The 121,896-nt window shown below is 36.4% G+C and overlaps 10 protein-coding genes and 3 pseudogenes across 17 annotated transcripts; 3 read left to right on the forward strand and 10 right to left on the reverse strand.

Moving 5' to 3' along the window:
* Positions 1–2,043: 2,043 nt before the first annotated feature.
* Positions 2,044–6,080, reverse strand: LOC110751885 (Adenine nucleotide alpha hydrolases-like superfamily protein). The gene is made up of 5 exons (XM_088253460.1): positions 5,619–6,080; positions 5,388–5,491; positions 5,144–5,262; positions 4,359–4,452; positions 2,044–2,432 (listed from the first exon to the last, which is right to left on the reverse strand). The coding sequence occupies exons 1-4, from the start codon at positions 5,827–5,829 to the stop codon at positions 4,368–4,370; spliced, it is 519 nt and encodes a 172-aa protein (XP_088109586.1). The 5' UTR covers positions 5,830–6,080; the 3' UTR covers positions 2,044–2,432; positions 4,359–4,367.
* Positions 6,081–6,732: 652 nt separating this feature from the next.
* LOC110764231 (eukaryotic translation initiation factor 3 subunit C) lies at positions 6,733–11,862 on the reverse strand. Its single transcript, XM_088253457.1, has 4 exons — positions 11,702–11,862; positions 11,204–11,274; positions 9,309–11,096; positions 6,733–7,952 (listed from the first exon to the last, which is right to left on the reverse strand). The coding sequence occupies exons 2-4, from the start codon at positions 11,225–11,227 to the stop codon at positions 6,957–6,959; spliced, it is 2,808 nt and encodes a 935-aa protein (XP_088109583.1). The 5' UTR covers positions 11,228–11,274; positions 11,702–11,862; the 3' UTR covers positions 6,733–6,956.
* Positions 11,863–17,706: 5,844 nt separating this feature from the next.
* UBP16 (ubiquitin-specific protease 16) lies at positions 17,707–25,964 on the forward strand. Its single transcript, XM_021952491.2, has 11 exons — positions 17,707–18,402; positions 19,957–21,400; positions 21,492–21,580; positions 22,040–22,125; positions 22,237–22,399; positions 22,490–22,610; positions 22,777–22,934; positions 23,536–23,620; positions 23,707–23,919; positions 24,683–24,744; positions 24,845–25,964. The coding sequence occupies exons 1-11, from the start codon at positions 18,113–18,115 to the stop codon at positions 25,464–25,466; spliced, it is 3,333 nt and encodes a 1,110-aa protein (XP_021808183.2). The 5' UTR covers positions 17,707–18,112; the 3' UTR covers positions 25,467–25,964.
* Positions 25,965–34,388: 8,424 nt separating this feature from the next.
* On the reverse strand, positions 34,389–36,095 carry LOC110752020 (Putative AT-hook DNA-binding family protein). Its single transcript, XM_021952597.2, has one exon. It carries the CDS (start codon positions 35,628–35,630, stop codon positions 34,656–34,658), a length of 975 nt encoding a protein of 324 aa, XP_021808289.1. The 5' UTR covers positions 35,631–36,095; the 3' UTR covers positions 34,389–34,655.
* A 6,789-nt stretch (positions 36,096–42,884) lies between these two features.
* LOC110751961 (Clathrin adaptor complexes medium subunit family protein) lies at positions 42,885–50,279 on the reverse strand. The gene is made up of 13 exons (XM_021952533.2): positions 50,118–50,279; positions 49,563–49,657; positions 49,092–49,295; positions 46,988–47,104; positions 46,740–46,868; positions 45,803–45,929; positions 45,306–45,409; positions 45,096–45,200; positions 44,762–44,856; positions 44,479–44,566; positions 44,292–44,352; positions 44,113–44,186; positions 42,885–43,265 (listed from the first exon to the last, which is right to left on the reverse strand). The coding sequence occupies exons 1-13, from the start codon at positions 50,173–50,175 to the stop codon at positions 43,167–43,169; spliced, it is 1,356 nt and encodes a 451-aa protein (XP_021808225.1). The 5' UTR covers positions 50,176–50,279; the 3' UTR covers positions 42,885–43,166.
* A 9,234-nt stretch (positions 50,280–59,513) lies between these two features.
* LOC110752003 (S-adenosyl-L-methionine-dependent methyltransferases superfamily protein) lies at positions 59,514–67,572 on the forward strand. 3 transcript variants are annotated; one of them, XM_021952577.2, is made up of 11 exons: positions 59,514–59,737; positions 59,964–60,044; positions 61,174–61,252; positions 61,691–61,832; positions 61,928–61,997; positions 62,902–62,966; positions 63,066–63,144; positions 64,427–64,514; positions 66,044–66,108; positions 66,224–66,313; positions 67,208–67,572. In XM_021952577.2, the coding sequence occupies exons 1-11, from the start codon at positions 59,576–59,578 to the stop codon at positions 67,334–67,336; spliced, it is 1,050 nt and encodes a 349-aa protein (XP_021808269.2). In that variant the 5' UTR covers positions 59,514–59,575; the 3' UTR covers positions 67,337–67,572. The 3 variants fall into 3 exon arrangements, with proteins under 3 accessions (XP_021808269.2, XP_021808270.2, XP_021808271.2); XM_021952578.2 differs by having other exon boundaries at positions 59,517–59,737; positions 67,223–67,572; XM_021952579.2 differs by having other exon boundaries at positions 59,655–59,796.
* A 309-nt stretch (positions 67,573–67,881) lies between these two features.
* On the forward strand, positions 67,882–69,030 carry LOC110751908 (cytochrome b561 and DOMON domain-containing protein At5g47530 pseudogene; annotated as a pseudogene).
* Positions 68,819–73,191, reverse strand: LOC110751983 (protein ANTAGONIST OF LIKE HETEROCHROMATIN PROTEIN 1 pseudogene; annotated as a pseudogene). Its single transcript, XR_015834130.1, has 6 exons — positions 73,007–73,191; positions 72,798–72,808; positions 70,761–72,289; positions 70,472–70,624; positions 70,254–70,382; positions 68,819–68,992 (listed from the first exon to the last, which is right to left on the reverse strand). The product of XR_015834130.1 is annotated as a protein ANTAGONIST OF LIKE HETEROCHROMATIN PROTEIN 1 pseudogene (transcript).
* Positions 73,192–82,146: 8,955 nt separating this feature from the next.
* On the reverse strand, positions 82,147–83,360 carry LOC110751985 (small heat shock protein, chloroplastic-like; annotated as a pseudogene). The gene is made up of 2 exons (XR_015833056.1): positions 82,845–83,360; positions 82,147–82,677 (listed from the first exon to the last, which is right to left on the reverse strand). The product of XR_015833056.1 is annotated as a small heat shock protein, chloroplastic-like (transcript).
* A 9,301-nt stretch (positions 83,361–92,661) lies between these two features.
* LOC110751882 (beta carbonic anhydrase 5, chloroplastic-like) lies at positions 92,662–95,246 on the reverse strand. 2 transcript variants are annotated; one of them, XM_021952409.2, is made up of 10 exons: positions 95,088–95,246; positions 94,911–95,005; positions 94,756–94,811; positions 94,286–94,447; positions 94,165–94,213; positions 93,926–94,039; positions 93,776–93,829; positions 93,527–93,609; positions 93,318–93,420; positions 92,662–93,002 (listed from the first exon to the last, which is right to left on the reverse strand). In XM_021952409.2, the coding sequence occupies exons 1-10, from the start codon at positions 95,101–95,103 to the stop codon at positions 92,802–92,804; spliced, it is 933 nt and encodes a 310-aa protein (XP_021808101.2). In that variant the 5' UTR covers positions 95,104–95,246; the 3' UTR covers positions 92,662–92,801. The 2 variants fall into 2 exon arrangements, with proteins under 2 accessions (XP_021808101.2, XP_021808100.2); XM_021952408.2 differs by having other exon boundaries at positions 93,318–93,423.
* Positions 95,247–96,128: 882 nt separating this feature from the next.
* On the reverse strand, positions 96,129–97,255 carry LOC110751883 (transcription factor bHLH30-like). The gene is made up of 2 exons (XM_021952410.2): positions 96,820–97,255; positions 96,129–96,719 (listed from the first exon to the last, which is right to left on the reverse strand). The coding sequence occupies exons 1-2, from the start codon at positions 97,045–97,047 to the stop codon at positions 96,231–96,233; spliced, it is 717 nt and encodes a 238-aa protein (XP_021808102.1). The 5' UTR covers positions 97,048–97,255; the 3' UTR covers positions 96,129–96,230.
* Positions 97,256–103,788: 6,533 nt separating this feature from the next.
* On the reverse strand, positions 103,789–109,503 carry LOC110751898 (uncharacterized). Of its 3 annotated transcripts, XM_021952438.2 has the most exons (17): positions 109,344–109,503; positions 107,728–107,877; positions 107,493–107,584; positions 107,367–107,409; positions 107,201–107,257; positions 107,050–107,104; positions 106,439–106,521; positions 106,333–106,362; positions 105,927–106,076; positions 105,689–105,780; positions 105,565–105,607; positions 105,399–105,455; positions 105,248–105,302; positions 104,641–104,723; positions 104,535–104,564; positions 104,189–104,446; positions 103,789–104,111 (listed from the first exon to the last, which is right to left on the reverse strand). In XM_021952438.2, the coding sequence occupies exons 2-16, from the start codon at positions 107,872–107,874 to the stop codon at positions 104,195–104,197; spliced, it is 1,269 nt and encodes a 422-aa protein (XP_021808130.2). In that variant the 5' UTR covers positions 107,875–107,877; positions 109,344–109,503; the 3' UTR covers positions 103,789–104,111; positions 104,189–104,194. The 3 variants fall into 3 exon arrangements, with proteins under 3 accessions (XP_021808130.2, XP_088107223.1, XP_088107225.1); XM_088251097.1 differs by lacking the exon at positions 106,333–106,362; XM_088251099.1 differs by lacking the exon at positions 104,535–104,564.
* Positions 109,504–118,520: 9,017 nt separating this feature from the next.
* LOC110752017 (Chaperone DnaJ-domain superfamily protein) lies at positions 118,521–120,042 on the reverse strand. Its single transcript, XM_021952593.2, has one exon. The coding sequence runs from the start codon at positions 119,745–119,747 to the stop codon at positions 118,794–118,796; it is 954 nt and encodes a 317-aa protein (XP_021808285.2). The 5' UTR covers positions 119,748–120,042; the 3' UTR covers positions 118,521–118,793.
* Positions 120,043–121,896: the final 1,854 nt, after the last annotated feature.

A 121,896-nucleotide genomic window follows, 5' to 3' on the forward strand; every position in this document is an offset into this window, starting at 1 on the left:
TCAAGATATCTTTTGTTTCTTGTCCGTTCATGGGCCGATCCAGGGATCCGGTCGGTCACGGGGCTAAAGAAGACTTTCTTTCTCCTCATGGACCGGGTCCACACTCTCAAGTTCTTCTCTGTAAGCAGAGAATCAAACCAAAAACAGATAGGACGGGGCAAACAGACACGTGACCCAACCCAAGTACAGATAGGACATGGGGAAACAGGCACGTGATACCCAACCCAAGTACAGTGAGAGCTTCAATTTGTTTAAAACTACTTAAACAAATTGCCAAATCAACTATGCTAAATAAGCAAGTTGCAGACAATAAACAATAGACAACAGGAATTTGTCCTTACCAATGCTCTCTCACACTTACCCAAATATAAAAAATTTAAAATAAAATAAAACAAAAGGCTCCTTTATATAAATAGTTAGACACGCACGAGAACAACTGTCAGCCGTTGTATAAGTAATCACGTAGATTACTGACACAAACATAAGTCCTTCTTTGAAAAATTTCACAACAGTTCGTAAATGAAAATAGGAGCTTCTAAGTTTTTTTTATTTTTATTTTTTCACTTTCAATTTCCAATTTTGCACCTTATGGTTTAGCCTTGCGCAGTATTCTATATGCCCAAACTAGCTCAATATCCTGCATCGGTTGTAAGAAGATTGGTGTATGATTTTTTTATATATTTAAAACAAGTGATATTGAGATAGAGGAAATCATTGTTCTTAATTGCTTGAATTAAGAGCCCATTGAAGATTGGCGTATGATCTTCGCATAAAGCTATACAAATCCGAAAATAAAATAGAAAAAGAAAGTAAAAAACTGCTGATAAATGAAGCTGACTAAAATGACTCAGTGAGAGAGCCCACCATACTCACGAGATTTCACTGTTCAATTGATTGCCATCATAAAGGAGAGAACACAAGACAAGATTGCTTTACAGGCCAAACCAAAAAATAAAAGCGTGAAATTGCCAAGAGGCTAGACCACTATCATTACACTTATTTAGGGCATTGGTGGACCACAACCTCCAAGATGTTACAATAATTTCCAACTAAATGCATAGTGATTTGGATGTCCTTTGAAAATACCGGAAAGAGAGTAGGGCATCTTGAGTTTACAGGTGCTCTCGTGACCCTTGTCAATAATTTAATCTACAAAGAGCCACGCTAGTTGCGGCGCAAAGATGCAAAGGGTACATTCATACGGCATGGGCAAGGTTGGTTGAGAGTTTTCTTGCACGTCACCGGCTGTATACAACCACGTGTTTTCTTTGTCATTACTTAACTTAGCACGTGATGAAAGAGATAAACATATAATGTATATAAAGAAAAGAATTACTTGATTTTAGGATCCGACCATACTAATCTTAAAAAGAGCCAGAATCTTGTAAGCGTACATCAGTTCGTAATTACAAGTCTCTCCTATTTTGCAATTTCTGATTCATTCGAAAAAAATCTCTCCTGTTCCGTTTCGCAATTTCCCAACACTAATAAGTCTGACTTAGAGCATCTCCAAGGGAGATGTCAAATACCAAACATCAAATTTAAATTTGATGGCTGATGTGGCAATTTGACATCTTACACAGCTTTACACTCCACCCGATATGTCAAATTAAATCATTATTTTATTACATTTTAGTGTTGATTTATTTTTAATTAAAAAGAATAGAAAAGAAAAAATAATAAAATATTCATTTGACATCTTGCTTTTGGGATGTCAAAAATAACATCTCAATCTGCAGCCTTCATTCCACATCAGGTTTGACACATCGGTTGGAGTGTGTGAGATGTTATTTCTAGCTGTTAAATGCCTATGTGGTACTTTTGACATATCGGTTGGAGATGCTCATTTTCCTTTTATTTTTTTTTCCCTTACATCAAACTCCAATGTATTGTTCCTTACATCAAACTCCAATGTATTGTTACTACACAGATTCTTGACGAGCTTGCAACACTTCAAAGAAATCGTATTCTAGTATTGCCAACATCAATACTCAATGCAGAGATCTTAAGGAAAGCACAAAACTGGAGAGGGTAGATAACATCTCAAGGAAAGCAACTCCATAGCATATCTTAAAACATCAGTTCTGTTACTTTAACCTTTTTTTTTTTTGGTCGGAAAAAGAAGGGATGCAACACGAGGACTTCCCCAAACCCTCTGTTACTTCGACTTTATTGCTACTCTATACAATATTGAATATTCACAGTTTTTTTTTTCCTTTCAACGAAACAAAAAAAAACTATCTTGCTGTAATTTCCTCCAAATATTAACACGGCGTGAAAAGAAAATAAAAGACAGTTGGTCGAGAAATGACCTTAGATTGCAACAGCACACTCAACATAAGAACAGTACTGGTCTCGCCTCCCGAAAACACTCCATACTAACAGCTGATCTTGATCAGCAGTCGCACAACAGGATAACAGATGAACTGAAGCTGAAGCACAGATAAAAAAAATAGATGAGTTCCACCGAAACAAAACTAGCCATATATAATTTCACAAATAAGGATGTCAAGTAACAAGTGAGGTATGGCATAAAAACAGCACAACTATGGTTCATAATGAATGAAAAATCTGTATATCAGGTAAGTAACCTCTGGCGGGAAACGTGTTCTAAGAGCGGGATAGGAACTTCTAAGAGTGAAATACAACCTATATGCATCGATTTCTGCCTATGAAAAGCATACAACATTACTGCATTAGTCCTTTGTAGTTCCACAACGAGCGCAAAACGACATATAACTTTGGTACTACTACAATGTAACAGTACAAAAAAAATATTGGTAAGTATTTAAACAAATTTGATGAAGGAAACTTCATCAATTTAAACAAATTGCACTACATCCTGATTCTACAATTTAATAATTATCACTCTGCAATAGGTTCTTAGCAGCTGGTATGAAGTATTCAATGCCTGAACATCCCTATAAATGGAAAACCCGAGTCTTGAATAGGTCATGAATTTATGAATACAGAAGAAAAAAGATGAGAAAGGAAGAAACCAAATTCAAATTTGGTTCAATGCAGCCACAAATCAAGTAACCCAACCTCACATCGAATTTATTTAATTCTTTATTATCAAAACTTGTTATGACCAATAAAAATCAGAGGTTTATTTTAGCTTTCTTCTTAATACCTCAGGTAACAAACAGTAGTTAAGAACCAATAACTGACCCATAATGCACACAAGCGTCATCTCATTTAAGCAAATAAGCATCTAAATATATTTGGATTGCAATCATGACTTTCAAATAAAACATAGCTTAAACCATCCAACCTATATTTAACCTTGTTGAACGCTGAATATAACCATACACCAGCAGGGAAACCTAAGCAAGAAACAGCCATAGCAGATTCCACACAATTCACTTTCCTCATTCATCATCCATACATAACTTACTCTAAGATGTATCACGAATCCCTGAATTCTACAGGTTTAGCATGCCCAATGCCACAAATAAGGCACCATGAGAGTGCCATTTATCCTCTAATTACTACGGTGTCAATCTCCCATCTTGATGCAAGGGTGATCATCTTGAAGTAAATCAGCTAGGTTGATAATCGTTGCAACTTGCATGTACTTTTAAATTACAGGAAACAGTCCATTCCATGATAGACTAATAGCCTAAGAGAGCATAGGTTCTAACAAAACTCTCAGAAACCAATTGGCAAATGAGATATGAGTCATCTATGATATTTCAGTTTCCAGCTTCCCAACTAGATAAGTCTGTCAACCTTTTCAAAACTATCCATCTCTTCATGGATATGCTTCTTCATGGGATCTTCCAATTAGAATACTGATGACAAACCTAGGGTCGGTAACTCACCATGTGCTTAAGTCAAAATGTAGGAATAATTCATTTTAAATCTGATACTGTGTCCTACCAGAGTATAATTCATTTTAAATCTGATAGCATGTACTACTACCAGAGTGTAAATGTTGTGACTCTCCATTAAATAAAATAGTCGAAGCAATAGTCTGAATCAAAGTCATTTGATTTGAAGGAAAGAAAAGATAGACCTTGTTCTTAAACCTGATCAGATGGTACATACACATCTTGGGAACTTAAGACTAACCAGATTCCAGAGAAAATTGAGACTCAAAAGAGCTCAAGAGCACAACCACATGCCCTCACGCACAGTGCATGGATAATGAATAAAGGTCAAGATTATATTGCAATGATAAAACATTCTGTGCAAGCATCTTGCCACAGCATGGACAGCTTTGAAGAGTTTATAAGTAATGGAACATTAAAAAATAGTATTTTATTTAAAAAGAGAAGAAGAAAGAAATGCTAAAGGAAAACAAATGAGGATGAAAATGCTGCTAGAGATTGGTCATAGAATACTGAGATGCATACCTTTTCTTATCAGGAAGCCACCTTTCCCTTGACGATGATGACTGGACATTGCACATGGTTAGCGCAATAATTGCTTACACTTCCCAAAAACATCCTGTGTGCACAGTACAAAAGGTGAATGCTGCCATGTTTTAGCAAACCAAAGGAGTAGAATTGACGTGAATCATACTTTTATCTCACTAACTGAAGTTACGGTCTACGCAGATGTAGTGGGTCTAGTGACTCTATCTGTTTAGTATCTTCTCCTGGGCTATAAATCTCTAAATAGTTTACATGACCCATATTGAAAACAGAAGAAACCAAAGACTCTAATAGTAAACGAGTAATCGTCTTAAGTTCAAGCCTACAATCACCATGTCATACTCCTCCCATCTGACACAGTCAGAGGGATGGAGCATGTGCATCCAAGGTAGCAACTCTAGAAGGAAAACATGTTGCCGACAGGACTCTAAACACTATAAAGATGGTCCATTACACAGAAACATGAAAGCACAAGCTTGCTGAAATAGTTTCCATAGCATATACACCTCGTAGAAGTGTTTAAGCTCATCAACTTCTTTCAAGATAGAACTCAGACATTTATTCTATGATCCTTTGATAACCCAGCTGGAACCCTACAGCCTATGGTTCTCAAAGACCTCAAGGTCCCTCCTTCAGCAGTACTCTTGGCTCCACCATGTTCAAGTAGTAGCTCTAGACTAGTTATATGGCTCCTATGTAACATTATGGTGCCAATGTGTAGTTTCAGTCGTTTCATTAAATTTGAAAAGAAACAAAATACTTACCTTTTTAGAGGACCAAAAGCTCTGGACCCCATGACGAGCAAATCAGCGTGCAAATTCTCAGCAGCTTCACCAATTTTCTCCTTCGGATCCCCAACAACCACTTGGGTTTTCACATTCACCTACGCCCCAAGGGCCAAGATAATATTTTTCAAAACAAAAATTGAAAAATTGAACCCTCCAATTAAATCAGGTCTTATGTCTTATCAGTAAAGCAACAGGCTTTAAACCCTGAATAAACCCTAACCTTCTTCTCGGAACAAATCCTCAAAGCGTATTCCATTATGGCCTCCGTGATTCGCCTCTGGTGCGCCTCGATCGCAGCGTTGAACGCAGGCACCTCCAAATCGCCTAAACCAATTTTATCGAGAGTTAATTCATCAATTTCAGGCCACCAAAAAAAGTCTATGAATTCATTGAGTCAAAGCGAACGGTGGATTGTGGTGGTGATTGTGGGGGGAAAGGGATGGAACTTAACTGGGCCCACCGAAGGGGATGGCAGGGGGGCTGAGGCCGGCGGCGATGGACGGCGGAGATTGGACGTGGAGGACGACGAAGTGGCCTGCGGAGGTGGTAGAGTCGGGGGCAGGGGATCGGAGCTTGAGGTTGTCGAGGGCCCAGCTCAAGGCGTTCATGCTCTCCTCGCTGCCATCAACGGCCACGATCACGCATCCGAGGTTCCCAGCCATGAATGGTTTTTCAACTCAAATTTGACCTGCGATGGCTCTAAAAGGAGATGTCCACCTTCTACTAACTCTGATACGACTTCGAGTCCCACCAAAATTTTCAGTTAACAGAAAAATTTTCATTACCATTTTTTAATTATCAATATTTATATAATAAATTAGTAATAAAATATCAATATATTGATGAGAGTATTGAATTCAAACTTGATGCACAACACAACAGGCTTTTATTTATTAGAAGTTCCTTGGAGAAGATGGTAAGTATTTTTGTATATGATGAATACATTTCTGTCAACCACAGTATGATATGTGCACATAAAGTTTTCTTTTTGTCTCCTTCCAGAAAAAGAGACCAGTATAAAAGCACTTTTTAAAATGGATGATATCAATTTCAGTGGTTTGCTTTTAGTCAGGCAAGAAAATTCTCAGGCTTTATGAAATGTGGAGAATAGGCGGTTGAACAAAAACAAAGAGAACCCTAAAGGCATCATCATCCGTCCGGCCATGATCCGACATGGCAGAAGCTCGACATGCGAGATCAATGACACCATTGCAGTCAAGCATAAGGGGCATTAGAAGTGAACATCACAGGTCCCGGGAAAAATAATTTCATCTTCTTCCTTTCAGGCTCCATATGTTGCCACCGATCAATGGCCGTATACAAAAGCTATTTGATAAACCCTAAAAATGATTAGCAGCGATGCACATTATGATTGACCAGTCACAATTACTCTTACTCTCCTGCAGAAGTTGTGATCATCAACCCTGTAGTGTGTTCTTACAAGCAAAGCTTCTAAATTGCGTTCAAGCACAAAACCTAAAAGTATAAAGTTAGAGAAAGACAAGAAGATCAAGCATAAAAATGAAGCATCCACGTCCATAAACATGGACTAGTATCACAGGTAATTTATGAAACAACAAATAAATTAAAAGCTTGCATGCATCCATAGCCATAATGCATAGTATTAGCATACAAAACCCCAACTCTCAACGTTTAAAGGTCCAAAACTTAAGCCTCTAAATATAAATTCAAACAACAAAAAACTAGGTTTAATGAGGGGAAAATTTAACTGACAACAGAAACCAAACAGAGAAGCTCTCTAATCAAAATGGGGAATAACTACGCTTTTTTAGGCACGAAGCCCCCTGTGTAGACTGACCATGCGAGTTGAAGTATCCTGAGATCCCCTTGCGGCTGAACCAGTCTGATAGCCAGTCCTCCCTGATCCGGCATATGCAGCATCTTGATAACGAGAGTTTTGCCCTGAGCCTCGGTACTGACCTGCTCGGTCCCTAGAATACCCACCTCCAGCATTTTGGTTGAATGATCTGCCTCCAGTGTTGTATCCGGCACGCCCACTGCCACCACCTTGCCTTCCTTGATTGAAGGACAGGTTGTTGTCCTGCCATCTACCACCCCCAGCAGCTGTTCCAGTAGCATAGTCCTGGTTGTCTCTACGCCTTTGAGGTAGATCTAACCCACCACCACCTATCCTTGCTTCTGTTGCCCTTTCATTACTTTCTGCAAGGATTGCCAGTTTCTCAGTCAACTGGAAAGCTAGCGCCTGCAACCTAGTCTGCTCAATGTCATGGAAAACGATGCAACGTGTTGGCTGGTCCCAACTTGCAAAGAGCTCTTCATTGACCATCATCTTGCTAACAATGCTATGAATCTGGGCCTCTGAAAGGTCAAACAACTTGGTGAGTTGTTCCAAGCTCAGAGTCTTATAGGATGAGGAGTAGGTGAAAAGGTAGGTCCTCAGAGCTTCTTCCTTGATCTTAGCCTTGAGCATCTCAAGAACATTCTCACGGTTCGGGAGGAGCTTCCAAACATCAAGAGAATTGATGACATCAAAGGCCTTTTGGAAGTCACCTTTGCCAAGTGCCCTGGAAGCTGCCATCACATGGTCCCTTACATTTTCTGGGGGGCCTGTGAATGTTTGCTTCTCACTCACCTCAAGCAACCTCCTGAATGTCTTACTGATCAGTCTGCGCTTTGCATCATGGATGTTAGCTGCCATGTTAGGCACTTCCAGCAGCATGGCACATATCAAATGTACTGCCTCCAGGAGCTCAGGGTTTATATGCATATGGTAAGGCATTTGTCGTCTCCTCTCCAGCCTTTCCTGAAAACAAAAAGAACAAAAAAATAAAATAAAATACAGGGATGAAGGCAAAGTACACTTAAAACAGGAATACTGTAGAGTCTGCCAAAAAGAAACTAATTTACTCTTCTAGGTCCCCATTTTCTACAACATGGTGGCAAAACCGTTCTTTATTATTAGTTTCAGCTTTTCAGAATGCGAACCATATGTTTTTTCAAACTGTTTTGCTAAACTGAACTATTTCACTGACTTGTTCTAACAAATTCAATTGGTTAGTTTCACACGAATTTTAAATATGATGCCACACTGCAATCTGAAAAATTGCAGCACCATAGGCATTTCAGATAACACACAAGGCAAAAATACCATAAAATTTATAACTCACAGAGTCAGGAAACCCAAAGAAGGTACAATGTTAGTTAAGACCACAAACATTATATCCGCATTAAGCTATAAGAACCTGCATCGTAATGATGACAGCCATGTCAGCCATAACTAGGTTGTGGAATGGGGTGGAAGATTCAAAACTTCGATTTGGCAGAACAATGCAAGCATGAAGAACCTCCATGCATTAGCTCATCATATAGTTCAAAGGTGAAATTAATTCAGTCCTATTTTGAAAACATATCGTAACTTTCCTTGGACCATTTAATCAGCCTGACCAGACCTAATGTAACACATCATCTTACACGAGTATTATGCTAGATACGTTCAGTAAAAAACTCCTCCAAAGGAGCGATAATAATGCTAAGAGGTTAAATACATCATAAATAGTCACCAAAAAGGATACAACTTAAATGATTGGGTAATATTAGTAAGTGTCACCAGCACATTTGTCAGGAAAAGCAACTAGTTGCATACTTGGTCGAAAAACTCCTAGTTGCAACTTCCCAGATCTTATTGCAAGGTGCATATAGAAATACAGAGAATAGAACATGCAGAATTAATCAGCTATTCATTGATAATAGTTTTGGGGATACCAAGATTCTTCTATCATTTTCATCACTTCTTTATTTGGTTGTTGCAAAAACCCAAACTATACCTAAAAAACTAAAATTCTAAACTTGTGGATATTTCTTTTCACATAATCTACTTGTGCAATTTTGGTTGGGTATTTACAGGGACAAAACAGTGACTTCAGATCATATAGAGAGTAGGGATGATGCTATAGAACCCTGATCTCCCCCAACGTTTTCCCAATACTCTCACGTGGGGTTCGTCGCACAATCATACGGGTCGTGCTCCCTGTAATTGAGTTTGGGTTCTAAAGCATTTTCCTAGAAAGTAATATGCGCACAAGCATATAATATAAAAATATATATAATAACAATAATAATAATAACCACTTGGAAAAACATAACAGAAGCACTGGCATACCTGTTCTGGAGTTTTCTCATGATATCTACTTTGTGAGACACCTTGTGCAAGCAACTCTTTTACTCTTCCGCCTGAATATAGTTCAGCAAGGCAACTATGCCCTTCAGTAATTAATCCACTACGAAACGCACACAGACCAAGTTGTGCCATGGCCCTATTATAAAGTATCTGAGTCGAAATGTCCATCTGCTGAATAACATCTTGCAGGTGACTCATTAGTAGCAAGTCACGGGCAGTGCAAAACTCATTCCGCAGAGCATGGTGGTAAATATCACAAAGCATTGCACGAACTTTAGTCCTCTCATCGCCATACTTGTATATGAGGGAAACCAAAATATCCATCATTGTCCTGCTACTCTCTGAAAAGGTAGGTTTTCGAGGAACCAGCTCGGGAATTACAATAAATGGAGATGGACCGCGACTTTCCTCAGCCACTTTAGGCTCTTCACCATTATCGCTCTCTCCAGTCTGCTCAGACAATTTTCTCATGGCATCATAAACTTCCTGTGGCTTATAATAAATGAGTTCGACCCGCCTTAAGGCTACCTTGGCAGCAGCTTTGTAATTACCCACTCGTTCTAAATAATCTTGAACATTTTGCGCTAGACACAAAAACATAGGCTCATCCCTGAGTCTTTCAATGTACTCACGAGTATGGGGATCAATGCACTGCAAGCTCTTGAAGAACTCAGTATCTATCCTTTCTAAGAAGGCCACCAAGTTTCCCCAGACCCTAATTGTCCCATCATAATCTGGTCCTTTCTGGGATTCATTCTCATCAGGTTCCACCATGTCATCCACTGTAATGTTAGGATACTTCACAAGAATATCAAGTATAACTTGCATATTCTGCACGCACTTCTTCCACACATTTATTGGCATGTGCCCATTGAGACCAGGATTCACATCAAACTGAGCAGAAACAACACTAAAAAATATCTCCAGCTTCTGTGCAGGGGTCTTAGCAACCTTTGTCAAGAAGGTAAGCTGCTCAACCTGCTCAAACCTTCCAGTTCCCTTCCTTCCCCGAGCAGCCACAACCTCTTTAAATTTCTTGTTAACTGTATCCCATGTGATCTCGCTTGGGTCCTTCATGAATTGCCTATCCATGAGCTTGTCTTTCTTACTCATCTTCTTCTCCCAGCCTTCATCAGTTTGGTCATCCTTTTCATCTTCTTCTTCATCCCCATCATCATCACTATTTGACATTACAATATCAGTAGGATCCTCAATTTCAGAAACTGATCCGTCGTCTTCTGAATCCTCTTCTGCTTCCTTCTCCTCGTCACTCTGCTCAGGATTCTCCCTATACTTATTAATCAATTCCTCATACTGCTTATTGTTCTTCTTCAATTTCTGTTTCATTGAGTTCAAGGCCTTGGCGTTGCTACTACTCATCTTCTTCTTAGCATCCTTGTTTGCCAAAGCCTGGGCCAAAAAGTCTTCCAACAATACAAGCGCTTTTATGTATAGAGTGGGTACTTTAACAGCCTCTGTAATACGCATGACCTTCTCAAGTTGCTTATTTATCTTGTCAAAGCTCTCTTGCAAGCTAACCCAGTCATTGATATTCATGGCATTCTTCATTTGGTGAACAGTTGCCGACAATTCATCAAAGCGCTTGTCTTTCGCTGATCTAACGACACGCCTTTCATCATCAGGGTCATCGCTGTCACTTTGATTAACCTCAAGGTATCGGTTTCCAACTGGTTCAGTGTTAGCCTCACCACCTGTATTTTCAACCTCCTCATCATAGTCACTCTCCTCATCCTCTGAGGAGCTTCCAGGCTAAAATAAGACAAGAAGCAAAAATAAATACAAGAAATTAAGAAACACTGTGCGTTTAAGATTTCACTCTAAAAATAGAAGAAACACGAATTACATTACAATATTACCTGGGTCCAAAAGCGGGAAGACATTCTCTAGTATAAGAATTCCGCAACAAGTCAAGAAAAATCACAAGTATCTGCATTCAGCAGGCACATAAAAAGATCTTACTGTAAGATAGCTAACAGACCAAGCCGAAATAAAAATACACAATTTTACGGCATAAACTCGAAAAACTTGGGTCATATAGAAGAACAAAAATTTCTGTTTGCTTTCCCCGAAACAGGTAGGAAATTCGGCTTAGAGCTTATCTTCCTGTTCGTTAGTAAATCAAACTGAGGCATATTTTCAAATTTACAAAATCATATGAATCTTGTACTAATCCTAATCGAGAGAGAGAGAGAGCAAATTAACAGAATTCGTTTACAGAACAAAAAAGATTGCAGATGTTTCGCTTCGTTTTTCGCTGAATAAACAGATTTCAGATTCAATTCGCTAAACAGATAACGATCTAAAACATATACATATAAAAAAAGTGTGTATTTGAAGAGGAGTTAACGACTTACGGTGGATGAACGAAGCTCTTGTTGAAGCTTTCGTAGCAGAGCTTCAATGGCAGATGGGATGTGAGAGGAAATTAGGGTTTTAGACTCGACACTCTGTTGAAGATAAAATAGTCAATATTAGGGCTGACTGCTGATCCTCAAACGTTTCCTCTTTTATTTAGGATGGGCCGAATTTTGTATTGGAACCCATCATTCTTCTTTCCGCACCCAACAAGGTTTTCTAGATAATTTAAATACCGAATTTACCCTTGTAAAAGTTTTTTCTCTCTCTGTCTCTTTCTTCTAACCGGAAAGGCTAGAATGAGGAGGTTGAGTGAGGAGGTTATTTGAGGAAATGAAATCTCACCATCAACAACTAAAAACAAATGACATGGGGGGGGTGCATTGGGGGGTCCACACCCCTTTTGATGGTGAGATGGGCCTCCTCAAATAACCTCCTCACATAGTCTCCTCATTATAGAAGCTCCCTCTTCTAACTAGCCCGATCTATGACCAACAACTTTGCTTGTTTGGTGAATTGGATTATATGGCTGAACTAGGATTATGAATTGGATTAGATCTAATCATGCTAGGTCCAAGCATAGTATGATCGTGAATTTTATGAACTTTAACGATGTCACGTTTAAGAAATAGCAAAGTAGAGTGTGAATAGCTTCATTTTTGTATTTTTATATTTTTAAAAATATAATATTCTTACATAACATATGAAGTGATTTATTTTCGTCATTGTAAGAGATGTTACTAGAGTCCCCAAATAAATTTTTGTTGAACTTTTGAAGGGAAAATATGGAAGGAAATAAGTTTTAAAGGGCATTTAAATAAATAAAATATATTCTTGTCGGTTTGCATGTGATAATAAAATAGATACCATAAGGATCTGATTTGGGTCTTTTATTTATCCTATTCAGGCACTGCTTGATAAGCCCACATAACCTTAGATGTATTTCACTATGTCCAAATTGAGGAATTATTTTGGGCCTTTGGGCCCTTATCTCTTCTGAGCACTACAGACTACCACATGCTTTTCTTTTAGGGTAAATGGCCGAAAATCCCCCTGGACTATTTCAACTGTCGAAATGTCCACTCTGGAAATTTTTTTCAGCCAATTTAGCCTTCGTATTAAATTTATTCGCCAATTTCACCCTTGCCGTTAGCCTTTTGACAATTCCATCCAGATGCCTGTCAAATATAAGGGTAAATTTGACATTTTACAAGGTAATGCATTAAGAAAAGTAAGGAAAATGTAATATAATATATTTAAAATGTATAGCCGCCCGGCTATACTGGCAATTTCATTGTACAGAGGAAACCTTCACATAGTCCAGATGTACCTCGATGGCTTATGCCAACCCCTAAAATTTCTCTCAAGGACTTCAAATCCCTTTTACCCCGTCGCTCTATAGCTCTCTCTCGCGTCTGCTCCACCTTCCCTGCCACCTCCTCTAACCCTAACCATAACCCTTCTTTTGTTCCAGAATAGCTCAATGAAGCACCAAAGGTGAACACTTTGACACACCCCAAGATTAAATTCGAAGCACCAGAGAATGTTGTTGCTGATTGCGAAGCTGGGCCTTTTGGGGTCGACAAGGATGAGAAACAATCGGACGGTACTGATTTTACGGTGAAACCCGTTGATGGGTCTGATGCATCTCCTGCTTTTAAACTCGATTTGCCTGAGAAAGGTTCGAATGTTATGGATGTTGGTGCAAATTCATTAGCCTGTGAAGGTTGAGAAAGTGGATGAAGTGGAAAACAACAATTTGAGGTATGCAAGAATATGCAACCAGCAGATTGAAGTATCTGCCTGAAGCTTGATTGGCTTGTACCAAAACGTTTGCGGTCTGACCAGGTGCAATTGAGAGAGAGAGAGAGTGAGAGAGAGAAAGAAAGAGGTGGTGGTCTGGTGGGCTTTTATGTGCGGCTGTCCTTGGGTGTGTAGGGGCTGGGGGAGGGATGTGGAAGAAGAGAAGAGAGACAAAGAAGAAGAGAGAAGAAGGATCAAGAGAATTGGTTTGCAGGGTTGGCATGTGCAATTCCCCGTGGTGTTTTTAACAGAGATTTGGATGGAAATTGCCAAAAACTAACGGTGAGGACTAAATTGGCGATAAAATTTAGTAGGAGTGCTAAATTGGCTGAAAAATTATTTCAAGGTGTAGATTTCAACTAGCGTGATAGTTCAAGGGGGTATTCGCCCATTTACCCTTTCTTTTATGAATACTTTTTTTTTATATATACAAGCGATATTGAGATACATGGTAAATACTCTTAACCAATTGAGTTATAAACCCCTTGCTCTATGAAAACAGTTGTTAGTAAATCTATGAAAGCAATTTTCAAATAAACAATAAAACAAGGTGGAAATTAAATAAATCATAATTAGATTTAGGAAATGTACTATATTTCTTTTTTGGGGGTTCTAGTTAGCTTTAGCTAGTTTTATTCCTATACTTCCCTTTTTTTTTTGTCAATTCTTCCTATACTTCCTTGAAATTGCTTTGAACTTTAAAGCAAATTATAACCATGTGCAACAAATAACAATATATAATATATACATAATATTGCTAATTTATATTTCGTAAAAATTGCTTCGAAGTTGGATGGAAAGTACATTCCTTGACATTATTCCTGTACTTTCAGGAAGTTGTGATGATTTGTTGAGGTTTGAATCCTTGATTGATAATAGAACAAGGCCATCATTATTTATTTTTATGAAATTTTTTTATTGAAACGGGTGATATCATACTAAATTCACACATTATACGGATGTTATGACTTAAATCCAAGACCCTTCTTGAGGAAACAATTGCTACATGCAAACCGCTACATTAGTTGGTCATTTGCTTTATTGTTCTTTTTAGAGATATTAAGTTGGAAGAAAAACATTATTAATAATTTATTGTTTTTATTTAGCAACCCTGTACAATATGTAGGGCCTAACATGAAACACGCTTTCCTCATTTTGGTAAAAAGCAAGGAAAGATGGGAGAGCTGAAAAAAAAAAAAAAATTAAAAAGATGAGAGAGAGACATAATGCTTAGGTTGGCTAACAATTTAAGGGCCGCACATTTTTGGGCATAACCTTTTAATGATGCTTTCTGATCAAAATAACCTTTTAATTGTGCTTATGAAACCTACTTTTCAATTTGTAGAGTAGATGATTGGTTGGGAACTAATTATGTGTAGACAAAACTACAACTAGTTAATTACGAGTCGATTAGTTTATGAACCAACATCCCAAAGTTATGCTTAATTATAATTTCGTCAAATATCAATGGATTGATTGCCTATCTCTTTCGGTATTCTAAATTGTACGATTATAGTACAATTGCCAGCTAAATCACATTAGTTACTGTGAGAGATTATAGCTCTAATGGTAGAGTACTTTACCACTTTACCATAATCAAGATGGAACTATTGTCTTACCCAATCAAAACTGTTAAAAGAACGGGAGAGTATTGGTTACAAATGGGCATAACTTCTAATTACACTATTAGAAAATCTTGGCAATAACTTTTTTTTTTTTGGTCAAGTCTTGGCAATTACATTGTTAATGAGTGTACGACAACTTTTTGGGAGTGTAAATAGTTACTCTTATTTTCGTTTTCATTAATTCAAATGAATGCAATATCATGTCCTAAGCTCTAATCATATTAGATTGGAAAATTTAAACAAACTAAATGTTATTGGTTTTGAACGGTAGCGGGCATGACTGGAGTGGTCGTGCCCCAACCTACATGGAAACTTAAGAACAATTTGAAGCTATCATGGAAATTTTCAAACCCAAAAAAAAGTTATGTAATGCCCCCAACTAAGCTTTTCATACCATTGACCCTCCATAAATTGTTTTCCTATACTTCAAACCCATGAACACCCTTAATATGTTCATACTATATAAAAGTTATTCTAGTGTGATGTTTAGGAAGTAACCTTAGTTTAGGACAAGCATAATAAGCACATATATGACTTTTGGGAATTTCATTCAAGTGAGAGCCAATAGACTTGTGTGAGTTTGGTGTGAATTCCAAACTCAATTCTACATAGTAACATTAATTCCAAAATTTATTTCCATTCTCCAAAGAGAAAATTATGCTAGTGCTTGTCTTACTTTCATATTCAACAATTGCTAGTGCTCGTGCTCGTCTTACTTTTCATATTTAACAATTGCTTAAACTTTGAAACAACAACAATTCTTTTCTTGTAGCATATGCGGGACTAGGATTCTTCCTTGTCATGTGTCCCTTGTCTTTTCAGCTAACAATTTACCCAAGAAAGGACATTCCATCTCCCACAAGGAAAAAAATTAACATACCACAAGAAAAAATGGGACATCGACCCCATTAGTCAAATATGAGTATATCGTCTTTGAACTTTTGTCATTTTTTAAGCTTTCATCCGAAGCGTTAGGTTCAATTTTCCTTTCCCAACGTCGCTCGTATTAAAAAATATATATAATCCAAATTTGGGTTGGAAAATCTTATTTGTGAAGCCCATTTTGACATTTACCGGAAAAATTACCATATGGAATTTTTTTTAAAAAGGGACATGGTACCTATTAGTCAAAAATATGAGTTTATAATCTTTGTATTTTTGCCATTTGTTGAAGCTTCAAGCTTTGAATATAATTGCAGTCCAAATAGTCAAGTAGAGACATTAATACTAAAGAAAAAAGGAATTTTGTGCTTTATCGACCTAAGCGCACGCCCATTTATTATTCTATGCGTTTCACGGGCCATGCTTAGTCCAATCCTACTCAGCTTTGAATTACAAAACATTTGGTTACACCATATTTATATTGGCCGACCAAGAAATCTAAAATAGAAAAATTCATAGCTTATATACTTAATATTTTTATTATTATGTTGCATTCTGACACAATTTGTGAAAAACTGAAAATGGAAATATGGCTTCTCAATGCTATCAAAGGCTATAATTTATGCCTAGTTGTCTCATCTGTTTTACACCATGAATAGCCACTTACCTAGTTGTCTCATTTTTATTTTGATCAGTAGGTGAGGATTCAAATTTGGAATATCTTCCAAAATCGAGAATAGAAGTACCTAGTGACATGTACGCTTACTTGGTACATGTATTGAAATTATTTTGAACATTGACTTCACTTATGTTTATATGAGAAATTTGAGTTTTTTTAAATCCTAATTTTCACATGAGGAATAAAAAATTATGTTTGTTCCATATTAAAATACCCAGTTCAACTTCCCGAATTCATGAATTCCCCTATTCCAAGTAAGTAAATATGCGATAAATGCACTCTTATTTAACATATATTATGTTTCTACCTTCAAGTATGTACTCGTGATAAATGTGATAATATTTCATGTTATGCTTGAATACAAGAGGAAAATCTCAACTTACATTTCCCTTTTGAGGATTAAAGTGATTAAAAATAAAATTCTGATTACAATTTGCAACTCACACGAATCACGTAACGTTTGATTTGAGTTCACAACTTATAAATTCATCTTTTATTATTAGGTTTGGGTCATTTGAAGATTGTCTATTTCAACCAACTCATACCTATAGGAAAGGCAAATTACTTGTTAAATGCCTAATTCCCACAACCACAAAATTGGAATCCCACTATATGTATGGCAAATATCCAAATTGGTGAGTGAACCATCGCCCTCAGATATAAACCAGCCACCACCAACCAATCTCCACCGTTGGATCTCCTCCTCAGCCCTCTTTCCCCACGCTCACTCTACCCTTTACTCTCCGCATGCGACACCATGCAACCGTCCAATTCCGTATCTTTTACAACAAACCAAACCGGACCTAGAAAATTCTCTGAAAAAACCTCACAAGCTCCGGCCCGACCGGCCGGTTCGAACCGAATATTTGAGAGCGAAGAATTCACGCTTCTCGATGCCTGGTACAAAATTCCTTACCCCCGACCATCAATTTTGTACAATAAATATTTTCTCAACGCACAAAAGAAAAATTAAATTAACAATAAAATATTTATTCTGTTGAATTTGATTTAATATTTTACTTTTTGGGGAATATTTCTCTCCCTTCTATTTCTGGCTCTCTTTCAAGCCCTAAAATCTGAAACGATTTTTCCCCATTATTGTCCGAATCAAAAAAACCGTCACAAAAAGCTCACAATCCACACACACACACACACACACTCTTTCTCTCTCTCCCTCTCTCTTTCCAAGCAAACCAAACACATTCTTCATTTCCCTCGCCTAAATTCTCTGTTTTTTTTACACCATCATCAGCACCGTCCATTTCGCAATGGCGCAATTTGGACGGCTGTGATCGTCCGATCGCTCTGCGAGCTCAATCGCCACCACCACCACCACCACCGCCATAGGCGTCATCTGTTGTAACCTCTGATTCTATGTTAGCGGCTCCGTTTGGATGCGTGTATTGTTGGGTGGAGGATAAATGCATGTGGTTGGGGATCTAGGGTTTCGGAGCCTCGTGCTGGTGGCTTGTTTTTTGGTGCCGGTGATCGGCTTCTTCGTGGTCCGAAGGAAATGGCGCCTCGCGAAGGCCAGAACGGAGGAGATCAAGAGGCTTTTGATCTTGGCCAAGGAGGAAGCTGCTAGAGCTGAGTTTGAGGTCGCGGCTGGGTATGCCTCCGTTTCGGTAGCTGAGAATAAAGGTTCATATTGCGCCGTTTGTTACTGCCCCACCACCACGCGCTGCGCCCGCTGCAAGGCGGTTCGGTACTGGTACGTTTTCTAAAAAAATGGATAATATATTCTTTTTCTTCTAATTTCTATAATTTTAGGCTTGACCAATTTGTGCATTTCGGGTTTATAATTATGTGATTTGCGTGGTAATTTTTTTCATTTATTTACATTACATGTTTGGTAATTCTGAATTTTTGTGTGAAACCCACTTGTTAATGTATTTGTTTTTCTGGGATGTATGGATTTTTCTTTTCGTGAATATGATTCAGTGGATGGTTTTTTGTCATTAATCTGATTCTGTACTTTTAATATGTGAAAAAGCTAAAACTTGAGGAAATCTGTATAGAGTTAACCCCTGATAGGGAGAAGGAATTTGATGAATTTATTTTGTATTGAATATTACCGAGCCTCCCATGAGTACCTACTATGTAGGTGTTATGGCAAGTGGCTGTTATCAGAAAAAGAAAAAAAGTTGAAGTGATAGGGCTTTTAGTTACTAAGTTGTTACTACAACTGAGAAGGCAACGATTTGCTCATGATTAAGAACCATTAGAAGATCTGTATTTTTTTTTGGTTTAACAGGCATACACAACTGATCTTCTGTTTCTTGTCAAAAATAAAAAAATAAAAAAGGCGAACAGTCAAATAATGAAGAGAATGCCTTCAAACTTACTGACATCTTATGATCACTTAAACTGTAGAGAGGAGTCGAGGCTTGAAAAAAAAAATCGACCTTAGATAATGCTGATTGATGAAAAAGAATCCTTGTAGCCAACCCCAATTAGATTTGAAGAAAAGTCTTGTGGAATTGTTCAGTTCAATACTTGATGTCAACTTTATTTCCTGGTTAAGCTATGGATCCCAAGGTTGAAAATGCCAAAGATACATGTACTTGCTTGTTCTTTGTAATGACAGCGGTCAGGTCTTCATAGAGATTATCACATGATAGACTTAATAAGATTGTATTTCTGGTATCATGCAGTGTTCATCTCATTTGTTCTGGTGGCGATCATTAATCTCTTATTGCTTGATATTACTTTTTTCTGCACTCGTACCAGTTAAAAATAAGGTTAATTTACATTTTTGTTCCTTGTAATTTAGGCTCAATTCCATTTTAGGCATTGTAGTTCTAATTTCAAAAACTTGACATTTATAGTTTGTCAACATTTTCAATGCAATCCAAATTTACATTTCTGTCGTGTGGGTGACGACAAGGATAAAAAGGTGAACGTAATTTGCCTTCATGATGGCCTGGTTCCATGCTACTGTCACACTTTTTTTTTTCTCCTTGGTGACATCAGGGAAAAAAATTAGCATTTCCCGCCAACCAACATCACAGAACTTACAAATTCGACCACATTTAAAGCCTTAACAATCTATAAGGGTAAATTTATTGATACTAGAAGTCCAGGAACTACAGTCCTTAACCTAATAGTAACATTAACAGGTGACCTATTTAGTAAGCTGTAGTTTATTCATGTCACACACACGCCTCTTCATGTGTTCTCTCTCTCTCTCTCTCTTGAGGGTTTCTATAATTGGTATAGTATTATATTTACAATATTGACATGACATCCAAATTCAATGTTTCAGTTCTGGGAAGTGTCAAATTATTCACTGGCGACAAGGTCACAAGGAAGAATGCCATCCTCCTAGTCATCGAAGCATTGACGGGGAAGGTGATGCTGGTCTGAACGTGGCCAAGAAAGACCTTGAAATTAATACTGACAAGATTGAAAACAGGCAGTCAGTTGAAAGATTCTCTGAGGAACCTGCATTGCCTAATCCCGGTTGCCCTCCCGAAGTTCAATGTATAACTGATGATGATAGTGAAGATGAATATCTTTCCGAGAGGAAAGGAACAAATTCTACTTCAGAATCATCAGCTACCTCTTTTTCTGGATTTTCTACTTCTGCCAGCTGTACTGGATCTTCGGATGATGCTTCTGTCAGTGAGAGTGTTAGTTCATGTGAATCTGACAGACCAGATGAGCATCCATCTGCTAATGATGCCCTTGACATGCTACACACTTCCTTTAAAGTTGATAACATTGATCAATCTAAGCCATTATCTCCAAAATTTGCTAGCTTGGTTGATTCTGTTAATGGTTTTGCTAAATTAGGTAAGTTAAGTCAGGCTAAACCTAGTTGCAATGATGGAGAGAACGAGCGGAGATCAAATTGTTCTTCAGATTTGAACAATATTTGTCCAGTTACCGAGTCTTGTACACCATCTTCTGGTTTCTGGGGGAGAACTCTCGATTCTGTAGGGTCCAGTAGTGATGTCCAGGTGTCCAATTCCAGTGTAGCCAGTAATAGCAAGGTACCTGGTTTTGGGTCTTCCTTACAGTTTTCTTTCAACTTGTCTGGAAATACTGCTCCTGCCCTGCATACGCTAGGCTCTGGGTCAAGTGGCACTATACTAGGCGATGCTCGTACAGATTGTTCAGAGCTCAACAAGTCAATTTATGGAGCTGATTTATCAGAGAAGATCAGTGGAGATGCTCCTAAGGTCCGGAACTCCCCATCCTGGAACTGTAAAGGGTCAAATAACGAGGTTAATGGATCTAGCAGTGATTTACATGCCTTAAAGTCCAGAGCAGTTAATTCTATGCCATCCTCCTCGCCTTCTGTTCATAAATCTATTCGCACTGAAAGAGTTTCAAAAGGTACAGATGCTTTGAATTCTAGTAGAGTGCTACCCACAAGCTTGGAACGGTCGAACCATGCTGTTAATAACTGTGGCAGAACTTCAAATCTTTCAAAGTCTAGGGAAGTTGGATGTCCACCCAGTGTTTCTGATGCTCGTCTTGCATCTGCTGTTGAAAGTTCTTCACTTCCATGTGTAAAAGCTGGAAAAGTTGATTTTGTTGAGGCTAGGGATGCTGTTTCATCTCAAGTTACAAATTCTTCAAATGATAGGAATGGCTTGAAAACGTCTGTTTTTAAAGTTTTTGATCAGTTTAGAGGATCTAAAATATCAAAGCACTATCCTTTGGGAGTTGGGACTGAGATTGCAGGAAAACATATTGAGAAGGTTTGAGCTTTTATCCTTTCATAACGTACATGCCTTAACATTTTGCTGATTTGCAGTAAAATTTAGTTGATTATACTTTTTGTTTCTGCAGGAACTCTTTTCATATGAATTATTTGTCAAGATTTACAATTGGAACAAGGTGGAACTGCGCCCTTCTGGCCTTATAAATTGTGGTAACAGGTAATGTCAAATGATACCTGTTTATGCGGACATATTTGAAAATTAACAAGTGCATAGAACTGAGTCGTTAAATGATTCTGATTAGTTCTTCATGAAGTCTTGTAGCTGTAACCTTGACTTTTGAATGCAATGTTTTGTTATTAAGGTGAATTTCTGTGCTGCTACTTGTCTTTTTATATAGTTAGCATTATCAAGTTCCACATGTATGGTCTAATGCCTTCTGTCAGTCCTCTACACCAGCAATGGGAAATGACCCTGTGTTTTGACACAATCATTCATTATTTAACTGAATTTTCTACAATTAGTCTGTGCATACAACTTTACATATGTCTTGGTTGGTTTTCTTTTCAAACAGCTTATATAGATCAAAAGTTGGTTTTTCTATTGTTGTGGATTCGCCTTTTGTGTGAGAAGTGTTGTCATTCCCTTTTTAACGTACACTTTATTCCTATTTTGCAGCTGTTATGCCAATGCGGTGCTCCAGTGCTTGGCATTCACTCCACCTCTGACTGCTTATTTGCTTCAAGGACTCCATTCTAAAGTTTGTAAGTTTTTGAGCATGTTCTCCATTATGGATTCATATTGAATGCTTGTTTAGTAAGGTCGGTAGCTCTTATATTGTGTAAAGTTTATTGATGAGTCTTAATATGTTTCAGGTGTAAAGAAGGAATGGTGTTTCCTGTGTGAGTTTGAAAGTCTAGTTTCAAAGGCAAAGGAAGGAAAATCCCCTCTGTCTCCTATGGCAATACTTTCCCAGTTAAGAAATATTGGAAGTCAACTTGGTAATGGGAGAGAAGAAGATGCCCATGAATTTCTAAGGTGTCTCATACTATTCTATGCATGAACCACACTATCACTCTTCCATCTTCTGGAAAATCCTTATATTAATTTAATAAGTTAAATTGACAGGTATGCTATTGATATGATGCAATCTGTTTGCCTTATGGAAGCCGGGGTTAATGCATCGCGCTCTTTGAAAGAAGAAACAACTTTAATAGGCCTTACATTTGGAGGCTACCTTCGATCAAAGGTATGCATAGTAATGGGCCTGCTAGAGATTTAATGGTATTATAAATTATATACAACCAAGGGTAGCTCTGTTTTCTTACCTGAATTCCAATGCTGTTTGATTGTTGACATCTCACTATTAATAATTGCCTCAATGGAACATATGAATTTGATTTTATGGCCTGCAGATAGAATGCTCAAAGTGCCAAGGAAAGTCTGAGCGGCAGGAAAGAATGATGGATCTTACTGTTGAGATTGAGGGTGATATAGGAACCTTGGAAGAGGCTCTTCGACGGTTCACCAGTACTGAGACCTTGGATGGGGAGAACAAATACCAATGTAGCAGGTTAGTTGTGTTTTGTTCCATAAGTCAATTACGAGCATCTATTGGTTCTTGTTACATAGTTAGTGTAGAATCACTGTTCTTTCAACTGAAAATTCTTTTTGCTATCATATTTCTGTTAGCTATATATTAAGTTTGCTTACATTTTCTACATTTGATAGGTTATAACTGGTAAATCATTTTGGCAAAGCGTTCAATACTACAGCAAATTTACATTTTGATGAGATACTATGGGCAATAATGCTCTTTTATGCCCTAAGTTCAAACTGTGTGTGCTATAATGAAATTTGAAAACTGCTACTCTTTTTTTCTGATGATAATTGTCTGACATTTTGTTTTTAGAGCGAAAAGTGTAGAAAAAAGATGTCCTTGTTACATTTTTAGGATTGTGGCATAATGTATCTTGTGAAAACATTGATTATATGTAAGCATAAAATAATATCCATTAAATGTTCACCCTCTTTTCCCCTTTTGCAATCTGCCATGGTTGCTCGTTGATCTGCCCTCAAAGTTTGAATAACTTTGATTGAAGTTTCTATTTTATAGCATTACTGGCTTTAAAATGCACTAACTTTGTTGGTGCTTTCAATATCCGATCAATCAGATGCAAATCGTATGAGAAGGCCAAAAAGAAGTTGACAATACTGGAAGCTCCCAATATCCTTACCATTGCACTGAAGCGTTTTCAGGTAATTGAGTTATTCAAGCATGAATTTTTAGTCTGGGCTGTCTGTATCTTATTTCTTTTATCTAATGAGCGTTTCCTGTAAAACAGTCTGGAAAATTTGGGAAGATCAATAAGCCTATTCGGTTTCCTGAGATCCTGGACTTGGCACCTTATATGAGTGGTACAAGTGATAAATCTCCAATATATAGACTTTATGGGGTGGTTGTTCACTTGGATATCATGAATGCCGCATTTTCTGGTCACTATGTGTGCTACGTTAAGAACTCCCACAACAAGTGGTTTAAGATCGATGACAGCATGGTATGTTATTTACAAAGTTGGTATTTTAATGTGGGTTGCAACTTTACTCATTCATTTTTGTTATTTAGCTTTGGGTTTTAGCTGTATCTACGTTAAGTCATGGGTTTATCTGAGTTATTTTACAGGGCTCTCTTACCTAGATTTACTGAAGGCCATACAACACAGGATAAGGTGTTCCCTGTAAACTTCAGTTAGTCTACATCTGAAAAAAGAAGGAAAAACACTGAGAGTAAACAACAAAACAGAATTACAAGACAACAGCATTCCAATCTGAATAAATAGCATGAAAAGACCAATCTCGAAATTCAGAGGAAACCGAGACCAAAAACAAACTCTGTCCCACAAATGACCCACATCCTCCCCTCTTACACCTTCAAAGATTTTTCTCCTCTCCTTCTGCTCGACCCAAAGATTGGTCCTGTATGATTATAGGGATTTGTGTAACTGTGTTACAGTGATGAATTTTTATTTTACCTCTAATTCGGATGATAGGAGCTTTAGAAAAGTTCTCTAGAAAAATGGATTTGAGGTGAACAAGCATGAAGACTTTAGTGGTGCTTTAAATTTCGTAGTGATTGATGGATAATTAGCTAGCATCCAACCCTTAAAGCTCTACAAATTATATACTGAACTAGTTAGCCCTGTCTCGTGTTTCCATTTCCTATGATTTTCTTATTTATTTGTTTCATGCATAACCAGAATATTGTAGTAATTTCGTATTCCAGTGCTTTCAATCAATAATGTGTTTAATGTGGTTGGGCAGGTAACAGCTGTTGAACTTGAAAACGTCTTGACGAAAGGGGCATACATGCTTCTTTATTCGAGGTGATGATCTCTTGACCTTTTCTGTTTTGTTCACATTGCCGCCTCTTTTTTAGTTTCTCTAATCGTTTTATTGTTTGTGCTTCCGACACCTATCTTGTAGGTGCTTGCCGAGGGCCCCGAGATTGATAAGAAACAGAATAATATCTCCTGATCCCAAACATAGAGCCATTCCTTCCTGGATTAGTGGAAAGACTACCAATTTGAAACCGAAATCTGTCTCGCCACATTCTAGCGTTGACCCATTCTTACCCAGTTCAAATCCTCCAGAGGATAAAACGAGTTCTCAGCTGAAAAGGATTTTAGAAGAGGATTCATCAAGTGACAATTCTTCCCTTATCAGCAACAACTCTGACGAAGGTTCTTGTAGTACTGATAGCACTCGTGATTCTTCGAGCGCCGATGACTTGTCCGATTATATATTTGGTGATTCAGGACGTGGTTGGAATAGCCCTTGGAGGAATTTTTCGGATTCTGACACTTCTTCCTCATCCTCTTCCTCACCCTCAAGTACGAAGCATTCACCACTCTCTGATTTAAACCGGTACGCTTCAGATGGTGCAATGACTGTTCCTTTTTTGCATTCTGACACCAGTAAACAGTGTAGAAAGTTAGCAAGTAGTAGTAGTAGAAATAGGGAAACTGACTCGGAGAGATTAGGACCCGACTCTTTAAGGGATGTAAAATTTAAAAAACCAAGTAGGGAAAGGACGGTAAACATTTGATTATTATATGATATATATTATGTTCAAAATCGAAAGATCGAAAGCTGCAAATAAAGAGATTGAGAGGAGCTGTATGTAATGTAACCCATTAGCAGGTTTTATTAAAAGAAATCGGCCATGGCCTTTTTGCCAGTTACCCTTTTCAAGTCGCATTGAAGGACAGTTGCCCATCTGTGAGTTGGCACTTGATGCAAGTGGAAGTCGTCTGCTCTTGCATGGGCCATTGCCCACATTTCTCTTTATTTCTTTCTGCACTCCCAAATTCTGTTTGCCTCGCGAGAGTTCAAAGTCATTGCTTCATTCATCTGGTAATGTTTGACAGGTTAGATTTTGGGTAGAACATTCATATCTTGATATTGCTGAACTTTCAATACCATCAGTGCATTACAAATCTGAGGGTTTATTAGGGTTTTTATTTTATTTTGTCCTTAAAGTTTAGGGTTTAATTATAAATCCCAAACACAGAAGATAAGTATTGCATACTTTTTATAGGCGCCAGACGTCAACTCCCTGCTTCTTTATCACTAATGGCCTCAACTACTTGAGACTGAATTGGTCTTCCCACACAATTTAATCATTGCTGGACTTAGTCTATAGGTGCAACACCCAAGTCTTTGATTTGCAGTAAATGTTGCTTCTTCTTCTTTCGCTATGCGGGGGTATCCACATTTATATTCCAAGATGTGGGAATTTCGCACTTACATGGCTATCTAAGATATAGATATTGTCCAATTAAAGTATATATATACACCATTTGTTACCTAGTCTGAATTATAATAAAAACTTTGATAATACCGCTATATTATAAGTTATAACCGGACAGTGTCGATCACTCAGCCATATAAAAGTCCCCATAATACATGTAGAGAAATATAAACCCGAAATTTGCACAAGGGATTTATAACTCAAAGGGGTTAATAGTATTAATCTTCCTTGCGCTTTAAGTAGTTAATAGCATTAATCCCTGTATTTGAGATTGTAAGTTTAATTCCCCCTTCCTTAAGAGCAATTCTAGCAAGCAGCCTTGGCCCGAGCAAGAGGGGGCCCAAGCCCCAGGTCGATGTTCTAGTGGGCTTCAGCAGCCCGGGCAGTTGGTGGCCTCCACAAGCCTGGGCAGGTCCGAAGGCAAGAACAGCCTGGGTTTGCTGACGTCAGCAATGAAAAAAAATTATAAAAAATCTAAAAAGTTGCTAAAAATTTCAGAATTTAAAAAAAAATAAATACTTGGTCATATTCTTCACTTCCCACACCAAAATTCTATATAAATTCCTTTCTTCATATCTCATGTGAATAGTAGTTGACATTGGATTGCTATGGCAATGGGTGAAAACACTACAAGCCTTTTGCAAGGACTGCCACTATTTACGTGAATAATAACAACCATTGCCTTACCCTTGTCCTTTGCCATGACAAATGGGTGGAAGTGCTCTAATAAGTAAATGCGTACCCAAACTTGGACCAAAGAAAAAACACGCTACCCAAAGAATTCATAACTGAAACTGAGTCAAGCCTGGCTGAAGGCCAACCAAAAATAGAAAGTGGAGGTTGTCGGGTTTTAGTAAAAGCGAGAGAGGTGCAATTCAAAATAGATACATATTTGGAATGTTGACCAAATGGCACGAGAGAAAGTCAAACTACTCAGGGCACGAGGGAACAGTGTCACACAAGACAAGACTAGAACCAACGGCCCACACCACGACAAAAATAGCCCATACATGATAAACCCATCCCCACTCCCCTAGGTTTCAACTTGAACGATCAAACCGAAAGGGCAACCAGCACCGTACACGTGTACTTTGTTCAATGATGCCTGCCTTGACCCTCTTGCAAGTTGCTTGCACCCCCTACCCCACCCATGCCCAACCCATGCCGTCATGTGGGCAGTGGACCCGCAGGGATGAGAATGGAGAACGGATCACTGATTTCATTAACATTAGTTAACCACCGGATTAGAATCAAATATAAAGTTCTTTAAAAAAAAAAAAAAAAACTAAGTTCAAGTATTAGATTAGAGTTTGAATTTGGCCATTTGATTAGGTGCATTATTATGATTATATACACAGGTATATTAAGTATACGTATAAATGTACGTAGAATAATGTATATAGGGTGTAGATTCATAAATTTATACATAATTAAGGACAAAAATCAAAATATAATCTAATTCAATAAATAAATAAAAAGGATATTGACAAAAATACTTCAACTTAGGTATTCACACATTTGGCACCCCATAAAAAAAATTATAGCTCTGGCTGTTTGGGCTATGTTGTTGTTGAGTCCATTATTGATACGAGCCAGCTGAAGAGGAATTCAGTTTCAGATGAATCATCATGCATGCATGCATGCGTCCAAATTTGATGGCAAAGAAAGCATCAAGCATGCCTGAATATATATTTCTTTTTAAGCTTTTCTTTTCCCAGAAACTCAAAGTCATGAAAAAAGTCACACCGACCGCCGTACAATACACACAGCCAAATCCCATGTGTTTCGGGGATGTCGAACAAAGCAGCAACAGTAGCATATCCTATCCTCTTCACGAATCATATCATATCATCCCTCCCAACTCTTCTTTTCGGCTGAAAGAGATTGCTCTCTCTCTCTCTCTCTCTCTCTCTCTCTCTCTCTTTGTGTTCATGCTTTTCCTCAACCTCACCAGCTTAGTAATCGGCAAAATTTAGAAAGGCTGTATTTTGCCTTTCATTTTTGCTTTGTGTCAAAAAAGAAGAAGAAGAAATTGAAATTGTTGGGCTTTTACTGTTTGTTTATTACTGGTTCATTTGCCTTTATTCTTCTCTCTCTAGAAGGTAGGTTAAATTTTCTCAGTTGTACAACTTTTTTTTTTGGGTTTATTTATGTACATGTCCCATGTGCTTTCAAACTTGTCTCATATTACAACTTGTGTTTCGAAATGTCTCAAAATACCCCTCATACTTTTAAAAACTGTCTCACATGATTTAAAAAATATATATACATAATTAGTAGGAAAGTTAGGATATATAACCAATTTCAACGGTTGAACCATGCATACACAATTTTGGGTTACACCGAGATAACATATGTACCGACACTCCTATATCTGATGCTACTTGTGTTGGAAAATTTGGTTTATGGATACTAATTTTCCTGCAAAACATCATATATATGAAATAACTATTAGAAAATTTTAATTTACATTGATAGAGTAGATTAAATAAAATCAACGAAATTACAGCAAAATACTTATCTTTTGGGATATAGAAGTTGGTCTCCATTGACATTTGAGTAGAATAATAGTTTTAGGTTGAGGCATGTAGTCATTGTCCTTAAGAGTAGATTTCGCCCCTCGGAGACAATGTTTCGGTGTAGCAAGGTTGTATGGCGGCCTACCTTCCAGGATAAAACAACCAATGACTCTTATATGCGTACACTCGCAATACTTGGATCGGATGAACCACTCAAATCTTTCCCTTGATAAAAGAAAACAAATTGGAACACAAGCTCAAGAATGTGGAGGAGAAAATAATGAAGAAAGGTGCCAAAAATCTCTCACCAACGTTTTTCTTTTTGGTGTATATATAAGATTACTGACTCTAGTGAATGTTGGGTTATTAACCAAGCAATTAAACCACATTTGCACGTTAAGAACAAAACTGAAGGCTATTGCTCAAATAGTAAAATATGATCCCAACTAAGCAATTAATCTTTGGAATCAAAACACTATTGTAAAACCAAAGGCATTTAACTTATTTAAATGATAAAATAAATTGATACAAAAAGCTAACGGAAATAAACCAATTAAAACCACAAAAGATATATAAAAACCGACAACAAATTAATGTCCAATTTATTCAAAACCAATACGAAAGAAGTTTATAATTTTAATAAAATAGAATTAAACCAAACATTTAAAATTTTACTTTCAACATAAATTCATTTTGTATTTTGAAATACTCGCAAAAATTCCAACAACTTGAACTATGCTCAAGATTCCAGTAAATTTCCACCGTTGAAGAGAAGAAAGAGAACAATGTTGTAAATGCGGGCATGGCCCACGTGATGAAAGTGAAGAAGCATTAGGAGCGTATGCATTAAAAAGGAAGACTTTGTTAAGCATCCTACTTCAAATGCATTGAAATTAACTTTGATCTCAGTAGTTAGTTGGTACCATTATTGATAAGGAGAAAAACGTTTGATGTCTTTCACCTACAAAAAGAAGCGTTGATGAGAAAGTTAGGTGAAAATCCGAGAGAGAGAGTAAAATTTTAATAGTTATAACACCGAGAGTCATATCATTTGATACTCTCATATTCTGTCTATTTTACCGTCAAATTAAGCATGTCACATACTATGGTATGTTGACAATACTTGAGGACATGCCATTGCCATAGCTAGCTATTGCCCATGCATGCACACATTTTCTTGTAGCAATGCATGCATATTCATTCTAAGACATTATATATAACATGCCCTAAGAAATTAGAATTAAATAAGTACATGGCTAGAACCCACGTGCATTCACGTAAATAATATATGAAAGGGAGAAAGAAAAAAAACAGAGATTGTTTGCTTTGCTTTATTCTTTCGTTAGGTGGAATATGGACTTACTTCCATTCTACCCCACCTATATTTTATTCATTTTAACGAATTAACAACAATTTAAGACATTCTCTTCTTCATTCTGCTGGTCAACTAGAAAGGTGACACGTACTTCATAGTTAGGTTAAAATCAATTTGCAACTTAATTTAAAACTAAACCATCTTAAACATGTTTTCCAATGTCTATGCTTTGTGTCTGCAAATATATGTACTTTCCTGTGCGATCTGATTAATTAATTACATCGTGAAGCTAATGCATGGTTTTAATATTGTTCTCAGCTTGCTTTAGTGCCTAACCTGGTACACTTTCATCAAAGCCATATTGACAATATTTGTTTTTAAAATGGCATCCATTTGCTGAGGTGGATTTAACGTTAATCTTTTATCGTTGAAAAGAACGTGACCGTGACCAAGAGGAATATAATCGATATGATCATAAAATTTGGATTAAGGAAGAAAATACAGCACCTCTTATCGACTGCACCTCCTTGAGTCTTAATAGGTCCACCACTATCCATGAGGATGTGGTATAGTAAAAAAAATAGGAACTGAGGCCAAGCGTCCATTGGTGGCTGGCTGCTAATGATATCATAACAATCATTAGTCACATTAATCAAATATTAAGGTGGGCATAAACATGGTGATATAATGATGATTAGCAGAACAAAGCAGTCGAGAGAGAGAGAGAGAGAGGTGTTTGAAATTTAAGCCAAAAAGAATGGTCAAGAAAAGAGGGCGCCTGCCCACTTAATTAATTATATATATATATGACTTATGCAGAATCTGATCATCTTTAACATGCGTCTAGATAAGGTGGCTTTATTCAAAACTGAAAAAAGAGAAAACGTCAAAAAAAAAAAAAAAGGAAAAAAAAAAAGGGGAAAATTTTGGTTTAGACAAAATAATCTTCTCCTCAAGTTTTGGTTTGGTGGCATTAGTTGTTCACCTGTCTGTCTGTGGAGATGTACATTAATGCATGCGGCCAATATTCAAAGTTAATTTCCTTTGAAAAAAATGGGTAGTTCAATTCAAATCTTTTTAAAATATGTTATCGATCGAGCATGATACAAGGTGGTTTTGTTGTCTTCCAAAGGTCAGGGTTTTGACAAAATAATAATCTTTTTCAAAATTTAGGTGCTTCTAGACAACGTTTGATGTTTTTTGTGTGTGGTTATAACGTTTGATGATCAATGTGCTGTCACAAATGCACTTATCTGCGGTGGTTTATATTGTCATGTAATATTAATTTACTTATGTTATAATATATATGTATTTATTTATTAATAGTACACCTAAGTCTATGACATATCAGTCATGTTGTTCATTCATATTATAACATGTGAATTAGTAACATCACGTGACAGTGTGATCATCACACTCAAAATTTATCCATAAGAGGTGCTTGTGGTTTATCTTAATAGCCACTTTAGGAACTGTAGTTTTAATCTTGTAAATTTTGTCCATGTGGTTTACTTTTACTATCAATTTTAGTTGAATGTTCAGTTTCCTTCAATCGGTATAACTTGGCGTCCACATGTAGTGATATAAATCTCTAATTAAAGCTTTAATTAGCATTCTTCCAACTTATTAAGTGGAATTGGACACATAAACATTAAAACACCTTTGCAAATGAAGTGCATGCATGTGGTGGCCAAGTTATATAAATTAACTAAGCGAAGGGGAAATTGAAAGTATTTTGTTCTTCATGTTTGATAAGTCCAGATGTGACAAAAAAAAGTTCATTGCCTCAAGTGAAGGGGAAATTGAAAACACATCTAGCTTGAGTTTCATTTTCCTTTTTCCAAAGGTAAATCAATGCAAACACTAATTTAAGTTTTTCATGAGCAATATGCTCTCATCAATAATTAAAAAATTCATGGGAAGTCAAGCTAAGATGTAACTTTAAATTTTAATTTATTTCACTAATTAGGATGTTAAATTCAAAATCAGCCTGGTTTTCATTGACATAAAGTTATGAAACCTTAATAGCAATTGAGAAGATATGCATGATTGTTTTTTATTGTTGATGAACATGCATAAAAAAGATTAAATAATTGCATGACACTTTTTTAAAAGAAATTTTAAAAGTGAGTTTAGATCTTGGATCTACGTGTCATATCATCACCATATCAATATAATGAGATATGCTATGACATTTAGACCTCAGTGTTTCTCTTTGGACACTATGCCATCACCAACTAAATTGACAAATCTGGAAATGAATTTCCTGTCATCTTCAAACTCTATAGTATTCTTTAGAATAATCATGCCCCCCATCAAATATTAATGCATATGGTCGTAGGCCATAGTCAAGATTGCATGAAAGGAAAGGTTCAACACATATATATTATTAATTAAATTATAAACTACTATTGAATTTACAATGTTAGAAGAGATAACAAGTTTGAATCCCCTTTTTTCGGGAATTCAAAATAATAAAAAATTCTATACTTCAAGCTCACTTCAAATCACAAGTTTAAATTATAAACTACTACTGATGATGTCTTGTTTGGCTCCTACAAGTTTTGATCAAACAAATGAGCTATATATGTTATAGCTAGCTTAGTAGATTTTGTTAATCTATTCTTTGATAGCTTAAACTTTTAAAAGACATTAATCGTATTCTTCTTTGAGATTAAAGTATAAATTCTCAGGGAAATATCACGCCTAAACCTAGAATCTGAAGGGCTTGGGTTAAAAACTTACAATCCCCATACGGTACCCACATTTTATTTATAGGTTGACATCACGGTATGGATATACTTCCCGTATTTCAATTAATCCAACCCCTTAATTATGTGTAACATCAAACACATCATTGGATTAGTGTTAACCATCTCCAATGCGATTAAATTCTACTTCATAAACTCTTTAACATTTTTCTCCAAGCACTTGACGCGTATGCTCTACTAGGCATCTCTTATATTGTGGTCTAGTTGTAGAAAACAGGAGTATCCCCTGAACTGAAATAAGTATGAACTTGATGGCCCTCCTTTGGTTTTTCTTTTTAAACACAAATTTGCTTAGACACGCATGCATGCAAATCCACTCGTTAATCTGATCAAAAATGAAATGGTGCAAGTACAGCATCCCATATACATAAAAACACCATGGCCCATATGATCACTAAACATATGTGCACTTTAGCAACAACTAGAAACACGGCATGATGGCCTCTCTCTGCAACGTCAAGAAGCCAATCACTTCGTCCAAAGTTTTTTCTTTTCGTTTTTGTTTCTTTCCAAAGAGGTGCATGCAGCAGTGGCACTCAAGAATCCACACACACACACCAACAAATAAAAGAAAAACAAAAACAAAAGAGAAAAAGAAATTAGAGGCTCGGGACGAGCCACCTTTGGCTTTTATGATGTTTTGCTTTTTTTCCCATCAAAGAAAGGATGGAAGCAAAGTAAGATGGAGACAAACGAAAGTACATATACTAGATCAGATTGGAAAAAAATAAAGAAAAGAAAAAGAAGCAAAATATAGAGAAGAAATAAAGTCCAAAGAAGTTTTCTTATCAGAGAAAAAAGACCATTTAATTGCCTATTGGATAAAGCAATAACTCTCTCTCTCTCTCTCTGTCTGTCTGAGAGAGAGAGAGAGAGAGAGAGAGAGAGAGAGAGTGTGTTGTGTGAAAGGAAACCTACTGGACTGGCAAGCACAAGCCCCAGGCCACGTTTCTGCACTGTCATATACTTTATCCAAATCCAGAAGAAAATCAAGAAAAAGAAATTCAAACCGAATCACAGGCGTTATCTTTTATCTTTGCGGGAGCCAGTGCTGCTGCTTCTGCTTCTGCAGCTGTTGCAGATTGCAGAAACCAGCTAAGCTTAGACTCTGCTCTCAGCAGAATCAAATAGTACCCCCCACCCATCAGCCATAAGATTTTGGAGACGGTCATTCCAAACTTCAAAGCAAAAAAAATCATGAACCCCACATTCCAAAACCCCATTCAAAGACAACCACAAATCCATAACCAAAGAAAAGCAACTTCGAATTTTCATTTCAGACTTTTGACACCACCAAAGAGCCAAAGAGCCAAAGAGCCAAAGGCCAAGAGCCAACCCATACCCCAACAGCAGCTGATGATATACGCTCGGACAAGACAACATACACCATTGAGTTATCTTTACACAATAACCCCAAAACTCACCACTTCCATTAATTTCTATCCTGAAAAAAACCAAAAAACAAAACCCCTACATTTTGTTTATTTTATTATTATTTATTTTTAAAACATAATTCATAATATCCACCTTTAATATTTTGATCAAAACACTACCACTAATTAGCATCTGCATAATAATTACAGACATTTGTCCAAAGAAACAGCTTCTAAATTATAAATTAACAAAATTAACAGTAACTTCCAAATATCCAAATTTTGATATAAAAAAACACTACTATTAATTAACATCTAAATAATTATTAATAGAAATAGAAATAAAAATTTGAGCAAAAGAACAGTACCCAGAAGAAGGCAACAGAGTAAGAGAAACAGCTTCTAAGTTCTAAATTCACAGTAACCACTAAGTACCCATTTCAAGGGAAACCAAAGAAACCAAAAACCCCACAACAAAAAGAGAAAAAAACAGAAAATTAACATTTTCAGTAAGGCGGTGGAGGTGGTGGTTGCCTTGCAGTTGGAGCCCAGAGGACATCAGTAGGCAAGTGGCAGCTATACATGGACATCCCACATGACTGCGATGGCTGCGGCGCGTGCCCCCCACTCTCCACACCCCCAGACAACGGCGGCGAGTGGGGATCACCCGAACCAGAGTTCCTAACCGCCTCGTCTTCCCCGGGAAGCCGATGATAAGACGGGTTGTTAAACGACGCGGCGATGACGTACACAGTCCCAGCCGCCACGAGGGCCCCGGCCACTAAGCCGCCGACGATCTGGCCTTGCGGGCCAGCGAGGGAGATGGTGAAGCCGCTGGGGACGGAGACGGGGCAGGACGGTGTCGTTTGGGGGAGGAAGGTGGCGGAGATTGACAGGATGTCGAAGCGGCCATGAAAAGTAACAGTAGCTCCGGGTGTAGTTGACGGTTGACGGAGAGTGACGTTAGCAACGGTTCCGGAGCCGGTGAGAATGCAAAGGCCGATGTTTTTGCGACAGCAGAAGCGGGAGACGGCCTCGACGACGTCGCTTCCTCCCGGGACTTCGAGAATGTAGGGGCTCATAGGGGGCTCAGAGTCTCGGGTGATGATGACGGGGGGTTTGGGCTTGTTTTTGGAGCCAGGTGGACGGCCTCTGGGCCGTCTGATGACCTCGATGGTGGCGCCGTCGGCAGATGGGTTGGAAGGGTCGGCGGCGGCTGAGGACTTGGGGTTTTGGGCGGAGGGGTTGGTGGTGACGGTAGCGGTGCCGCTGCTGGTGCGGCTTGTGTCTTCTTCCTCGGAAGTCTGGCATTCGCGATGGGTGGTGATGGCTTGGAATGGGTTTGGGAAGTGGTGATGCTGGTGTTGCTGGGTTTGGGTTTGGTGGTGTTGCTGGGTTTGGTGTTGTAGGTGGTGGGGGTGGTGAAGCTTGGAGAACATGCTTTGAGTTTCACCCTTGGTGTCAACATATTCACCTTTCATCTTTGTTTATGTATTTTTGTTGTTTTTTTTTTTGGGATTTTGGGTTTTTTTCTCTCTCTCACTCTAGCTAAAACTAGGCTAGGTGTGTGATTGGTGGGTGGCTTTTGTTGTTGTTGATATATGAATAAAAAAAAGAAGGGAAGGAGGCGGGGGATTTTGGGGTGATGGGTTTTTGTGGATTTTGCTTGGATTTGTTTATGAGGTTGATAGAGAGGGAGGGAAGGGGGAGGCAAAGAAAAGAGAGATCGAGTAAGAGGAGAGAAGGGTTGGTGTTTGGATTTCTTTATAATAAATTGAGGATGAGGATCATGCTATGTATTCAACCAGACTAATGAGAGAGAAAGAGAGAGGAAAGAGAGGAGAGAGAGGGGAGGGGGAGGTGGGTGAGCTTGGAAACTAAGTAAAGACTAATGGCGCCGCTGGTTGGAAGAGCTAAAGTAGGGTCCACACATCACGCATGAGAGAGAGAGAGAGAGAGAGAGAGAGAGAGGTGTACAGCAGTCATTGAGGAAAATCAGAAAAATGGGTATTGGTTAACTCAACCCTTTGTTGCACCGCCTTACTATTCTTTTCTTCAAAGTTTGAGAGAGAGAGAGAAGAGAGAGAGAGATGGGATGAGTCTTTGAGGGCCTTCCTAATCCCGACCGAGTGGATTGAAAGTGACTGGGATTGATGGTCTAGTTTTGGGCAATGGGGGATGCCTTCAATATCTTTGCTTGTTTTCTTCTCTCTCTAGCTATCATTAGCACCATACCCCCTCTAGCTAGCCTGTACTGATTGGACTGGACTGGACTGCACTGCACTGTCATGCATTCTTAATCCCAACCCAACCCACAAAAAGATTCAAAGACAAAGAAACAGAAGATTGGCTTTGTTTAATTTCCATGCGCTTTAAAAACATGTTTTAAGCCTTGATCAAAGGGGGAGGAGGTTCAAAGCTCATTATCATCATTTTGCTTAGAAATCAATATTCAATCCCTCATTTTTGTATATAATATGGGATCTAGAAGAACTTTGGATTTGTCGCTTTCCCCAACTCAGAAAGATTGGGTACTTTTTTTTTCTTTTTTTTTTTGGTTTGTTGTCAATTTAAAACCAATGCAGATGTATAACCTAAACAAAAAACAAAAGTGGACCACACTCTGTGTCATGAATCATGATTAATGGACTGGCCATGGCCAAAAGAGTTGTCCTTACGTATAATAAGGACACTCTTTGAGCATGTACACACAACACAAATCAATTCCATATCAAGATAATCCTATTCCTATCCTCGTTTGGTATGTGAATTAGTTGTCTTAAAACTTATTAAATATTTGCTTAACTACTAGTTTTTATAGTATTGTAATAACCATTATGGAAAGCAGTCAAAGTCAATGCACCTTCTTGTTCTTGTAGTATCACCATCAAGGTTGGGGTTTAATAATATAATAGGATGCCAATTGGTTGGTTGGTGTTGGGTAATAAATATATCGGAAATCTCCAATTCAAATACCACTTTGTTTATTAAATAAGTCAGAAATCTCTAATTCAAATATGACACGTGTATTAAACGGGAAACAAGACACTACTTGTTAAAAAATCTCCATTGGATACGGGGCAGATATGGTATTGGCATCCACATCCTCGAATTCGGCTCGATATATAAACACTTAGATAATCAATATACTTAATACTTCCCATTCCAGCGATAAAAGGAAAAGAAAAATAGAACTAACCCCAACACTTATTGTGTGGCATCTGCTCTCACCCTCTCTCATTTTTGTTTCCTTCTTACATCAATGTATCTTCTCTGCTTATTGTTCTTTTCCACCTCCTCTCTTCTTCTTATTCTTCTTATTCTTCTTTTCCTCCTCCCCTTATTCTTGTACACACATCTTTCTCTTAATATCACGTATCTGTTTTTTTTCTCTGAATTTTTGTTGTTCCTAAATTTGATAAATAGAAACCCATTTCAACTATAAACATTGTTGATAAGTGGAAATGGGTGCAAAGTTATAATTGGCATGATTTGATACATTCTGGATTTTTAGATGCCTTAGCTATTCAATATCAGACCTGCAATTTTGTTTTGGTAACAAATAAGGCTAAGCTTAGGAGCTCTTCCATTTTGGCATGGAAGAATCGAGGATGAGGGATATCTCTCCGACTGGGATGGGAACGGGGATTCCCCGAAACCTCTTAAACGGGGACGAAGGCGGGGATGGGAAGCGGGGATGGGAAGCAGGGACAGGGATGGTATTGCAATACTTGGCCCCTACTAGGTTCGTTGCCATCTCTAGTGCCAACGGGGTCTAGCTCAATGAAAAATGGCCTTGAATTGCAGACAAATGGTCTCACGTTCAAACCCCCATAATGATTGTGTGTGTGTGTGAGAGAGAGAGAGAGAGAGAGAGAGAGAGAGAAACCTCCTCTCCTTGTAGTTTAGACTATGGCTGATTTTTTTTTAAAAAGAATTTGGTTGAATTGTTATTTAGATTAACTTATTAACTAGTTTAACTCATTTAATCATCTTAACCTATTAAGCATATTTAAACTCATTTAATCTAATAAGTATTTATATTTATCAATAATGTAACTCAAATATTTTTATAAGTAAAAATTACAAAGAGAATACCTGAGGGCAAACTAACGTAAGGGAATCCCAAAGAGCACCGAAGGTCATTTGAGGTGGAAGAGAGTGTATCCAAATATGTCTAGTGTGGGTGCTACGAGCAGACAACGCATCTGCCACAACATTGGCCTCTTGGAAAACATTGGAGAAGGAAATAGTCTCAAATCAAGGGATAAGATTATGCACATTGTGCACAATCGTAGCTCAGTGCCACGAAGTATTGATTTTGGTATTATTCGTGTTGATCATGAGCTTAGAATCACCCTCCACTTGAAACTTGGTAATAGGTTTTGCCTTGGTTATGATAAGGTCATCTTGTAAAGCTTGTCCTTCTGTTATCAACACATCAGCGTGTCGAAGTAAATAGAGGTACATGTAGGATTCCTTATAACAAAATCCGATGCAGCCTAAGTATCATGTTGGATTGAGCCATCAAAATTGAGTTTGTGGCAATGAGGAAGGGGTGGATGCCATGTGATGGGAGCGCATAAGCTATAAGGAGTTGGACTACTCCTATATGATGGGGGGAGTGGGCCTTGTCACAAGTCACATGTAGGATCGCTTCTCCAATGTGTTGTGCAATCATGATATCCTCAAATGCACTAACAATTTTATAATAATTTTGTAAATATTTTACAAAAAATACAAACTAAATGCAAAAAAATAATAATATAATTCTAACCAAATTAAAATTAATATTTAAAAGAGTTAAATGTGGCTTGTTGATATGACCTATTTATTAAATAGGTTGATTGATTGACCCAAAAATAAACGGGTTAATTGATTGATCCGAAACTCACCCATTATTTGGTAACTATGTTTTACCTCTATATTGTCAAAGAATATAATAATGTTACTAAGAAAACTATGTTAGTCAATCCTGTATAGGAAACCCAACTATAAATCTACTAGCTATATCCCACATGTCCTACTTTGTTAAAGAAAATTACGATAGACAACGACTGGGGTTTGTTTCGTTGTCTGTACAGTGAACGATTTCTTTCTATTTCGGGTCAAAAGTGAACGATTTCTTTTGGCTGGCCTATTCTTTTACGCAATGACTGTCGAGTTTTAGAAACAAATGGAAGTTGTTCTATGCGGTGGCTAAGTGATTGGCCACCCCTTGTACACACGAGTTAGGTCCGCATACATTAGAGTTGTTTTGAAAATGACATAGTCAAAATAATAATAGGTTTAGGCCATGAACTTCAAACCCTATAGCAGTAGAGCTAATGACTCACTATGAAAAGCTTTATTGAGAGTATTCATCGCATTGAAAAGTTAAGGGACATAATATAAGCTTATAAGGGATTGGACTATTCCAATATTGTCGATTGATTTTGAGGTGGAATCTCAGCTTCCTTCAGCTGTGGGCAAACCCCGGAAATAAATACTGAACAAAATGAGCTATTGATTCATGGAGAAGAATAGTCTCTACATAATTAAATTGTTATATATATATATATATATATATAGTTTTTTCGTAATAAGAAATTAAAACTAATAATATTCTTGCTTGGACTGTCAAATAGTAACAACCAGCGACCAGTTAGCATATATTCCTTTGTTTATAATATATGCTTGTCTGTATTGTGTGGGTTGGAGGGTTTGGGAAGGGAGGGGTGTGGTTCAGACAAAGATTTTGCTGATGCAACTTGTAAGTCGGTGAGACACCATTTTAGGACAGCCTTTGGCAGTTGTTGCACATGTCGACAACCGACTCAAATATACAAAATAAAGTTCAGATGATCATTGCTTTTCACAACAATGGCAATGCTTTGCTCACAAGCCAATTGGCATGGTCCATGGACTCAAATTAAAGCAATCCATCCTTGCCATTTTGGTATTCAATTTCCCTTTTTCATTTTTGGAACCCCAATGTCAAACCCTAATTGGGTAATGGAATAATTTGATATCCTACTACAAGTTTTAAGTAACTTAGTGCTATGAGTTAAGACTTGTCTATTTCAAATTCGAGAAAGAAAGTCACAATCTATGACTTTTTTTAGGTCTTAATGGACAAGGAATGACGTGTTCGAATATTAGACATCTTCCAACACGAGAAAGAGAAATATACAAAATACAGCTAGACCAAGAACTGATTAATATAAGGATACCACTTGCTATATATGTCACTGTATATCTATCACGCGATGATGAAGTGCACGACATTTTTGTCAGAAACAGAGATGTTTGATTGTTTGTATTCCAGGCTCATGGCCACTAAAGTATTACTAGTTGTGGGATTTGAAGTGGTGTTCTTTGGACTTTTTCCATTTGGTTTGTTTGACTGCTTGAGAAGAATTAAATCTCCTTCGCAAGTTGCAAGCCATTTAGGGAAGGGAGACATTGAAACTAGCCATTTTGTACAATTTTGTCCTCCTTTGGTTTAGAAAATAAAGAAAGAAAGAAAGAAAACCCTGATTTTATAGAAAATAAATTAGGTTTATTTAATCTCGATTAAAGTTCACAAACTCAAGCCAAAAGAGAGGCCAATTTTGTTTTTTTTTATATATAAATCAAACCTTGATATAAAAACTCAATAATTCTACATGCAAAATTTCAGAAAATTCTTCTAAAATTCCAAATAATCCAAATGAAATTATTATCAATGAAGTTTCCGACCCTCCCTCCCAAATAACTCATCACAAAGAAGAAAATAAAGATGTTATGCCATCACTCTTATGAACATTATTGATGTACATCATGATCACGATAACGACATTGTTCTATAGTAGCAAAAAAAATTTACTAGACAAAAGTCGGTCCAAGTTGGCGGGTAAGAATATTTCCATTTTTCCAAGCTAAAAAGAATAAGACTTAAATCAAACGTAAAGAGATTGCAATTTGCGAAATGATGTCTCCCCCATAGAAAGCCCCATAGCCTCCTAGGTGCCTATGAGGCTACCCACTCTCTCACTTTGGAAAAGAGTCGAATTTAAAAGCGTGTCTCGACTCAAGGTTAAAGTGGGCTGCGTGATTTTGAAGTAGGTACTTGCTTTTAGTTAAAAGCAAAAGTAAATTTTAGAATCACTGTTACAAGAAGTTAAACAGCTCTTGTCAAATTCTAACTCCTTCGAGCTTTGAACAGATCATCAACCCTGCTGTATCATATAAAGTTTTGTTATATATAATATTCTTCAAATTTACATAAATCATAGCTTCTAGTTTTTCTTGAATGATGGATGCCCTTATTTCTCCCAAAACACCCCAAAAAAGAGAGTACACATTCCTACTTTATGATCGAAATTACCTCGTTCTAATTGTTTTTTGGATTAAATTTTTTAATATATCATTAAAATTATTACAATTCATGACTTTCCATACGTTTAAATTAACACATAACCACATAAGTGAATCAAAAGTTATGTGGGTACCATGTTAAAGTCTGTTATTTAATATCCCCAAAATTAGGAATAAGATCAACTAGGGGAGTAGTTGATCCAATTCCAATTCATTGATTCTCCTATCTAAATTTTATGATCCATGACTTCAACAATCATGGTAAGTAAAAATTGATCAATCTTAAACCCTAAAATTATATTGATTTTATACATACAAAGAATACATAAGACAAGATACTATTTTAAAGGAATATTTTTGGCACTTTCAAAAAGCATGATGTTTGGGCTGCAAGACATGAATAAATTGTCAATAATGACAGTTTTGAATATACAAACATCACGCTGTAAATAGTCCGGTTGTGAATGTTTAGCTATAACTGTTAAAGTTGATTTTCTCACAAACCGTCACGGAATTTGCAAGCAAAAGCCCAAAAGTTGTGGTGACAAACTTGGTTATTACGTGTTCGTTCTGAAGATTCACGAATCTGGATATCTTGCAGCAGTAAAACTGTGAAAGGGATGGGTTTTATCATTTCATGTCAAGCCTGCATGAATAGAACTGACCATCGTTCTTTGATTAAGGCCCCGCTTGATTCATAGGAAAGGAGGCTTGGGGATGGAAAATGACATGGGAAGTGATTTCCCCTCAAATCTATTCCATGAACCAAACGGGGCTAAGAGTCCATTTGAAATTGTTTTTATTGAAAACACTTTTGCTCATAAGCGATTTTATTAGAATCACATTGAAATATGTATATAAAAATCCAAGTGCTTCATGAAAGAATACTTAAAAGTGCTTCATGAAAATATACTTAAAAGTACATTGAAGATTTTTTGTGAAACGTTGTTAGAATTGCTTTTTGGAGCTTGGCCATGTCTAAGCTAAATTGCTCAGGCATTTTAAGATAACTCCCTATGGAAAAGGCTCCATGATACATTCACTGGTTCATGACTTGGGTAATATCCCAAAGCTGCCTAACTAAATTAAGAAAACAACAGAAAAAAAAGAAGAAGACTGTTTTTGGTGGAGGCTCCTGACTTCTTTGGGAGTGATTTCATGCAGGGTTTGGTTATTTAATAAAAATACAAATAAACAACACCTATCAATGCAACATTCAGAAGATCAGGGGATTAAAAACAATTAGCTCGACTGTTTATCCATCATTACCACAAATGTCAAAAGCAAGCTCCTTGCCTTTTCATTTATTTCCTATTTCTTTTTGGTAGCTAAGCAAATTGGAGGTTGGTGCATGGACTTGCCAATATGACAAAGATCTCCATATAAATCAATGAAAATATGGTTTAAAAAAAAAATCCCATTGCAATTTGAGTGCATTTATATAGTTATTGAACAAGCACTGCAGAAGGAGCAATTTAATAATTCAATTGTCCTACTAAAAATCCAACGATACAGCCTAATGTTAGTCAAGAAATGAAACCACTGAAAAAGAATAGAGAAATATCCAGACCCACCAAAGAAGGAAAAGAGTGAGGGTTTCATAAGACATCTTGCAACTAGAACCCTTCTTTCCAATTCCTCCACCGTGAAATACCATTAACATATGAAGCTTTATTGTATCATATACGAGCAACATATGAATTGGCGAGCGTGACATATCTAACCCACCGATATGGATTATAAGTTCCAGATTTCTTTGCTATCTGCAAGTACTTTACCTTCATAGGCAAGAGATGGAAATAAACAACACAGTTTAGCTATCCAATCTTAACACATAAACAACATGAAAGTAATCATTGCACAATACACATAATGCAGGAACATGAACCCTCATTGCACAATCAAACACAAGGAAGAACGTATCAAGTAATCATTCTTCACCTATTGCCCTGTCAAGACCTACCTATAAAAGAAGTTTAGTAGTTTCTTTTCTTTTCTTTTCTTTTCTTTTTCTTTTTCTTTTCAAAAAAGCACTGGGGATAGCATTGTTATAGGGCTGGGGCGACTAATGCTAAGAGGGTGGGATAGGTATCAGGCATCATTGCCAACCTGTTCCATTACACATTATATTTTAAAATAAGAAATGACATTTTACGCATTTTTATAGCTCCATTAGAAATCAACCCTTTTTAAAGAAACCTTTTATGGACTATAACAAGGGCGTGCCATAGTCGAGGATTTAGGTTGGGATGGGATATGAAATCTGGACCCACATTCAACTCACAGATTCAACTGATAATGGTCCTTTCAAGTCCAAAACGAGATAGCTTTAGAGAAACTGTTATTAGCTTTTTTATGCGCCTATGTAAACAGTTTTATAAAGACACCTGTGACCTAGTGACACGGATTGTATGGACAATTAATCAAGATGGGCTAGCAGCCCAACCCAACTCGTAGGAACACAACCTGACCAAAAAGACTCGCATAGCAACAGGATACGAGCAATGAATTCAACAGGACTCTCATAAAGAGATGAACAATATACAGAAAAGATATTAACCATATAATTTACACCCATTGCATGGTTTGAGAGAGGTAAGTATGAAACTTATGACAATGGCTTACCTGAAGTCTTGAAGAATTATACATAGGTATTGTAAACGTCATGCTAACTGGACCGGATTCTTTTGTTATATTTCCTGCATTGAGCATGTAATGTCATAAATGTGTACATAACATGCGTATCTGAACGAAAGCAGTGAAGGAGATACTAAACCCATAGTAAAACAATGATAAAATTATACCATGTGCTTCCGGTGAAAAGGTCAGTCTGGCACGCAGTGTATGTTCAGATCCACCAACAATCTGTTTTGCATTGAACTTGTCAGTATGGTAGATGCATTAAATGAGTGAAAAGTCAAGCACTGCTAAAAAGACTACTTAATAACTCAATAACATGAACACATAACAAAATTGATGATAAATTATTGCCTTCTTTAAACCCCATTCAAGTCTCTTATTTGCTTCCTTGAAATCTGTTGTTTGCCCAACTGCTCCCGGTTCCAACTCAAAACTGGCTCTGAAATAAAGAACAATGGCACAAAAATGTCAACATTGAAATACGATGAAAATTTTATAGTGAAATTCAGCATCTAATTAATAGATTAAGAGTCATGCAAAAACACTTAACCATTTCATCATATCAAATGGTATAGTGATGGCATTGAATAAAACCTAATATTCTCTTAGCAATAAATAATAAGTAAAAAGTTACCTGATTGTATATTTAGGTAGCGGCATTTGTACAGCAATTGTATTTGAAGTAATGTTTGATGGGAACTCAGCAAATATTTTCAGAATCACTTCGGCCTACAGTGGCAATTCCAAACTGTAAATTCCTACCAGCACTACTACATGATCTATAAATGATATTGAATAATACAAAGTCAAAAAGAATACATATTCCACAAAGGCCATTATAATAGTGTAAGTCCAGGGCAGTCAATATCTTGATTAAAATCTGGTTCTTTATCTTCCTGAATATTTTTTTTTTGGGGTTAATTTCACAACCTTAAACCATAAGATGAAACTTATGAAACATTATTCACCTTAAGCGCTCCTGCTTCTTCAATCAAAGCATTAATACGAAAAGGAGGCTTGAACTCCTGAGTCATACGGTAGTTCATGACAGGAAATTCACCATCAGGGGGTACCTAAAATTAGTAGCACAGAGCACCCATTAATCATTTAAACAACAGATGTCAAATTAGTCGAATCCTTTTATCTAAACAAGAATAATCTGGCTCATTTTCACTTACCAGGGTCAGAGTTTTGTCTACTTCAAAATTATCAAGACGTACAGATTCGTGAAAATTACAATCATCAAGTATCACTGCTCCTGAGCCAAAGGAACTCCTATAGTCTGTAAGAGAAAGCAGCATTTGAGATTGTGAAAGGACTAGATATAAGTTTGATAAGAAACACTTGCCAAGATATAAACATATTAAAGCTACACCGAAGCATTGCAGTTGATGATTGTAGCCACTAGTATCATATAGTTCAAAATATAAGAAAGAGGGACTTTTCTTGAGGTCATATAATCCATTAAAAATCTTACCTCAAATTTTTAGTTCATCAATCTAAAAACTAGAAAAAATTTCACAACTTAAAATCTTAAAATCAGACCATCATGCTTTGACCATAACACCTCAGACAACTCCATGCACCCACCATACACATGAAAATATTGATTTTCGAAAGATAGTTGTGAACTTGTAAAACATAACAGCAATTTGGTGCCATGTAAGATAAATACCATATGCCGATCCTCCACCTCTTCCTATGCTCAGGTCCTCATTAAGAGCTAATCGGATTTCTGGATTGCCAGTGAGATAGCTCTTCATTTGAATGGTGCCATCAATCTCAGAAGTCAGTATGTACCCCTGTATAACAACATTAGATTAACTAATAGGAATACAACAATGCTGCACATCTAATTGACTATATAGTACTGTTACCAATATATTGAATAAATATAGGCAAGTTCAGGAAAAGCCTAGAATTAAGTCAAAAGAATCTGCTAGTAAAGTTTATGTACCACATGCATATTTACAAGAATGATTGATGTGCCATTTGATTGGTTGGTAAATACTTATCCATTTTAAAAGTTTAAGGCTAAAGCTATGAGCAGTAGAACCTCAAAGATTAGTTTTCATCCAGACGCAAGTGCCCGAGATGAAAACTAGGATTTTAGTATTTATTTTACTTTCAGCTCTTACTTCAAAAACCCTAATATTAGCTGCTACTGAGCAACCTGTTCCTTGATAATCAGTCCCTCTATGGTGTTTGAATCCATCTAAAACATAATTTATACTATCTTTAAAGAACAACATAAGTGGAATTTCCATATAAGGTCTATAAAAGAAAATGCTTGAAATTAGATACAGCCTAAAGGGATAAGCAGTCACCTTTGGATAGCAAGAACACAACAGAATAAAATTTAAATAGATGTCGTTGATCTCATTCAGAAGAACCACTGGACATACAATATGACATTAAAAAGGACAGAAGGTATGCAGGATTTCCTTATCAAACCAAAGAAGTTCATGATAACACTTGGCTAAGATAGCATCAAATTTTGCTAGTTAGAAACTGTAAGATCTTACTATTATGTCTACTATAATTGTTATATTTTAATGCTATCAGGAAAGAGTGGTTGCACATAATAGTCAACAAAAGACACAAATACCCACACTAGAGCTAAAAGTAACACTGATCTTCTCGATTATATCCACAAAAATTTCCTCCCTCTTCCTACCGCCAGGCTCACTTGCAACAACTGATTTTGTGACAGCTGTTCCAGGCATTCTCTTTGTCCCTTGCTGCATGCATCAGTTTTGGTAGTCAATAACTAAAATGCTACTAAGTTAACAACAGAAATAATATTCCACATATGCACAATTTATTTTCTGAAGTAATTAATTGATAGATGACACCATACCATAAAAAGGCCAGTAGGGCCAATAGATGATAAACGTGCAGAATCAAGAATAATTGGCTCATTAAAGATATAAGACTTCAACAGTTCAGTTGATGTTGTTTGCACAAAGCCAAAATCCTGACATGAAAAGACAACAGTCAACTCACAAGTGATTCAATATATTCTCAATTTCCATGGATGATATTATCACAAAGTTTGAATGCACTTATCAATTTTATCAGCATCTTTTGTTTCCTTTTTTATTTTTTATTTATATGAAACACAAACTTTCATTGGATAGAAAATGAAAGTTATAACACAGGGGACAAGGTGTTCCCTGAACATCACTCATCAAAAAGTAAACCCATCGCCAACACAATAAATAGCATGAAAAGACCAGTCCCAAGATTCTGAAGAAAAGTCCACAAGGATGTCCAGACTCCAACTCCATCTCGCAAATTATCAATATCCTTTCCCTAGCACCCTGAAAAATTATCTTGTTCCTCTTCATCCATACAACCCAAAATATTTTCAATACAACACATCTTCTTAGTACCAAACCCCTTTTCCTCCCTCCAAAAAACTATAAGATTTCACACAGTAAAGCATCACAGGAAGCTAGGATTGCCCAACTCAAGCTGGCCTTATACAGCCTTAGCCTTATCGACAAAAAAATACATAACTGGGCAAGGGAGCAGTCAGTAGTTTGTATATTCAGCATTGCCTTTGCAGAATACACACCATTGAGGAGAAAGAGACCGACAAGGTTTCCTCCTCTGCACCATGCCAAGGTGCTCACCTTCCCATGAGCAATAACTGAAGCTAGAACCTACACCTTAGGGGTACTTCGGCCTTCCAAATTGCATTAGAGGGGCCACAAAGAGGAAAAGAAGACTCATCCATTAGTTTCCATGAATAGGACTTACAAGAAACAACTCCTGAAAACTTGAAAGCCCAAGTTCTCCTAACCTGCATAGATGGGATCAACACCACATTTTTAAGAATAGGTAGTAACTCTGTTAAGTTCCCCACTTATGAGTCATTCACGTTTCAAGGGTTCAAACACAAACTAGCACTGGGAGCATTATGAGATCGTGATAATCTGTACAAACGAGGAAGAGAATAAAATTTTGTTTCCCCCCACCCATTCTCTTCCCATAAACTTCACCCTTTCTCTATTCCCCACCCCGAATCTGCAAAGAAAAGCAAAAGAATTTAGGCCTTGAGAGATGTCATTCAAAGGGCACTGACTTGAACCCCTGATCACGATGTTATAATCCCAGCCATTCTCATACAGCCTATATTCACTCTTAATGAGAGCCTGCCATATTAAATTCCTCTCCACCTAAAAGCCCCATAACCTTTCTCCCAACTTAAGCTTTATTTCTCCTTGCTAAGTTCTCCATAACCTTTTCTCCCAACTTAAGCTGTATTTCTCCTTGCTAAGTTCCCCACTCCTAAACCCCCTTTCTCTTTCATTGAGTCACCACATCCCATTTAACCAAGTGATCCTTTTTTCCTCCCTTCATTGCTTCCCCCAAAATTAAAAAAGAATTCTTATAAAAAATCTCCAGCCTCTAGACCACAGTTGTAGGAATCTTAAATAATGACAGGTAATCTCAAAACTGCTTGAATAAATGCCAATCTTCTCCCTCTAAAAGGAAACCTCTACTCTACCCTTCTGCTAGTGAAATTGTATCTTCCTTATCCATATATTTCAAAAACATAAAGTTATAACACTTCTCAAAAGAAAGGCTAGTTATTGCATTCTAAAATTCCAATCTCAAATAATCCAATTGATACACACACACACACACACACACATATATATGCTAAACTTTAGTTTGAACAATTCTAATTAAAAGCACTAGTCCTTCGGATAATTGTAAGAATATAACCTGGGGGTGAGGGGAAATATCAGGGACAGGGACAAGTAATGTTTACAAAATGATCAACAGGACGTTAATTCTAGATTTACAGAATATGGTAACTAACAAATTACATTTTAAATTTTCAATCTAATATAAAAACTATCTTAGCGCATAGTGATGATAAGAAGCATGATGTCATATATGCTAAAGAAAGATCCACCGAATAAGTTAAAAAAAATATAAGAGGCGCTTACCATGACTTCATCAAGCAACTCGTACACAAGCACAAAATTCTTCCTTATTGAATCTTCATTGAGAACTCCAACATAATCTTTGATGACACGGGCAATTCTTTGAAGAAGTTCCAAGACAAGAGATGGCGATACATTAGCTCTTGTGGTTGCAACAAATAATAGTCCAACAACCTTCACATGAAAGTAGTTGACACCATCCACATTCTATCGATTGAGTAAAGAAAAGGTCAGCACAAGATACCAAATATCCATTCCATACCCAATCAAATATGCACGCACAAAGGGTTATAAACCAAGACAAGACCTACTGTAACAAAGCAATACAAAAAGAGTGAAATGACAAATCAATATCATGATGTCCAATTAACCACTTTAATGGGTACACTGCGTACTTGGAACCCATTTTATAGTTCCAGATATTCAAGGGAAAATTAACCCATGCCAGACATTCCTCAGTAAGATAATACCTACAAAGACAGGTGGTGCTTCCTCTTGCCCATCTTCTTTCCAAAACTTCACCTTCCGGAAAAATATCTCCGCACTTCCTTTTGGTACTTCACCGCGATCTGCATTAAAAAATTCATATATCAAGAAACATCTTTCAGCACTAAACTCCATCAGAACATATTTCTCAAATGCTTATTTATTTAGACTTTCTTATGTTGGAACCAAAAAAAAAACGTTTCTTTAGACTTGTTTTTCTATCTCTCGTCATACCCATTTCCAAAAAGGTCAACATGGTACCAAATTCTTCAAAAACAGAGCTCAATTTGTCTCTTCATAAATAAAAAATATTTGGGAAAATTAGCAGTATGCATGTTCGATCTAGGAAAAACCGCTAGAGTCTAGAGCTGAATAAAACAGTGTTTTAGAGCTAACTTGAAATACCAAACGCAACAAGTGATCTAAACGAAGATTTAACTACATAGGAACTGAGTTGCTGAACATTTTAGATCGGAATTAAAAATCTGAGTGACTGAAATTTGAGATTGGATCAGTCGAGAGAAAGAGAGGAGAGAGACTGACAGTCGCGGAAGACGATGTTATCGCCACGCTGTGAGAGCACGAAGAACTGCGAGATCATGGCTTTGCTTACTTCTTTCTCCTCCCTGTGTCCGAAATGCGGTGGGTGTTCCTCAAGCTCAGCTGTTGAGTTGAGGCCCCGATTGCTTTTGTTCGTATATTAGACCCAACTTCGCTCAGCTAATCAAGTTTACAGTTTTACTTTTTAAACCGTTTTGTCTTTTAATTTTATCATTTTTTTTCTTGATACTGGGATTTCGCATTTGGTACTTATTTCAATATTACCAGCCCCTTCATGCGCGTGCCAATCTCCTCCATACCATTAAATATCACATTTCATCTTACTTTTTGTTAAAAAAATCATTTACCTTCCATTTCGTAAAGGAATTGAAAATTATATAGAATTCTAAAATGATGGAATATAGATTTCCATCATTTCAATTTCTGGCAATTGAAGATTTCAGTGTTTGGATTTATGTATGTCGAATTTTGTAAATGACAGAATTTTGTAAATTGCACTATGAAAATTGTGAAATGACTCCTATTTTGATGGAAATTAAACTTAAGAATTTGATGCCCCAATTTCCACGATTTTTTCCACGCGTCATTTAATAAATTCCGTGCTTAAGTTGCCAAACAAGAAAATTGTCAATTTCTCCTCTTAAATTCCCGATTTTTAGTTAAATTCCGAGTTATTTTCCCTCATCCAAATGGAGGGTTAAAATTATGCTTTGAGAAAAATAATTAAGGAAAAGAGAAGGAGAAAAAACAAAAACAAGGCAAAGCTACACGCAAGCAAAGAAAAGAATCTCCTCTCCCAAGTTTCGAAATTCATCACCTACACTGCTCACTGTATCGTCTGCTACACTGATGTACAATCACACAATTGTCGTTAGGGATGTGCAAGATCCAATTCAATTCAATCCAATCCAACCAAATTGACTGATCCAATCCAATTCAATTCAATTTTAATTGGTTTCGATGATTTAGCAAATTGGATTGAATTCCTAATTTCCAAAACTGACATGATTGGATCGGATAACAAATTTGCTTGTGATAATCCGATCCAATCTAAGTTAGTTTCATGCTTATTTTACTTATGTAGGTATTTGTAATTGAAAAAGTTATGAACATTTGAAGTCATTTAATGGGAGTTATATTTAATATACTATAGAATCAGAATAATTTTCTCTAGCATTTCATTTATATTTTAAATTTACATATATTAATATGTTTAATTAGATTAAACCTATTGATAAATATTTTATATTTCATTATTGTATTTTCTCATTATAAAAAAGATCATCCAATCCAATATCAATTGGATTGGATTGGATTGTATTTAAATTTTTGATATGATCGGATTGGATTGGATACATCACAATCCAATCTATATTGGATGGTGTCACACTCTGGACCCAGCGTAAGGTAAAATCTTGTGCCTGATGCGTCATAATAAACTAAATAAATAAAGTAAGATTAAACGATCAACCTTCTCAAATAATATCTGAAAATATCTACATAAGCAAGATCTGCTTCCTCTTAGCTTGTAAGTTATCTTTAGTTCTCCTAACCTCTTAGTTCTCTACTTTGCAAACCTGCCAAAATATTAGTTTAGGGGTGAGCATCAATAGTAAATAAAACCTTGCCACAGTAAATTAATCTAACTAAATTAAGTGTAATGGAATCATATAATCACATATCAGATCAATAGTAATAATGCATGAGTGCAAGGCAAACTCCTCGTCTATTCCCGTAATCAAGCGTACTTTCAACTTATGACATCCAAATCAAAATTTTAAATATTTTCTTCTTCACTTCTGATAAACCACAAATTAAATTAAACCAAATAAACTCCCAAAAATTCACTAAATTATGTGGAAAATTTTACAATGATTTCTAAGCACCTCAAAATATTTAGGGTCTCACAAATGGGATGCGGATTGACTAAATTATACTGGTTTCAAACTTACGCACCCCTAGTTGTTGCATCATGATGTGAGAGCGATCAAGAAAACCAAATCAACCTTACACATCTTTTCCATGATTTCTCTCTCTATTTCTCTGTATAATATAATTAACCTCCTTCCCTCACTAATTGCAACTTGTACAAAGAGCGAGAAAAGTAGGCCATCAAATATGCCTATTCATTTCCTAACATTGGTGATATGTCTCTTTGCGCTTGGGGCTTGCGTTTATAAAGGGAAGATGATTGTCACGCCCCGGACCCGGGGGTAGGCGGAAACCCCCGCGCCCGGTGCGTGAGAAAATAAAAAGTAAAATAAAATAAAATAAAAAGAAGTCGAAACATGGGTTTAAAATAAACTTCTCTTATAAAAATAGTTTTAAAATCTTACAACTTTACATGAAATAAATAAAGCTCTATCACTCTCATCTAATTCAGCTTCAACCGATTTAGTCATTGTCTTGCCCACTAATTCATCTGAAAAATTAAACAGGGTGAGGGATGAGCAACCACCGCTCAGTGAGTAGATTATGTAATATGCCAGTCAAGCAACGCCGTTTTACACACACTAGAAAATATCATGAAAAGATACACAAATCCAGATCATATCACATCATCCCTTCATATCTCGGTTATCCTTCATAGCATGTAACCGATCACGTGACTCCTATTGGCCTCACTGCCCTATGTCCCCGTGTGGTACATCTATCCCTCGGATACTCCAACATTGAAGTTCTCATGTTCCATGAATAATACATACTTCATATTCCAATCAATATATATATAGTGTGAAATATTGCACCAAATTAGACATGCTTGACTTGAAATAAAGAGATATTTGTAAATAGAATAAATCCACGATAATTCATGGTTTTCATTAGGGCTGTCAATGGGTCGTGTCGTGTCGGGTTCGTGTCGTGTCAAACTTTTAAACGTGTCAAGAAACCCCAACCCAAACACGACCCATTTATTAATCGTGTCAGGAAATGCAAACCCAAACCCAACCTATTTATAAACGGGTTGACACGACACGACCTGTTTATGACCTGTTTACTAAACAGGTTGGGTTAGGTCATAAACAGGTAACCTACCTGTTTAATAACCTGTTTACTTACTTGCTTGGGTTAGGTCATAAACAGGTAACCTACCTGTTTAATGACCTGTTTAATAACCTGTTTGCTTCAAATTTAAATTCTAACAACCATCTCAAATATTCTGCCAAATCAAACATTCCAAAATGACAATAAAATTAAAAACTTCAAAATCCCTCTAAAATCCAAATCAAACATAAACAAAAAAAAACTTTGATTAAATTACAACATAAAATACAACATCACATTCCCAACTCAATTATTCAGCCACCATTGTTAATGATGGTACTAGAGCACTCGCCAGATTGTGAGGGATTTATGTCCAACCGACTAATATCCTCAGTCAGTTCTTCCAAGTTGGGTTCTAAAGTGGAATTTTCTGCAATTCAAACCATAAGACTTTAGATGATGATAAAAAGAAACAAATACAATGAATAAGATTATGGGAAATATACCTTGGTCACCAAATAACCAATCTCGTGTACAAATTAGTGCCTCAACATTTTCAGGTTTGAGAGCACTACGATACTGATCAAGCACTCTACCACCAACACTAAATGATGCCTCGGATGCGACTGTAGATATTGGAATAGATAGTACATCACGAGCCAAAATAGATAGTTCAGGATATCGGAATTGGTTTGCTTTCCAAAAATCTAGAACATTCAAATTTATCTTCCTGTCTACTTTAGGCTCATCCAAATACAATTGCAACTGTGACTTTTGGGAAGAAATGGTAAACTCCTCACTTTCAAATGTATCAAATTCCTAACAATATGGCAACATTATCAATATCAGCCCATAGTGAAATGTAAACTGAAATTTTATGTATTATGAACAAAATAAATAGCTTTTTTACCTTCATAACATCCATGCATTCCTTAGAAATCATGTCATCAACATGAGAAGGAACACCATTTGAGGTATTTGATGTACCAGCAACTGATTCAGACGTAGAATGTGTTTGCATGTATAAATCAAAGAGTGTATACAACATATCACGAACTTTGGCCATTTCTTGGGAATTTGAACCATACAACCTTTTATAACAAAATTCCACAAATTGCATTTTATATCTAGGATCCAATATTACAGCAATTGCAAGGATCAAACTATACTCTTTCCAATACTTATCAAACTTTTCCATCATTTGAGTTGCCATAGATCTCATGAAATTATCTGAATCAATCTTAGCCTTTCTCAAAGTATCTTCCACCACAAACACTTGAGGAAAATACAGATTTGCAGTAGTGTATTTAGTCCCAGAAAACAAGCAAGTCACATCATAAAACACCTTAAGAAACTTGTTAAGTTTTTCTAATTTTTGCCACTCATCTTCAGAGAGAGAATGCTTGTAATTAGAATCACTTAATTGCAAATGCAGAAATGCCCGTTGATAGTAAAGTGCACTATCAATCATAAGAAATGTGGAGTTCCATCTAGTGGGTACATCTTGACGCAAGCCTTTTTTACAATCTAAAGAAACTTGGGCAGCACAATCTAAGAATTTCATTTTCCTCCCTTGTGAACCTCTAACATACTTGATACTTTCCCTAATTTTCCCCACAGAATCATGAATGTGTTTCAAGCCATCTTGCACTATCAAATTCAGGATGTGAGCACAACATCGAACATGAAAAAATATACCATTCATTAATAGTGCATTCTTCAAGTTAAGCTGCCCCTTTAACAACATAACAAAACTATCATTTGAAGATGCATTGTCCAAAGTCATAGAAAAAAGTTTCTTTTCCACCCCCCAATAAGTCAACAACGTATAGATTTTCTCACACAATGCAACACCACTATGAGGAGGAGGCATAAAACTGAAATTCAAAATTCTTTTTTGCAATTTCCAATTAGCATCAACAAAATGAGCAGTAAGAGAAAGATAACCATCTGTGGTTATAGAAGTCCACAAATCAGATGTCAAACAAACTCTTCCAGGGATTGAGCCCAAAAGTTCCTTAAGCTTACCCTTTTCTCTATTGTACATACTCAACACATCAGCCCTTGCAGTATTTCGAGATATCAATTTAATATCAGCACAAATGTAATTGAACACTTCCCTAATTCCAACATACTCAACAAATTGAAAGGGCAGATCATGCATGATAATTGCCATAACTAGTAATTCACGAAATTTATTAGGATCAAACTTGGCAGACCTTGTCATGATAGCCCCTTCAGATTTAGATATTAATAACTGGCCCAAATCACGAGTATCAGATTTCAAACAAGAATTAAGATGACGCTTCAAATTTCCAGTACCATATTTACTATCACAGAGGTATTTATGACCACATTTCATGCACTTTGCATAAACCTTATTATTTGGATCGATAGGAAGAATTTCAAACTTAGTCCATACATGTGATGTGAGTTTACGCCTCTTACCAAACTGATTTATTTCGCTGACACTGTTATTGTTAGCTGGATTTGATTCTTGCACATCACTTGTAGCTGCTCCATCGTTAACACTGTCACTCCCATCTTCAAAAATATTCATCTGTATAAAACATAATAAGTTTATGTTAATCAAAACAAAAACAAAAAATTATAGTTCATGTTTCCATATTTTGTATTGTGATATACATTTTTGTCGTTGAAGATGTATCATCACATACATCCTAATAATTAATCAGATACATTGAGTGCAAGAAAAACTTTTAGTAAATTTTACACTTCAGAAATTACACCAAGTTTACTGCCTAAGAGATAATTAATCAGATAATTAAGGCTGCAGCTGAACCTCTGATTCAACCTGAATCTGGGAAGGTTCTGGCGCAGAGCTTTCTAGTAACTAAGTGATGGCCCAGAATTCTACCTTCTGCACCGGAGTTGGGTTCTTACCTACTTGGAGGAGTATTGATGAAGCTGCAGCAACAGAGATGAGTGCAAGCCCAGCAGCGATGGTGGTGAGGGATGCAGACAGAGGGAGAGAGATGGTGAGGGATGCAGACAGAGGGAGAGAGAAAAGAAGGAGATGACGGCAAATGGGTTTAATCAAAGTGATAGAGAGAAGTTTTAGCTTATATATGTGGGTTGACCTAGGGTTAAATCGGGTTATTGGGTTGTACTTGTAAGGTAAATGGGTTTGGTACTATACGGTAAATGGGTTTGGTACTATACATATTACCTTATTTCCATCTCCAACATTTAAGTAAATGTCTTTGTCCTTTTACTTTAATTTATTTTTATATTACTCCATTTACTTAAGTTTACAATGTAAATAAGGAAGTACCCCCCATTTGGATTCAAATAAAAATACTAGAAAATCAAATTCCCACCAAATCAAAATATGAAAAATCAGTTTTAGTGCAAAATACGATTTAGGCTAAAAATGATGGCTCATTAAGTCAATATATACTTCATACTAAAATCCCATTAAATCAAGTTTTCTTATTTGATGTCTAAGGAATAAAAACCGCCAAAAATTATCTTGAGAAAATGATTATTCCGAAAAACCATTTTTCATACTTAGTCAATATTGCACATCCGCTAAAAAAGTGACATGATACAAATTTTATAAGTTATACGAAATTTCTTTTGGGATTAGAGTTTAGGGTTTAGGGTTTAGGGATTAGAGTTTAGGGATTATGGTTTAGAGTTTAGGGTTTAGAGTTTAGGGTTAGGGTTTAGAGTTTAGGGTTTAGGGTTTAGGGTTAGGGTTTAGGGATTAGAGTTTAGGGATTAGGGTTTAGAGTTTAGGGTTTAGGGTTTAGGTTTAGGGATTATAGTTTAGTGTTTAGAGTTTAGGGTTTAGGGTTTAGGGATTAGAGTTTAGGGATTAGGGTTTAGAGTTTAGGGATTATGGTTTAGGGTTTAGGGTTTAGGGTTTAGAGTTTAGGGATTAGGGTTTAGGGTTTAGGGTTTAGGGTTTAGGGTTTAGGGTTTAGGGTTTAGAGTTTAGAGATTAGGGATTAAAACGTTAAACCATAAACCCTAGATACATAATTAACTCAAATAATAAGGAATAATTACTAACAAATATAATTTAGGGAAAAAAATATAATAATTAAGTGCTCATCAGTTTGTAAAGACATTATAAATATCAAATGTTGTAACATATAATCACAAAGTTATCAACACCAAGATGGATAAGGAGCAAGGAGAGGGGTGAAATTGGCTGGGGTTCGAAACCCATTGGGTGTGCTGAAGGTTTAATTTCTTTAATTTTTTTCGCGGGTTGGCAGGTATTAAATGGGTTGACACGACCCACGCGGGTTGGCAGGTATTAAACGGGTTGACACGACCCATGACACGACCCGTTTAATAAACGGGTTAAACAGGTAATTAAACGGGTTGGCGGGTTGACCCGAAACCCACCCGTTTATAAATGGGTCAGTGGCGGGTTGACCCGAAAATTACCCGTTTATAATCGTGCCGTGTTCGGGTCGTGTTTTTCCCGTGCGGGTTTCGAGTCGTGTCACGGGTCGAGTCGGAAATTGACACCCCTAGTTTTCATATTTTATCACAAAATAAGAACTTTTAGAACACATTACATAAACCACTCACCTCGCTAATGAGAACCCTTTAAATAAATTGGCAAGACAACCCATCTACTTATCTTCATATACGACTACTCAAACCAAGCTCCAAGAGTTTCATCACATCTCTCTCTCTCTCTCTCTCTCTCTCTCTCTCTCTCTCTCTCTCTCTCTCTCTCTCTCTCTCTCTCTCTCTCTCTCTCTCTCTCTCTCTCTATTTTATTTCCTCATTCTATTGCCTCTACTTTTATGAAGAGGGAAATGATAATTGAAGAAACCATGGTTGTATTTATAAGATTTCAAGGGCGGTAGTTATAAGATAACTTCAATGCATAAGGATCATCTCCTTATTTCAAGTAGCTTTTCCTTCACTCTAAGTCAATAGAAGGATAAGAATAAATACAATGAAGACACGTATTGATGACTCAATCATCTAATTCATTGACATCTAATTAGTTTGTAAGCAAATAAAACTAGTAGACCATCTAATGCATAATTGATTGACACATGCTAACTACGTGGAGTACATAAAAGAACTCAATTTACACAGCCATGCATGATCCTAGATAGCTATGCACAAAATCCTTCTACCATGAAGTAATATTAATATTAAAAGCAAATTTTAAGAAAATCATCAAAATCATTTAATTTTCCTGAAATATAATATTTATTTATTTATTTAAAAATACGAGATTTCACAATGATGATGTTCGGGGTGGGTTGGGGTGAGGGAGATTGAAGAAGGTTGATGTTTGGGTTAGGGTTTAGGTTTAGGTTTAGGTTTATTTTTTAAAATTATTATTTTGTGTGTAAAATGACCAATTTACCCTTAAATTGCGTCACATGCTGGCACATGATAATTTTTGGGTAAAGTGTCATTTTACCCCCCGAATTATGACCCTAATTGAACTTAACCCCCCGAACTAAAAAGTTAGCTAATTTAGCACTTGAACTCATTATAATAGCTAATTTAGACCTTGCCGTTAAATTTTTTAAAATTTCATCCAATTTTCTGTTATTAACAAGGATAAGATTATAATTTTGAGTAAAATAGTAGTCAAATATATAAAATAAAGAAATAAAATAACAATATTTATAATTTTATAATTGTTATAAAAAAAAGAGTTTTTCTATTTAAACTCCACAATCTTATTTGTTCACCCCAATACTTAAATTATTAGGCTCTTAAGTTTTATTATTGTGTAAAAAGACAAAAAAAGTCATCCAACTTCATACTTAACCCTAGTACATCTATAAACACACCCCACTACTCTTCATAGTAAGTTTTAGAAAAACACAAAAATTTATTTTATCAAAAATTATTAAAGAGAAATTTGTTTTATGAAAGATATTAAGACCCTATGTTGTTTGGAATTAAAAAAAAAAAAACTAGTAAAGTATGACCAGCACCCTCTTTTTCCATTTTGAAATATGGAATTGGAATATGAAATTCTATTGTACAAATATCGAATCAAACAATAGAAATATTAATTTGTTAGGTGGATCAAATTGACATATAATTTTGATTTTTTGAAGTAGCAAGATGCCTTTTGTTCATGTGCCTACTAATACCATCTTCAGTAGGGTATTTATCCATCGTTTTTCTTAGTTCATTTTTAATTTTTCAAAAAAAAAAAAAAAATGCTGCTAAATATTTGACAATATTGTTTTTATCTCTTTAATTAATGTGAGGTTGAAGTGAATGAATTTTTTATTTTTAATTTTCTTTCTGGGTGTGTATTTTGAGGTAGTTTGAAAAGAAAGTGAGATTTTCTTAAAAATTGGGAAATTTTGAATTAAGAAGATATGGGTGAATAAAAAGAAGTGCGGGTAAAACTAAAAAAAACAAAAACTAGCATTTCAAAGAGGCAAGAGTGCCAAACTTTGTACCAAGACAATAGCTGGAGTGCAAAAATGAGAGGCTTGTCTTCTCTCTGCCGGAGTAGCTGGTTATCGAGGACAAGACGAGAAGCTCCATTCTCAATCTTATGCTCAAATACTCTCTGTACTGACAACAGTGATGGGGTTCAAAGCTCAAGGATCAAGATCTTCGATCGCCATTTCAGACGCAAACAGGTTCAAATCTCTTGTTCACAAATATCTGTGAAGTGTCTCAATTGGGCAATTGGGTTGAGGTGGGCAGTCTGAGAAATTATTGGATTAACTCATTTTCATTTGATTTTTCAGAAAAATTTGTTATTTGTTATTGTTCGGAAGGTGTTGAGTTTTCTATGTGTTTAATGTAGCTTCAGTAGCTACCGAAAGACGATTAGTATTGCTGAACAAATTTATTTAATTTCAGCTTGATCGAGCTGCTTGGTTGATGCGTTCGAAGGATTCTTTTGTTGATACTGTTGCTGAGAATCTATTAGATCGCTTGGAGGTAAAAAGTTTCTTTTTAGTTTAAGTCCACTAGTTCTATTTACGGATTGGGTTATGATTACAAAATAGTTTTTTTTGCTTCTAGCATTTGTTGGCTTCATCACTCTTATTTCAACAAATGGTGAGATGTGATTGGAAATTTAATTCAAGTCTTTAGCTTTAAGAGGGTTATTGTTTCCTGAGTTGGTCTTTTTCTTGTCTCACATCTTTCTGTCCATTTGTAATGATAATCACACCACTTCTGACAACTAAACTATAGTAACAACCAAAGTATTTCCCGGTTAGTTGTGGCATCTGTATGGCATTGCGTATCTTGGGCTATTTTGTCATCATGCAGTCCTCTACTATAGTTTCTCTAGGCTTCTGATGATTCTTGGATTCCAATTTCCTTGAGTGGCTATATTCTTTTGAAAGTTCCTGCCCGTCAATATGTGGGTTGATATGGTTGAATAATGTAGTTCTGTTTCTTTCCTTAGGAAACTTAAGCCAACTTTCTTGTGTGATGTTTTTTCCCTTGCACAGAAGCTCAATTCCTAGTCTTGTATAAAATTTTTTTTAGAGAAATGATTTGGTATCCGAAGCTTGTCTCATAACAATAACAAACTATTCCTAGTGCACTGGATTCCACCCGCATCTGATGTATTTAGTTAACAGTAGGACTGGTAACCTTCTCGGTGTATATTTTCCAAGTTTAAGTCTCTAGCGCTCAATATTCAAAACAAGATTTTTTGACTTTGTATTTAAGAATATGTATTTGTTATAAAGAGTAATGATAAATGCAAATTTTGAGCTTTGCCATTGCAGTATCCATATGCGAAATGTTAGAACTGTACTATGTCATGACCTTTATATAGTACCACAACAATTTGCTTCTCGTATCGACGAATTAGAAGAGATGTCAACCGGCGGGTGGGCACCTATTCTGATTCCGACCGGGTTGGGGTGGGAGTTATAAGCTTGAATCTTTCTTTAACCAACTTACCTAGAAAATATAGGTATGGGTAGGACTCCCCGTAGGCAGTCAATCAAATACATTATTCTCCCTTCCTTACTCGGGGAAGACTCAATAAAGAAAGCACCTATTTTCTTCTGTTTTTAATGTTTAAATTGGCATTTGTCTCATATTGCAGGATTGCAAGAAAACATTTCTGACAGCATTATGTTTGGGAGGTTCGTTGGAAGCTGTCAGGCGTTTGTTACGTGGTCGTGGTAAGAAATTAGTTTTGTAATACCATTCTCCTTTCATCTTTGTATTTAGCTCTAATATATGGAGTAGCACATAATTTTTTTCTTCAAAGTTAATGAGATTAAATATGATTGTTTTGAGCTGTGTTTATGAAAATTATCTTATGACTAGTGTGATATCCTATATTCGTATCTGTGTCCTGTGATGGTGATTGTCTGATTAAGCTATCAATTAGTAGAGCCTTACCTAAAATAGTAGAATAAGAGTTCCTCTTGACTCTCTCTCGCTCTGACTCTCTGTGGCACAAGTGTGCACAACCTAATTTCCTAGTTGTTTCCAAGAGAAGATAACTAAGGCAAAAGCAGAACGTTCATTATGATGGGTATGACATACGGCATAGTGTGATTGCTCAATTACAATAACTTGGATAACTTATATTATATTATATATTTTTCTTTTAGGTGCCATTGAAAGGCTCATTATAATGTCTACATCACATGATATGGTAAAACTATGTAGAGATGCTGAGCATGGTGTACAGAGTGAAAACATTGAAACATCCTTTATGGTTGGTGACGAAGAGTTTTTACCTGTTAAAGAAAGGTATCCCCTCTACATTTCATTTCTTTGTTTAGGTTAAATTTACTATTGTTGGTGAGTTTTAACTTTTGATATGCCCTCTAATTTTATGTGTGAAGTTCTCTAGATCTGGTAATAAGTTGCTTGGGCCTTCACTGGACAAATGATCTTCCAGGAGCCATGATACAGGTATTTGCTCTTTCATTCTTGTTGCATGCCTCAATACTCAAGACTCAAGACTCAAGACTCAAGACTCAAGATCAATTTTGATTTTATATTTGAATTTGTTATAACTCTTGTGAGAATGAGGCAATGCATTCATGTAAGAGCATATTAAAATTACTTATATTTGTCAATATAAAACAGGAAAATAAAATGCATAGCAAATCATACTTGTTCATATTATTTATAGATTAAAAGCTCTGGAAATGCCTGTTTATGCTACTGCATTGGTTCATCATTTTCATATATTTACGTACCTTCAAAACTATATTCGAGTGTTTTAAGTCTAAGCTGTTAGCAATTTATATACCAAAAGATTTAATAGATTTGGTCAAAATCCTACACTTTATTGAATACTCAAATCCAGAAAGTCAAGAGTAGAACCACATAAGCATGCATTTGTGGAGAAAACTACACATCCACACACCAAGCACATACATGCATACTTCTACATTGACACATAGATGTGAAAGAATAAATATCTGCATGATTTGAGTGATAATATGAGTACATTGTTTTTATGGAACACTATTTTTAATGATATAAAATACCTAAATCTTAAAAACCTGATACACATGAAAACTATGTAATTGTTTAGACTTTATTATAAAAGTTATTGCACTTAATGTTAATGGGAACTATGTTGCCTGTAATTTTCTTAGCTGATGAAATGATGGTTGTTGCTCTGAGAGAGTTAATTCCTACAAATTTACCGATGATTTTCATTTAATATTTGCATCCTTATTTCTTTTTGTTCTAGTTCTCTATACGTGGTGTTATATGATCATCAATTCCATCATTGTCATCATCAGTATAGAATTCAGAATGTAACTGTATGGAAATATCTAAGCTAGATGTTTGTGTGTGACAGAGCAGATTGGCATTGAAGCCAGATGGCCTATTTTTAGCTGCAATTCTTGGTGGAGAAACCTTAAAGTTATTTTCTGTTTATCTATAGTTACTTTAAAACTTGACAGTAGTTTACTACTTAAGAAATGCATAGTCGATTATTTACTTCTTCTTTTTTGTTACTAGAGAGCTGAGAATAGCATGCACAGTGGCACAAATGGAGCGTGAAGGAGGCATCAGTCCACGAATATCACCTTTGGCACAAGTATGTAATTTATTGCATTGGTTTTCATTTTCTAAGGGATCCAAGTAGTTGTTTTGTTTTTTGTTCCGATATGGATTTTTCCATTTTGGTTATTTGATATTTTCCTCAGAAGAATTTGTTCTTTTTAATAACTCCTGGAACGTTAAAAGAAGTAGTATAGTGGAATTTAGAGTGAGTCATCGTTTCCTTTGCATCTCTGTAATTTCCCTAGCATACTAAAATTGATTAATTCAAAGTAATGTTTGCATTTATATTGTTATTTTTTTTATGAAATCAAACATTCACTTGAGGTTAGTACCCCATTTCTTTTGTTTTCCTATTTTATCTTTCTGTCAGCTTCTGCATGCGTTTGAAAAGGTAGTTGCAACTTGTGACCTCCCCGAAAGAATTGACTGTATCCTGTAATATTTTGAGCATAGTTGGCAACTTGGCAGGTTTCATCTGGTTGGATATGGATTGTTGTGAAGTTTTTTATTTTATGAGTGATCAATTATAAATAAAATTATGCCACTGGTGCGAATGCTTTGCATGCTGGATGGAGAGCTGATGCAGGGATTTTGGTATATACTATTTCATATAAAATTGGATGACTGGAAGTGTGAATAATCGTGGCAGTTATTGCATGATATATTTGACATACCTTTTTTTATATTTGCGTTTTGTCATGCTCTCTTTGCCCTTATTTTGTTAATCCCCACTGAGAGTACTGAAACCCACATTTGGAATATTAAACCTTGCATGTCAATATGTAAGATATTAGGCCTCTTCACCCATTGATGCCTTAACTTTAATGTGGCATCGGAAAGGGCAATCCATGTGTCAGACCCGATGGCCCAGACATGCTTCACGTTACCCAATATAGTTGATCCATGTGTTTGGTCCAATCATTAAGCATGTAAGGGGGCTCGATGAGAGTATAAAACATTATTGTGAATTCTAAGCCTTGCATTACAAACAATATATAATATCTTTGGCCTCCCCAATGGCGCCACATGTAAGGGGGTGTGTTGAGAGTATTAAACACCACATTAGGAATACTAAGCCTTGCACGACGATATATAAATCTTTGGCTTCTTCACCCATTGCCAATTCGTTTGGGTTGGATGACTTAACTTTAACAATCCCCTTCTTGAGGAATTTACTTATTATTCTTTATCATAAATGAATATCCTTTTCTCCTTCTTGCATTGTTTTGTTTCCGTAAAAGTATATTACTGAGTGGTTAAAAATCAAAATTTGCACATGTGAATCCTCATGCCCCCCCTTTTCTTTTGGGGTTTAGGTGCGGGATGCAGGCAATCTTTTGACCAGGGCAGGTTTTTCCCTTCCAGGTGTTGATGTTGACGAATTTGTAGTCAGATATCCAAGTGGTGAGCATTCCCCGTCTAAGTTACAGCTCTGGACCTGTAATTGTAATAATTTTGGACTCATGAATTTACTGGCTAAAACTCGGATGTTCCATGTCTTAATATGTTCATGCCTTCAATTTTGGCGTTATGTGGTGTTTCTTTAAGCTTCGATTGCATGTTGTCGTTGGAGGGGAACAGAATTTTGTTATACAAATATGGTAGTCTATCTACTGGTGTTCACTTTCCCCTTCCTGTCTTAGGAGTTGCTAGACATGGTAGATGCTAACTTCACTTGGTCTCTTCATTTGAAATTGTGATATTTTTCGTAGTTCTTTATTTTTATTTTTTTGGTTAAAGCTTTCATTCTTCTTCTAGATTAAGCTCCTTCAATCTCCTGTTACAAGAAGGGTTGATGGGGTAGGTGAGAGGATGCTTTTTGTTTTTATTTTCAGAAGGGGTGGGTGAGGGGATGATAACAAATATCTACTGCTTGTAGTTTAGCAAAATCGTGTACGTTATGTCATGAGCATAAAGTTCCGTTTTACAATTAAATGATGCATGTACATAGAAGATAAAAGGTCTATCAGTTTATGTTCTGTTGAAGTGGTGGAAGTTAAATGAAAATTCTTACCCCGGGTTGGCTCTCAGCTTTATAGTGCACTGTGCAAAGATTGAAAGTAGGGCTACTCATACAAAGAAACACAATAAAAAGTGTCTTTCTTGATGCCATATTTTGGTAGATTTTTCTTTTCTTTTATAGCTTAGGAGTCATGAATTAATAATTGATATAAAAGTATTACTAAGAGTGTTAACTCCCTTGAGGAAGTCACAGAATAGTTTAAAGTCTACAATTCCAAAGACATGAAATAGTTAAAGTCCATAATATTTAACCTATTTGCAAACAAAATAATAGATGTCAGTTTTGATTATGAACTGACAAAAGGATAAAGAACTAGATACCAAATGAAAATATCGAAACACGAATAAAGTTTGAATAAATTTATTCATATATGTATATATACTTTAAAAAGGGCCTATGTACAAAACAGTTTGGGGACCCTTTAACACTGGGGGCCTATACAATGGTACCATTTGGACATGGTCAGGGATGGCCCTGATTATACGCTTCGATTCAGACTGTTTAATAAAATTCAGCATGCTTAGAAGGCAATAATTACTTGGACAAAGTATCTGATCTGAATTTGACTTGTGTCCAACCTCTTATTTTCCTCTCTTTTCCCGTTCCTTTTTCTTTTCTTTGTTTTGTTTGTCTTGGGTTGCATAAGAAAGAGGAGTTGGTGGGGACTGGGTTGGCAACTTGTATGTCAAAAACATGACTGGTTTAGGCAGCTCTAAGATCAAACTCCTTAGTTCTACAAACTTTATTTTTGTTTTGAACTGATAAGCATGCGTAATATTTGAAGGCAATGAGTACATTATATAGCAACAATTTTTTTGGTTGTGATTTGTCTTGTTTGAATATCATGTCTTACCCCTGTTGCCTAAGTCTTTTGTCATTCATTAATTTTGGTCTTTTCCCTTCGTTGTAGCCCTGGATCTCGTAGAACATCTGCGTGCCATGGGTGAAACCAATGCCCTTTTACAAAGGAACACTGTAAGATATATTTACGTTTGGGCAGACTATGTTTGTGTACATTATCAAGTAATATTCATGTTTTACTTTTATCTAATCCTATTGATGGGTCTGATCTTCTTATCATTCAAATCAGATTCTAAAGAGGGAAACTGCCCTGGCCACTGCTGCAATTTATGATTCAATGTTTGCAGCAGAAGATGGCACCATCCCTGCAACCTTCCAGGTGAGCATATAACAAACTCCCTTACAAGTCATTTCTTGAAAAAATAGATAAAGTAATAAACCCTATCATAACTGGGGAAAAAACTAAAACATAATCGGACGTCTGAATGACCAGGGATTCTGTCGGGAAAGCTTTATATTGTGTTAAGGGTCTCAATTTGAACCATTGACCAGAATGTGTGGTTTGAAACCACAAGTCCCAAATTTAATTGGCTGAGCTTGGCTAGTCAACTCTGAGTTGTGGAACCTACCTAAGCATGCTACCTGAAGCACCTTGGAGTTGAGAGAGAGGCCTTGACTTTGTCTTGATGGATGTGACTTTGACTTGATTGTCGTGATTCTGTCTTGGCTTTGGTTTTAGTGTTTTCAACTGAGAGCTTGGAACAGTCGATTGTTTAGGGCATCTTTGTTGTACACATTTATGAAATTTGACAACTTAAAACGTGGACTAACAAGGTTTTGTATTCCTCTCATATACTGTCTGTGCCATGGACTTGTCTCATAACTTAACCACTGCAGGGTGCTCTATAATACTTATGGAAAATCTTCGTGAAAGACATCTGGCATGCTTCTTTTCAATTCATCACCACTATCACATCGGTGTTTAAGAGCCGTTCTGCACCTTGTTCTCCTTGTATTGTTGTGCACTTGCATAGCAAGCTGACTCATATAGAATGCCGTCCATTGTACTGCAATAGTAGTGTATAAGCAAAGTTTCATGGCAGCAAGTTTTTGTTGATTGTAGTTAGTAGGTAGTAGAGACTGCAATTAGAGCTCGAATCGCCCATCATTTTCTCTGTGTATTACCACTCAAAAAAGAAATGGAAAAATAAGGGGTTCCTTGTATGTTCACTGGATCAATGCTGGCAATGTGCTTTGATAATTATATGAGTAGTTCTTGGTTTTGCAGGTTATTTATATGACAGGGTGGAGGGACCATCCATCTCAGCAGAGGGCAAAAAGGAGGGGCTCTGCAACTGTGTCCTTTCAGGACATCCAGAAGCAATTTGGAAGTGAGAGTTGATGAGCTCGTTCTGCATGGGGCTTGGCTGTTGTTTTCTAAGCAAATGAAAGTGAACTTTCTCTACAAGATCATGATGTAGTTCTTCAATAATACTTATAGGAGCCATCCGTGCATGTACTTATTTTGTGAGAGAGAAAAACTGCGGGACCAAAATGTGTTGTCAATCAAGATATTTTAGTGGATACTTCCTTATTGGGTAATTTCCAATTTGAAGGTAGTTCTTACAAACCCCAAAATGTATTATGCCACAGCATACATGGTTCTTTAACTAATTATTAAAAGAGCGCCCCAGCTATTTTAAATTTATAACTAATATATTTACATATCAAATAACTATACCCTAATAGTTATCAAAATAGGAACTGGAATAGTAATTGTGATTAGAATGGAGATCGTAATATTGTACTGGCCAGTCAGCCTAAATTTTTGATTCCTTTCCTAATTAGGAAAGGATACAAAAGTCACTATATATAGATACATCAAATCAAATACAAAAACACAATGAACAGAAACCCATCCTTTCAAAACCAAGTTCTTCCAATCCCATGGCTTTTTACAAATGTCTTTTTTTCGTATCTCTCATATTTAGCTCAGTTTTCGTCACCATGTCACAACAAGCTTGCACACCCCAAGCCTTCAAACAAAAGACGTTTGCTGCATGCCATAATCTACCGATTTTGAACTCCACGATACACTGGAATTATTACCCCTCCAAAGGCACCGTGGACGTGGCGTTCGTACAAGCCGTGGTGAGCGACTCCAGATGGGTTGCATGGGCCATAAACCCTACCTCCACTGGCATGGTGGGCTCCCAAGCCATCGTGGCTTTCCAGAGAACAGACGGAGCTATCTCTGTTTACTCGTCCCCGATCAAGAGCTATGGAACTCGTTTGGAGCAAGGAAATCTCAGCTTCCCTTTGTTTGATGTCTCTGCCGTGTACAAGAACAACCAGATCGTCATCTTCGCCACCGTAGGCCTTCCCAACAACGTCAGCATCGTCAACCATGTTTGGCAGCAAGGACCTTTGTCCGGAAACACACCGCAGATGCACTCCGTGTCCGGACCAAACGTTGAGTCCTTCGGAGCTCTGGATTTTCTTTCCGGGAAAGTGGAAACAGTCAGGAGGGGAACGAGTTCTGTATTCAGAGTGAAGATTTCTCATGGAATTATTAATACCATCAGTTGGGGCATTCTGATGCCCGTTGGGGCTATTGTGGCGAGGCATTTCAAGGCTGCTGATCCAGCATGGTTTCATGTTCATAGGGCGTGTCAGATGCTGGGATATTTTGGTGGAGTTGCTGGGTTTGCAACAGGGCTTTGGCTCGGCCATAAATCTTCAGGGGTTGAATATAAAGGACACCGATGCATGGGCATCACTCTCATTTCTCTTGCTGCACTTCAGGTGTTGGTTGCTTTGAGTTTGAGGCCCAACAAGACAGACAAGAAGAGAGTTTTTTGGAACTGGTTTCACTACTTGGTCGGTTACGGAACAATCATTCTCGGCATTGTCAACATCCTAAAAGGATTTGATATGCTTCAGCCAGGAAAATGGTGGAAATTTTCATATCTTATCACCATTGGTGTTTTGGGTTGAGTTGCTGCACTGTTAGAAGCACGCGCATGGTTTCTAGTTTTGATAAGGAAGACCGATCAAACTGCAGAACAAAATAAGGATGACACGAGTGTAGTTTAAGATAGTGTACGAAGTGATAATTAGCTTTACAATTGTATTTACTTATTTTCATGTTAGTTATTTACACTGTGTATTTGTATACTCATTTTTAATTTCAAGGATCATATATTATATTTTTTGTTTTTGTTAAAGTACGTCTCAATTTGATGATATATGAATGTCAACCAATAACTATAAATTTATTTAACTATTTTAACAACAAAGATCTACATTAAAATATTTTAAAAGTACAGCGGCTCTGTAGAACATTTGGATATACTCTTTACACATATTAAAATAATCAAACAATATAGCCGCCCGGCTATACTCGTGAAGTAAATTTGAATGTTTTACAGAGTATAGCCGCGGCTATACTATTTAAATAAATTCGTATATTTATTGAGTATAGAAAAGTGTATCATTTTCTTTTTTCAAATATAAAATTAGTTTCTTTAGGACAATAAATAGTTTTTTTTATTTTCTTTTTTGTAATTAAATAATATCTTAGCCTTAATTAATTACTTTCATTAGTAATTATGTTTTATTTTTTTTAGTGTATAATTAATATGAATTATTTTAATTAACTCCATAAATTATATTACTTAATAAATAGTAATTAACTATATGATGAGTAAAACATCTCATAAGTCCACAATGAATCAATTAGGCAATCAACTAACTTGATTTAGATTTAATCTTTACAGTGATTTTTATTATGTAATTATATTTAATTTTGTTATTTGTGTTCATAATTTTTTATTTATTTGTAAACTGAACTCAATAATTTTTTTATTAATTTTTAAAGCTTTAATGAATGTTTTAAGTTAATTTGACAGAATGGACAACATTGACTAACGGAATAGAACATAGGGATTAAATTTATCAATTAAAAACACGGGGATTAAGTTGGCCAAATGAGTAAAACACAGGGATCATTTTAGCATTTAAGCCTATAAAAAAAGAACTGCCTAGCGCCCAGCTACACTATTTTAAAAAAAAATTAGGGGAAAACGAGTATTGCCACGCGGCTATAATATTTTAAAATTAAAAATTAAAAAAACCGAGTATGGCCGAGCGGCTATAACATTTTCCTGTCTCACCATGTTCTAAAAGCATCATTCAATTATATCAACAGACTTGAGTGTTCCAATAGAACATAAGATCACATTTCCATCACGGAGAGTACATCAGAATAAAGTACATGCCTATCCAAATGGATGAAGTTGCATACAAAATGAAGTTACCTTGATGTTGTCCTGGAATTGAGGAGAGATGTCTTTATCAAAATTCTCAGAAACTTTGAAATACATTACAAGACTCATCTCCTCTCCATCACTATCACCAAGAAACATTGCAGCAGGATAAGTAGGCAACTGCAACATGGCACAGACCAATATCATTATATATTGCCAAAATATAACAAACAAAACATAACAAGATAAATCAATTCTGAAAAAAATACCTATATGTTTACAATGAACACTTTCCCATTTGCTTTCACTTTGGGAAGCTCAAGATGCTGGGCAATGTGCTGTATCTTTTTGGGGCATACAAACACATAAACACCTATTGGAGTATATGGATTGTAGTTCGGAGCAGTTGACTCACGTTATCTCTGGATAGTAGACCAACAGAAAATAATATTATTGTTAGCAAGGCAGAACAGAGTAATTAGTTGCAAATGTCTAAATTCAGTTAAGTTTGGTTTTGACAAAAGAAAAAACCAAAGTCATACTTGAAATAGTTCTCACCACGGAATTTAAAAGTTGAGGGTGGAATCTCAGACCAAGATCCTGAAGTCGGCTTCTCTACTCTACAACATGGAATGATAAATCCTGGTCTAGGCCAATACAGAAACCTTTTTGATTGACCCGTGGATATACTAATAAGCGAAAACCGATTTGATTCCCTGCACTCATCTTTGCCTGTGATTTTATCTGATTTACCTCCATCTATTTTCATTTAGCTTTGGTATTCTTCATACTTACACCCATTCTCAACAAAGCGAGCAGATCTTTCGTACTGAAGTACTTGGCCACTTGAGATATTCCCAACTGGATTGCTTGCTAATGGAAAACCATCTGTAGAATAAGAGAAGAAAATTCAGCATTTCATGTTGTGTATGGATGGTGCCGGTGAAATTGCCGAAGCAAATAATTTTACTGATTGAAACCATTCCAAACTTCCAACTCATTTAAACCAGACTGGCAGAACAAGAATCACTTTGGTGCAGCGGTCTGCTTGCTGTGCAGCAAGTGTTTCACTAGGATATCCCTCATAGTCCTCCCCAACGGATCAACTTGCCTACAGCATTGTTCGCCATATCCCGAGTCATGATGACCAGATAAAGCAACATCTGGTTGTAATATATCTCCACTGTCAATTCTTATATTGTGAAGTAAACAACATACCAAGATGATGCTCGGAAGTTTCCACTTATCGGGTCTCCATATGACCTTGTTAAAGATTCTCCAAGTGCCCTTTAACTGCGAGAATGCCGTTACTGCAAGTGACCTTGCAGCCCCATGCGCGGCATTGAAAGAGGAAATGGAAGCTGGGAGGCCATTGCTTTCATAAGGAGTTATGAGCTAGGGAAGCAGAGTATAGCCAACCCCACCAACTAAGTATTCTCTAATCTCTACTCCTCCAGATAAAGTTCTAACATTTTCATTCAAATGCTGTCCACCTTCACAGAGCTTGAAAAATCCTGAACACTTTAAAAGTCTAGACACCATCATGCCCCCAGGCCAACCAGTTACAATGTCAAGAAACCTCATCTCATGGTCAACAATTCCCTACAGCAAGAGCATGCTGTAGTTGTCCTCCAGGTCACAACAATCGTCTGATGTTTGAACGGTAGGAAGGGTCATAATCATGTGTGTACCAGCTATGGCTCCACAACAATTGGGAAATCCAAAGGCTTCTTCAAGTTTGGACTTTATTTCTTCCATTCTGTTGGAATCAGGCCACTTGAGATGGTGCTTGGCACGTTCTTCCAATGCTTCAATGAATCTCCAAGTCACCTGATAAACTGTGGACTGGCCTACCCCCAAGGCAGCTCCCACTGAGACTTGAGACTCACCGGATGCCAGCCTTCTCAGGGCAATTGCAACCTGTTTCTCAACACTAAGAAGCCTTCCTTCTATGTTGATGAGACCTGACGGTGGCCTCGACACAAGGTCTTCTCTTACAAGGGAACAGATATAGTCAAAAGTCTTCTTTGAGACCCTAAAGAAATACTTAAAACCTTTCTCCTCATCATTGGATAGTGAAGAATCTGCACAGATGAATTACATCACCAAAACAGAATAAAGTTAAGTTATCATGGAAACTTCAAAACAGAAATCAACTCGAAAAAAAGTAAAAAAAATATACAAAAAGGGAAATAGGAAGACAAAAAAACTTGCTTCCATATAACAAGCAGCAAAGCCCGACTCTGTGTTTCTGTGTCTGTATATTCCCCAAGTCTGATTCAATGAGGATTTCCAACTACTCATCCAACTTAGGCCAAACCAGATTCCTAACAATTATATACTACTTTTACACGCTAAAATCTCTATTGCTCCCTCTAGTAATAACTTTTCGACCACATCTTTCTCTTTTCAGGATGCAAAACACGTAATCAAAAGCCAATTTTCGTATAACGGCCATCAGAAATTGAAGCAATTTCATAATTGAGCTAAAGTCAGAAAAAAAAAAAGTAAAAAAAAACAAAACAAAAAGGACCCGCCTAGACCCGCCTAGGCCGATTTTTCCAATAGCCTAACTGAACAAAAGTACAGTTTATAGGTTTTGAGCTCTAATTATGAACATCATTACCGAATTTAACATTACAGAACAAAATCCACCACCTGTTCTAGATGTCTGTGCATCATAGATTTTCCAAAATAAACAAAATATAAAGATAATTTAGTTAAAACTACAAGTAATCTGAATGCATTCCACTAAAAAGCAGGAAGCAGAGTAATTGGAGACTGAGCTTAGTGAAAAGAAAAACCTTGGGTTGAAGAAACTATCCCAACAGTCCGAGTCTGCGGCTTTAGGCGAAACCAAGCTTAAGTTTTTCTTCCATTTCATATCTTTCTTGCTTTTCTTTGATTTCTTGGGAGGCTCCACGAGGGTTATGAGGAATTGCCCACCTCTTTTTTCGCCTTGAACTTGAAGACTTTGATGGGAAGTGATTCAGTGAAGCGAACCAGGCAGGGAGGGAAATGTAAAGCTCGTATAGCTATTTTTGGGTCTTTTTAAAAAATAAATAAATAAATAGTATAGCCGCACGGCTATACAATTTAAATATTATATTTAAATAGTCTAGCCGCGCGGCTGTACTCTCTGAACATATTATACTTAAAGGGTATAGCCGCACGGCTATACAGGCATCTTTTTTCTTTTTCTTTTTCTTTTTTTGCAATATTTTTTCCCTTATTTTTGTTTATCGATAAGAGTAGTTTAGAGTATTATCCATTACTATTAGGCCATTACCCGAGTCTCTATTGTCCTCTTTTGATTTTTTACTTTTCAAGAGTTATTACCTCTATAAAGAATTTAGCATTTTCCCATTTAATACTTGTATTATACACTTATGTACGTATTTTTCAATAATGCTTCCGATTTCCGTACACGTCCTGAAGACTTGGTAAAATATACATTTTTATAAATAAATAAAAAAACATACAATAGTATGTAAGTATTTTTCATGTTTAATACATGTGTTTTTTTTACAAAAAATTCAATAATACACACAAAATTAGCGCATTATACACATAATTTTCACATATTATTGAATAAAAATAATATATATTAATTCTTTTTAATATATATTATACACTTATTTGAAAAAGTAACCAAAACAATGTACCCCAAACTTGAATATAAAGGTGTGGCTAGGGTGTCACTCATCTAGAGAAGAATCACACTAAAAGGTGAAACAAAAAGATTATATGAATGAAGTGAAACTGTGATGAGGTTTATTGTGCACATATATTTCCATAACCAGTGTTACAGGTACCATCTTGCCATTTCCAGTAGGAAATGCAAGACAATCACTCTAGCAATAATTATGACAATAACAACTTTGGACACTTACAAATATATTTTTCTCAAATGGTGTTGAGTAGAAGTGTTGATCAATGCTTGAAGCTCCCTTTAAGAACCTTTGAGTATGATATATTACATCCTAGTTAGTTTACACAGATCATTTCACCAGCTGTTGAAACAAAACTAGAGATTTTTTTCCCTATTGTTGAGGCCCAAAATGTCAAGAGAAGTCCAAGGATATTCAAAGTCCAATATAACGTACAATAGTTGTCACATGCTAATCCAAGCTGTATTTCGGGAATATATTCCAAAATGAATATACAAATATTTTGTATACATGATCAAATAATGTACATGTCATGCCAAGAAAATGTCAAATAACTGTGTGCAAGCTAATATATTTTCCAACACGCTTAAGTAGGCCCAAGCCACAAACATGCATGGGGCTTGCTGAGCGGGTTGTGGTGTGGATGGTTACAAGTGTCTATAAGGCCTGTTGAGGGGTCAAAGAGTGGAAGTTTTGGTTTGCTTGGTGGCACAAAAACTCAGGCCCACTTTCATGAGCCCAATTACACAGGTAAGTAGAGAGAACCACCAGCATGTTCTACCAGCATCAAAGCCAGAGCTACCCACATCTCTTCCACCAGCATTAAAACCTAGCTTCTACCGTCTCACCATCCATCATTAAAAACTATATTTAACACTCAACCTCCAATGTCTTACCTGCCAGCATTAAAGGCCAAAGACTTATCTATGCTACTCCTCCAGCGCCTATAAATGGGAGGCATTGGTTACCCAAAAATTAAGTATCAACTCAAAATTTGGCAAAAAAGAAAAAGAAAAAGAAAAAAGAGTATTGACTCAATTTATGCATAATATTTTGAGTGCAGAGATTTATGATAATAAATAATAAGGTTTGCTCGAGTTTATGCTTAATAAACAAGACCTTAAATTGTGTATATTGTAATTGAATAGGGTATGATGAGTAATAAGACCTTGAAAGATACGCAGATTAAGGATCTGATTTGCAATGAATAATCAGGCACTAGCTAGTAGCAACATCCTTATAATTATTCTAGTATTACATTATGAATGTCCGATTCACTAGCGGCTAGACTTTTTTAAAAAAAAATTTAAAAGCGTATAGCCGATCGGCTATACCCTTTTATTTATTTATTATTTATTGTTTTTAAGAATAAGAAATGAATTTTATTTATAAGAAATAATAGGGGTTAAACCAATAAATACAATAACAAAAGGGATCCATCAACTTTTTGTGAATCAAAGAATGTTGAATTTCAAAGTATAAAATTGCTTGAATGTGTTTTGAATCTAAATGTCCATGTCCTAAAAAAAGTCTTCATGGTATTTACTATTCTTAACCCCTTTCTTCGCGTGTTTATACTTTGTAATTATATTCGAATATTTACTGATATACACCTTAAGGTCCAATGTATTGATACTTTTTTAAACCTATCTATTGTTGAAGTGAGTCTCCTAATTAATCAAGGAGATTTATTTCCTTGATTAATTAAGGGATTTACTTTCCTATTTTATAGATTTATTTCCTTGGTTAATTAAGGGATTTACTTTCCTATTTTATATAGTTGTCAAATCATTGTATAATTAGGAGATACTTTCCTAATCCTTTTCTATATCTAATTCCTTGTAAAGTACTCATGTAAATTCTTATATATACCTCCTTATGGAGAAGAATAAAAATAAGAACCTAACATATTCAAACCCATATTCATATTTTAGCATGGTATCAGAGCAATCGATCCTCGGTTGTCTCTAAATTCTCATATCAAAATTTCTCCTCCCCTCCTCTTCAAGGGGGGGATGGGGAGTGAAAACGGATCTGTTTCTCTTTATCATGGAGATTTTGCCTCTTTCTTAACTCCGACATACCCTTCTCTTCAGGGGGAGAAGAGAATTGAAGAGAAGTTTCTATGTCCTTAGCCGTGTTCACACGGTTTCTGTGTCCTTTAGCCGTGTTCACACGGTTTCTGTGTTCTCTAAATCCTCGTATCATCGTATCGCATTCCTCATATCCTCGTATCGTATCCTCGTATCCTAAATCAAATTCCTTGTTTCAGATTCAGATCTAAACCCGAATCCCTGTTCGGTTCATTTTTACACATGATTTTTCATGTTATTCACCCACTATTTTGAGTTAGTTCTTGACATTTTATAGCTTTTTACTTCTTTTTTGTGTTTTAATAGGTTTTACCTTGGTTTGTATGAAAATGAGCTAAAAGTGCATTATTTGATATAAATTCTGTTTTTGTTCATTTTCGTAGGTCAACTTCGTGGCCTTGGATCAGCATGTTCCGGTCCTTGGATGAGGTGATGATCTTCATAAGACTTGTTCCAATGGATGTTAACTACAACATATCCAAATTTGAGCTCCATTGGGCAAGTGTAGCCTATCCAGCTGATCGGACAATTGACGCTGGCTCTGGATGTTTGTTTTGGCCCAGTTTTCACCCCCACTTAATAGCATTTTATTTCTACTTGTTACCACACCTTTTGGTAACAATGGATTGCATTTGAGTGGCATTTCCTGAGTCAATTGGAGCCTTGGATTATACCTTAAAACAAGGTTTCATCATTTGCAAGGGGACAATGGGCAATAGCTTTAGAGAAAGAATAAGTTTTATACTAAAAGAAAAGCTGGAAAGGAGGAGAGAGAGAAGTCAAAAGGGATTGCAATCAGATTTGGGGGAGTTAATGCAACGGGAGAGAGGGTATTCCATTATTCTACACAATTGAGAGCAGATTTTGGAGCTTGGAGCTAGGAGAAAGCCAAGGTGCAGTCAAGAAAAGTGGAGAAGAAGACTTCCACCATTGATGATCTTGAAGCTTTCATCATTTTCTGAAAATCTGTAAACTCTTTCTAATTTCATTTTGAATTTGTGTTTGAAATGATTATGAGGAACTAAACTCCATAGCTAGGGCTTAGGTTGAAGCCCTAAACATGATTACCTTTTTGTTTTGATGCTTGAGTGTATGAATTTCTAGATATTGTTGATGAATTCCAATTCACCAAATTAATCTATCCTTGATGTATGTTCTTCTTTGATTGATCACCTTTGAAAGCATGCTTCTTGAGATTGTTGGGATTATGTGTATCCTCATGTTATCCTAAGCAATAAATGGATGAAGTAAGAATCATCCATGTGAATTGGTTTCTTGAATACCTAATGTAAACACCATGCTATTAGGATTCTTGTGATGTTCATATTCTCTTTGAACTTAATGGGTTCTCCTTGTAATTGAATCGAAGTACGAACCATACCTAGGTTCGGTTATGAGGAGGGCACAAGTATTGTAGCACGAACCATGCACTTTACGTATATTAGAGAGAATCAATGCGTCTTGAGCCACGACCCATGGTCTTGATTGCGAACATCTTCATCAACACGTTTAGAGTTCATTACTTGAGTATTCATGAACTTGGGTAGAATTGTTTAGGGTGGATTCCGAAACCCTAGTGTTTGTTACATTTTGATTTCACATCTTGATAATTCATCTCCGCCATTCTCATTTAATTTCAAAGTCCATTTACTTTCATGCAATAGAAATAGGTTACTTCAAACAAATCAAAACCCCCCCCCCCCAATGTGTGTGTGAGTTGCGTGTTTGACACGTTACGTGTCTTTGTTACTAAATTCTATTTGTTTCCGTAATTGTTTTGGACTTTTGGTCCGCGTTGTGTTCTTCCATTTTCTGTGCTGAATTCAACCGTATAAAGAACGTGAATTTTGGACGTACGGTTGGAAAGTTATAGGCAAAACACTGGATAGAGGTCGAAACTGGAAAAACAGAGAAAACGACTCTGCCCAAAAACGACCGGTCGCTAGTGTCTCACGACCGGTCGCTCAGCACACAATTCTGAAGTTTTGACTCTGTACTAAAACGACCGGTCGCTTTTACCTCACGACCGGTCGCCAGACAAAAAACGACCGGTCGCTCTTAACAAACGACCGGTCGCTGGTCACTGTTCACAGCACAATTCTTTTTTTTGTTTTGTTTTGTTTGTTTCTTTTATATTTCTTTTTAGTTTAAAATTTTCATTTGTGCATTGTGGTGTGTTAGTTAAGTGTTCTTTTTGTACTCGAATTAGAACTTATAGACAACCGACAAGTTCTTCGTGGGATCGACCCCGTACTTATACAATCTATACTTCGATAGATTCGTGCACTTGCGGGTATTTTTAATTGGTTGTTTGCACATTAAATTGTGTCATGTTAGGAATGCAACAATTTTTGGCGCCGTTGCCGGGGAACTGGCACGGTTGCTTATATGTTTTGTTTGAGTATATTTAGAGTACTTAATTTTATTTTCATTTTTTTATATATACCTCCTTATGGAGAAGAATAAAAATAAGAACCTAACATATTCAAACCCATATTCATATTTTAGCATGGTATCAGAGCAATCGATCCTCGGTTGTCTCTAAATTCTCATATCAAAATTTCTCCTCCCCTCCTCTTCAAGGGGGGGAGGGGGAGTGAAAACGGATCTGTTTCTCTTTATCATGGAGATTTTGCCTCTTTCTTAACTCCGACATACCCTTCTCTTCATGGGGAGAAGAGAATTGAAGAGAAGTTTCTATGTCCTTAGCCGTGTTCACACGGTTTCTGTGTCCTTTAGCCGTGTTCACACGGTTTCTGTGTTCTCTAAATCCTCGTATCATCGTATCGCATTCCTCATATCCTCGTATCGTATCCTCGTATCCTAAATCAAATTCCTTGTTTCAGATTCAGATCTAAACCCGAATCCCTCGTATCGAATTCCTTGAAACACGAACCCGTATCCTTGTATCCTGAATCCCTGAATCCTGAATCCTGAATCCTGAAACTCTGAATCCTGAATCCTGAATCCTGAATCCTGAATCCCGAAACCCTGAATCCTGAAACTCTGAATCCTGAATCCTGAATCCTGAATCCTGAATCCCGAAACCCTAAACACACCCCGAAACCCTAAACACACTCTGAATCCTGAATCCCGAAATCCTAAAACACATCTTTTTTATCTTATTCTTAAATCCTTCCGCTGCCATGGATATCATTTCCAAAACCACCGAATCCACTTTCTCATATTTAAAAAAAAAAAAATCAAATCAAATCAAATCAAATCAAATGGTCGGTCGCCAGTGGAAAGCGACCGGCCCCCCCTTAGTTCTTCGAACACGGAGAATCTGCTTCAAAACTTCCAGTCGCCAGTGGAAAGCGACTGGTAGTCAGAGAAGCTGTTTCAAACCGACCGGTCCCCAAAATCCTGCGACCGGTCACCAGAGGAAAACGATCAATTTTCTCCATGCTGTCAAAATCAGGAGGAGGAAATTGAACCGTCTTATGAGATTTTGTCCGCTTCAGCTCCAGTACCACACCAATCACCTGCTGAGGACGTCATTCAGAAGGCACAGAGCCTGCACATCAGATTCCAAAGAAAGGAAGAATCGTGGTAAACCTCCAGTTCACTACGAAGCAGATCTTAATGCAAAGGGGAAATATCCCATCAACAATTATGTATCCCTCAACAGATTATCAGAGTCACGGGTACACTTTGTGAAGCAGTTAGCCGACATACCTGTTCCCAACAGTGTAACTGAAGCACTAGAAGACCAAAAATGGGAAGAAGACATGAATGAAGAAATGCGAGCTATCCAGAAGAATGGCACATGGGCACAATGTGTCTCATAGGAATGCAGTTGATCGAATCTTAAGACTCACAAAAGCATGCGGTCAATCCTGATGGTCTACTTTTCATATGTCCTCTCAAAAATTCGCGTGGATTATCGACTTGGGTGCTACGAATTTCATGACTCACTTACCAAGTTGGGCATTTGACGTATATGCACCAACTTGAGGAGGAGTGTTGAAGTGAGTCTCCTAATTAATCAAGGAGATTTATTTCCTTGATTAATTAAGGGATTTACTTTCCTATTTTATAGATTTATTTCCTTGGTTAATTAAGGGATTTACTTTCCTATTTTATATAGTTGTCAAATCATTGTATAATTAGGAGATACTTTCCTAATCCTTTTCTATATCTAATTCCTTGTAAAGTACTCATGTAAATTCTTATATATACCTCCTTATGGAGAAGAATAAAAATAAGAACCTAACATATTCAAACCCATATTCATATTTTAGCATCTATAACTATACACCTTAAGGTCCAATGTATCTACTGATAATATATCTTGCTTTGGTTACTGCAGTTCAATAATTTGCTTAGATAACCATCTGAAATTAAAGTCAATTTCATCCCCTGGAAAGCATGGTAAAACAAATGTTAGCAAGCAAAGCATGAAAAAGCCACGTAGTACCTGGAGAGTCTTAGGAACTGATGGTAACTCCATGTGAGTAACCAAGTGATCAGAGAAAGATACTCTCATGAGCATATAATTCCCATGTTGAGGTGTTCCCAAGGACCAACCACCATGCTTCGTTTTTCACCTGTAAAAGAGAATCTGAAGCTCAGTTGGTTTCTCATTACTAGTTTAGAACAAGAAGAAGTTTTTACCTTAGGGAAACGTGGGGTAAACGCTCTTGATTTGTTTTGCCTGAAATTGGTGTTCACCAGTGTGATGTCTAAAGAGCGAGACTTTCCGCTGTCCGTTTGCTGAAGTTTTAATTTCACTTTGATACGTGGAAAAGGCTGCAGATCCTAGAAGAACAAAATATTCTAGATGCAATGCCTACTGAAATAAGTTAACATGCCTGAAAGCAAATAACTGACTTGTATTTCAATAACCTACCCAGCCCAGTCAAAAAGTTGTCCAGTCATGTTAAATCTTGACCCTTCTAACAACACTTTAATGAGTAAGTCATAATTTCTCATGCTTTAGGGGTCTCTGAAGGTCTGGTTAACTCATATCCAACCTTTCCTCAGGCCAGATAAATTTACATAAATAAGACAAAAGAAGAGCTTCTCTTGGAGGACAAAGTAAAAAAAAACAATACAAGATAAACAATACAGGAAAGAAGCATGGGCTAACAACATTCAAGGGTGCTCAGCATCCCCAATTAACATCTCTAACTAATCAACTGATATGCTAGCTGTAGAATGTAATAAACAAGGCAGAATGCCCAATTCGCACTAGAACTCGTCTTTTATTCTAGGCAGGTACTACTACTAAGCAGTCAGAATTGTAACTACTAAGAAGAATACCTGCACGACCATTTGCAGAGGATGCATGCAAGTAATTGAGCTTGAAATCCACCCACTATTAGCACGTATATCTATCATGGCCTGGATGATTCGTATACTTTGATCCAATACTGACTTCAAGTCTGTGACGTAATCACAGATTGGTAATTCTAACTGCGAGTAATGTGCCTGAATGCAGAATTCATGTAGGCAGTATTCAAGAGCTATTGACAAAGCAAATATCAGTGCAGGAGGTTCTTTCAGCTTCAGGGCTTGAACAAAAATCATGTTCTTTTAATGCAGAAGCGAGTAAAGTTACTTTCCAGCGTTTTGTTCATAAACATAACTTACTTTGCCAGATAAGAAAGAGAGGCTCATAGACGCCCCCCTGCGTGCTATAATTATATACTGTAGATTATGGAATTGAATCAACATGTTTTTATCAGTTTAATGCTTTCTTGCGAAACACGTACTGAATGGCCATGAATATTTTTCCAGTCCTGTTTCATCATCATCTTTTGTGCAGTTGTTGTTAGGTAGGTTCTTACTTGGTAATCACTCGGCAGACACAAATCTATATATAATATATGGTTACAATAAATTAATAAAAAGTGTTTGCGTACTTTCTACACATTTTCTTAAACAATTCAAGTTGAAATCTTAGGTGGTAAGAGAATGAAATCATGCTTTTTGACTCTTCTCAAGTGTGATTAATAATTTGGCTTACTGTTTTCCATTTTACATGCTTGCTGATGTGGGCTGAGGCAATCCAAAGGGGTGTTATTTTAATAGAGGCCTTGACCAATACTGGCACAAGCATTGGTATGCCAAAATTTTCATCACTCCGGCAATCAAGTTCCTAAATGCAGGGGCATTTTGGGATGAAGCTGATACTAATTGGGGTTGAGATATATGTATGTATATATAATTGGGGTTTATTATTTATATTTTGTTAGAAACAACTGTGTACATTGCAAGAAAGCACAATGAAAGAGACCAAAACAACACACAAAATAAAAAGCCACAGAACCTAGAGCAGAATACAAACAGAGAAGGCTTGCTTTCACTGGATCGCAACATCAATGACCTTGCGTGCAACTTTAGTTTTGGGAATGGATATGTAAAGAACACCATTCTTAAGCTCTGCCTTTATGTTGTCCTTCTCACAATTATCAGGAAGCTGAAGGCAGGTCTTATAGGAGCTAAATCTCCTGCTCGACCATGAATCATCACCACTTTCTTCCTTTTTGTGCTCTCCCTTTATAACAAGAACATCATCTTCTACAGACACCTTGACATCCTCCTTGGAGAGGCCCGGCATGTCAAACCTCATTTTGATCTCTTGTTCAGCATCTTTGATGTCCCAAGGCGCACGTACTTTCCCTGATGCTCTGTTTCTGCCTGGCAATGTCACAGTGTCCAGCATTTGGCGCATGGTCCTCACTGGGGAGATGGGATCCAATAAACCTGCAAACAAATTAAAACTCATTTTTAAGCAAACAAGTTTCATGGTACTTCTTAAAGAAACAAAGAAACCACTAAATAAACATTAAGATCCTCCTGTCTAATTTTCCTCTGTTCAAACAAATCAGAATTCAATTAAAGAACAACTTATGAGAGATTGTGACACTTACCAAAAGGTGAAATATCGACAGCCAACCTCCATGGCCTCCTCTCGACTTCAGTTCCTTGGTTGCCCTGATTGACTTGCACGTGCAGCTGGCCATCTCCACCAGCCTGAGCTCTCACCACGGGCAGCCTATGCCACCGTGAAGGAAGGTGGCTGAGCACGGCGCAGTGACATATGTTTTGATTGAAGACCTAGCTTTGGTTTATAGCAAAGGTGATGAAGAGGACAAAACCAAAGTTGAAGACATAGTGATTGCTAAAAGCTAATACAGAAAGAAAATATACGAAATTACAGTGGTTGCGAAGTGGCTCTACACTCTACAGTGAGCTTCTCCTCCTTTTTGCCAATTAGAACTTCGGGATTGCTTGGTGAGCCAGGCACTGACCATTATGCAATATATAGGTTAACTTATAGGACTCTGGAAAGGAAGCTTGAAGAAGGGCCTTGAACGTTTGAGACTGAAACTTCTGGACCCAACGACACCTGTAAATTTTACATTTTTCTCATGCTTTCCGGAAAGATACATGTCACCTTTGCTCCTTCGCACCAGCAAGCTTCGTCTGTCTTCATTTGGATATAAAAAGGACACGACCCGCCCAGGCCCAGCCCCCCCAGGTCACCTAGATCAGCCCAGGCCGCCTAACTCCCTGGTATTGGTGTCCTCCCTCCCCCCTAGTGCCTAGGCCGATTTGCCTCCCAATTCTCACTCTCTCAACAACAGAAACACAGTTTTCTATCTCTTCCTTTCATTTCACACGAAACAAACCCCTCATTTCTTATGCCTTTCCTTATTTTATGTCACCTTTCCTCCTTCTCACACACTATATACATGTCACCTTTGCTCCTTCGCACCAGCAAGCTTCGTCTGTCTTCATTTGGAAAAAAAAGGACAAGACCCGCCCTGGCGCCCAGCCCCCCAGGCCACCTAGATCCGCTCAGGCCGCCTAGGCGCTGCCTAGATCCGCCCAGGCCGCCTAGCCGCCGCCTAACTCCCTGGTGAAGGTGTCCTCCCTCCTAGCGCCTAGGCCGATTTTTCGAACCCACCTCGTAACCTGGAACGGGCTTGCTCAGTGCCCTAGACGTTCGTAGTGACGAGTCCGGGTAAAGCCGCATGGCTATACTTTTCTTTTGAAAAGAGGGCAAAAGGAGTGTAGCCGCGCGGCTATACTATTTTTAAAATAAAATAAGCAAAAACCGATTATTGCCCCGCGGAAGTACTATTTAAAAATAAATTTGGAAACAACCGAGTATACCCGCACGGCTATACTGTTCTTAAAAAAATATGAACCGCAATTCTAACCTTTCTAAGATAATGGATTCATCTTCGTAGGAATCTTTGGATCTACCATATGAACCACCTTTGGCTGTGATTTTTTCTCTTATTGTTCCTTCTTTTTTTGTAAAATTTGGATTTTATAACTATTGTGCACGAATTATAATAATTTGAGAAAATTTTAATCTGCTTGGGGGCACCAAAACTCAGGCCCACTTTCATGAGCCCAATTACACAAGCAAGCAGAGAGAACCACCAGCCTCTTCTACTAGCATCAAAGCCAGAGCTACCCACGTCTCTTCCACAAGCATTAAAACCTAGCTTCTACCATCTCACCATCCATCATTAAAAACTATATTTAACACTCAACCGCCAACGTCTTACCTGCCAGTATTAAAGGCCAAAGACTTATCTTTGCTTCTCCTCCAACGCCTATAAATGGGAGGCATTGGTTACCGAGAAATTGAGTATCGACTCAAAACTTGGCAAAAAAGAAAAAGAAAAAAGAGTATCGACTCAATTTATGCATAATATTTTGAGTGCAGAGATTTATGATAATAAATAATAAGGCTTGCTCGAGTTTATGCTTAATAAACAAGACCTTAAATTGTGTATATTGTAATATGAAGGAACTTGAAAGATACGACCTTGAAAGATACGCAGATGAAGGAACTGAGTTGCAATGAATAATCAGGCACTAGCTAGTAGCAACGTCCTTATAATTATTCTAGTATTACATTATGAATGTCCCATTCACTAGCGGCTAGACTTTTATTTAATCAGGCACTAGCTGTTAGACTATTAGGGCTCGTTTGGTACACAAGATTGGCTTGGACTGGCTTGGACTAAATTTAGTACCATGTTTGTTTTATCTAATCCTAGTCTTAGATGAGATTGATAATACCGGGCCCACCAAAAACACCTCCTTAGGAGGGGACTACTAATCCCATGTGGAAAGGGAGGATTAGCTAGTCCCAATGCTCACTAATGTATAAAATGCATATATTATATTGTAAAATTAATAACATATATTATTATTATTAAACTTACTTACACATATACTATAATGTACATATATACATGTATATACACATAAATATATCATATATGTATATATGTATATATGTATATATGTATATATGTATATATGTATATATATACATACACATATATACATATATAATATATATAATATACATATACATATATACATGTATATTATTATTATAATATACCCATATACACATATACATATTAATATTATAATAATAGCATACGTGTATATATGTAATATATATTATATATTGTAATACATATATATATATATATATATATACATATATGTGTATATATATTATACCCATGTATGTATTATAGTATACATATACACACATATATACACATATACATTATAATGTATTATATATATTGTAATATACATATATACATGTATATATATATATATATTATAAAATACATATATATATATGTAGTATAAATACATGGGTATAATACATACATATATATATATATGTATTTTATAACATGTATATACATGTATGTGCACATATATATATATATATATATATATATATATGTATTTTATAATATATATATATATATACATGTATATAAATGTATGTGTACATATATATATACATACATATGTTTATATTATTTATAATATACATATATACATGTATATACACATACATGTCACATATATTATAAAATACATATGTACACATACATAATACATGTATTTATACATATATACATATACATAGATAGTTTTGAAAAAAAAAAAAAATCTAGTCCTAGTCCAAGCGTACACCAAACGCAGGATAAGTGTTATCCAACTTAGACCAAGCCAAGCCAAGCCAAGACAGCCCCTAAGTATAATCCATGCCAAGACAGTCCTATATACCAAACGAGCCCTTACATTATAATCAGGCACTAGCGGCTAGACTAATTTTTTATTTATTTTAATTTAAAGCGTAGCAGCTCGGCTATATCCTTTTTTATATTAGAGTATATTATTTTTATTTTTAACGAGTATAGCCGGGCGGCTTTACTCTTTTATATTTTGTATGAGTATAGCCGCTCGGCTGTATTCTTTTTTATTTATTTATTTTATTTTTGTATCATATCAACTCACGGCTATACTCTTTAAATATACAATTTTTTCAGATCTTGGGGCTAAAATACCACTTTAGCTCATTCTGCTAGAGTTATTTCGTCAATTATTTTGGGCAAGAATAAGAAATAATAGGGGTTAAACCCATAAATACAATAACAAAAGGGATCCACCAACTTTTTGTGGAACAAAGAATGTTGAATTTCAGAGTATAAAATTGCTTGAATGCTTTTTGAATCTAAATTTCCATGTCCTAAAAAAACTCTTGATGGTATTTACTCTTTTAACCCCTTCCTTCTAGGGTTAGAGTCTGAGAAATATATGTGGGAGAGGGAAAGAGACTCAACTCACAACTACTACTCAATCCCACTCAAATACATAAAGAGGCAAATATATATTTAAATAGTATAGCCGCGCGGTTATACTTTGTATACTTTGTAAATATATTTGAATATTTAGTGATATACACCTTAAGGTCCAATGTATTGATACTTTTTTAAAACTATCTATAACTATACACCTTAAGGTCCAATGTATCTACTGATAATATATCTTGCTTTGGTTACTGCAGTTCAATAAGTTGTGAAATAGAGTGCTCTTGCTGGAACCTTAGATAACAATCTGAAATTAAAGTCAATTTCATCCCCTGGAAAGCACGGTAAAACAATGTTAGCAAGCAAAGCATGAAAAAGCCACATGTTGAGGTGTTCCTGGAGAGTCTTAGGAACTGATGGTAACTCCATGTGAGTAACCAAGTGATCAGAGAAAGATACTCTTATGAGAGCATATCATTCCCATGTTGAGGTGTTCCCAAGGACCAACCACAATGCTTCGTTTTTCACTTGTAAAAGACAATCTGAAGCTCAGTTTGGTTTCTCATTACTAGTTTAGAACAAGAAGAAGTTTTTACCTTAGGGAAACGCGGGGTAAACGCTCTTGATTTGTTTTGCTTGAAATTGGTGTTCACCAGTGTGATGTCTAAAGAGCGAGACTTTCCGCTGTCCTTTTGCTGAAGTTTTAATTTCACTTTGACACGAGGAAAAGGCTGCAGATCCTAGAAGAACAAAATATTCTAGATGCAATGTACTGAAATCAGTAAACATGCCTGAAAGCAAATAACTGACTAGTATTTCAATAACCTACCCAGCCCAGTCAAAAAGTTGTCCAGTCATGTTAAATCTTGACCTGTGGGTTAGTCAGCCATGTGTCTCCGTACCTGATACAATTTTGAAGCAGGAAAATTTCCAATCATGGTCTGCAAAGTTGCCTTGGGGAGATACAATAGTTGTTGTACGCTGAATATTCCTCTTTTGCTTAGCGAGTCAGCAAGTTCAACATTCATGCATGGCATCATATCCATGAGGAAGAATCCCCATCAAACCATAAACCCTGAAAAGAACCCGAAAGATATGAGAAGAGGCTAGGAGGTGAAAACTCTACTTTCTTAAGGAACAAATCATCCGAGTCAAAGAGTAATTGTTAAAAATAAATAATTAGATAAATCAAAGCTTCACCTTTTTCAGAAACAATTAGTGTACCATTTAAGGGCAAGAGCAGCACATTGTCCTTGCAGACAAAAATATATATGGCTAAATTCCAAAGTAGCCCTTCTAACAACACTTTAATGAGTAAGTCATAACTTCTCATGCTTTAGGGGTCTCTGAAGGTCTGGTTAACTCACATCCAACCCTTCCTCAGGCCAGATAAATCTACATGAGAATTGAGCATGGTATTACCTAGACAAATAAGAGCTGAGAACCTCAGGTTCAGTATTGTCCAAGCCATAGTAAGCTGGATTAAACATCTGTAGAAAACTATGCTCATTTAAGATCTTGTACAGGCTCAACAAATCAAATACTAAGGACGGTAATCAAAACCAAAGGCTTTTAACTTGTGTCTTCACCATATTTAAGTACAAGAGGATCATTGCCAATTGAAGTTGAAAACTATGCAACTTTGCATGTAGAAAAATGTAAATGATAGGCATTCTGAACTTTAATAGCAAAAAAAAGATAGGTGTAGAGTAATGAAAAAGTAAAAAGGAAAATGCTTTACTGATTAGATATAGGACTGCAAGACTTCATCCGTTGACTTTATTAGATTTTCTGATATTCAGAACCCCAAACAACCTGATTCCTAGTATTAATATTTGAGGCAAATATTCAGAAAGTAATAAGATTTGTGTTTATTGATTGTTAGGCGAGCAGATTGTGATGGACATCTACTCCCATATTTCTTGTAGAATCTGAGCAACTGTTGATTATAAAGGGAGAAAAGCATGTAATCTGATTCACATATTTCTTTCTTTCCAAATTTTATTCTATATAGTCATGTGTGACCAAATCCATCAGTTGCAATATATCTGTGATTGATATTGGAAAATTAACATATCTCTTTGTTTTCCCATCATAATATTCTGTTCCCTGCAAGAGAATCAACACTTATGTAAATTTGTCATGAAGAACAGCTGCTGCAATATACTCCTGCTAGAAACCTTTGTAAATATAGGAACCAAATGAAAAAGATACCGCACAAATTTTGGCTTACCTTAATAATGACCAGATGATGACCTGGAAGGTTTACACACCATGCCAATGTGCTGGTACAAACCAATACCTATAATTTAATACATATGCCTAATCAATATATAGAGTAAGAAAATGATCTTTTTTATATTCTCTTTTCCTAATGTGTTTTGCAGGAAAGACTCATGCTTACTGAGGTCAAATAGAAATGCCTGAATCTTGTTGTTTGCAAAAAGCTCCTCAACAAGAGATCTATCTTTGTCATTCAGACCGGCATGGTGTAATCCAATGCCAAACTGCAAGGTGTGCCTCAGGTTAAAGAACCATCTGCTGGGCTTCTTCTGGCATACTAAGAAACTGCCTTGTATGTTCATCTGACGTTGCAAACTTCAATAACAGAAAAGCACCAAAAAAAAATCGAATCAACGCAGCAGCCGAAACCGAAGAAAAAAAATCGAAGCTTCAGTTGAGAGAGAGGCTCAAGACCGAGTATTTGAATTTTGAAGATTGGACTGCGAGTGCACGCTTCGTGTTAGTTTCTCTGTCTCTTCATATCACTCACGCACCACCCGCCCAGGCCGCCTAGGCGTCGCTTAGATCCTTCCAGGCCGCCTAAGTCCCTGGCGTCGGTGTCCTCCCGCCTAGCGCCTAGGTCGATTTTTCGAACACGGTTCGAAATCTGGAAATGGCTTGCTCTGTGCCCTAGACGTTCGTAGTGACGAGTTCGAGTCCTCTATCCGTGGCTACCATGGCGTCCAATTTACGTATGTTTCTGATTTTGAAATTTTTTTTGTAACCGTACAGCCGCACGGCTATACTGTTTAGCTACATCCGAATATTTTAAACGTATAGCCGCTCGGCTGTACTATTTATACATATTAAAATATTTAAACAGTAGAGCCGGCCGGCTATACGCTTTCAGTAAATTCGAATGTTTACAGAGTATAGCCGAGAGGCAGTACTCTTTTAATAAATTTATTTATTGAGTATAGCCGCCCGGCTATACTATTTAAAATTCAAAAGTGTATCATTTTCTTTTTTTTAAATATAAAATTAGTTCCTTTAGGTCAATAAATAGTTTTTTTAGTGAGTAATTAATATTAATTATTTTAATTAACTCCATAAATTATATTACTTAATAAATAGTAATTAAGTATATGATGAGTAAAACATCTCATAAGTCCATAATGAATCAATTAGGCAATCAACTAACTTGATTTAGACTTAAATCTGAAGTGCCCCAAGGCTTGACGCCCATCTTTTTGATATTAAATATTAAATATTATCTATATAATATTTAATGTTCAAATCAAATTTGAAGCCTAATTGGCTTTTACTTGACCCAACTTCCAGTTATTAAGTTTAGGATTACCACACTTATAAAGACTTCACTTTTTTATCTTCCTACCAATGTGGGCCAAAAATCCTTAAATTTCATTCGAACTTCCAACAAGTAGAACTATAAAGCATTAGCTATGATCCTTCTTGAACAAATAAGCAGTTTATCATTAACACCTACAAGTCCCTTAGTGCTGCCTGGCTGCAGGTCCCTAAAGCCAATCAACTACCACTCCCCTATCTTCTTTTGCAGTAATAAGACTCATGTAGTTGTGTACATTTTTTTTGTTGTATTATTGAGAGCAATGTTATGTGCGTGGCAAGAGATTTTCTTTGACCTTTATCCCTTTATATATACCAATAGATAAGATGCCTAGTATCACAAAGCCATATTATGGGGTGCAATTAAAACAAAACAAGGGATATTTAGTTATATACCTATTCTTAGCACTAAAACTATAAATAAACTCTACACCATTTAATTTCTATAAACAAACCCAAAAAATGACAGCTGACCTCATTGAATTTAATTTTGATTATTAAATTACTTTGATGCCCTATTGAGTGTTTTAGGTTTTTTTATAAGATTTTGGGATTAGATTTGTTTTATGAAATCAATGGCAGTTTTGTAATTTAAAAGAAGTTAAAAGCATTTTTGTTATATTGTAATTGGGTTTTAGGTGTGTTTCTAAAGTCCATTTCATATAGGGTTTTTTTTATAATTTGAGCTCCTATATTGGGTATAATAGTGAATCTCCCTTAAAAAAAATTATTTGGTCTGTATTAAATTACACACGGGTACATGCAAATGTGTAGTGAGTACAAGCACGCAATGCGGCTATGCAAAATTTATTGGAAATGCTACTCTTATTACATTTTTATATTTCTATACTATATTTTTATACCACCTTATGTAGTATCTAACTTACACATGTCACATCAATTACTTATATGTCAGTTATGTTTTAATTTTTATTCTCTTTTAGTTAAAGCGATTAATTCATTAATATTTTCAGGCCTTCACCCTGCCCTGGTTTTTCATCATCGGCATAAGTCCGCAGTGAAAACCAATATAGGACTCCAGATCTATAATTTCTTATATTTGGATTCTCTATGTTTACCAATGTTTTAATATAGACCCATTTCATGCTAAAAATGTTGGAAAAACCATGGTACTAGACTTATGTAATCGATGCCCAATTTTCATTTATTATTTATTTTCTATGTCTATTTTACCCTTAAAAGTAAATAATTAAAACAAATTTAAAGTCCTCAAAGTAAAAAAAGGCATTGTTACTCTTAAATTTTGACTTTTAAACATTTAAGGCTAAAATAAAAGAGTTTTTCTATTTAAACTCCTTTCTTTTTTTTGTTTACCCCAATACTTAAATCATTATGCTCTTAAGTTTTATTATTGTGTAAAAAGACAAAAAAGGTTATCCAACTTAATACTTAACCCTAGTACATCTATAAACACATCCCATCACTCTTCATATTAAGTTTTAGAAAAACACAAACTCCTCTACACCTTTATTTTATCAAAGATTATTGAAGAGAAGTTTGTTTTATGAAAAGATATTAAGACCCTTTGTTGTTTGGAATTTAAAAAAAATAATAGTAAAGTATGACCACCACCCTCTTTTTTCATTTTGAAATATGAAATTGGAATATGAAATTCTGTTGTATAAATATCGAATCAGACAATAGAAATATTAATTTGTTAGGTGGATCAAATTGACATATAGTTTTGATTTTTTGAAGTAGCAAGATGCTCTGGTTGCCTTTTGTTCATGTGTCTGCTAATACCATCTCCAATAGGGTATTTATCCATCCTTCTTACTAGTTCATTTTCAAATTTTCAAAAAATAATAATATTAATAAAAATAATAATGTTGCTACACATTTGACAACATTGTTTTTATCTCTTTAATTAATGTGAGGTTGAGGTGAACTTAGAGTGGTGATGGGCAAGATAGCGGGGGTGTGGGGTGTGAGGTTGATGAGTTTTTTATTTTTATTTTTCTTGTTGGGTGTGTATTTATGGGTAGTTTGGGAAGAAAGTGAGGTTTTCTTAGAAATTTTGAAATTTTGAATTAGAAGTTGGGGTAAACAAAGAGAAGTGCGGGTTTAAATGGAAAAACTCTTTAAAAGCGAAAAAGAGTGAGAGATAGGTTAACCAAATATGTTAAGTTAAAATGAGGAGGTTAATTTTGGGTTGAATGGACGAAGCTACCCTCTAAAAAGCGACATACGGAAAATAATTAAGTGCTTCTGTTTGCAACAAAATGGAAATTTGGCTCTTCTTCTTGCTTGTGCTTATGTTTGCCTCCAAACCCACCTTAGTCTAGGGTTTTACGCTCTCTTCAAGTTTGTGTGTAATTTAGAATACAAATGGCTTCATCTTTAGTTCTTTTTTTGAATACAAGTGATAGTCTAAATTGTAAGGGGGAGGGAAGTTTATCACACGCACTATCAAGGTGCCATGTGAATTCAAACCTGAGACCATTAGTCTGCAAGTCAAGACCTTTTTCTACTAAGCTACACCCCGTTTCATCTTTAGTTTTTACTACATAAGAAAAAAATAAGTTACAACATGCAAGTTATGATGTGATTTACAAACCCAACCCCCTTACACTTTCTCCCCATAATTATTAATAATAATTATATTTAATGGAAGAAGCAAGAAATTTAGCACCAAAGTTCTCGATCTTTGTCCAAGTATCTGCCTCCTTCTACAGGCCTGGTACCATTTATACCAAGAGTCCATTTCTCAAACGTACACCTCAAGAAATCATAATATCCTCCATGAAGAGAGAGCATCTCTTTCTTTGCTCTGTCTTCTATCCATGGGTATGTCCGTAAATTCAATAATGAATTATTGATTGATTCCTGTAATAGAATGAAAATTTTATAATACCGCAAGGATGACCACATTTAAAGACTTGCTCTATATCTTTTTTTATCAAATCCAAAACCAATTGGTAACGAGTGCAAATTGCATGAATCTTTTAATATTATTAGGCAATACTTTAATTCCCCGACTGGGATTCACACACTCAATAGAATCTGTTTTGTTGAATCACCATTAGTTAGAAACAATCTATTGGCCGCATTTTAGGAGACGTTTAAAACCTTTCTTTTAGAAATTAATCACAAGCAAATAACCCTAAGAAGAGTATCAAGTGGAAAGGACTCAAGGAGTACCTTCTCACAGTGTCTGCATTGCTGATCAAAGCTAAGGTGTGGTGCAACAGCTTTTGTTCTTAGTTTGGCAACTTTGGCATTGATAACCCAACTATGAGTTAAGCTACTGAAAGCAGAATCACAGAAAAAAAATTACAGCATTTAAAGAAAACTGATGTCCTGAAAATACCATGTGAACAAAAGCGAGAAAGGATCAATTGTTAAGAAACCTTGAATCACCATCATCTTGCATTCTCATGAGGGTCTCAATTCCTGCACAGCTACTGTGGCCAATGACTAATATATTCTTAACCTGAAGTCAGCCATAAACATTTTGATCAATTTTCAAGGAAAATAAACATTAGTTTCGCTACCTCCCTAACCCCGAATTTGGAGATGGATTCCGATTTTAAGCAAAGCACTGTTAAGTTATACAGAAACACAGAGGTCGAAAGAGATTCGGGAGCAAGATGACATACTTCAAGAGTATTTACTGCAAACTCAAGAGCAGCATTAGTTTCTGATGCTCCATTCTGCAAAGGGCAAAGGTTGATTTGCAGGATTTGATAGTTTATATTTGAGAATTGAAAGAGCAGAAATTGTAGAATACAGACGAGCCAAATATATACCTCAAATGGGGGAACAAGGTTTGCTACATTTCTAATCATGAATGCTTCTCCAGGTTGAAAGCCTAGGATGTTAGAGGGACATACCCTAGAGTCTGCACAAGCAATCACCATGAACTGTTTTTGAACTAGTAAGTTTATTTTATATGGAACTTTCCAATTTCATTTATAACAGAAAAATGAACCTGAGCAGAAGCAAGAAGTACTTTAAACAAGATAAGAATCAAGTTTATATAAACTACCTTTGGTGCTTGAGCTTGAGCTAGAGTTTGGAAATGCTCTGACTCTTTCCTGTTCAAGAGTATAATTACCATACAGACCAATATGCAATCAAGTTGTGTGTAACATTTAACTGCTACTTACAAAAATTTGTGCGTCTTAAAACTCAGAAACCTCTCTTTCATCTCACCAAACAAGTCAGGCCCATTATTAGCTTTTGAAACATTTTCTCCTTCACAATTTGAACATTCATGGGCAAGTTCCATGGAATCATTTGAAGCCTCCAGCCTTCCAACTGGGTGTCTTCTGTAAAAAGACAGCCGATCATAGCAGTTATGGTGGAGCTCTTAGTGGTATCATAATATATCTATAATATTAAAATTACATCATAAGATTTAAATTCAAGAGTTTCCCTAGTCATGAATTTCTGTTTTCTTTTTTGGGTGAAAATGAATTTCCTCTTTTCAATAAAGACAGATTAAATCATATTTCTTGTGATCCAGATATTCAAACATGGAACTAAAATAATAGAGATTGTGAGGTAAAAAAAATCAATGTAACATTTCAAGCACAATAATTCATATCAAAGAGCAATGATTGGAAAATATACTTACTTGACTGAAGGCAGTAATTCTACATGGGTTCCTTGTTCAACTTCTGCAGAATTTGTCTAGGAATTTTCACATATTAAAGAAACAAAATCTGGGTATCAGTGAGGCAACCAATTTGATAATAAATATATATATTATTGAGAGCTTGAAACAAGTACCAGGTTTGAGGCAGAGGATTTTCTTCTGTAATTGCTACAGGTTGAGGAAGGTCTTGCAGCTGCCATTGTTGAAAGAATCCGACGAGCGTTTGAGCCTGCAATTGTGAAAACAAACAAAGATTTATGAGTTTAATGATATACAGGTAAGTTGGTTGGTTGGTTTCTGATAATACTTACGGATTGGGAAGATCATCTCTGCTCGTTCCCGCCTTCACATGTGGTCGGTCCAAAAAGATGAGTTTTTAGTTTAAGAAATAATTTTTTATTTTTTATTATAATGAAACGTGAATACAATACAGAAAAAGGCTTGAATCTTATCCAATCCCAACCCGTAGTCATCCAGAGTTTGTAAAGTGACATGGATGTGCCTACTTGGAACTACATGGTTTTGAATGGGAAAAATAAATTTAGAATCTGAAAAAGAAAATTCTGAATTTTTAAATTGATATACACCAATAATCTTATTTGAATTCATTAAAAAAAATTTAAAAATTTTAAAAATTGAGAAATTCCACTGGAAAAAAAGAAAAAAAAACTTAGCATTGGGTGATCATAAAGTTCAACTTTAAATTCCATCTCGATAATTGTCGTTTATAAAATATCAACAGAGTCAGAATTTTAAGAAAAAAAAGTCACTTGCTACAACCACCACATTACCACGACAATCACCATCAACTTGAAATTGTGATGAAACCACTCTCATATCACAACGTCGCTACTACCTTGTCATGACCATCAATCGTCATCTCTATTACAACTACATGTTTCTAAAATTGAATCATGATAACATTAAGTAGTTATTATTAACGAGAGCTTTAACTAATATATCAATTAAGACAAGAGAACGCTTTTATTTTTCATCAATTAAGACGAGATAAAAATATATTCCACTCTCTCTAATGCCGTTTGTATAAAAATTTAATATTTTTTTTTAAAAAAAAGACAGGAGATAAGAGTAGAATTTGAGCTAGACAAATTCCAGGTCAAATTTGTAAGCCCAAATTGGATGTGATAATGTTTTGTTAATTCTTTTACCCTCATCTTAATTAGTTAGGAAAAAAAGCAGCCATAGCTTCAATCATATATTACAATTTAAAATTTAAACTAAACATAAAAGGTTATTGTTTGATTGTTTCAGTCTGCTTCTATTTTTTTCCTCAAAGAGGAGAAAAAATAAATCTGATCTCAGTATATCTCATATATATAAACCCAAACAAAAAAAATAACAAATCCTACTGATTTTATTCCATGTAATCTAGGATCCAGGTTTCTGTACACCAACCCAAAATATGAGTTTCCCTTTTTGCCCTCACTACTTCCTTAATATTCATTCTCATCCTCATATATCGACCCATAAACCCGAGCTTGCTTGTTCCCCAAAAACAACCGACCCGGCCCAGAACCCGAGGCCCGATTCTCCACCACAGCCTTCAAAGCCCGCTTCAAAGCCCTAACCTCCTCCTCCCCGCCACCGCCGGCCCATTGCATCACAATCACATTCTTGGTCCGTCCGCCAACAGTCATCATCTCGGCCCGGATCGCCGTGGCCCGTACCGACCGGATCGCCTGGATCAAGTCCCGGTTCAGACCAGGCCTATCCTCGCAGCACAGCGTCGCCTTCAGAAGCCTCGCCTCGCCGTCGCAGTAGCTCACCGTGGCCTCGTCCGACTCGCCCGGAAACGGCCAGGGCTCCGATCCAGTGGTGCCGCCGCAGCAAGAGCCCCCGTCCTGTCGCGCAAGGTCAGCAGCCTGCCTCCTCAACTCCCGCACGTGCTGCACCACCTCCGCTAGCAACGACGCCTTGTCCGTCTGCGCATAAAATTAAAATCACGCCGAGTACAATTACCACAATGCCCCTATATTTAAATCGAAATAACGAGGAAGGGACTATGGTTTTGGTTTTTCTTACCCGCGTGGTGTTGGGGAGGAGAGTGCGGAGGGTGGAGAGGTGGGCGTTGATACGCTGCCTGCGTCTCCTCTCGGCTTCCTTGTGGCTCTTGGATGCTTCTGCTGACCTGGAGGTCTCGGTCATGGAGGCTGCTGGGCTCAGGATGGAATCTGCCCCGTCCATCAGGTTGACCAGCGACGGGTCGTGTGCGTAGTGATTTTGATCAGACCAGCTCAGGAAAGGAAGCATTTTTTTTTCTCTGGTAATGAACAGCAAGTGTTTGAGAATAAGAAGAGTTGGGTTTTGTTGGGTAGGTGTAGTTATAGGGAACTGGGGTATGCTTAGAGAGAGAGAGAGAGAGAGAGAGATGGGTTTGAAGAAGAAGAAGAAGAGAGGAAGTGAGAGGAAGTGAGAGCAAGTAGGAGTTGGAAGTGAAGTGAACAAGAGAAACAGTGAGTTATTTGACCTGTTTTTTACTTTTTTATTTATTTACCGCTGCTGGGTTGATGAGATAATAAATAAATTAAAACAATTAAAATTATAAAAAGCGAACATGAATAAATATTATTTAGAAAAATAAAAGGAAATTAAAGAAAGAAAATGGAAAACGTGAATCGAGGCAGGACTAGAAACTTGGAGAAAGGGCAAAAAGAGTGAAAGAAGGGGAAGGGTTTGGAAGGGGGACCAAGGGAATATTGTTAAAGAATCCGTGTGTCATGTCCATGTTACCATGTATGTCAATTTTATTATTATTTGAAAGTTCAAGCATGTTACATTGTATTATCCACCCATAAAAATAAAAATAAAACATGTCATATTGTGATTAAAATAAAATCGCTTATAAGTTAACAAATAAAGGTTAACATAGTAATATTTTCTTGTGAGTATTTGCACATTTGGGAGGAGATCGAATCCAAGACCTAAGTAACTTTTGAGCTTTAGTAAAATCACTTAAAAATTAACAAAAGTTTAACTAGTAATGGATTTGTTGTTGGTGCTCAAAACTAGACGATCAGTAGTGGGCTCAAATTTAAAGATGAGGTGTGATCTGATTTGCACTCAGTAAGCACTTCTCTTTAATAAGCTGAGGATTATCTGCAAAGAGAGAGAGAGGAAAGAGCAGTAGGTAAGACCTAAGATACCGGTGTGGTGCCAGTCGAATGCCTTCTGATGTTAAAGTTAGCCAAAAGATAGAGGAGTTAGCGATTGATAAAGTAGGGGCATAAGTGTCAAGTAGCTATTACCTTGTACCCTGGAGGCAAGAGACTATATTTACAGAGGTATTTGGGTGTCCTCTTGGTGTAAACTTTTGATGTGAGACTCGTGGGAGTAGCCTAAAAAGATGCCACATGTCCTAGCCAATATACCAGTAAAGAACCTGAGAGATTCCTGCAAGATACCTTTTGGGAGACTGAATTGGTAAAGGGTGCCGAGGGCATCTATCGATTGTCGATTGTGAACCTGTGCAACTGGGCCGGCCAGAGTGGAATTGGTCGTGGGTGTTGAGGGCACCAACTGATTGTAAGACTAGGCAGGTCAATGTGGGCTCTTAGGCCCTAATTGATGGAGAATTAGTAGGTGGTGCCAAGGGGCAACTATCGATTGTAATGCCGGACTGGCCAGCATGGGCTCATGGGCGCTGCTTGGTGTTAGGTCCTTTCCACATGTCATGACATGAGAGGCTGGTCAGATATAATACCAACATTTGTAAAACCCATTATCTAACCCACATAATCTTACAAAATTAATGTCATAATTTTGATGGAGAAAATATTTTATCTGAACAGCAATGCATATTTGGTTTAATAGTTTTAAGGGTAAACTGCCGAAATGCCCCCTGAACTTGTACCTAATTATCAATTTACCCCATGACCTTTTTTTTTAGCGAATTAAGGGCTCGAATTAAATTTTATTATCAATTCCCCCTACCGTCTAAATCAACAACATGTCATCCAATAATCTGTTAGATCATTAAAAAATATTATTTTTTGAAAGAATTAAAGAAAAAAAACAAAAACCATGTGCCTTGGGCCGATATTACTAGAACCCATGTTTCAATTTCTTATTTGTAGCATTCAATCACAAAAACGCAAGTTTTGTTTGTTGAAAATTTTATATTGTTTGAGAAAGTTTGAAACTTTAACGTGGTTCTGGTTTTCAATGGAACAGAAATGATTTGAGCATGAATGTCAAGGATGCTGCAGTGGGTACACTAAATGGGTCGGTGCTTGGAGAACTTGACAGTGTAGATTCTCGATTTTCTTCGGCTTCTTTGGATTTTGAAGTCAAACAAAAGAGGAGGGAAAGTGTTTATAGAGAAATTTTGCTAACACCCAAAGCAAGAACCAGAACCAGATCTGAGTCTGGGACAAAAAGCAACTCTCAATTCACAAAACAATAGTTGCTTTGCTGCTATTAGCTTGTTTGTAATCTCATGAGCCTCCTCCTATTCCTAAATCACAAACAGATCACAGTCGCCCCTCCTTGCAGTCTTCTTCTCCACCCCATTTCCCCATGACCACCAACCCTTCACTCCAAACCAATCCCCCCACCTCCCTTCAATTTTTTTTTTATTTTTTATAGATTATTATAAATAAACCCAATCCTAAACATGTATTTATAAAAAAAACCCACGCACTATTTAAACATAGAAACACACCCAAAATCAACAATTGTATATTTTTTGGGTGTGTTTATAAATGGGTTTTGAGTGTGTGTAATGATGGGTTTTGGGTGTGTTTATAAAGTGTTTTTGGTGTTGGGTTTTTTTATAATTTCAGCCCCCATTTTGGGTGTTTTAGTGAAACTCCCTTTTTTTTACCCCCCCAACTATTCACCCCTTCCCATCCCGATTCCCCCATGACTACCACCCCTCAACGAACCCAAAACCCACAGACCCACCCCCATCCCCCATCACAGACCCACACCACAACAACCAAGAACCCACAGACAAACCCACCCCCCCACCCCACAAACCCATAATTCCCAGAAGCCACACCAGTGGCTTTGTGCCAATCAGAAACATGGAACATAGGTAGAGAAAAAGAAGCACAAAATCACAAATGGCAAACCTCATTAAATTCACCCATGGAAGAATGAGATCGGGATTTGCAGAAAATAAAACCCAAACCCATTCGCGCCCTTTCCCCTATGAGTTTTTCCCCATAGCCTTAGAGGTCCAGACCTCTTCACCTCATAAGTTCATTGCCCCTTCACCCAAAATCTCGACCCTAAATCGCACAACTCATCAATGGATTCAAGATCTGAATAAAATGGGGTTATTTGGAGGGTGGAAGCTGATGGGTTTGGTCGCATAGAGAGAGAGAGAGAGAGAGAGAGAGAGAGAGAGAGAGAGAGAAAGGGCAGAGAGATCGATAGAGAGGGCAGAGAGAGGGGCAGATTCGCAGAGAGAGGGAGTCGTAGGGAGAGAGGGAAGATAGGGTTTGGTTGCAGAGAGACAGAGGTAATAGTCGCATAGAGAGAGAGAGAGAAGAAAGGGTGGGTGGGTCCCACCCTTTTGTTTATTAAAATGATTTTTTTTCATTTTATATGTCATATTATTTTAGTTTACAGTATTTAATTATTTTTAACATATGAAATGACCAATTTGCCCTCGTATTTAACGGCAAATTGGATGAAATGTTGATGATTTAGATGGCAGGGGGAACATTGATAATAAAATTTAATTCGAGCCCTTAATTCACTAAAAAAAAAGATCACGGGGTAAATTGATAGTTATGTACAAGTTCAGAGGGCAATTCGGTAGTTTACCCTAGTTTTTATCTTCGTTTTTACAGTGATGTAGCTTTGTTGTAAGGAATAAAAAAAACCATTAATATTAAACTCAAAATTTAAAAAGAGGAAACACATACATAAACACAAGATCATGTAGAAGAAGAAAAGGGAGTACAAAAAGTGAAGTTGATAGCTCTTAGCAATTAATCCAATTAAATAGCGTTGGGTGAGTAAAAAAGCGAATCAAATATCATTTTCAGAGGAAGGAAGGAAGGGGGGGCAAAGCTATAATTCGTACGTAATAATGAAACTATTAACGGCGGCGGCAACAGCTTTTTTTGGGAGAATCAAAGGTGACAGTAGCAGCGACATCATTAGCCGACAACCTCTTTTGCCTTCGCCTTCACTTTCCAGTTTCAGTTCTTGCTTTGCTTGCCCTTTGTTTCACTTTCTCCCAACCTTTTCCTCCTTTTGCTCTCTCGCTTCTCTTCTCTTCTCCTCTTTCTTTTCTGTTACCTCCAAGTGATGAACCTCTACACTCTCCCCATAACCCAAAAAGGCACTAATTAATTTTAGATTTTTTTTTCTTTACTCTTATCCTTACAGTATGCTAGGGAGATTAGGTTATTGTACCACATTATAGATCAAACTATTGTACCACGTGGTATATAACCTTCGAATTGAGGTAGGGTCCATCAATACAGGTATATATCGTCACTATTAGATACATAATACACAATCTGTGGTAATAATATGGTCTCTTTAATAACGCTAATATATTGTTTAAGTTTTAACAAGATTCATTTAAAATTGAAGAAAATGTTATACTTTATATGTTCAACGTTGGGCAATAATTTGTCATTGGTGACATGAATGTATTTATATATTTAAATAAGTGATATTGGGGAGGGAGATTTTCTCAAATAAATACATTATCAAGGTGTTATTTGGGTTCAAACTTGAGACAACTGGTCTGTAAGTCAATGTCCTTTCCACTCAACTAGCCCCCGTTGACTGTGACACAACTGTATTTGAGGCTTTTAACTTCTTATAAATTACAAAACTGCCATCAAATTCTTAAAACAAGCCCAACCTCAAAACCTCATAAAAAAACCCAAAATACTCAATAGAGTATCAAAGTAATTTAATAATCAAAATTAAATTCAATAAGGTCAGCTGTCATTTTTTGGGATTTTTTTAGGTTTGTTTATAGAAATTAAATGATGTAGGGATTATCTATATTATTAGTGCTAAGAACGGATATATGACTAAATATTTCTATTTTTTACTAGATATTAAGACGATATTTTACTAAGCATTAAGAATCTTTAGGGTAAGGAGGATCATCATTCCATAACATAATATAACCATCAATAAATGTTACCAAGTTTCCCAAGCAATGAGCAACCTCGTTACACTGGTGTTCACCCCAAAAAGCATAGTTGTGGATTTTAAAGCCATGAAATTGATTGACCCATAGCTAATTTTCACCCAAACAAACTGTAGAGAAAAGCATGATGAAGGTCACAAACAAAAACTTAAATACACTACACTACCAATATATCTGATCATTTTGGTCCCTAAAATTGGAGAAAAGTTTCCATGGCATGGTCTGTGTTGTCTCTCCTCTCCCTGTCATCACTTGGAAAAAACCCTTTGTTTTCTTTGCCTAAGGTTTTAACTGTGACCCAATATTAGTACTTCAATCTGTCCAGAAATACATCAATTTTTTTTTATTTATAAAAAATTTAATTAAACAAAATAAAATTCAAAAAATTACCCATCTTGTGAGGATTGAGGATGCTAGGTGGACCCCACAAAGGCATGAAATGAAAACGTAGAGGGAGAGAGGGAGGGAGGTAAGATCAACATCCCATCTCAGTAGGGCAGCCGACCAACAAGTGCTGAGAGTTCAGATTGTGATGCAGAAGAGAGCAGGGAGTCATAATAAAATTTATTCAATATTGGCTATATGCAAATTACAACAGTTTTTATGAACATGACATCTCCGTACTGGAATGGGCACGTTTCTACATGCCTATAGGCTCTCTGTATCTCTCTGTCTCTCTCTATATATATAAATAGTGATCCCACCATATTTCAGAGCATGCCATGCCTCTGGTTCTGGCTGGACCACACACCCTAAAATGGCTTTTGTTTGAACCCCATTATATTTGTGCAGGTCCTGCTGACAGTCCAAAACCTAGCTATAAGTTTTTTGGGTTTGCTAAGAGCTAAAAGTTAGAATGCTAGCTTGAGCCATGCCAATGAATAAAGGAAATGCAACAACTAATAACAAGAGCAATAAAGAAACCAAAAATAAAGTGGCCAAGGTAAAAAACAAACTATGCATAGAATATGCATGTTTTTAAGGAGCAAATATTGTCTTATGCATAGAATATGTTAGTGAGATTGATAATATAATGATATAGTTTATTTACTCAATAAAAAATTACAATTTATGGTAATGTATAAAAACCACAATTTGGCAGTTAGTGTAAACATTCCAATTCCCTGAAAACTGTGCTCATTTATTTTAACTAGTTATATATTGTCACAAGAGAACACAACTATATTTTAAAGGTTAAAATAGTAAAAATAAAAAGAATTGAACATTCATGGTTGATTTTTTTTTTCCTTTAAAAAAAGTTTTCCACCTAGTTATTGGTAAAAGTTTTCCACCTAGTTATTGGTATAGTGGTATTTCTCTTCTTAATATCGGAAGATCGTTCTTATTTTTTAAAATTTATTTATTTAATGAACAATGTTGGAAAAGATTCCAAGTTCGAAACCCCCTAACCATAAAAAAGATTAAATGGGGATAAAAGGTTAATAGAAGACTTGTTTTGTACTATCGTACTACTAAGCTCGGCCTCCGGCCATCTGTAGTTTATTGGCTCCCTAAAAATCATGCACTCCTTCCTGAATTTGACAGTAAGTGTAATATAAGCCAAGCCTAGCATTGTTGGCTTTGGTTCATTGTTTTGCTCTCCCAACCACTTGGGAGAAGAAAAATGTTTAATTGTGTTGCAGATCATCCAAAATGGTATGCAAGTCAGAAAGAACAAGTTCAAAGTAGAGCTCAAATCTCCAACTCAATGGTTTCATCTGATCAAATGAGGTGATAACACAAATATGATCCAAAAAATAAAAGCATTTGTTTTTCAGGCCATACCAGTATATCTTTCTTTTTTTTAGGTTCAGGCCAAAAGGTAGAAATATTTTTTTCCTACAAATACGAATTTACATCAGATATGCATAAAATTCTGCATTTCAAATTCATCACTTTGAAAGTTTCCTTCTACATTCAATTGCTTAACCCAGAAGCGCAAAAATAAACTGAGCACAACCCACTAGACTTTGCAACCACCCAGAAACAAAAACGAGCAAAGAATCCATTAGCCGAGAAAAATCAGGCTTACTTTGTCAGTAACCTTACAGCACAAACCTATGCATCAACTACGCAATTCTTACATCAAAAGCTAACAGCTAGCAGCACCTAACGGCAAAAACAGGTTGTTAAGTCTGAATGGTTCTGGCCAAAATTGAAGGATCTATATGGCACACCATCATAATAGCTGCAAAGGAAGAGCAAAGAAAACTTAGCATTCTTAACAGATGATCAATACCATAACAAACAACAAGAATGTAATACCTTAAGTCAGACAATGAGTCCATTTTTGTGGAATGGAGATCCTGAAGGAGCAATCAGGCCAAGATGTTGCATCACTCTTAATCTCCGAGCACTCGCTTCTGCCTGATCACTTGAGCCGTTTCGTTTAAGTTTCTTTTGCAAACCATCTTCCCTAGGGGGTTTTCTTTTTGCTTCTTCCTCTTTGGCAATTGGCATATTTGGCTCCAGCTTACTTTGTGGTATAGTGACATATTGCTGTCTTCTCGGAGAAACCCTTACCTAATAGTACATTTATTGGATAATGCAAATGCATGACAATGCAATCCATGAAGATAAGCATGTACATAGACCAGCTAAAGGAACTCACAGAAAATTCAGTTCTCTGAGCCTCAGTAGTCTGCAACCAAGTTTCCGTATGTGACATCAAGAATAAGCTATTTACAGAATAAGGACCATTGAAAATCAGAACTTACTAAGCTTGATGAATCTGTTTGGTGATTTTCCCTTGCATGATTATGATTGGACACGCGTGTAGGAGAATAAACTGCTACACTTTCTGCTCCATAATATAAACAGTTTGACCAATATAAGAATCTTTTTGTGAGAAAGAGTAGAGTACTTTCCTTTCAGGTCATTTCGAACACAGTAATTTCATAAACATCAAATGTAAATTGCTGCAATAACTGGAGCTGTAACCTTGACAGAAACAAAACTTGAGCAATGACCTCTACTCACACACACAAACAGGGAATTTTGAACATGTAATCCCATCATTTACACAAGAAGAAAGCACCATCCGCCTGTTCGAAAGCACCAGTATAGATGTAATCTAGCCATGTTCTCTATATCCTTCTCAAATTTATTTAATATGAAGTCTTGAAAGCATTTGACAACCTTTCATAATTGCATTTTCTTTAGGCTCTTTAGAAGATGACAACTTAGCATAGGATCTGCTATAAGTTCTCAAGACATCCGTCAATTTTAATACTTAAAGCCTTTAAACTTAGATAATAATCAAAATTCTGTTTAACTGATACATATTATGCAATACATTTTTACAGGGATTTTGAGTTGGCTAACCTTTAGACTCGGACCCTTGCTTCTTTGATCTACTGGATTTTAAGCAAGAAACATCCTGCATACATATTTAAATGATATAGGAGAAACCATCAACTGCAAGCAAATGTTTTCAATCCTATGCAAGAGCAATTATCAAGGAAAGAATAGTTACCTGCTCCAGAGCTTTTAAAAGTATTTCCCTATAACAACCATTGTTCTGCTTGAGTATCTGAAAGTTCAACAATCAATAGGCATAAAACTATTATAATCTGGTGGAAATTAGTGCTCAAATACATCAGCGGAATTTAAGGGGATTCTAGAATGCATTCAAAACATACTATGTCAAATTCAGAATGATATTTCAGAGGGTCCACATACAAGCTGCAGGAAAACACGCTCAAAAGTTATACATAACAAGAATACAGATGAAGACAAAACCTGACCAAGGACAAAAATAATTACTATTTATAGCTTCCATAGAGCCGAACAAGAACCTTCCCTGCTGATCTTTTACTTGGCTTGTTGTTCACATTCACAGTATTGTCATCAACAACCTACCAAATAAACAAGAAGATAACGATGTGGATCCTTGACCATGACTAAGTGAACATCAAATAGAATCTGGTGGTATCAGCAAATGAAATTAAATAGCTTGATTACTGAATGCCACAACAACCAGCAAATACAGCATCTCAAATACCTGTGCAGGCCACCATGAGCCTCCATTGATCTTCACCCATATCAGATCTGCCACCTTAACTTCCCCTCCCAATTGATTAGCAGCAACATCCTCTTCATCTTTCACATCAATACAATCTTTCCCAGTTGAAAGGCGTTTGCTTTTCGTTGTCTGCCATTGCAGTTGTTAATTGAAAAAGGAAAAAAACAAAAAAGACAAAAACAAAAACTTCAAAGTAATTTCTTGCCCTGCAAACCTCTACAGATAACAAAATTTTACAAATGGAACACGCATCTCGGTTTCATACAATTATGCACAAACAATTGTCACATGTACTTTGCTCTTGTTTTTTTTTTCTTTTAATGAAACTCATGACAATGCAACCCATGAAGATAAGCATGTACATAGACCAGCTAAAGGAACTCACAGAAAATTCAGTTCTCTGAGCCTCAGTAGTCTGCAACCAAGTTACCGTATGTGACATCAAGAATAAGCTATTTACAGAATAAGGACCATTGAAAATCAGAACTTACTAAGCTTGACGAATCTGTTTGGTGATTTTCCCTTGCATGATTGCGATTGGACATGCGTGTAGAAGAATAAACTGCTACACTTTCTGCTCCATAATATAAACATTTTGACCAATATAAGAATCTTTTTGTGAGAAAGAGAAGAGTACTTTCCTTTCAGGTCATTTTGAACACAGTAATTTCATAAACATCAAAATGTAAATTGCTGCAATAACTGGAGCTGTAACCTTGACAGAAACAAAACTTGAGCTATGACCTCTACTCACACACACAAACAGGGAATTTTGGACATGGAATCCCATCATTTACACAAGAAGAAAGCACCATCCGCCTGTTCGAAAGCACCAGTATAGATGTACTCTAACCATGTTCTCTATATCCTTCTCAAATTTATTTAATATGAAGTCTTGAACGCGTTTGACCCTACCCTTTCATAATTGTATTTTCTTTAGGCTCTTTAGAAGATGACAACTTAGCATAGGATCTGCTATAAATTCTCAAGACATCCGTCAATTTTAATACTTAAAGCCTTTAAACTTAGATAATAATCAAAATTCTGTTTAACTGATACACATTAAGCAATACATTTTTACAGGGATTTTGAGTTGGCTAACCTTTAGACTTGGACCCTTGCTTCTTTGATCTACTGGATTTTAAGCAAGAAACATCCTGTATACATATTTAAATGATATAGGAGAAACCATCAACTGCAAGCAAATGTTTTCAATCCTATGCAAGAGGAATTATCAAGGAAAAAATAACTACCTGCTCCAGAGCTTTTAGAAGTATTTCCCTATAACAACCATTGTTCTGCTTGAGTATCTGAAAGTTCAACAATCAATAGGCATAAAAGTATTATAATCTGGTGGAAATTAGAGCTCAAATACATCGGCAGAATTTAAGGAGATTCTAGAACGCATTCAAACCGTACTATGTCAAATTCAGAATGATATTTCAGAGGGTCCACATACAAGCTGCAAGAAAACACGCTCAAAAGTTATATATAACAAGAATACAGATGAAGACAAAACACCTGACCAAGGAAAAAAAGAATTACTATTTATAGCTTCCATAGAGCCGAACAAGAACCTTCCCTGCTGATCTTTTACTTGGCTTGTTGTTCACATTCACAGTATTGTCATCAACAACCTACCAAATAAAGAAGATAACGATATGGATCCTTGACCATGACTAAGTGAACATCAAATAGAATCTGGTGGTATCAGCAAATGAAATTAAATAGCTTGATTACTGAATGCCACAACAACCAGCAAATACAGCATCTCAAATACCTGTGCAGGCCACCATGAGCCTCCATTGATCTTCACCCATATCAGATCTGCCACCTTAACTTCCCCTCCCAATTGATTAGCAGCAACATCCTCTTCATCTTTCACATCAATACGATCTTTCCCAGTTGAAAGGTGTTTGCTTTTCATTGTCTGCCATTGCAGTTGTTAAATAAAAAAGACAAAAAAAAGACAAAAACAAAAAACTTCAAAGTAATATCTTGCCCTGCAAACCTCTAAAGATAACAAAATTTTAAAGATGGAACACATATCTCGGTTTCATACAATTATGCACAAACAATTGTCACATGCACTTTGCTCCTTTCTTTTTTCTTTTAATGAAACTCAAGTCAACTGAGCCACTCATAGTGATTTGATCATACTATGGTATAGCCTTTTCTATGTTGCCCATCTACTTTTGAGTTATGGTTAGACAACTGATAAAAATTACAGCATACAGAAAGGGATAAACAGTATACAGAAACATATAAGTATATTGGAGAGGTGACCTTAAAAATGTTGAGGCATGAACCAGTGTGTGGACACGCTACTAATTCTGAACCAACCCAATACACGGTCACCAATTTAACCACCTAAGGAAGTGGAGTATGGGCAAGCCCAATGTACCAATCGTGTGTGGGGTTTTATCTCAAAAGGCATATGTGCTATTAGACAATTAGAAATGGATCACTCCTCAAACATTGTAGATTGTTGTGTCTTCTATCTAATGGGACTAACCCCATTCTCACTCATGGCTTGCACCGAGCCACATAACCCCAACAACAAAGTTACAGAAAGGGGTAGTAAGGCAGTCCCAAGGTGGACCAAGTAGCATGACAATGAAGTATCTAAGCGGGACATAGTATGACACGAGACAGAAGACTCTTGCATTGTGGAACTGCTATGGTCGTTCACATAATAACTATAAATCATGAGTCTTTGACGTAAGCATTGTGGAATAATCTAAGATTTTCTCCAAGGTTAGAGACCTTTAGACCTGCATCCAGGGGCTGCAAAAGTTCATCATGCTTTACTTCCCAAGTTAACATGTAACAAGATTCTGACCATTTAGTAACATGTTAGTTAATTAAACGTGTATTTAAATGTGGAGTTAGAAAGAAAGTTTGGATGGTGGTATATAATTACCATATTGGCCTTAATTTCACTGATCAAAAGTAATAAGGATGTACTTGGCATTTAAATATAATGGTGACAAGATGATCTTCATACTAAAGATTCTGTCGAGACAACGATGCATAGATTACTTTGCTAAAATGTAAGTAGTTTGTATGAACGTTTGAACCTCATTTCAAAGCTTAGAACTTGATCTCACCGTCTTGTTCTTTCCTTAACAATTTGTGGGAATAACCATTATCAGATTACCTTGCTAAAATATAAGTAGTTTTCTATGAACATTTTTACATCCCATTGTCAAATTTGACCCTCGTTTTCAAAGCTTAAAAGTTTGATGTGTTCTTGGTTTTGTTCTTTCCTACATTTTCCCAGCAACCAAACAGAACAACTCGGACCCACATGACAAAACTAGTACTGTTTAAGTGACAACAAAGTATAAACAGCCAAAATAGAACATTCAAACAAAAGCGGATTTGGGTTCTTACAGTTTCACCAGAGACGGCAAAGCAAGAGATTGTGATTGAGAAAGACCGCAGCGTTCCGTGTGCGCGAACGATGAACAGGAAATAGAAGGTTTGAGTGGGCGGAGAAGTGTCTTGGAAGTTGGAACGACAAAGCCAAGCAACTTTATTGGGTTTCTTTCTGTCAGGCTGTATACGTTTGGTTGTTTTTTTTCAAATTTCGAAAATTAGAGGTAATTGAAGGATAAAAAATTAGTGTAACGGGAATAACACTATTTTTCTATTCTTATCCAATCAAATTTCATTATACGGAATTCTCATCACGCATGGTATAATATAATTAGTTGGGAATAGCAATAGTGTTATTTCCATGATGTACAAGTTTTCTCATATTGAAGCATGTTTAGTTACTGAGAATTTAAGAAGTCGTGAATTAAGAATATGAGAATTAAAGAATTGGAATTGGATCAACTACTATTCTAATTCATCTGATTGTTGATTTCGAAGGTCAATATTGATTTTAATGTGCAACCCACAAATTTTATTTTATTTTATTTTTATATTAGTAAACGCATGAAAAATTATGAATTGAACAATACACATGTGTTTGTAAACGTATGAAAATCATAAATTAGGATAATTCAAATACTTATCCCCAATAAATAAATATGCTCTTAGCTTTTTTATTTTTCCTTCTGCCATAAAGTTATAGGCACGGAGTAATGCTGGAACCATTTTCGAGTAATGTCCACAGAGGCGGACCTGTTAAGGCACAAGGAGGTGCAGCTGCACCTCCCCTCGCCGGAAAAACCATTGTAGGTGCTTGAAATTGCCCCTTTGCTCAACTAATGTACAGATTACCTTTTTTCCATTTTCAACATTTAAGTAAATGTCTTTGTCCCTTTACTTTTATTTATTTTTATATTACTCCATTTACTTAAGTTTACAATGTAAATAAGGAAGTACCCCCATTTGGATTCAAATAAAAATACTAGAAAATCAAATTCCCACCAAATCAAAAAATGAAAATTCGGTTTTAATGCAAAATACGATTTAGGCTAAAAATAATGTCTCATTAAGTCAATATATACTTCATACTAAAATCCCATAAAATCAAGTTTTCTTATTTGATGTGTAAGGAACAAAAGCCGCCAAAAATTATCTTGAGAAAATGATTATTCCGAAAAATCATTTTTCATACTTAGTCAATATTGCACCTCCGCTAAAAAATTTCTAGGTCCGCTAGTGAATGTCCATAGTACCTTTTAATTTTTTTGGATCTAATGTCCATAATACCGTGAACATTGTTCGAATCTATCACACTTTTTGATCACAAATTCACAATTTAACGGTTATATTTTTGAGACTAGGTGGTAAATTCTTTTGTTTTTTATCTTGTGGCTTGGTTGGGCCCGACCTAGTTCTGATCCAAGTTTTTATTTCAATTCAACCCAAGTTGGATGGGCCCAAAAACAGTACAAAATCTGGTACTCAATATCCATAGGGTTTGGGCTTGAGTTTCGGCCACGCTTTCCAAGTTTCTTTTATGGTGCTACCCTAAGCTTCAAGCTATTTTAGGGTTACAAAAAAAATAAAAATATTGAGCTTCAAGCTAGTTTACAATGAGTGTGTTTGACCCCAAAAAGAAGAAGAAAGAATGAGTGTGTTTTTAAAAAGTACATGACATGCAAACATGGTTTATATTTACAGTAGTTATGCTAGGGGTGCCAACTTTTTAATACCAACTGATGTGTCACATGATATGACAATCCATATCAAATTACAGGTCATCCATTTTAATTTAGTTGTATTTTTTATGTTTTCTAACTTTATTTAATTAAGTAGACCAAACCCTAGCATCATCCTAGCCGCAACATTGTCACCGTTGTAGTACTCGATCTGCCATTGTCAAATGTCCATACAGCTTATATGAATTTTTTTCTTTGCTGGTTCCCCAAGTCCTAGAAATCCCAAGTTGATTTGAGGGCATATAACATTGCAATGTGATGGAGAATATGATAGAGGAAAAATCAAATTACCTCTTACAAACTTGGCGTGATGAAGGATTTGCCCTATATTAAGGGTCAAAATACCTCACTCTTTCTTTGATCTAGTTCTCATAAGCGATGATATACAAAGTTTAATAGCCACAATGATGAGATGTGAAATTCCAGATAAAGTCCAAGGGTGGATCCAGCTAAACCCTACTATGGGCCATCACCCTCACTCACTCACCCTTTGCTATACATAGGGTATAAAGGCCCACACATTTCTTTAAAAAAATAAAAACAAGCACACATAATAGAAATGAAGCTTGTCCACCTATGAAAAACAGAAAAATTAATCAAAGAAAGAATATAGAAAGCCAAACCTTTCCACAGGAAGATTCTCCCTTTCTCTGCATCTCCATAGTTGGGCCGCCAAGGAGTGGAAGACATCAATTCATCAAAGCAAATTCATTGTTTGTTAGAACTTGTTGCTTCTTTTTCAAGGTTTTTTAAGCCACACAGAAAAGGGTGGTGCTAGAGGCACCAACTTTGGGCACCAACTTGCTCACCAACTCTCTAATAGAGGTGGAGCCCGCCAATACAACGGGTCCCACGCTCTATTAGAGAGTTGGTGAGCAAGTTGGTGCCTCTAGCATTTTCCCACAGAAAATATCCTAGACAATCATGTCAACTCTTCTATGTTCTTTATTAGATTCGTACTTTTTGTTTATCTAGTTACCCAGCTCAGACAAACTTTCTTGTGACGAGTATAACACTTTTTTAATTTTCGGCTAATAACTCAATGACACGTGGAATTGCATAAAAGTCACTCTTCCCAGCTTGATGTTTATTAAGTTTGTATGGATCTCTGTGCTTTATTTCTTTTTCTTCAAACAATGGCTATTTTATAGGCCAAAAGATACAAGAAGAACTAAACTGAGGAGAAGAAAGAGAAACATTTGATGGGTTGAACTCAACTTCATAAAGAATGAAAAACAAATCAACTTTGTTATGCAGAGGTGGAAACTGGTGTTGCTGGTGGTGGTGGGATAACTTGGCAGAGATAGTAATAATAAAATTGAACAAAATTAAAAAGGTGATGTGACACATGACATGGTAATTCAAGTCATATGTTAGTGTCACGTAAGTTGGTATATAAGTTGGTACCCGTAGCATTATTGATATTTATAAAGAGAATAATGCTAGGCATATAACATTTTCATATCATTTTTTTATACCATATTATGTGACATCTGACGTGATAATCCATGTCACCTTCCACATAATTTATTTTAGTTTCCATAAAACTTTTCAGTTTTATCGTGTAAGATTTTGTTTTTAGGTAACTATCCATGTCACCTTCCACACGAATAAAATAGGCATTTCTTGTGATTTGGACAAATAGGTGATGTTATTTGGAGCATCTAAATAGGCAGTTCGTGTGGTTTTACCTCACGGGAGTGTTATTTGTGGGCACCCTTGGATATTTGACAATACCAGTGATTGACATTATGGCCCCGTTTGGTTCACGGAATGAATTTGATGGGAAATCATTTCCCATGTCATTTCCCAAGGGATGGGAAATGGTGATTCCTTTCCCATGTTTGGTAATGCCGGGAAAGTGACCCGGAAATATCACTTTATTTACTTTCCCATGTTTGTTTTGAGTAGGAATGGAAAACAAATTTTGTTTAGTTTCCCAATTGTATCCCTATTAAAATAATTAAAAAATACCAATAATTGTTGGATAAAAACTATAATTATGAATTGTTAGTAAGGACAAATTAGTCAAAAAAAAAGTTAGTCTTACTTTCCCATGGGGAGGGAAAGTGAAACCCAAGTAGGAAGGAAGGATTCACTTTCCCTCCTACTTTCCCATGTGCTAGGCAACGCTTTTCCATGCCTGACTTACCAAACACGGGAAAGCAATTGGTTTTCCATCCCCAAGATTCCTTTCCCATGAACCAAACGCAGCCTATGGGTTTCTCCTTTATACGCCACTATTGTCATTGACGGCCCATCTGAACCGTTGGTGGCAATCGTCTTCAATCACGGTGGTTAGAAAAGGGATGATACGGGAGGAATGAGAAAGAGGCATTTATTTATTTTTATTTTTTGAAAGAAAGCCAACAATTATATTCATAAAGTAGACACAAAGATTATCAACTACAAAGGTAAGAACAAATACAAATATCCAAAAATGGGTAACACAAAGATTATCAACCACATAGGGTTAATTAGGATACATGCCATATAAGGCCAAAGAAATTTCGGCATAAAAGCAGCACGTCTGAATGAACCTGACATGGATTAGATTGCCCAAATCTATCAATACAATAACAACATTTAAATTAAGTAAGGGTTTTGGTTGGAGAGCCTAATTGAAAAATTAATAATTAATAAATATGAGCTGATGTGGTAGATGACATGGGTTATTATGTTAGTTGCCACATAAGGGTTTAGGATAATTATGTCAGCTACCACATAAATTGGTATTATAAAGTGGTATAAAAAGGTGGTATGTCTAAGCATTTTCCTTACACATGCGATATACACATAATAACTTTTTCAAATTATGACAGAATAAAGAGAGATTCCAAAGTCCCAATGAGGTCATACCATAGTGGAAAAGTATGTTTGATCTAAGATAAGTGGTCTCAAGTTCGAAACCTCTTCCATCAATATGTGTGAGTATGTCCCCTTCCCTTCCCACCTTTAAAAAACAAAAAAAAAAGAGAGATGCCAAAGCTTGAGTTGTCAGAATTGTCCGCGAAGCATTATCCAAGAGTAGATGCTTGGCAATAACACTACTTATTGGCTCTTTTAAGATAAGAGGACCACATGCCTGCATAGGTTGTCGGAGCAGATTATCCAAAATCAAATTAAATTACCCTCAACTGTGAAAACGAATTTCATGTTTTTTTTTTCTTTTGGGGGGACAAAAGTGTGTGGAGTATAAAATACAGACTCTTAACTTTCTAATCTGTAAGTTGTTTAAGGAAAAACAAAGTCATACTGCACTCCTCCTTGTGTTCAGAATAACCGCGAAAATCCTTAAACCTTGGATCATCCGGACATACAAAGACAAGGACATAATCAAAACTAATAACTAATTATATATGAAAAAAAAAAAAAAAAACTTTCATAACAGCACAGCAATTGGGTGTCTCAGTTCCAGTTTTGCGATCATTTGGTGCCAATGAGTAGGACCTGTAATCTTTGCATGCACCTATTTTTTCTTGGTTCACAAAATTGATCAACTCCTCCTCATAAAGTGAACAAATTTGATGCCAGTTAATCATCCATCCTAATTTACTTCATCCCATTTGTGTATGCCTCAGCGATGGAGAATTGGCAAAAGGATCACATTCACCTTTAAATGCGAAAAGGACCATTCACACACAAAAAAAAGTACAATGCTTTCCTACTTGAATGGAAATGGACATGGAAATTTTCTCTAAAGCATGTGGTCCCTTGTAAAAGTACAGGCATTTGTAGGGTATACCATTAATCCAGAACCAAATCTTATCATGTTGTTAAAGCTTGCTTTTTTGCAGTGGTCTGCTTCCTAGAATCGCAGCAATTGCTCTTAGAAGTATTAGAAGGAAATTTGTTAGTACCAAACCAACAAAATACTGCCAGTCTAGGAAAGGCAGATTAACGTAAATTCTATTCTAAATTTCTAACAAAATTTTCCCCAAAGGGAATACCAAGAAAGATTATGCATCCACCGGAAAACCTTAGGCTCCATATGGACGGAAGGATTCCTTAGACTAGTACAAGAATGGATTTCAAATGATTCCTTAATTGCGTGTGATGATGCTACATCTAGTTATTCCAAATAACCTTAATCTAATGTGGTTATCCTTTGTTAGCAAATTTTGCCTTATTTTCAAATCCAAATCCCTTCTTTTATATCCCTCCATCCAAACGGAGCCTTTGGGAACGAAGTAAGAAGTAACTGCCGTACAACAATGCTACATATTGCTATAAATTCAGTATACTTTAGCAGCTGCATCAAAAACATGTGCAGCCTGCTGACACTCATTTATAACAGGGGAAGCTGTAACTGCTATAATGCAGCAGGTGCAACTATTCAAGTAATTATATGAAGCTTGGAGTGCAAGATTGTTTTAGAAATTCACCAACACAGCAAATATGGATATGAATAAACAATCAGTCGGCCGGTTATCGATTAGTTAGGATCGTTAAAATCAGTTAGGATTGCTATCTGAAGCCTGATCAATGAAAGGCAATGAGTTTGTAACTTCTTAGCCCTTCCTGCCAAGGCATCAGAAACCGAATTTGCTTGACGTGTAATCCAACGCCAAAGACACGACCTGAATCTACTCACTTCCCGGATTCTCATCGTCAAAATAGGATAGATGCTAGCTCCACTTGCCTTTTGAGATATTTCCCTTCACAGTTTGAATTAGCTCTTTGGAGTCAGATTATTCGATAACGACATCTTTGCCACCTACATCAGCAGCAAAAGAGCACCCCTTGAGCGCTGCCGGGGCCCTCAGCCGGACAAACGCCCCATGGTTGTTTCAAATAGCAATGCCAATCCCAGCTGCAAACTTGTTCTTCTTCTCACAAGAGGCATAATGAGATTGCAATGGCGGAGAAGGACACGTTTGCGGCTGGGATTCTCAGGCAAAATACTAACTTTTTAATACCAACTTATGTGTTTAGTCAGCTTTTTTTATGGTTTCTAAATTTATTTGATGAAGTCAACACTTCTATTTTCTTGATTATAATTATATTTTTGGTCTATTTAGTTTCCTAGGTTTGTATGGCTCTCTCTCTCTGCGTTCTTTCTCTTTCTTCAATCAATGGCTATATTTAGAGGCCAAAAGATACAGGAAGAACTAAGCTGAGGAGAAGAAAGAGAAACATTTGATGCTTGACAGAGATGATAATAACAAATTTTAAGAAAATTAAAAAGGTGATGTGGCAATTCATGTTGGTGTGACAGAAAGAATAAAGAGAAATTCCAAAGCTTGAATTGTCAGGCTGTCCATAAAGCAAGCATTATCCAAGAGTCTTGGGAATAACACAACATATCGGCTCTCCTAAGATAAGAGGATCATATGCCTGCCTGCATACGTTGTTGGAGAAGAATATCCAAAATCCAATTCAATTTCCCTCACCCGTGAAAACGAATTTCATGTTTTTTTTTTTTTCCATTTGGGAGGACAAAAGGTGTTTTTTTTAAAACAAATAAAGAAAGAGAAACTTCATTAATTTGTAACCAGAACAATTGGAAAGAAAAAAGATATATTTAATCATATACTCATTCTTAGCATTAATACTATAAATAAACCATGCACCATTTAATTTCTATAAACAAACTCAAAAAGAACCCAAAAATTGACAGCTGGCCTTATTGAATTTAATTTTGATTATTAAATTACTTTGATGCCCTATTGAGTGTTTTGGGTTTTTTTTTATAAGGTTTTGGGGTTGGGTTTGTTTTAAGAAATTAATGGCAATTTTGTCATTTATAAAAAGTTAAAAGCTTTTTTGTCGTGTTATAAATGGACTTTTGATGTGTTTTAAAAGTCCATTTCATATAGGGTTTTTTTACAATTTCAACTCCTATATTGGATATAATAATGAATCTCCCAAGGGAAAAAGAGGTGTACCGTACCTGAGGTTGTCTCATTAAAACCTTGTCATAAAAAGCCCCAAAACAGGAAAATCCCGTGAAGGAAAAAGCGTACCACATAACCCTATGTTTGTTGTTTGTTAAAAAAAAAAACACCATACATCACTCCTCCCTCATGTCAAAATGTCCGCAAAAATCCTTAAACCAAGGATTATCAGGACATATAAAGACAATGACATGATCCAAACTCAAAGATAATTATACATATACAAAAAATAAAACAAAAAAAAAATCGTATGAGTACAGCAGTTGGGCGTCTAAGTGCCAGTTCTGCAATAATTTGGTGCCAAGGAATAGGACCTGTAATCTTTGCATGCACTTACTTTTTCTAGGTTCACAAAATTGATCAACTTCTCCTCAAAAAGTCAATCAAATTTGATGCCAGTTAACCATCCATCCTAATTCACTTCATCCCATTTGCGTACGCCTCAGCATTGAAGAATTTGCAAAAGGATCACTTTCACCTTTAAATGCGAAAAGGACCATCCACACACCAAAGTACAATGTTTTCCTACGTTAAGTGGAATGGAAATTTTCTCAAAGCATGTGGTCCCTTGTAAAAGTACAGGCATTTGTAGGGTATAACATTAATCCAAAACCAAATCTATCATGTTGTACAGCTTTTTTTTCTTTTTTTTTTTGGCAGTAGTCTGTTCCCTAAAATCGCAGCAATTGCTCTGAGAAGTGTTACAAGGAAATTAGTTTGACCCAGAACAAAAACAATGACAATGATGTTACCAACAAAATACTCAGTCTAAGGAAAGGCAGATTAACAGCAATTCCATTCTAAATTTCTTTAAATTCTTCCCCAAAGGGAAAACCAAGAACGTTTATGTATCTACACAAATCACCAGAAAAACTTATAGCCTTAAAGGTAGTATTCACCCTTTATAGTTAGGGGTTAGGGGTTGCGGGTTAAGACTATTAGACGTTCAAAGTCGAACCGCACTTACAATGACCGCACAGAATACTCCCCATACATTATTTCTATCCAGTATACTTCATCATCTACATCAAAAACAGCTGCTGACACTCATTTATAACAGGGGATGCTGTAACTGCTGTGATGCAGCAGCTGCAACTATAGAAGTAATGACATGAAGTTTCGAGTGCACGATTCTTTAAGAGTTTCACCGACACAGAAAATATGCATATGAAGAAACAATTAGTTAGGCTCGTTAGAATCAGTTAGGATTGCTATCTGAAGCCAGAATGCAAGGCAATGAGTTTATATCTAAGCAGTACTTAAACTTCATGGAGTCTCTACCCTCTGCTCTATAGCCTCGGTTAATTTAATTTTAGTCTTCTTGTTTGTCTGTCAACCTCTGCATTCTTTTACATATTGAACAGCACACAGCAACTACCATAGCAAAAGAACAATCACAAAAGTTTTCTTCATTACAATATCATAGAACTCTAGTGTTAAAAAAAGGAAAAAAGATTGCAGTTCAGTTCTGTTCATCTACACCCAAGACGATTCAGCTAATCAGCTACCTTGATCAGACATGCACCAACAGAATTTACATGTGCATGCATCCAGTATAAAGAGACAACAAAAGGCTCCATAGAATGGTTGAAAAAGCTTAATGGCATCACATTACTGATTACAAATCAACTACAAAATCTACAAACGCAGTCAGTTCAATTACTTCAGAAGACAACAACATCTACAAAGCAACAATTACATTCTACCCCAAGATCAACAACAACAAAAGTAAAGACCATAAAGAGAGTACCTTCCGCGTTTTCCAAACTGAGCAGCTTCAGAAAACCAACCTAAAAATTACAAAGAGTCATCTGCCTTAAACCACCAAATCAAATAACCTTCCTGGGCCGTCCCCTCTTCTTCTGATTAGTCCCCAAATCCGGGTTCCCATCCGAAACATCCATCACTCCGCCCGAATTGGCCACCACGGGTACCGCCGTGGCAGCCACCGGAGTTTTACTCTGCTGCGGCGTCGTCGAAAAGACAGGTGGCATCCAATTGGGAAAGGTGGCTGCGGCCGGTGCCGGGGCCGCCTTACCCTTCCCGCCATTGGCGTGGGTCCCGCCCACAAATCCCATCGGAAAAAACGCCCAACAGCAGTAGTAGGCCTCCTGGCCTTGCACCAATGGCGGCAAATTCGGCACAACCACCGCCTCAAACCCGCGCTTACAATTCTGGCACCTCAAACAGCAATTCTCGTAAACCCTAGGGTACTCGTACAGCACATAGCAGTACGGGCACGTCGTCCAGAAAGTCGACAATCTCGACCTCTGCTGCTGATGATGCTCACCGTCGTTTGTCAAATCGGCGTCGTTTCGGCCCCGATTGACTCGCCGTACAGGCAATTTGTTCGAATTCGGCGCGCTGAGATCGACTCGGCTGAACGGGCCCAACTCGTTGTCGTAAATCGGCTTCCGAGTCGGGTCGGACAAAACGGCCCATGCATCGGCGACAAGCTTGAACGCGTGCTCGGCATAAGCGTACTTGTTCTTGTCCGGGTGGAGGAGCAACGCCAGCCGTCGATATGACCTCTTGATGAGATCCTGATCTTCAGACCGGCGATCGACCTGGAGAACGGCGTACCAGTCGTGGTGGTTGTTTACGCGCTTGTCGGCGGCCAAGAGCACGTCGGCAACGGCCAAGATCTGATCTGAGCCTTCCAATAGCGGTTCGGTCTCTTGCGCCAGAATTGCGAAGTCGCGGCAGCTGCTCAGATCTCGGCTGTGTAGAAGCTTCTCGGCGATTCCGATCAAGCGCTCGGCTTCCACTCTGTTTGGATCCATGGATTTGGATGGGCGATGGCGTTTGCTGTTCTGGTTTACTGGGAAAACCAAAAATGTCGAAATCCAAAATGGAAATTGAAATCGAAAAGTTCCTCTTTCACTTTCAGTCTCTTTTTTTTTTTTTTTTTTTCCTTCGAGGATATTTATTGGGGCTTGATTTTGCTTTTAATTGCAGAGTGCTTCAGAGGTGATCTTATTTTTGTTCGGGGTTGTTTTGGTCATTTTAATGAGCATCGCCTTGACCCTTCGCACGGTTTTCGAATCGGAATCGGAAATTTGGAATGGCGCAAAACCAAGTGCCCAAGCGTGCTAAGAGATTTCATTGGGAAATTTTTTGAAAAATCTTCTCATATACGTTTTTTTTTTGGTGTCAAATCTCACATACCTCTTTTTTTATACCTCTTTTTTTATTCTACCAAAATTATCGGAAAGGGAAATTACTGTAGTAAATCAATATCAACTTCACTTTCTATGTCACATCCAAGGGCGGAACCACACCAAGAACTACACTGGGCTGTGTACCATTTCCAAGAAAAAAATCTATATATTTAACTTATTTTCAATATTAGCTTAGTTAGTGGCGGTGTACAGATTATCTTATTTCCATTTTCAACACTTAAGTAAATGTCTTTGTAATTTTACTTTTATTTATTTTTATATTACTCAATTTACTTAAGTTTACAATGTAAATAAGGAAGTACCCCCCATTTGGATTCAAACAAAAATACTAGAAAATCAAATTCACACCAAATCAAATTATGAAAAATTGGTTTTAGTGCAAAATACGATTTAGGCTAAAAATGATGGCTCATTAAGTCAATATATACTTTATACTAAAATCCCATAAAATAAAGTTTTTTTTTATTTGATGTGTGAGGAATAAAAGCCGCCAAAAATTATCTTGAGAAAATGATTATTCCGAAAACCCATTTTTCATACTTAGTCAATATTTTTACATAAAATAATTTTTCATGTATGATATGAATGTATGAAGGAACCTAAGGTCAATATAGGTAAAAAGTCTTAGATGTTCAATCCACTGGGGTGTTAAACCCTATTTGGTTTATGTTAAAACTTATTGAAAATTAGTCTATGGAGTTATGAACTAGCATGGTTTATATGATTTAATGTTTACTTTTATTTATAGAAATTGTAAGAACCAACAAAAATAATCATTAAATTTTAAGCTAATAACTTTAGTTAGCCCATCCGTTGAAAAATTCATGGTTCCGCCCATGATCACACCTTCATATCTTAAATTTAGAAGCAAATGGTAATTTTAGTTTTTAGGAGCAATAATCCTTGAACTTATAGTAGATTTACATTCTGGTCATTCAACTCGAATATTGGCACCACCACCAATTCATCTACTTCACTTTCAACTCAAATATTGAAGCAATGGTCATGTTATGTCCCACCATCTTCCTTCAAAGTCATCGCAATCCCCGACAAATTAAACCCTAATTCCTCTTATGAGTTCCAATTGTGATTTTGGTTTCAATAATAAGCAGCAACTAACCTTTGCTATCATTCCCTCTCCTTACTTGTATAATGATTTTGTGTGTGTGTGAGATTTCTATGATAGAAAAGGATCAACTAACCTTTGCTAGAGTCAACATGGAAGATTTTGAGCATTGCAACGTCACCAATCCATCTAATATGTGGTTTGGACGTTATTAATACGTGTTCCATCCACAACAAATTATATAGATCAAGTTTTTGTTGTAACTTTTTTCATTATTAATGTGGAGGCATGGTTGATTTCATATGGTCGCATGACCACTCATTCTTTATGATCAATTACTAACTTTGTTTACACAATCTTACATCCGATTTAGTTATCTAAGTTCATTTTTCTTTCAATGTGAAAAATTAAAAGAAAGTTTTTATTGAAAAAATCTGTCAATACATGTCAAAGTAATCAAGAGGATCAAAAAATCAAATATATTACACATATAAAAAAATATTAAAAAAAAAATTCTTTTAGTAATCTACACGTAAATTGACAGACCCTTTAAACTCAATAATACCCAAACAAACCATGGGTGGAGATATATATAACACAATAAAAAAAAATTTCACAAACCCACACAAACCATAGGAGGAGAGAATATAATTATATAAAAAAGGAGAAATTTAACAAACTTTA

This window comes from Prunus avium, chromosome 1 (assembly GCF_965620075.1).
Source record: "Prunus avium chromosome 1, drPruAviu1.hap1.1, whole genome shotgun sequence".
NCBI lineage: Eukaryota > Viridiplantae > Streptophyta > Magnoliopsida > Rosales > Rosaceae > Prunus > Prunus avium.

Coding starts and splice junctions, on each gene's coding strand:
- LOC110751882 (XM_021952408.2), bottom strand. Junction 94,812..94,910: donor AATCCTCTGCCTCAAACCTG/GTACTTGTTTCA, acceptor GAAAATTCCTAG/ACAAATTCTGCAGAAGTTGA. Junction 93,424..93,526: donor CAAGATGATGGTGATTCAAG/GTTTCTTAACAA, acceptor TTCTGCTTTCAG/TAGCTTAACTCATAGTTGGG.
- UBP16 (XM_021952491.2), top strand. CDS start 18,113: ATGCATGTGGTTGGGGATCTAGGGTTTCGGAGCCTCGTGCTGGTGGCT. Junction 18,403..19,956: donor TGCAAGGCGGTTCGGTACTG/GTACGTTTTCTA, acceptor TCAATGTTTCAG/TTCTGGGAAGTGTCAAATTA. Junction 23,621..23,706: donor TTGCACTGAAGCGTTTTCAG/GTAATTGAGTTA, acceptor CCTGTAAAACAG/TCTGGAAAATTTGGGAAGAT.
- LOC110751883 (XM_021952410.2), bottom strand. CDS start 97,047: ATGCTTCCTTTCCTGAGCTGGTCTGATCAAAATCACTACGCACACGAC. Junction 96,720..96,819: donor TCCTCCCCAACACCACGCGG/GTAAGAAAAACC, acceptor TTTTATGCGCAG/ACGGACAAGGCGTCGTTGCT.
- LOC110751961 (XM_021952533.2), bottom strand. CDS start 50,175: ATGATCTCGCAGTTCTTCGTGCTCTCACAGCGTGGCGATAACATCGTC. Junction 47,105..49,091: donor AGTTGCTTGATGAAGTCATG/GTAAGCGCCTCT, acceptor TTTTCATGTCAG/GATTTTGGCTTTGTGCAAAC. Junction 43,266..44,112: donor ATAATTCTTCAAGACTTCAG/GTAAGCCATTGT, acceptor TTGCCTATGAAG/GTAAAGTACTTGCAGATAGC.
- LOC110752020 (XM_021952597.2), bottom strand. CDS start 35,630: ATGAAAGGTGAATATGTTGACACCAAGGGTGAAACTCAAAGCATGTTC.
- LOC110752003 (XM_021952577.2), top strand. CDS start 59,576: ATGAGAGGCTTGTCTTCTCTCTGCCGGAGTAGCTGGTTATCGAGGACA. Junction 61,253..61,690: donor GCGTTTGTTACGTGGTCGTG/GTAAGAAATTAG, acceptor TTTTTCTTTTAG/GTGCCATTGAAAGGCTCATT. Junction 62,967..63,065: donor CTTGGTGGAGAAACCTTAAA/GTTATTTTCTGT, acceptor TTTTGTTACTAG/AGAGCTGAGAATAGCATGCA.
- LOC110764231 (XM_088253457.1), bottom strand. CDS start 11,227: ATGTCTTCCCGCTTTTGGACCCAG. Junction 11,097..11,203: donor CTTCCCGCTTTTGGACCCAG/GTAATATTGTAA, acceptor GTCTTATTTTAG/CCTGGAAGCTCCTCAGAGGA. Junction 7,953..9,308: donor ATGAGAAAACTCCAGAACAG/GTATGCCAGTGC, acceptor TTTTGTTTTCAG/GAAAGGCTGGAGAGGAGACG.
- LOC110751898 (XM_021952438.2), bottom strand. CDS start 107,874: ATGAAAAGCAAACACCTTTCAACTGGGAAAGATCGTATTGATGTGAAA. Junction 106,077..106,332: donor CTCAGAGAACTGAATTTTCT/GTGAGTTCCTTT, acceptor CTGCAATGGCAG/ACAACGAAAAGCAAACGCCT. Junction 105,303..105,398: donor TTTTAAAAGCTCTGGAGCAG/GTAACTATTCTT, acceptor ATATGTATGCAG/GATGTTTCTTGCTTAAAATC.
- LOC110751885 (XM_088253460.1), bottom strand. CDS start 5,829: ATGGCTGGGAACCTCGGATGCGTGATCGTGGCCGTTGATGGCAGCGAG. Junction 5,492..5,618: donor CATCCCCTTCGGTGGGCCCA/GTTAAGTTCCAT, acceptor AAATTGGTTTAG/GCGATTTGGAGGTGCCTGCG. Junction 4,453..5,143: donor GCTTTTGGTCCTCTAAAAAG/GTAAGTATTTTG, acceptor CTGTGCACACAG/GATGTTTTTGGGAAGTGTAA.
- LOC110752017 (XM_021952593.2), bottom strand. CDS start 119,747: ATGGATCCAAACAGAGTGGAAGCCGAGCGCTTGATCGGAATCGCCGAG.